Here is a 111,230-nt window from a genome sequence, read left to right as displayed (position 1 = left end):
ATTCTGTTCCATTGATCTATGTGTCTGTTTTTGTGCCAGTACCATACATACTGTTCTGATCTCTATGGCTTTGTAGTATAGTTTGAAATCTGAGAGCATGATACCTCCAGCTTTGTTTTTTTGTTGTTGTTGTTTTGTTTTGTTTTTGCTTTTCTTTCTGTTTTTTTTTTTTTTTTCCTCAAACTTGCTTTGGCTGTTCAGGATCTTTGTGGTTTCATACAAGTTTTAAGATTATTTGCTCCTTGCTCCGCAGGGAGCCTGCTTCTCCCTCTGACTCTGCTTTCCACTCTGTCTGCCTGTGCTCGCTCTCGCTCGCTCTCTCTCTGACAAATAAATAAATAAAATCTTAAAAAAAAAAGATTATTTGCTCTAGTCCTAGAAAGAATGGCATTGGTATTTTGATAAGGATTGCATTGAATCAATACATTGCTTTGAGCAGTATGTGCATTTTAATAGGATTCATTCTTCCAATCCATGAGCATGTTGTATCTTCCCATTTATTTTGTCGTCTTCAATTTCTTTCATCAACATGTCACAGTTTTCAAAAGACAGGTCTTTCACCTCGTTGGTTAAATTTATTCTGAGGTATTTTATTCTTTCTGACGCAATTGTAAACAGGACTGTTTTCTTAATTTCTCCTTCTCCTGCTTCATTACTAGCGTATAGGAATGCAAGGGATTTCTGTATATTGATTTTGTCCTTACTGAACTCATTCATCAGGTCTAATAGTTTTTTGGTGGAATCTTTAGTTTTGCTATATACAGTGTCATATTGCCTGTAAATAGTGAAAGTTTGACTTGTTCTTTACCAATGTGGACGCCTTTTATATCTTTTCCTTGCCTTCTTGCTGTGGCCAGGACTTCCAATACTATGGTGAATAAAAATGGCAAGGGTGGGCATCCTTGTCTTCTTCTTCCTAAATGTAGAAAAAAAGCTTTGAGCTTTTCATCATCGAGTATGATGTTAGCTGTGGGTTTCTCAGACAAGGTCTTTATTAGGTTGACATATGTTCCCTTGTATACCCACTTTCTTGAAGGTTGTTATCATGAGTGGATGTTGGCTTTTGTCAAATGCTTTTTTAAGGTTTATTTATTTATTTGAGAGAGGAAGAGAGTGGATGGAGGAGCGGCGGAGGGAGAGGGGAGAGAGAAGCTCAAGCAGACTCCCTGCTGAGCTCGGAGCCCGAAGCAGAACTTGATCCCAGGACCTGAGCCAAAACGAACAGTCAGACGTCCCTAGGCACTCTTCATTTCCTCTTTCATTTCTTCATTGACTCATTGGTTATTTAGAAGCATATTGTTTAGTCTCCTATTTTGCTTTTTCCAGGTTGGAAAAAAATAGTCTGTTATGCATCTGCCTTTGGCTCAGGTGATGATCCCAGGGTCCTGGAATCGAACCCCATATCAGCCTCCCTGCTCAGCGGGGAGTCTGCTTCTCTGTCTCCCTCTGCCACTCCCCCTGCTTGTGCCATCTCTCTCTCTCTCTGTCTGTCTTCTGTCTGTCAAATAAATAAACAAAATCTTAAAAAAAAAAAAGTGCCCTCCTTAATCCCCATCACCTGTTTCACCCATCCCTCCACCTACCTCCCCTCTGGTAACCATCAGTTTGTTCTCTAGAATTAAGAATCTGTTTCAACAATGGATTTTGGAATACTGAAAAAAAAAATAAAATAAAATTCAAAAAAAGGAAAAAGAAAAAAATCTGTTTCTTAGTTTGTCTCTTTTTTCCTTCATTCATAGCTTTTGTTTCTTAAATTCCACATATGCATGAAATCACATGTCCTCTGCTGTTTTTAGATGAAATATTCTGCATATATCTATTAAGTCCATCTGGTCTAATATATTGTTTAAGGGAATGTTTCCTTATTCATTTTCTGTCTCAATGATCTATCTATTGATGTAAGTGGGGGTATTAAAAGCCCCTACTTTTCTTGTATTACAGTCCATTTCTCCTTTTGTGTCTATTAATATTGGTTTTACATATTTAGGTGCTCTTACGTTGGGTATATAAATATCTACAAGTGTTCTATCTTCTTGTGGGATTGATTTCTTTATCATTATGTAATGCCCTTCTTCGTCTCTTGTCACCACTGTGATTTAAAGTCATTTTGGTCAGTTACAAGTAACACTACCCCATCATTCCATGGCCATTTGCATGGAGTATCTTTTTCCATCCATTCACTTTCAGTTTGTGCATGTCTTAGATTTGAAGTGAATCTCTTGTAAGCAGCATATAAATGGGTCTTATGTGTTTGTTTGTGTTTTAATCCATTCAGTCACCCTATGTCTTTTGACTGGAGCAGTTAGTCCATTTACATTTTAAATAATTATTGCCATTTTGTTAATTGTTTTCTGGTGGATTTTGGAGTTATTTTCTTGCTCTCTTCCCTTGAAATTTGATGACTTTCTTTAGTGTTATGTTTGGATCCCCTTCCCTTTATTTCTTGTGTATCTATGTATAGGTTGTTGGTGTGTGGTTATCGTGAAGTTCATATATAGCAACATACATATGTAGATAGACATATCTATCTATCTATCTATCTATCTATCTATGTGTGTGTGTGTGTCTACTTAAAGTTGGTTGTCACTTAAGTTTGAACACTTATTTTTAAAGATTTTTTTTAATTTTTAAAAGATTTTATTTATTTATTTGACAGAGAAAGAGAGATCACAAGTAGGCAGAAAGGCAGGCAAAGGGAGAGGAGAAGCAGGCTCTCTGCAGAGAGCCTGATGCGGGGCTCAATCCCAGGACCCTGAGACCATGATCTGAGCCGAAAGCAGAGGCTTAACCCACTGAGCCACCCAGGTGCCCCAAGATTTATTTATTTTTATTTGAGAGAGGGAGTGAGTGAGAGAGAGAGAGCATGATCGGGGGTGGGGACAGAAGGAGAGGGAAAAGCCCACTCCTTGCTGAGTGGGGAGCCCAAAGAGGGACTCAGGACTTGGGGCTCCATTCCAGGACCTTGAGATTGTCACCTAAACCAAAGGCAGACATTTAAGCAGCTGAGCCACCCAGGTGCCCCTAAGTGTGAGCACATTCTAAAAGCACTACACTTTTACTCCCCTTCCGCACATTTGATGCTTTTGATGTCATATTTTACATCTTTTTGTGTAGGTGTGTGTATCCTTTAACAAGTTATTGTAGACATGGTTGATTTAAAAAACTTTTGTCTTTTAGTCTTCAGATTAACTTTTAAGTGGTTGGTCTACTACTTTTACTATATATTCACCTTTATCCATGGGATTTTTTCCTTTGATATATTTTCCTATTTCTGGTTTTGGCCTTTTCTTTTCTAGTTAAAGAAGTCTCTTTAATATTTTTTATAAAGCTGGTTTAGTGGTATGAATTCCTTTAGCTTTTTCCAGTCTGGGAAACTCTTTATCTTTTCTTTAATTGTGAATGATTACCTTGCCAGGTAGAATAATCTTGGTTGTAAGTTTCTTCTTTTCAGCACTTTGATTATATCATGCTACTTTCTTCCAGCCTGCAAAATTTCTGCTGACAAATCTGCTGAATGTTTTATGTGCCTCCCTCATGTGTAAATAATTACTTTTCTCTCTCGGCTTTTAAGATTCTCTATCTTTAATTTTTGACATTTTAATTATAATATGCCATTGTGTAACTCTCTTTGGGTTTGTCTTATTTGGGACTCTCTGTGATTCCTGGACCTGGATGTGTGTTTTCTCCGCCAGGTTAGGGAAGTTTTCAGAAGTTACTTCTTCAAATCAGTTTTCTGCACCCTTTCACTGTCTCTTCTCCTGGGACCCCTACAATGCAAGTGCTAATATGCTAATAAGTTTGATGTTGTCCCAGAGGTCCCTTAAACTAGCCTCATATAAGCATTCTTTTTTCTGTTTGCTCTTCAGTTCAGGTGATCTCCACCACCCTGTGTTCCAGATTGCTGATCTATTCATCCATATCATCTAATCTGCTATTTATTCCTTCTAGTGTATTTTTTTTTTCATTTTGGTCATTGTATTCTTTAGCTCTGTTCACTACTCTCTTGATTGAAGTTCTCTCCGTGTTCACGCATTCTTCTCCTGAGTTCTGCAATCATCGTTATGACCATTACTTTGAACTCTCAATCAGGTAGATTGATTACTTATCTCTGTTTTGTTTAGTTCATTCCCTGAAGTTTTGTCTTGTTATTTCATTTGGAACATGTTCAGCTGTCTTCTCATTCTACCTAACTCTCTGTATTTGTTTCTATGTATTAGGTAGTTCAGCTAGGTCTCCTAGTCTTGAAGGGAGTAGCCTTAGACATAGGAGATGTCCTTTTGAGGCCCAGAAGCATAATACTCCCCTGGCCACCAGAGGCAGCTGTTGCAAGGGTATCCCCTCTGTGCACTGAATTCACTGTCCTTTGGTGGTGAGGCTGTGATTGTTTTAAGTACACTGGTGGGCAGCACCAGCCCTTGGCCTGGTGGGCTGCAAGCCCCTATCACAACAGCTGCTGGCCTGGTGTGCTATTGGGAGAGGGTGGCCCCCGGCCCAGCTGGCTGTGAGGCCCACCGGCAACTTAGCAAAATTGTTCTTGTCCAGGTCCCTGGTTCCCTCTGAGTTACCAACGCCAATGGTCAATTATCTGTCCTCAACCTGCTAGGCCTCTCAACACCGATTGTCACCTTGATCACTCACTCCTTGAAGTGATCTTTCTTACATTTTTGGGGGGACTCCTGCACAATTTCTTGTTTTTTCCTACCTCACAGGTTGTTACTTCTCGGTCTGCTTTGCATGGTCCTTCTCATCTTTGTGATCTCAAAATATTGGGAATGCTCAGGGCTTATATATGTGATAAATATATGTGGTATATCAAATACAGATATATATACGATAAATCAAATAGATCAGCTCTTCTACTCCAAACCTTTTGATATCTGCCCATTCTATCCACAGCAGTAGTTTTCAAAGTTCTGTGTAGATGGTATTTTTTTAAAAAACAGTGGCACTTTGGGGCACCCGGGTGGCTCAGTCCATTAAGCATCTGACTCTTCATTTTGGCTCAAGTCATGATCTCAGGGTCATGATGTCAAGCCGTGCATTGGGCTCCACATTGGGTGTGGAGCCTGCTTAAGATGCCTGGGTGGCTCAGCGGGTTAAAGCCTCTGTCTTCAGCTCAGGTCATGATTCCAGGGTCCTGGAATCAAGCCCCGCATTGGGCTCTCTGCTCAGCAGGGAGCCTGCTTCCCCGCCCCCCTCATCTGCCTCTCTGCCTACTTGTGATCTCTGTCTGTCAAATAAATAAATTAAATCTTTAAAAATCTTTAAAAAGATGTTGTCTCTCCCTCTGCCCTTCCTCTCCCTCACTCTTTTAAAAAATTAAAAATAAATAAATAAGTGGTACATTAAAAATCATTTTTGAAACCAACGGACCAAACTTTTTAATTTTTTAAAAATCTTATTTATTTGTCAGAGAGAGAGAGAGAGAGAGTGAAAGCAGGGGGAGCAGTGGGCAGAGGGAGAAGCCGGCTCCCATGAGTAAGGAGCCTGACACACCACCCGATCTCAGGACTCTGGGATCATGACCTGAGCCAAAGTCAACCACTTCACTGACTGAGCCACCCAAGCGCCCCCAAACCAAACTTTATAACCCAAGTCAATGTGGAGTGACTCGAGCTGGAGAGAGCAGAGCTCCTACAGCCCTGGCCAACTGGCATCCCTCTCCCACCTTCCTCCCTTCTCCCCACCAGCAGCCACTAGCTTAGCCCCACAGAGGCCACTCGGTGGCAATTTAGTACTCCAGGAAACACAGCTGGAAAACCTGCAGGATCAAGTACACACTCTTACAACACAGAGAAAACACCAGCAATAAGACAGTACCTCTCTGTGCTCTGGGCCCTGCTCCCTGTCTGTCTCAGGTCTGAAGGCCCTACCTTGGTCTCTATGCTTGGCCACAGCCCACCGGCAGCCTGTCCTTGGCCCCCGCAGCAGTTTTGGCCCTCGGAGCACAGATGTCATGTCTCCTGGGGAAACGTGTTAGCCTCCCGGCCCTGCCTCTCAGTTGGACAAACTTACTTTCCAAGAGTCAACGCAAAAGTCAGCAGTGCCTTTGTGAAGTCTGGCCCGACTCCTCCAGGAGGCCTTAGCAGGGGTCCTTCTTCAAACTGTCTCAGAGCAGTCTGGGAGTTGCAGGCTCTTGGCCTGGGGGCCTCAAGGGCAGGGATCTCAACTCTGCTTATCTCTGGATGCCACAGTGCCTGGCTTGTAACAGGTGCCCAATCAATGTTTGGAGAATGGCCGGGTAGACTCAAGTGATGGTTTGGACTCTATTAATAGACCCTATTAATATGTTGCTTTAAGCAACAGGACTCACTAGATAGGGCTATCTTTACTGATAAGCACGAAATAAACTGAGCCTGGTGGCTTCATTTCTTCTCTCCTAGCCTGGAAGCCATAAACAATGTGTCCCCTCTGTCACAGGTTCCAGAGGGGGAAAAGTGGTTTCTGAAAGCCAGCTGCAGTTGGCTGCTTCCTGAGCCGTATCTGGCCTGAGTGGGGGCCTCACAGGACCTCCAGGTTATCGAGCGCACAATGGCTACAATGTGCTGGGCTGCTGAAGCGAAGGGAACAATTTCTATAGTCTCTGTATTGTTTACACTAACTTCACAAAAGCATTTCGCACCAGTGGAGGGAAGCCAGCCGGAGCAGACTATCAACACAGGGAAAGGGGAGGGCGATGGTGGAGTGGGAAGTCTGTAAGTTCAACACCAGCCCTCCCTCTGGAAAACAGACTGAGATGTCTCCCACTAAGCTCTTTTGTTTTGTTTTGTTTATGAAAAGGTCGTGATGGGGAGCAAGGGGACTTAAAAGTAACAGCTCCTATTTATTTAGCATTTACTGTGTATCAGGGATTGTACTGGTGATTTTCTGTATAGGGTATCATTTATTTTTTTTTAAAAGGATTTAATTTATTTCAAAGAGAGAGAAAGAACACAGGCAGGGGGAGGAGTAGAGGGAGAGGGACAAGCGGACTGCTCTGAGCAGGGCTTGATCCCGTGACTCTGAGAGTGTAACTGAGCTGATCAGTTACAATCAAGAGTCGGATGGTTAACCAACTTGAGCCACCCAGGCGTCCCTGTATATGGCATCATTTAGTTCCTCATAATCTCTTGAGATGGATACCACTATCACCACTCCAGTTTTGCAGATGGAGAGACTGAGGCATGGCAAGGTCAAGTAGATTGCGTGAGGTTAACAGGAGCAAGCCAGGATTCAGTCTTGTTTCAGAGCCCATGCCTTTAACCACTGCACGGCACTGTCCCCCATTAGTTGTACAAAGGCAATTGCAGCTGTGGTCCCGTTCCTTGGGAAACTGACAAAGATGGTCGCCAGAGACTGACACAATGCCCTCAAGGAGGGAGAAGATGACCATAACTACACAGGGCAGAAATAGGAAATGAAGCCCGGAGAGGTTCATCAGAATTGGTGCTGAGGACTGTTGGCCACAGAGTTGGGGCAAGTGAGGAACTTTCCTTAGAGGTGCTGACCCACGCACTGAGACTGATTCTTGTACACACCCATGTTCACCGCATTATTCACAATGCCCGAAAAGGTGGAAATCCAAATGTCTCTCAAAGAATGAATGGATAAACAAAATGTGGTGGACACATAGAGTGGAGTTTCACCCAGCCTTAAAAAAGAATGGAATTCTGAGAATTCAGAGAGGGAGACAAACCATGAGAGACTGTTGACTCTGGGAAACAAACTGAGAGTTACGGAAAGGGAGGTGGGTAGGGAGATGGGGTAGCCGGGTCTTGGGCATTAAGGAGAGCACATGACGTGATGAGCACTGGGTGTTATACACAACTAATGAATCATTGAACATCACATCAAAAACTAATGATGTATTATATGCTGGCTAATTGTATTTAAATTTAAAAATGTAAATAAATTTTTTAAATAGAATGCCACAACATGGATGAACTCTGATGACATTACACTGAGTGGAAGAAGCCAGACAAAAAGGACAAATACTGGAAGATTCCATTTACATGAAGTACCAAGAAGAGTCAAATTCCTAGAGACAGAAAGTAACACAGTGCTTACCAGGGGCTGAGGGCAGGAAGGAATGGAGAGTCCCTGTTTACTGGGTACAGAGTCTCAGTTTGGGATGAAGGACAAGTTCTAGAGACGGACAGTGCCAATAGCTGCACAGGAATGCCTATGTACTTCCCACCACTGAACTGTACGCTTGAAAACAGATAAGACGGTAAAAAAATAGAATAATAAAATGAAAACAGACTCAGCAGTGGTCTGGTCCACAGAACTTGCGGCTCACAGGGAAGGGTGGTGGGTTTTGAGATCCCTGAACAGAGAGCCTCGGGGTGGCAGAAACTGGTCACCCCAAGAGGAGCGGCAGTGAGAGGACATTGCCTGAAGAGGGAGCCAGAGAGCTCTGGGATGGTGAGTTTCCTCCGTCACCTCCTTCTCCCCGCTCCCGTCCCGTACCGCCCCACCCCCCAACTCCCATCTGCGCGCGCACGCACACACACACACACACACACACACACACACACACACACTCCCTCCCCTACTCCAGAGCCTACTCCAACAGCAGAAGCAGCAGGTGGGTGTGGCCTGACTCCCTGGGAGTCCTGGGGAATCCCTAAGACTGAGCAAAGGTCACACCTGCCTTGCCCAGCTTCTCCAGGGAACACTCCCCCCTCTCTGGGGACTTAGAGCTAGTTGATTCTCCCGTGGAGAGACACGTAAGAGGTGCTACTTGTCCAGTCTTCAGAATTGTCCGTCGGAGGGGGAAGAGGCAGCTCAGGCTGGAGGAAGGATCAGGGGACTCCAGAGCCCCGCAGGCTTGCGCTCCAATCCCCATTCTACTTTTGGGCGCAGTATTGGACCTCTCTGGGCCTCGGTTCCCTTTTCTTTAAAATGTAATTAACAATAGCAAGAGGACTTAACATACGGATCTTTTAAAAAGACTTCGTTTATTTATTTATTTATTTGTCATAGAAGAGAGAGCACAAGCGGGTGGGGGGGGGGGGGCAGCGAGGGAGCGGCAAGCAGATCCAGAAGGAGAAGCAGACTCCTTACTGAGCAGGGAGCCCAATGGGGGACTGGATCTCAAGACCCTGAGATAATGATCTGAGCCAAAGGCAGAGGATCATCCGACTGAGCCCCCCAGGCATCACACCCTGGGGATTAAATGAGATGTGTGGAGTGCTTGCACAGTGAGTGCGAAAGACGTATTGGCTCCTATTCTCTCATACAAGGGCTGCGATGATAATTACTTGGAGGATTTTGAAAGCACCAGGACCACACAGGCCTGTGAGTGGTGCTAGCTGATAATTATAGTAATAGTAATCATGATGATGATGATACTACCAAAGACCCGGGGCCCTCAGCAGTCAGAGGAATGTGGAGACACGGAACTCTACCAGAGAAAAGAAAGCTATGGTTTGGGGTCCCGGGGGGAAGGCAGTGGCAGCCAGGCCCCAGAGAGCTCTGTCCTGCAACCCCCCTCACGCCCCAGACTGTTGTTCAGTATCTCAGGCAGCCATTCAGTGAGGCAGATGGGGAGGGAAGCAAGGAACCAGTGGTAGTTGGCCTTCTATGCATGGGACTCCTTCAGGGAAGGGGGCAGGGGGCAGGTCCTCCCGGGCATCTACGGGACCAGCTATACAGTGCCGGCCTCTGTTTCAATTCCTCCCCTCTTGTGGTCTAAACTTTGTTTTTGTAGCTGGAGAGGAAAGGCCTGGGCGGGCCCTGCTTTGCAGCACCAGGAACCACAAACCCGCCCCCGGACTGAGGGTACAGAATGTACCCAGACTGCAAACCACACCCTTGTGGCCCGGGGAGGCCCCTGGGGTGGCTGGGGAACTGTCACACTACATTGTTTGAGTGCACCCTGTGCCTAGCAACTGGCCTGGGGTTCCACTGCACTCAAGACAATGGGATGTCCCAAGGGGCCAGGACTGACTGTTGCCAGAGGGGTTCCCAGGACCGACATCTCTGATCTGAAGAGAGGTCCAGGGACCCCTGCCCCTCCCCCAGTCCTGGTGCCAGATTATGTCTGAGCTGACATAGGCTAGAGCTTCTGGCCTAAGGCCACCACGAGCAGGACTGTCTTCGCCACAGCCAAACCCTCCCCCCTTAACCAATGTTGGGGGTGGATTCTGCCTCCCCTGATTTGTATGCACCATTCCCCCCGGCCCCCGAAGGAGGCCTACCTAGGACTTCCAGAGCAGTGAAGGGAGCGAGGCCGATGGGACATTTGGAGTGACTTGAAAATGAAAAATTGGGAGGGGGCCAAACCCACACAGCAGGCCAGGGAAGGACTTCCGGTAGGACGGGTTGGGGGAAGAAGCTCCTGCGAAATCAGGATGAAATTCATGGGCGACAAGTGCAAGGGGGTTGTTAGTGACAAAACCTAACAGCATAATTTAGTGCAACACAAATAAACAAGACAAACACCAAGCGAAGGAGGGAGTTGACCACAAGTTGAATATGAATCAGCCTCAAAATAGAGCATGGCTCACTTATGTTGGCCACATTTTCCAAACCAAAGATCAGGGCACAAATCTGACAAGAATGAGTGTACTCATGGGGAAACAAGCCTGAGTATATTTGCAACTGAGACTCTCCCCAGCAGACCAAGGTCCTAGGCTCACTGGAACTGTGCTCTCTTTAATCTAGTTGTCCTCAGAGAGCTGTGTCCAGGATTTGGGGACTAATGAAGAATATTCAGAAGAGGAAGAAAGAGAGGAAAAATGGGGGCCAATGTTGGGAAAGCAGAGACAGCAGGAGGAGGTAGACATGGCTCAGGTACCAACGCCCAGCAGCTAGACATGACATGCATGACAGCTGCAGCATCAGGTAAGCTACATAACCTCTCTGAGCTCTAGTTTCCTGGTCTTTAAAACAAGGATAATAACATCTGCCATAAGGACTGTTGTGAAGGGGGCACCTGGGTGGCTTAGTCAGTTAGGCGGCTGACTCCTGATCGCCGCAGCTCAGGTCTTGATCTCAGGGTCGTGAGTTCGAGCCCCGTGTTGGGCTCTGCGCTGGGCATGGAGCCTACTTAAAAAATAAAAAAGACCATTGTGAAGATTTAAATGATTCCAGAAGTGTAAAGCACCAAACACATAGTAGGCCCCCAATAAATGCGTAGTTGTCCGTTTGCAGAAAGGTAAGACTTATGTGAGAAGATTTTATGAGGCCACTAAATGGTTGCTCCATGGAAAGTGGAACAAGGTGAAATGGACTGTGGCTGGAGTAGGAAGGATTTAAGTGGGGGTGGGTAAGAACCTGGTGACCATGAGGAGTGGCGAAAGTGGCAGCCGACAGGCTGAATCTAGCCCTCAGACAGAATTTGTTTGGCCCCAACAGTGTTTTCCAAAATTCTGCATTAGTTGCCAACCTTTTTTAAAAGTGCAAGATTTCACATAAAAACCCAGAGTTCTGGGCTTTTCTTGAAAAAGAAAAATCTATCAACTCTGGACCCACAGGTCTGGATGACAACAAGTGTGGGAGGGGAGTGACGGCTGCTTCTCTTAGAAGGTCTCTAACACTGGTGCTGCTCAAACTGTCAGGTGCTGAAGAAATCTGTTCCAAGGCAGATCCTAATATCCAGAATGGGCAAATCTGGGGAGATAGAAATAGTGGTTGCCCGTGGCTGGATGGAGGAGGGAATGCAGACTCAATACTGCTAATGGGCATGGGGTTTCTTTTGGGGGTGATGGAAATGCAACCAGGGAGATAGAAGTGGGAATTGCACAAAACTGTAAAAACCACGGAGTCCTACGCTTCAAGAGGGTGAATTCTGAGCTGTGCGAATTGCATCTTGAGAAAGCTGTTCCTTTAAAAATGGAGATACTGATTCCCTAGGGCTGAGGTGGGGCTGGAGAGTCTGCATTTCTAACAAGCACCCGGGTTCGAGCCACACTTGCTGGTCCTGGGACCAGCTCTGTGTCACCCGTGCAACCAATGGTTCGCAACCTCTGCTGCATACTGGAACCACCCGGGGCGTTTTTAAAACTACCCTTGTCTGGATCCCAGCCCCACCCCCACCCCCGATTCTGATAATATGAATGCGGGATGAGGTCCCGGGCATCAGAATTTTTGCAGTTCCCCGGGTGACTCTACTTGGCAGCCAAATCTGAGAACCAGCTGTCTTACACCTCGGCCACTTTCCCCTTTCCCGTTAGCTGCTTGGGTGCGCCGGTGGCGTCTGACCCGGGCTCAGCTCCAAACCGCCCCCTACCCCCGTCCCCAATCCCTTGACAGCTCTGGGTTTCGGAAGCCTCCCCCGCCCCCCACCCCAGGTCCCCGGCAGGTGGCTGTGGTTCTATTTCCCGGGGCGAGCTAGGGTGAGGGCATTTGTCGGAGGCTCTTGGAAAATCTAAAGAACTCTGATCCTCCCAGGGGCCTCTGGTAAGCAAGCCGGGACTCCCCGGCAACCCAGGTAGAACTGCCCAGCAGCCGCCACGCCCTTGTCTGGCGGCCGCATGGCAGCCCACATGTCCGTCCGTTCCCCGCTTCCCCCGGCAGCAGCGCGTGGGAAGACATGTGCTCGTAGGGGAGGGTGAGCAGAGGCTCGCGCTGCCGCACTGCCAGGGCTGGAGAGTAGACCGAGAGCCCGCGGCGGCCGCCCTTCCCCAGCAGTGGGCGGAGGATCGGGGAGGGGGCGGGACAGAAGGTGGGCGGGCGCGGGGCGGAGCCCTTCCCCCAGGGCACCCTGGGTAATCTGCGCTGGCGTGCGAGCCTCGCTGAGCGGCCGCCCGGAGCAAGGTCCAGACGTGTGCAAGTCGTTCCAAGTGAAAGGAGGTTATAACCGCAGAAAGACAGAACATTTCGTTCTAAGTGGGAGGAGGACAGCTGGGCAAGGCCACTGGAAAGGCTCCCCCAGCCAGCCTTGCTTTTACAGGACTGATACCACTTCCCAGATGTTTTAAGCATAACATCTCTATTCCCTCTCCCCTCCGCCCCCCGCCCTCGCCACTCACTTGCTTTCTGCAGTCGGCTTGAATGTGCCTATTCGTGTCCTTTTTTTTTTATTTTCCTCAAGGGCTTGCTTGCATCTTTTTTTTTTTTTTTTCCTAGACATTGGAGAGGGTTTAATGAGATTCTACCTAGAAGGTGCCGTAAAAGCTGGGGTAAAGCTGGTGTTAAAGGCTCTCTCAATTGATTGCTGCGGCTCTCCTAATTGATCTAGCACTGCGGACACTTTCTCACTTGATAATTCCTTGGAGGCTCCAGGGCGCCTAAGAGCCTTTGGGGGCCTCTTGTAGTTTGGAGAACAAACAAATGCCTCGCCTCTTGGCTCTCCGGGGCCCTTTCTCCTTTCAAGACTGGCTTGGTCCCCTTGCCTTTTCTGCATATGGTGTGAATTGAGGCACATGGGTGCCTGCAAGAGAGCATGGAGGATGACAGCCCTGAGCTGGGCTGAAGGGCCGCAGGCAGGCAAGACCGTGCAGGAGGTGATCTTTTGAGTTCTTTGAGGCTCCTGTGCCTTCCTTCTACCCAAGAGATCAGAGAACCTGCTGGGGGCAGCCTGTGGCTGTGGCCCCAGGGCAGGCCAACTTTGGACAGAGCAGAGCTGAACATTCTCAGCTCAGTCCCTTGGTGGTGCCTCCCTCCCCACATGGAAAAAACGCTGACAGGACAGATTCTCAGCATCTCCTCTGCCTCACCAGGCCTAGACAGCCTGCTCTCTGCCCCTGCCCTTTGCCCTCTGGCTCTGGCTCCTTCTCCAACAATGACATAGGAGATAAAAGGCTGAGGTATAGAGGGCAAGTGGCTCTGAATTAGGATGAGAGGCCCCGGGAGAACCACCATCTATGGAGCAAGGACTGAGTTCCTCAGAGAAGGATCCTTGGTTGATGGGGCGGGGGGTAGTTTTCACCAGGCAATGGTGGCCTGAAGGGGATGGTCCTGAGCTGTGACCTTGGGGAAAAGAATCTGATGAGGGGCCAGGGAGAACTGTGAGAGGGCATGTAATCAAAGGGGCATAATTATACAAGTTAACATGTATTGAATGGTTTCTAACTGCCAGACACAAGGCTAAATGCTTTACATGGATAATCTCATTTAGCTCTCTCAAGTGCCCTAATTACTACCATTTTACTCACTGGGAATGGAAATTCAGGCTCAGAGAACTTAAGTCACTTGTCCAAGTTCCACAGTGAGTAAGGGGGAGTGAGGCCGAGCACTCAGCTCCATCACAGTTTGGAGCCACTGCCCTTAGCTAGGCAGCCTCCCCGTGGAAAGCATGAAGGCCTCAGATGTTACCAAGGAAGGTTCTGGAAACTCCACCCAAAGGGACCACTGCATCCCGCAAAACCGGGGAAAGACAGAGGGATCTCGGGAAAATTCTCACCCCATCCTCTGTGCCCAACTCTGCAGCCTGTGGCGAAAAGCCTTTCCCTGCTGTCAGCCTCTGGTCCCCGCCTGAGCCATGTGCACATCCATGTGCAGCCATGAGGCTCATGGGATAGGGGTGGGACTTGCTGTTGGCACAAGTGCCTGGGTTAGAGGGGAACGAATCAGCACACAGAAGCAGGCTCTGCCTTTTCCACTCTTGAATCCCCAAGGAGCACTAGGCTTGAGCTAGGAGAGTGTTCTAGATGTTCCTGGCCAGGAGAGCTAAGGTGGGGCATCTCTTTCATCAGCTGTGCCAAAAGTCACCCCAGCAAAGACAGCACTGTTTAGACACCTGTTGTTAGCCCCCGGTGTGAACTTTTCTGTAAGGGTTTGCACAGGGGGCCCTTTGCAATGTTCTTAAGGGTTGCCTGGTCCCTCTCCCAGCAGTCAGGCCCCTCTAGCCAGGGACAGTGAATCACCCAGAGCAGAATGCATGCTTCTGTTTGGGAGAACACTGTGTGCTCTGGAGCGGTGCCGGAGCCCAAGGGGAAAGGGAAGTGTACAGGACTGACCAGCCAGGGAGAGACTGGGAGGGCTCTCTCCCATGGCAGCTGCTCAAGCTCTCCAACTAAGCTTCACCAGCCCATCCCTACTTTCTTGCCTTGGGTGGCAGGTGGCAGTGGGAGAGATCACAGGATGCTCTGCCCTGCCCCCCCACTTGGAGGCTGCTTCTCCACTGGCCCTGGGCGTTTTGGTTGCAATCCCCATGCCTTACCTCTCCATGTGTACTTAGAATTAATGTAGCATCATCTGATTGGACCTGGGTTGCTCCCGGACTCTACCCTCTTCTCTATGCTCACCACCTCTGCTCTGACTCAGGCCTTGATCCTCTGTCCCCTGAATTGCTGTCACAGTCTCTAGCTGCCCCCACCCCTGCCCCCCCACCACCATCCACTCTCCTTGCCACAACCTGAGCCATCTTTCTAAAAGGCATAAGTGATTATGTCAGTCCTCAAGTTAAACCCCTTCAGTGGCTCCTCATTAACTCTCAGGGCAGAGGGTAAACATTTTGGCACGGCATTCAAGGCCTTCGTGGTTGGGCTCGAACGTGCTCTCCACCAGGGTACAGATAGCAGAGAAAATGCAGGGATGCCCAGCTAAATGCAAACTTCAGATATCCAACAAGTAATAGTTTAGTTTATGTATGTCTCTTGCATTGTGCCCTGAATTTTTGTTTGCTAAATCTAAAAATGCTACTCAAGCTGTGTGGCCATTCTTCCTGATAATAGCTGTACTTCAGGTCCTTACCATCTCCTGCGTCCTTTGTTCCCCCATCCCTGGGCCTCCCTCTTCCAAACCATCCACCCCTCTGCCCCAAGATGTTGCCAGGCCATTCTCTCATTGCCATCCAATAATGCTATTCCCAGGGGCACCTGGGTGGCTCAGTCGGTTTAGCTTCTGACTCTTGATCTCAGTTCAGGTCTTGATCTCAGGGCCGTGAACTGAGCATGGAGAGCCTACTTAAAAAAACAAACAAAACAAAAAATCCAAAATAGGATTTACATTTTCCACCTCTGTTGCAATCCTTACCTGCCCTCAATTTCCTCCGTGATGCTTTCTCTCGGTGTCCCAACAGCAGTCACTTGCCTCTCTTTGGGCTCATGACATATCCCAGCATCCCATCACCTAACATTTGGGGGGGTCATGTTTCGTAGGACAACCTGCTGATCTGTGGAGAGTGTGTCTTCTCGACTGTCCCACAAGGCAGGATGCCTCCTCCTTTTCGTTCCCTTCCACCTCCTACCATTGGGTCATGGGCCCTCAGTCAATGTAGTTGGGTCAATGTAGTTGGCCCATAAATGGTTCATTTACTCTCTCACCAGACTGGGAGCTCCTGAAGGGCAGTTTTGGGCCTGTACCATGCATAGTTCTGTTTGGTTGAACACACATTTATTGAGTGGCCATTCTGAACCAGGATCTGCTTCTAAGGTAAGCATATCTGTTTCCAATGCCCTGATGGAACCCACAGTCTAGCTAGGGTGTGTATGGGTACTTACACTGCGGTGCAAGTTGTGCAATGAATAAAGCACATACGGGGTGTGACGTGCTTACAGAGTGGAATGGATGAACAGAATTTGGGAAATTGTGGGGCGGCACCTGGGTGGCTCAGTGGGTTAAGCATCTGCCTTCCGCTCAGGTCATGATCCAGGGATTGAGCCCCACATCAGTGTCCCTGCTCAGCGGGGAGCTGGCTTCTCCCTCTTCCTCTGCCTCTCCCCCTGGCTCTCCTTCTCTCTCAAATAAACGAATAAAACCTTTAGAAGAAGAATTTGGGAAATGGGATGTTAGATACATTATAACAGAGGTTATGCCTCCTTCCGGGGGAGGTAGAGGGCATTCCTGGCAGGGAAACCACAGGTACACAGGCGTGAAGGCAAGAAAGGCCATGGTGTGGCTTCAGGAACCACGGGACATTTCAAAGCAGGGTCCGTCAAGAAGGACCTTGAACAGTCACAGATGTTTGGATGGTGGATGACTGACTGGGACCCCTTCAAGAGGGTTCAACAGAGAACGCTGATGTACAATGTTGTGTGCATTGAAGGTACCCGGTGTGATAATCTGATACACATATATACTGTGAAATGAGGGCCAGAGAAAGGTGAGCTAACACATCCATCAGCCATTTACCATCACATGCAAGGGTCTTAACTGAGCAGACACCTGTGTTAAGAGAGGCGATCAAAGCCAAACGTAAGAGACCACACATTGCATGATTCCACTTCTGTGAAATGCCCAGAAAAGGCAAATCCATAGAGACAGAAAGTAGATTAGTGGTTGTCGGAGGCTGGGGGTGGGAACAGGAAGTGATTGCTAATGGGCACGAGGGACCTTTTCAGGGTGATGGAAAGGTTCTAAAATTGGATCGTGGTAACGGTTACACAACTCCATGAATATTAAAAAATCATTGAATTGTAGACTTAAAATAGGTGAGTTTTGTGTTACGCAAACTATACCATGATAAAGCTGTTTAAAAATAAGAGGCCATCATCAGTCTGGCCGCAGTGTGGGAAATGGATGGGAGTGAGGCAAGTCCAGGTGTGGACAGAGTGGTGAGCTCAGGCGCTGTGGCAGCCGGCAGAGTGGCCTGGGAGGAGGGCGGGAGTCAACAGACAGGTGGGAGGTGGAATCAGTGAGGTTCCGGGAATCAGATTGCCTGGTGGGCATAAGTAAGAGAGGGAAGAGTCTAGGATGACACTCTGGCTTCTGGTCTTGACAGCCTGGCAGATGGTGGCACCAGCAAACCTCGTAGCACTTAGTACGGTGCCTGACCCTCAGTGCATGTTTGGAGAATAAAGAAATGAAGTGCTTCATGCATTAGTGTCATCCGCTGTCCTTCTGGGTTTCCCTCTTACCCATAGGCTAGTCCTCTGGCCCCCAGGATGCTTATTTCCAGGACTGCCTGTTTGGAGGCAAGGAGCGACCTGGGGATTTTGCTATTCCCAGATGCACCTGTAGGAAAACCCCTTCTGGTTTCTTCTCTGTGGCCCAGAAACCATCTGGGCACACAAGAGACCTCTGGTCTGGTGTGGGGAGGGGAACACTTGGGAATGGATGGCCACCAGGGCCCTGAGGATTCCTGTCATGGGCTTAGGACTCCTCTCTCACACGGGAACGGAGAACGCCCACTCTTACCTGGACTCTGCCACTCACGTACAGAGCCGCTCCCTACCCCCAGTCAGTGATGCATCCCAAATCCTTGGGATGCCCTTGTGGGTCACTTCCACCTAAGTTCCCATTTGTACCAGCCACCTGTCAGTCCACTGGACTAACGTCCCTCCGAGTGTTCTTTTGGGAACGCCTGCCTCAGAACGACGTGGGTGAGGGGTGTTTCTTAAACATGCAGATGGCCAGACCCCATATCTGACCCACTCCACCCGAATCTACAGGGCTCGGTAGAAGGAAGGAGGTTCTGCCTGTTTCAGAAGGACCCCGGGTGGTTCGGGGTCACCTGAGAACATGACAGCTACTGTGGTGGAAAGTGGATTAGGGGTGTTCGTGAGCCTGCCACCCTGGCAAGAAGCAGCTCCCTGTCCTCCCCCTGCGGCCGCCTGATGGACAGAGAGCCCTCCCCCAAGAACTCCCCATGACATGGGTGGCCTTCCCTGATATTCATTCTTCCATCAGGAAGGGGACTCCAGCACCACTGCTAATCGGATTACCCTCTCGCACAATCTGCTCCTCCTCCCTTTCCCCCCCACTAAATTTCCACGGGATAATCAGTGCTCAGTTGCTCTTTCCTCTGTCTTCCCAGGCACGGAGCACAGGCTGGCCGGCTGACACGCGCATGAGAATTGGTTGTTTACAGGCAAGCTCTTAAGGAACCCAGACCAAGTCTGGGCAGATGACCGCCTTGACCAGCAGCATCTAGGATAGGGCCAGGTATACAGCTGGTGCCCAGTAGCTACTCAGAGCACTGAATCACTAATGAAGGGGACCAGAGTCATGAATAACAAAAATGAGAGTCTTGCGTTAGGCTTCATGAGTGACCACGTTCTGAGTCTTCCAGACACAGATTTGCCCTCCTGGCTTGCCTAACAGTGACGTCACTAGGTCAACACCACTACCTTAGAGCCCCACAGACGGTGGGAACACAGTGACAGGTTAAAGAGCTGCAGAGATGGCAGGGACCTTTATTCATTCATTCATTCAGTCAGTCAGTCAGTCACTCATTCACTATTCAACCAACCAATTTTTTAAGTAGGCTCCACGCCAGCATGGAGCCCAATGCGGGGCCTAAACTCAGGAACCTGAGATCAAGACCTGAGATGGGATCAAGAGTCTGATGCCCAAGCAACTGATGTGACTGATGCGGAGCTCCATCCCAGGACCCTGGGATCATGACCTGAGCCAAAGGCAGATGTTTAACCCCCTGAGCCACCCAGGCACCCTCACCCAACAATTTTCCATGAGCTCTTCCCATGTGTCAGGCACTACACAAGTTCCCCAAAAGAAAATGGTGAACAGGACAGACAAGGCTCCCACCCTCACAGAGCTTACATTTCAGTGGGGAAAGCAGACATTAAATAATTATAGTTCTGAGAAGTGCTATGAAAAAAAGAATGGTGTCTAGTGAAAAGTGTATATAGCAACAGATCTTGAATTAGCCTCACAGGGGATGGGGGAACCCTGTTCCAGGAGGGGCTTATACCCAAGGAAGTGACCCTGAGCCAGGACTGCAGGTAGAACCAGGACTTAAGCAGGCAAAAAGCTGGGGGAAAGCATCTCGGGCAGGAGGGTAGGACCTGAGGTAGGTACAAGCTTGGCATGTTTATGGAACATGCAAGGAAGCTGGTGTGGCTAGAACGGAGGGAGTAAGGGGTGGGAAATGCAGGAGCTGAGACCAGGCAGCTAGATGGGGGCCTCTGGCATTGCAGTAAGGGATCTGAATTTTATTTGAAGCGGGATGGGAGGGTTTCAGCCCCAGGAGATCTGGGGTCCCCTGGTTGCTGCATTGGTAATGGTTTGAAGGGGGCCACGAGTGGAAGCAGAGAGATACATCAAGAAGTTAGGATGGCGAGCTGGCCTTGGGAGGCAGCTGTGGAGATTTGAGTGTACATGTTCAGCCCACACATTTTCCAGATTAGGAAGCTGAGGCCCAGAGAAGGGGGATGACTTTCCCAAGGTCACCTTGCTTCCTGGTCCCATTTCCCCACAAGAAGGAGGCTAACAGAAAACCAAAGAGGGAAGGCTAAGTGGATTTGGGTTGGATGCATTCACTGATGCCTCGTGGCACATCTGGGGTTCTGGAAGCCGATGCAGAGGCTCGGAGTGGGAAGGAAATGAAGTGCCCACCCCAGGATCCCATTACTGCCAGGCTCTGTAGCTCCAGGGCCTGGGGGTGGGTGGAGCCTTAGCCTGCACATCCCAGCCCTGTTTAGTCTAGAAGCTGCTCAGCCAGGAGCTGAGTACTTACTGGCCAGTTCCTTCCTGCTTCCACAGTATAACGAAGTGCTGAGCTGGGCAGAACTCCCAGTGCTCCTCGGTCTCTGAACAGGCAAGTAGCAACCTCATGCGGGGCCACGTGAGGTCAGGGGGGGCGGGGCCTGCCGCCGGAGCTCACATGGAATTGGCTGTTCTTTGACACACCACTTTCGTGGACGGCCAATCACAAGAGCCACAGCACCCTTACTCCTCCCCCCACCCCCCCAACTTGTCCTGGTGAAAGCCACAGAACTTCCCGCCCAGCAAAGTGAGCTGGGGAGAGAAGTCCTTTCCTCCCTTGCTCCACACCCAGCCGAAAGGCCTTGGAGAGAGGCCCCTTGTTCACAGCCCAAGGAGGATGAATGCTCTGCTGGCCCAAGGGAAACGTTTGCCTTTGGGGGAGGACGTTGTTGAAGACCAGTTAGGGAGAAATGACACCATAGGGATGGTCAAGCAAGGCTTTGTTGGAATAGCCTTGAGTGTAGATAATCATGAAAATAATCCTAGGCTGGAAAAATCTCCCAGGTCCTCACTTGCTAGTCGGCATTGGTATCCACTGAACATGGCACCAGCCCAAACGACATTTGCCATTGACTTGGGCCCCAGCAGGTCTGTTCTCCCTTCGCCACCTCCCCATCTGCTTTGGGCATGCCCTTCTTAGGGCAAGAGAAGTGCCAAGTGGATTGAAGAGGGTCGGGAAAACTTTTCTAATCTTGGTTCTTTCCTTAATGAGTTAGATAAACTCCCTCTAGGTCCGTTCCCCCATCTAGAATATGAGGGGTCTGAGCAAATGCTTTTTTTAAAATTTTATTTATTTGACACAGAGAGAGAGAGAGAGAGAGAGAGAGAGATCACAAGGAGGCAGAGAGGCAGGCAGAGAGAGGTGGGGAAGCAGGCTCCCTGCAGAGAGCCCAATGTGAGGCTATATCCCAGAACCCTGAGATCATGACCTAAGCTGAAGGCAGAGGCCCAATCCACTGAGCCACCCAGGTGCCCCTGAGCAAATGCTCTTTAAAAGCACTTTCAGAGGTGTCTGGGTGGCTCAGTAGGTTAAGTGTCTGCCTTTGGCTCGGGTCATGTTCTCAGGGTCTTGGGATCCAGTCCCATGTTGAGCTCCCTGCTTGGAGGAGAGTCTGCTTCTCCTTCTGCCTGCTTTTGCCTCTGCTTGTGCACACATGCTCTCACTCTCTCTGTCAAATGTAAAAATAAAAGTTTTTTAAAAAAATATTTTATTTATTTATTTGAGAGAGAGACAGTGAGAGAGGGCATGAGAGGGGAGAAGGTCAGAGAGAGAAGCAGACTCCCTGTGGAGCAGAGAGCCCAATGCGGGACTCCATCCCCGGACTCCGGGATCATGACCTGAGGTGAAGGCAGTTGTTTAACCAACTAAGCCACCCAGGTCCCCCAAAATAAAAGCTTTAAAAAAAAAAACTTTTAAAAAGTAAAAAATGAAAGTACTTCTAGATGTGATATGTCAGGAGTCTAATAGCTGTTATGCACCAGATACCAGGCAAAGAGTTTCACATTCCTCATCTCATTGAATCCCCACAAGAACTCCTGTGAAGTAGATACACTTTACAGGTAAGGAGAATGAGGCTCAGAGAGGTTATGTGACTTACCTGAGAACACACAGCCGGGATCAAAATTCAAGTCTGTCTCACCCCCACACCCTGCACTCCTAACTGCTTCCTTAAGCAGCAACTTCCTTGGCTCAGCAGTCTGAATTACCCTTGAAGTCCTGACAAACTAGGAATGGGATCCCCGAGAAAGAAAACGATTTTGCCTCCCCATTTTACACGTGTTGGTAGAAGCAGAGCTGAGGCATTGAGAGAAGGTCTCTTTGGCTTCATTCCTCACTATGGTGCCACAGTGGGGGGTCCTGGGCATTCGGAAGAGCAACAGGGCACTGCCAGTTGGGAAAGTTGACAGGAGAAATACCTCATGAGGGAATATCATCTGCTTTATGGCGTCGGACCCATCCCTTGGGTTCTGGGATGTCTGACAAATACTGGGCAGGTTCTCAGGCCTATACACTAATGATATTAATGAGGGCAGGGGAGCCTAGTGAAAATTTAATAGACCAGTAATAAAAAGTTTCACAGACTCTGCCTGCAGAAGTTCTTTTGAAGGTCCACACAAAGCAGCCAGGGCTGCTTGGAACCCTCCGCCCAAGGAAATTATTAACCTTCCCCATTTCTGGAGGAATGATGCGATCTGTTTATTAAATGCCTAAATTAAAGGGAGAGGATTCAGGGCAGCTGGGGGTTTTCCACCATAATTCATTGGAGGCTCTCGGTCAGGGAAATTCAAGCCTGGGGCTGACTCGGCTTCCTGACCACTTCCTGCTCCCAGGCTTCCTCCAACCCTGTGTCTTTAATAGATTCAGGTTGTTCAGAGTTCAGCTCTCATTAACCCTTTAAAGTCTGGGTGGATAAATCACAGTTAAAGTCCATGAACCACTTAAAGTACATCAAAGATTGGTCAAGGAAGCAAGCAATTGTTCTAGCGTGGATGCTTCGATTGGAAGGATCAAATGAGATAATGTGTGTGTGTGTGTGTGTGTGTGTGAAAGCACTTTGTGATCCTTGAAGCACAGTAAATTACTTTTATTATTATTTTTCTCAATAGAATGGTTTATTTATTTGCAGGATGGATGCTGGTCCTCATTAAGGATCTTTGAATGAACCAAACTGGTACTTGTTGAGCCTGGAAAAGTACTAAACTTTCCTTGTACTTCCTCTTGTGTTCCTCCTGCTAATTAACACTTGATTAAGAACCTTCCAATGGGCCTGTCGCTTTGTGCACTTGAAGCCAGGACAAGATGTGGATTTTTTTCTCCTCAACAATGGCTGTGAGAGGCAGAAGACCAAGAAGGAACTTTTCCAGCAGTGGGGGGCTTGGGTTTGTCCCTTGCACCACCCAAGACAGGCACTTTCAAGGGGAAGGAAGTGTTATGTGCTCAGTGGCTGAGACGCCTTCATGCCCATCAGGGAGGGTCATTCACAAACATGGGTCAACTGGAAAATGGAGCTCACGTTCTGAGAAAACTCTCTTCTAAAATGCTCGGGATGACTCTCATATGCTACAGGTGGACAAGGAAATTAGCACAGCCCTTTGAAGGGGAGTTCAATCATATCTCACAAAATTATATAATGCCTTTATCCTTTGACTCACCAATCCCATTTTTAGGGACTTATCCTGACGACACACCTCCAACAACATGGCCCTGCATATGCACAAGGTTATTCATTACAACGTTGTTCATAATTGCGAAATGTTTAGAACGTACCCAAGTGTCCATCCATAACAGAATGCTTGGGTAAACTTTGGTATAGTCACGGAATGGAGTCCTAAGCCTCTGTAAAAAAGAATCAGGATGCTCTCTATGAACTGATAGGGAGTGATTTCTAGGAAATGTTGGAGGGGGAGAGTGGAAAAAAACAAAAGGAAAAAACAACGTATCTGTAGTATGCTTCCTTCTGTGTAAGAAAAGGGGAGGTAAGAAAATACAGATGCACTTGTTCACAAGTACAGAAAGAAACACAAGAGGAATAAACTGGAAACATAGAATTTGGGACCTACGAGAGTGGGTGGGAACAGCATAATGTAACAGGTGCTTCCTAGGCATTTGCTGACAATGGCTAACAGGTGCCATAGAGGACACAGTGAAAGAAATGGTAGATTCAGCCTGGAGTGGTAGGAAAGGTCTACTGCTGTCTTGAAAGGTGAGTATGTGGTCACCAGGTTGGCTGATGAGATTGGCTGGGAGGCTGTTCCAGGTAGAGGGGATGGGTCTGAGCAAAGGAGCAAAGATCCAGAAAGGGGAGACAGCCTGGTATTTAAAGTGAAAAGTGTGAGAAGCCTGGGTGGCTCAGTCAGTTAAGCATCTGCCTTCGGGTCAGGTAATGATCCCAGAGTCCTGGGATCGAGACCCACATCGGGCTCTTTGCTCCGTGGGGTGCCTGCTTCCCCCTCTGTCTGCCACTCCCTCTGCTTGGGCTCTCTCTCTCTCTCTCTCTGACAAATAAATAAACAAAACCTTTTAAAAAACAGTAAGGTGTAAAGTGTGTGTGTTGGGGGTCAGGGGGCAAGAATGACAACTGAGAGGGAAGGCCATGTAGGACAGGCAGGAACCAGAACGTGAATTTCCTTTTGTGCAGTGGTAGGCAGTTTGAATGTTATTCCAAGTGACAAGAAGCCACTGGAATATTTTGAGCCAAGGAATGATCTGGGCCAGTTGATGCTGCATCAGTCCCTCTGGCTACAGTGTGGGGGATGGACTGAAGGGGAAAGAGAGGAAGCAAGGAATCCAGTAGTACTAGAGGTGGAAAGGATGGGTCCTGCTCCGGATTATTTTGAACGTCCAGCTGGTGGACAAATTGGTGGATTGGGGATGAAACAGAAAGAGGAAGGAGTCTAGGATAGTTCCCAGATGTCTGGCCTAAGCCATTGGGTGTCTGATGGTGCCCTCCTGCAAGATGGAGGAGAGCACAGGAGAAGGAGCAGAATTTGTGGAGAAAGGTGGTATGTTATCTTGGATGTGTCAAGTGGAAGGTGTCCGTGGGGAACCCAGAAGTTGGGTGTGTGGGTGTGGGGCTCAGAGGAGAAGTCCAGGCCTAGAACATAGGTGCAGGACCATATACATGCAGGTGGAAAAGATGAGGCCGACACGGGACAGTGTATGCACTACAGTGAGACAAGAAGCGATCCAAGGACAGAGTGCTAGGGAATGCTGACATGAAATGGGTAGATAAGGAAGACCCAGCAAAGGTGGCTAAAAGGAGGGTTAACAGAAACAGAAGACAAACCATAAGAGACTCTTAATCATAGGAAACATACCAAGGGTCGCTGGAAGGCAGGTGGGTGGGGGAATGGGATACTCGGGTGATGGGCATGAGGAGGGAACGTGATGGAGTGAGCACCGGGTGTGATATGCAACTGATGGATCAGTAAACTCTACCTCGGAAACTAATGATACATTCTACGTTACTTAACTGATTTTAGATATAATTTAAAGAAGCAGAAGAATTAGGAGAGCTGAGGGCCACCAAGGCCCAGGAGAAGACAGTTGCCAAGGGAATGTGCTCAGCGGGGCCTGGGGCAGCAAAGTGGCCACTGGGTCTGGCCACTGACTTCCAATCTTTGGGCAGATGGTTTTCAGCAGGGTCGGAACCAAACTGCAAGGCCTAAGGTGAGCGTGGGGGACGTGAGGAAGTGCAGTCAGTGAAGGGGGGGCGGGCTCTTCTTCCAGGACCTTCGACTGTGAAGGGAAGGAGGGAAGTAGGAGGGCAGTTGAGGAAGGGCAGGGTGAGGGGTTGGAGAACGGGCAAGTGAGTCCACTGGAGCTATAGGGGGTTAGTAGACACCCAAGACTGAAAACCCAGAAGAGAAAGGAATTATCCAGTGGGGTCAGGTGGGGCAGGAGTTGGTGGGGGAAAGATGGCCTAGAGAGCCCCAGGAGAGGGGTTAGGGTAGAGGAGGAGGAGGGAGACCTCTCTGTATGAAGGTTTACTTTTCATGAAATCATATTTTTAAGCTTTATTTATATGTCAGAAAGAGAGAAAGCACGAACAGGGGGAGCAGCAGGCACAGGGAGAAGCTGGCTCTCCGCTGAGCAAGGAGCCTGACACGGGGCTCGATCCCAGGACCCTGGGATCATGACCTGAGCCAAAGGCAGATGCTTTAACTGACTGAGCCACCCAGGTGCCCCTCATGAAATCATTTTTAATGTGAAGGAAGCAGCAAAGATCAAATTATCCGTGCATGAACTGGGGCTCTTTGCAAACTTGCAGAGCACCAGCATAACTCTGTGTTAGCTCAATCAGGGTCCTGGGTTTCAGTCCTCGGCATCTGGAGGAGATGGAGCTGATAGGGGTGAGGGGGGTGGTGTGTGTGTGTGTGTGTGTGTGTGTGTGTGTGTGTGGTGGCTGGTGGCCCGCTATGAATTGCAAACAGTACACGCTTCAGACGCAAACACAGTTGCCTGTACGCACGAGGACCTACGATAATAATCAAGGTAAAAAGTCTCCCTTAAAACGGAATAAGACTTGGCCATGAATAAATAGGACCTAATTAATAGGTTTGCCAATTGTTCTTTCCTGCTCTGGACTTTGGCCAAAAGCCGGAGAGCTGAGAACAGGACCGGGAGAAAGGTCCCCCGGCTCCTTTCCTGATTCACAGCTCTGAGGTCACCCCGTGGCCCTGAAGGTTCAGCAGAACCTGGGGCCACAGGGAGGCCTGGGCGTGATGTCAGCGCTGATCTTTCACGAACCAGGGGCCCATTGGTCACTGAGTGTGCTCCAGGGGCAAAGGACTTTGGGCTAAGATGTTCTGTCCCTTCGCAGACAATAGAGGCTCTAAGCTGCTTCGGAAAAGCTCACGCAAGTCATTGTCTCACTGGAAAAACATCATGCTGACCCTTGCGTGAGATACACTGGACAGGGAAACAAAACATTTGATTTGGGCTCGAGCTCTGGCTCCAAGCTTGCTGTGTGACTTTAGGCAGGGACCTTCCGCTCCCAGGGCCTCAGCCAGTCCATCTGCCAAGTAAGTGGAACTAATAGAGGATCTTTAAGGGAACTACTCCACCCCCACCCACATTCTTTTTTTTTTTTTTTTTTGTATAAATCAACTTTCTTTTTCAGAACAGTTTTAGGTTCACACAAAATTGAGCAGAAAGTACAAAGAGTTCCCATACATCCCCTTTCCCTCTTCACGCCCAACCTCCTCCCCTAGGGACATCTTCTGCCAGTGGGACACTTGTTATGATCAATGAATCTACGTTGACAGATCATAATCACCCAAAGTCCATTGGGTTGCACGGTTTTTTTTTTTTAAAGATTTTATTTATTTATCTGACAGAGAGAGATCACAAGTAGGCAGAGAGGCAGGCAGAGACAGAAGAAGAAGCAGGCTCCCCGCTGAGCAGAGAGCCCGACGCAGGGCTCGATCCCAGGACCCTGGGATCATGACCCGAGCCGAAGGCAGAAGCTTAACCCGCTGAGCCACCCAGGTGCCCCTGGGTTGCACGTTTTAATGGGTTTTGACAAATAATATATAATTACTCGTGTCCGCCATCCCAGTATCACAGAGAATAGTTCCACTACCCTTGAAGTCCTCGGGACTCCACCGATTCGTCCCTCCCTCCCCTCAGCACAACCACTGACCTTGTTACTGTCTTCATAGTTTTGCCTTTTCCAGAATGTCATATAACTGGACTCATACAGTTATGTAACCTTTTCAGATTGGCTTCTTTCACTTAGTAATATGCATCTAAGATCCCTCTGTGTCTTTTTGTGGCTTGTTAGCACATTTCCTTTTAGAGCTGAACCATCTCCTATTGTCTAGATGGACCACTAGAGTATACCAATAGATGTGGTTTATTTACCCACTTATCTACTGAAGGACATCTTGGTTGCTTCCAAGTTTGGGCAATTATGAATAAAGCTGCTGTAAATATCCTTGTGTGGGGCACCTGGGTGGCTCAGTGGGTTAAGCCTCTGCCTTTGGCTCAGGTCATGATCTCAGGGTCCTGGGATAGAGCCCCGAATGGGGCTTTCTGCTCAGTGGGAAGCCTGCTTCCCCCTCACTCTCTGCCTGCCTCCCTGCTTACTTGTGATCTTTCTGTGAAATCAATAAAATCTTAAAAAAAAATCCATGTGCAAAATTTTTACGTGGACATAAGAATTCATCTCATTTGGGGAAGTACCATGAAGCATGATTGCTAGATTGTGTGGTAAGTATATGTTCAGTTTTTTTTTTAAGATTTTATTTATTTGACAGACAGAGATCACAAGCAGGCAGAGAGGCAGGCAGAGAGAGAGGAAGGGAAGCAGGCTCCCTACTGAGCAGAGAGCCCGACACAGGGATGGACCCTGAGATCACGACCTGAGCCGAAGGCAGAGGCTTTAACCCACTGAGCCACCCAGGTGCCTTACTGGTGAAACATTTATGGAAGTATATGTTCAGTTTTATACAAAACTGCTGAACTGTTTTCTGAGGCAGCCGTACCATTTTACATTCCCACCGGCAAGGAATAAGTATTCCTGTAGCTTCACATCCTCACCAACATTTGGTGTTGTCAGAGTTTTCAACTTTGGCCATTCTTATTTTATTTTGTTTTATTTATTTATTTGACAGAGAGAGAGAGTGACAGTGAGAGAGAGAACACAAGCCGGGGGAGTGAGAGAGGAAGAAGCAGGGAACCTGACATGCGGCTTGATCCCAGGACCCTGGGATCATGACCTGAGTCCAAGGCAGATGCTTAATGACTGAGCCACCCAGGCGCACCTCAATTTTGGCTATTCTAGAAACTGTGTAGTAGGATCCTATTGTTTCCACTTGGGTTTCCCTGATGACATATGATGTTGACCATTTTTTCCTATGCTTACCTGCCATCTGTATGTTGTCCGTTCAGGTCTTTTGCCCATTTTAAAATCAGCTTTTTCATTTTCGTATTAAGTTTTAAGAGTGCTTTGTGTATTTTAGGTAACTATCCTTTATCAGATGTGTCTTTTGCAAATATTTTCTCCCAATTTGTGGCTTAGCTTCTCATTATCTTGACAGTGTCTTTCATAGAATGGAAGTTTTAAATTTTTTTCAGTAGTTTTTAATTTTAATGAAGTTCAGCGTAACAGTTATTTCTTCCATAAATGTTTCACCAGTAAGTCCATCTGGGCCTGGTGCTTTCTGGTTTTGGAAGGCTATTAATTATTGATTCAATTTCTTTAATAGCTATAGGCCTATTCACATTGTTGATTTCAGCTTGTGTGAATTTTGGAAGATTGTCTTTTTTAGGAATTTGTGTATTTATCTAGGTCATCCCATTTTTGGTCAGAAAATTGCTCATAATATTGCGATAATATCTTTGTAATGTCCATGGGATCTATAGGGGTGGCTCCTCCTTAATTTCTGATATTAGTAATTTATGTCTTCTTTTTATCTTAGCCTGGCTAGAGACTTGGAGATTTTAATGATCTTTCCTCTTTTTTTTAAAGATTTTATTTATTTATTTGAGAAAAAGAGAACAAGTGGGGGAAGGAGCAGAGGGAGCAGAAGAAGGCTCCCAGCTGAGGAGGGAGCCCAAGGTGGGGCTGGATCCCAGGACCCTGAGATCATGACCTGAGCCAAGGGCAGATGCTTCACTGACTGAGCCACCCAGGTGTCCCTTTAATGATCTTTTCAAAGAACCATCTCTTGGTTTTGTTGATTATCTCTGTGATTTCCTGTTTTCAATTTCATTAATTTCTGCTCTTTTTTTGTTGCTCATTTTCTTCTGTATACTTTATATGTAATTTTATCTCCTTTTTCTAGTTTCCTAAACTGGAAGCTCAGATTTTTAAATTATTATTATTATTTTAAATCTAAGGCTTGTCTACGCTGAGCCACCAGCAATTGTTCAGTTAGAGTCTGGGTTTTCCTACCCCAGCATGGGTTCCCAAGGAGGTTTCTGCCTCTGGGCTTGCTTATGCCTTTAGGTTGTATCTCCCTGTCTCCTCAGCTGTAGAGAGAGAAGTTTGCCTGGTGATCTCACCTCTCTTATGGGTCTAAGCTTTTTACTTATTATTTGATGGAGTGGTGGCTTCTAAGCTCCTTATGTACTGGACTGGAAACCAGAACTGCCTGTGGTTTTTCTGTGTGTGTTCATTCTTGTTTTGTCTCCCTACATCTACTATAAGCTCTATCAGTTGAGGAACCCTGTCTGTCTTCTTCATCTTTTATCTTCAGTGCCTAGAACAGTGCCTGGCACAGGATAGGTGCTCGGCGCTCCATGCATGTTCGACGCAAAAATGAAGGACAGAGAGCCAGAAGACCCAGGTTGTGTGATCTTGGGCAAGTTCCTTCCTTTCTCTCAGTCTCAGCTTCCTCTCTATCTGATGCTGTTCTGAGTTTGTTTTCTTTTTTCTTTCTTTCTTTCTTTTTTTTTTGTTGTTGTTTGTCTTGTTTTTCTTTTAAGTCAGCTCCACACCCAGCGTGGGGCTTGAACTCACGCCCCTGAGATCAAGACCTGAGCTGAGATCAAGAGTCAGCTGCTTAACCGAGTGAGCCACCCAGGTGCCCCAGTTCTTGTTTGTTTCTTTATTGCTTCCTCACCCCCCACAGAATGTAGACTCCATGAGATCAACAACCTTTGTCAGAGAACCCAGCACGCAATAGATTCTTGATTGTTTGTTAAAGGAACAAATGGATAACTGAAGGGGGTTTGCTTTGGAACTTCGATGGTAGGGATTTCTGGGAACCTAATGGGGTGCCTGCCTGGGCTAGTTTTAGGTACTCTGGAGAGAGCTTAAGGGCTCTCTAGGAGAGAAACGAAAACAGGTCACATGGGTTAAGATGATCAGAAGTGTATAGAAAAACGACTTGCCAAACTTTGGAACACAGCAGCTTTCCTTTGTGTCACCCAGGAGGACACGGGCTGTGCTCCAACATGTGTGTCTGACCACAGTTTGAGGCTTGATGCTGAGCCCTCCAAAGCCAAACAGACTTAGGTAATGTGACCCAGTTCCTCGGTTTGGCAAAGAAGGGGGTGTGTAATGGGGAAGAGAAGGCAGTTATGTACCAGTTTCTTCCTAAGGGCAAAAAACAGAATGTTCAGCATTTGTGGGAGGGGCGGGAGTTGTGTTCTGCTTGAGGAATTCTTGCTTACTGGTCGGGCAGGGTCAGGTGACAGGCTTTCAGAGCTCGGCCTGTCACCAGAATGGGCCCTGCCCAGTGTCAGGAAAAATGTTTTATGAGTCTTAGTTTCCCTCAGCAATTTGCAACAATGCCCTGCTCTCCCATTTCACAGACTTGAGGGGGGAGATTGAAGACAATGAAGCCGTAGGACCTTCTAAGAAAACTCTTGTTGAAGAATTCAATTGGGGGCCCCTAGGACCCAAGTTCTAAAAGATCTTTGCCAAGAGAAACCCATTCCTTGATGCTCTGCTCTGCAAGGCCCAAGCTGCTGAGATGTTATGGATGCCTTTGGGGTGAGAAGAAGGGACTTGCAGCCAGCAATCTGTCCTTCAGGTGACACTTAGTTGTCCGTCTCATTCTTCCTAAGTCTAGCGACTGCTCTTCAGCAAGTCTGAAGACTGTTGGAACAGATCCTGTATTCCCAGGTTTGGGGAACTGGGTATAATTGGGTAATTCTTACCCACAAAGATCTTTTAGGTCTGTGAAAAGCTGCATTCCCATTGAAAAGAATCCCTTCAAATTAACATCTCAGTGCAGCCTGTCTTGATTGTGAGGTGGAAAGGCAGGGGACAGTGACAATTGGTGGGATGAGGCGGGACTGGGGGCTTTGCAAGGCCTCTTCTGGCCCGAGATTTGACAGTTCCATGTGGATGTCACTTTTGCAGCCACCAAAATCGGAGAGGGGAGTCTCTGAAATTTTGACTTTGGATGTCAGAGCCCCGGATTTTTACCTGTGGCTGTCATTTTAGGGCTCGCTATCCCTATTGGCTCCATAAAGACATTTAAGAGGTTAGTCTGGGCTCCCAGTATCTGGAATATCTCTGGCGAGAGGACTCTTGGGTCAGCTCCAGGCCCCTTGGATGAGCAATTCTGGGAAAGTGGTTCTGCAGCAGCAGAGATCCTCCCAACCACCCCCACCCAACCTAGGGAATACCTGCCAGCCAGCTCTTGCCCTTCGTGGAAGTCAGCAGTGACAGACTCTTCTATGATGTCTTTTCTTTTCTTTTCTTTTTTAATATTTTATTTATTTATTTGTCAGAGAGAGAGAGGGAGAGAGAGCGAGCACAGGCGGACAGAATGGCAGACAGAGGCAGAGGGAGAAGCAGGCTCCCTGCCAAGCAAGGAGCCCGATGTGGGACTCGATCCCAGAACGCTGGGATCATGACCTGAGCCGAAGGCAGCGGCTCAACCCACTGAGCCACCCAGGCGTCCCTATGATGTCTTTTCTATGCCCTCCTTCTCTTTTCTTCTCCATCCTTCTCATCTCTCAATACATCTGAACTCCTAAGGAAGGAACTGCTGGCAGCTTACTCCCACATCTGTTCTTCTTTTCCCTAAAAACAGAAACTTAGATTTGTTTGGGGATGGCAACGTAGCCAGTTAAAGAAGGCCTGCCTCAGGAGGAGTGACCAGACTAAGTTTTGGCCAAGGAGATGTTAAGCAGAAGTATTGTGTAGTATTTCTCAGAAGCTTCCTCAAAAGGAAGGAGTGATTTTTCTTCCCCTTCCTCCTTTCGGCTGTCTGGATTGTGGATACAATGGCTGGAGGTTGAGCAGCCCTCACAGGCAATGAGGCAACATGCCAAGGAGGGTGGACCAGTTTAGGTCTCTGGTGACTTTACAGAGTCAACTTGTCAACCCTGAACTGCCTGCCTTCAGACTTCTCTTATAGGAGACATAAACTTCTATCTTTTTAAAGCAACTGTTAGGTTTTTTTTTTTTCTGTTATGGGAATCAGAGCTAATCCTAACTAACACTGTACCCACTCCCTAAAATGATACTGTAATTTGACAAGTCATTCCAGATAGTGGGGTGGAGTTTTATGGGTTAAAATATGGATATGGGGAAAAGTGAGCATGTAGAATACCTTAAAGGAAAACAGTAGGAATTTTCTTTTATTTATTTATTTATTTATTTAGAGAGCTTGGAGTGGTGGGGAGGAGCAGAGGGAGAGAGAGAAAGAATCTCAAGCAGACTCCCAATGGGGAGCTCCATCTCACAACCCTGAGATCATGAACTGAGTCGAAATCAAGCGTCCGTCGCTTAACTGGCTTAGCCATCCAGGCGCCCCAACAGTGGGTATTTTCTTAGTCAAGAAGTATGGAAACACCACCGGGCTATATGCAGTTTCCCTGCACAATAAGTCCCATGAGAACCCACATCACATCTCTCAGATTTGCCCCAGTATTCTCAGTGCTTAGCCCAGTGCCTGACCCATAGGACAGGTTCAATTACAAAATTATTGAAAGAATAAACAGTTCATCATTTTCATAATTTTTGACATATTCAACAGGCCATTTACTTGGGTGATTTGAAGGACTTTGGGAAAGCTCCCCCACTCCTCATCGCCATTCACAAATTTCTTCCCCAACCCATCATCACCCGCCACAATATCGGGAACTCATATAGATTTATCTATTAATCAGTCTGCGTCAGGCACTGTGTTCCATCCTGGGGTTGTAGCGGTGAGCAAAATAGGTGTGGGTCCTGCCCTCTGGGAACTTCCAAGGGCAGGGAGGTAGAAGCAACACACAAAAGTAGTGTGGATTAGTCATTACAATCTGGGACAAACGCAGTGAAAAAAACAGTAACGAGGGAAATATCTTTAGACAGGGTTGTGGGTAAAAGAAGACAGGAACAAACTTGGCAGTGCCGGGAGTGGGGTGGCGGTGCTAGCGGGAGCGTTCTGGACTGAGGGAGCCACATGCACAAAAGTTCCAAGGGGTATTTAAGGAATAAAAGAAGCTCAGTGGGGCTGGAACTTTGCCAGAGCAAGGTTGTGACACAGAAAAAGGCGGGAGAGGTCAGCAGAGGCCAGATCACGTAGGCACTTGCCGGCCATGGGAGGGAGTTTGGACATTTGGACTTTATCCTAAGTGCCACGATAAGCCTTTGATAAGCTTCAAGCAAGAGAACACCAGGATCTGATTTTGCATTAAGAAAGTCACTCTGGCTGTTGGATGGAATTGGACAAGGTCCACTGGGCAAGCAGAGAGCCCAGTGTGTGAGACTTTCGCCCACATGAGACAGGGAGCCCATGTGAAAGATGAGGGTGGCTTAGACTGGGTAGTGGCAAAGATGCTGGAAATAAATAGAAGGATTTGGGGGTGCAACTGTTGACTGTCGAGCAGACCAAATGGGCAATGGACTGGACGGGGAGGTGAGGGAGAGGGAGGAATCTAGGGTTCTGATTTGCACAGCTGTGTGGTCGATGGTGCCTTACACTGAGGAAGGATGCACTAGGAGAGATGGGAGTTCAGGCTTTCATTTGGATCAGGTGGATCTTGATATACTCATGAAACATACAAACAGAGCTGTGTAGGAGACAGCTGGATATTGGAGGCTGGAGCCTGGGAAATGCTTAGGACTGGAAGTGTAAATTTGGGAGTCATTACGGTGGTGATGGTGCTTAAAATCTTGGGAGTGGGTGATCCCGACCAGAGAGGGAGTGCAGAGGGGGCAGAGCGGAGCCCAGAGGCACTCCAACAGCAAGATGGAGAGGCTTGGCAGAGGTAAATGAGAAGGGATGGTAGAATTATTTGTACACTGCCTGTCCTCCCTAACAGAATGTTTTAGTTTGAGGAGGCTGGTGAATAGCACCCCTTCTCTTCTGCCTGCAATCAGAATCAGTCAAGAGAGACACACATGTATAAGTCAGACAAGAGAGAAGAATATCGCCCTTATTAAGCATGAAGCAGCCTGCCTCACTGGCTGTCTCCATAGGGAAACATGAAATGAGCTCCATGTCTGATCTGGTCTGTGCCTAGCAGAGAACCTGGCACACAGTAGGTACCAATGCTTGTTGAATGAATGGATCCAGATGTCCAGACTGAAACGGTCTTCATAGATCATCCAAGAATCACCTGGGGAGCTTTAAACTTCCACTGCACAAATTCTAATCCCAGACTGATTTTCTCGACATTCTGGTGATGATGCTGAGACATCAGGTTGCATTAAACTCCTGCCAGGTAACTCCAGTGTACAGTCAAGGTTAAGAACTATTGCTCTGATGGGGCGCCTGGGTGGCTCGGTGGGTTATGAGTCCAACTCTTGGTTTTGGCTCAGGTCATAACCTCTCAGTTGTGGGATCTCGTGGGACGAACCCCAGATTGGGCTCTGAGCTCAGCAGGGAGTCTGCTTGATACTCTCTCTCCCTCTCCCTCTGCTACTCCTGCTCACGCTCTCTCCCTAAAATAAAATAAATACATCCTAAAAAAAAAAAAAAAAAAAAGAACAATTGTTCTGGTCCAATTTCTCATTTTACAAATGGGGACACTGAGGCCCAGAGTGAGAGGGTCCATCTGTAACACTAGGGGCCTCATTCTGGCCCTGTTGCCAACCGTGTGAATTGCTGGGACAAGGCTGTTTCTCTCTATGGGCTTCCAGGTCTCCTCTAGGGGTGAGGATGTTGGGACAGACCCCCCAGTTCTAATGGTGTATCACTCTACTCTCTTATCCCAGGTGTTACTGAATTCGCTGAGGACATGGCTTATTGCACCTGAAATGACTGGATCCTGGATGGCAGTAGGCAGCCAAGCTGAGATGTTTGGGACAGTTCAGGACCCACAGAGCCAGTCTTTAGAAGAGAATTTGTTCTGTTCTCTCTTAGTTGGTGGTGGCAGGAAGCTCAGTGGTACAAGAACAAAATAGCAGAGGAAGATCCAATGGGCTGGGGCCAGCCTTCTTGTTTATTCACAGTCCTCCTCTTCTAGTTCTTGTTTCCTTTTGCCCACCCCCTCCGACTTAGCTCTTTTTCCTTCCCTTCCTGCCCGCTCCACTTATCTGCAATAGGCACAAGCCTTACAGAGGAGACCCTGTTCCTCTGCTGCTCCAAAGATGTCCTCCGGTGCAACTCACCCACCCTCTCCCATTTGAGTTTGGTGACTCAGAGCTTGTGTGTTGTCACAATATGGCCAATCAGAAGGACTTCATGAAATGAGAAAGGCTGGGACAAGGCTGTAGGTTACTCCTGGCTCTACTAAATTACATGGGGTATTGGGGTGCTATGTCATGGGTTGATTCTTAAAGGTGGCTATTTCTTCAGCAGCCTGATCAGAATTCAATACGAGAATGAACAGAATCTGGGGGCTGGAAGGGAAACTGAGGCCTAGAGCAAAGAGGGAATGTGTAGAAGTCTCATGGTTAACACGCTGGCCCTTCCTGGCCTGGATACTTACTAAGCATCGGGCTTAGAAATGATCTGGAGTAATCATTTTGTTCTGCACGTGTGAAAACAGGTCTTGCAACACCAGTGAGTTGCCCAAGGTCACATAGCTTGTTGGCTGAAGACTAGGACTAGACCCCAGTACTCCTGACTCCTCTTCTTAGAATACCTCATCTATCCCAAGGAGACCTTTCTGGACTAGTTTATTTTGATAGTTGGTGGGGCCTTGATAAGGACTGAAGAGGAAATGTCAAAAAAAAAATGTACTAAAGGATAAAAACGGAGCTCTCACAGACCTCAGTGTTCCCTGTGTGCGTGTGTCGGGTGGGGGGGCGGTTCCTGTCTCTTTCTCTGATATCATCCACACTAGTCCTTCCTCCTCCTTCAAGGGGGGGGGTGCTTTCTGGGGGTGGCCTCCAAGGAGTGGCTCAGGGCCTCTGCTTGGCCTCTTCTGTGCCCACTTCCAGGGGCTCAGGTCCACTCACATCGCCACTGCAGCTCCTGTGACCCGCAGTTGCACCCGTGGCTGGCCGTCCAGCCTTGGACTTGGCGTTCTGTTCCACAGCTGGTTCTAGGCTATTTCCGTAAGTAAATATGTTGAGCTCGGCTGCAAATCAAATCTGGCATTCATCTTCCCTCTGAAAACCTGCAGCCCTGTTCTGACACCCAGTTTCCTTCGGTGAGTCCCAGAGTCTCTCGGTCCTCTGGACTCAGATCTGTCAGATCATCAGAGGCTGGGGTGGGAGGGTGGGGGAATGGGGACTCAGTGTTTAATAGGTCCAGAGTTCCAGTCTGGGAAGCTGAAAATGTTCTGGAGATGGATGGTGGTGCCAGGATTAAAAACTACAGAACCAAACCAAACCGACTCCTGAGTGATCCCTTGACTTGTGGCTCCTTCCCTCTCTCCTCCTGGACTCGCTCTGTGACAACATCGCGCCGATTTTTCGGTTCGTGCTTCAGATATTCGTATCCTCCAGCATCACCGGGAGAGTGATCAGTGCTGGAACCCCTCTCCCCTCTATAGTCTGGGAGTGGGGCCTAGAATCTGCATTTAAAGGAACTTCCCCTCCTACCTCAAGCGTATGGATTGCAGACCCCTTAGAGAAACGACCCCTTTCAGTGTCTCTTGGTTTTGTCCCTTTGTCTCCTTTCCAGGACCCCTGTCCCTGCCCCCGGCTGGCCCTCATCACCTCACACCTGGATTACAGCAACAGCTGGCCTGCCTTCGGCTAGCCTTTCTCCGCTCCAGCATCTCCAGCTGCCAGCACCCATCTTCTGCAAATATCTTTGGCATCACATCACTGCTCTGTTTAGAAGCCTACCATGGCTCCCTCAGACCTAGTAGATCCTAGCTCAATTCCTTGGGCTGGGAGCCAGCCAAGCCGGCCTGCCATCTTCCCTCTTACCCTTCCCGTCTGCTCGCATCCCTCCACGGAGGCCTGATGGTCACGTTTAACCTCACGTCAGCCCCTGCGCTAGTTTGAGGTGGTCTCCTTTCTACCCATCCCCGAAACACTTCTGCTTACACAGAAGGAATTCTGAAAATTGTGGGGATTCTCTGGCCCCTTTCTCAAGGTATCTCTCTCCCCTCCTCACCGATCCTGGCTCTGCCACCACTGGCTCCATGAGGTCGTCAGGCAAGTCGCTTCCCCTTTTCCTGCCTTAGTGTTTTCATTTTCCCATCTGCAAGGTGGGGGGATTTTATTGGTACGTTCTCACAGGTCTGTGGAAAGGACTCAAAGGGGAAAAACACGTAAAAAGGCTTAGAATGGTGTCTGGCCCAAAGCGCAGGCCATGGAAGTGTTTGCTATTATTACTAATTATTGGGATTATGGCCCCTTCCAGCCAGCTTCTCCCTGGAAACCACTTCTGCTCAGAATAGCTACCTGAAGGAGTTCTCTGTCAAGCCTTGCCTGATCTAGCAGAGGTGGTTAACTATTAAGCATTTGGGTTCCAGTGTGCTTCTCTGCATGAGACAACCTGAGGAACGGGGCTGTCTACAAAGCTCTAATTATGTTCATTAATTTCTAACTGCCTAGGAGGAGAGGGGGTGAGATTTGAAAGCAAGAGATTTTTCCAGAATATGGACGATGATGTTAGGGCCATTTCAAAATAGCCTAAAGGGACAGTGGGCTGTGGGCATTCTTTCCTATGATCTTTCTAGAATACTCCTCCCTCTACTGCAGTTCCAACCGCCCAGCTTCCTGATCTGCTTGCTCCCCTGGGTTCCTTCTTGGAGCCCAACCAGGAAAGCCTCTCTCTGTGGTAGTTCCCAGCCCGAGAACTTTGCACCTTATTCCCCAGTAGTCCTTGTCTGTAAATAATCTACCGCCCACATTTCTGTTCTACTTTTCAGATCCACCTCTCTGCTTTTGTGGGCAAATTCAATGAATTCCTTTAAAAGCGCCACTGAATTCAGTCACTGTTAGTATGTGTTCCCCTCCCCGCTCCCACTGAACACTCAAAGTTCAACTACTGTTGGGTTGGGGGAAGTCTGAGCACATGTTTGACGTTTTCCTAGGGTCCCTTGCTGTCATGGAGGCTGGGAACCACTGCCCCATGGTGGGAGGAGCACTAAGCTCTGGCTCTCAGTTTCCCCGTCTGTCAAATGAACGTAAATTTTAACTGCCTCTTTTTCCAAGGTCAAGAAACAGAATGTTCCGCATTCACGAGGAGGGGCACTGACTGGCGTGGGGAGGGCCGCGGGCGTGGGGATCAGATGAGATAAGAGATAGGAAGGTTCTGGAAGAGGAGGCATGCCCAGGCAGGGGAGCGTTAGCACTGCTGTTCCTCTGGTTCTTTTCCTTGTTCTGGGTCCAGCTGGACCAGCTGAGCCCAGAACCCCAAAGCCCGTGAAGGTCCTTCCAGGAGCAGCGTGTTCTTTTTGCCGTTCCCCACCCCTCCTTGGTCTTCTGTGGAACAACAACACGGCGCTGCTCCTGGAGGTGACTTAACAGCCACAAAGTTCCTCTTATCTAGTCGAGCAACTGCTGTGGCCTCAGAAGCTGTAGTGTTTGTCTCTGTTTAGTCTCGGTTGCCTAGGAAACAAAGCCGTTCTCTCTTTCCCACTGTGAGACTGCAGGCCAGTTTTTTCCCCTTTCTCTTAGGGAAGGGCGGGATGACCAGAGAGGGCCATGGGTTTGCTGAGCCATCTTCTGGGTTTGTTTTTTGTTTTTTTCTTTTCTTCTTTCCTTTTTTTTTTTTTTTTTCTTCTCTTTTTTTTTTTTTTTTTTTTGCAACTGTGGGTTCTTGTTTGGCTGCAAAGTGGGTGTGGGAAGTTTCCAGATGAACTGGAGAGTCAAAAAGTCCCTTGGCACTTCGTGAAAGGGGGAGGGGCTCGGGAACTGGGGAGAACCCTGAGTGGGTCAGGGCGGCTGCCCGGTCCAAAGCTGGTGTGTGCAGCTGTGAAATGCTCATTCCTTGGTCAAATCAGCTGCCCTGGACAACCACCTTGGCATCAGGAATAGAGAGATTAGGAGCAGGTGGGGCCACTGGGTTTGAGAGGTCAGCAAGCTGGGGTTTGTCACGTTCTGGAGAGTTCTGGTGCCTGGCAAAGAATAGGCCACCACGTCTGACTTCTCCAGAGGAGGATGCATGGTATTTTGAACGTATCTGGGCACCCATTGGCACAGGGGAGGGGGCTGAGACCTCTTGGTCCTTGAGGTTTGAAAATCCAGGAGTTCTGCTCCATTTCAAGCGGCAAAGGGACAGGCACAGATGCTACAGGAGGCTGAGACGGAAGAGGGTCATTCCCCAGGGAGCGTGGCAGGGCTCAGTACACAGCGCAGGGTCTGGGGTGGCTCTAGGTGAGGGTATGGTGAGAAACGGCAAGACTCCGGGGCCAGAGACTTGAGGCCAGGGAAAGGGTGATGGGTGAGAACGGACCCCACAGGGAGCCAGAGGAAGGAAGTGGGAGTCAGGATCGTCCTCGTCCTTAGACCCGGCCATGCGCACACAGCTAACTGGTGGGGTTTGTAAGCCAACTCCCAGCTGGGACAAGTACACCAGCAGGGGTCCAGGGCATCTTTCCTGGGGGGAAGGGGATTCGGTTTGGGCACTGCATACATTCTGTGTCCTTTTCTCACGTGGGTCCTCTTAGCTCCTTGGCAAAAGTCAAGGGTGTCATGTAGAGGTATTAAGGAGGATACACAAAGTGACCATGACGTCTTCAGAAGAGGGAAGAGGCCCACGCGTATCTATTTGGTCCCCTCACATGGACACCGTGCCCTTTTCTTCTGGGCCTCCTTGGGATCTCCTTCCTCCCAAATCGGCCCCCCAAGCTGATGTTATGTGTCATGGGGCCACCTCGCCACTCACTCCAAAGTGGTCTTACGAAAGCAGGAGCAGGACACAGGGACAGATGTGGGGTAGAGTCCCAATTTGCCTGACAGCCATGTGACTCTGGGCAAGTCACTTACACAGGCCGAGCCTCAGTCTCCTCACCCATACAGTGTGGGTATTTTGACAGGCCGGATGAGGCAACAGGGCTGGTCTGCCACTTAGGGGGTGCTCACTCATGTTCAGGGAGTCAGACAAACAGCGCCCCCGGCCACTCACTCTATTTATACTCGGATGCCAGGTTTATTTTTAGAAAAAAAAAAAAAAAGAGCAAAGTTTATTGAAATTTCAAGCTACATTTGAAAAATCAAAATCCAAATCCTGGAGACGTAACATCAGGATAAGGTGTCGGAAAGTGGAAAGTGTTCACTGCCGCAGAACCCCCCTCCCTCGACACAAGCTCCCTGAGCACATCACCCAGGCACCAGTTGGGTCAAAACCATCCCCTGGTCCATGCCTTGTCCCCAAGGGGACGCTAGCAAGCCAATCCTTCAGTTCACTCTAGAGTTTTCCACAAACGTTAAAGAATAAAAGTTTTCTCATGACAATGCGAAGGCCCTGGCTGGTCTTCTCTCAACCCCATTCTGTGTAGTCAGCACCAGTGGATGGTGGGTTTGGCTTTCGAGAGGGGACCTCCCGCGTCTTCAGGGGACAGATAGGGCAAAGGCTGTCCCCTCCTGTGTCTTCTGGGGACAGATGGGGCGAGGGCTGAAGCAGCGAGGCATCTGTGGCCGCATTCAGAGGCCGGCCCCCTCCCCACCTCTACTCTGTAGTCTTACGTAACATAAAGGACAAACCGGACCAACTTGGTAAATAAATGAACACAGTCAAAGGATTAGCCTGAAGGGATAAGGGACCAATTGATACCCCAAAGCCGGTTAGGCCCTTCAGCACACAAGTGTGTGTGTGTGTACGTATACATCGCTACACTAAGATAGAGATCTAGCCCTATGGGTTTATATACGCATGTATGGCTATATAGAAAAACTATGCCAACACTAACCAAACAGAACTTTGTAAGCGGTCATCCCAAAGCCGTAATCCCACACTGGGCTGTGCACAAAGCCATGCATTAGACCATATTAACCAACAGAAGGCTGACTTGGCTCAATCTCTCCTATCTGTGGCCCTGCCCTGGCCAGGCAGGGGAGAAGAGAGAGGTTGCCTCTGCTCAAAACACAAGTGGCTTCTTCATAGGAACAGTCGTTGTCAGGTGAAGCTGCTGAAGATGTCCATGGAAATGAAAAACAAAAAGCAACAACAACAAAAACAGACCCCTTATGCTTTCTGGAGTAAACTGGCGTCACATCTCACACTACATTTCTCCTTTGCCAGTTGCAGCTAAGTTGCCCAGGCCCTGGGAGCCCCCAGGGCACGGTGGCAGGAGAGGCTCACTGGCGGGGGGTGACGAGGCCCCATGCAACTCAGCCTCCAGAGACCTGCTCTTTGTCAGGGGTCTGTCACTGGAGTGGACCCAGGTGGCCATGTCCTCAGGACATCTCTTGGCACCAGCTATGCTAGGTGTAAAGTTCTCCACGTGAGATGACGCTTGGGGAACCAAAAACAAACTGGAAAGAACTAGGTAGAACAAGTTTAGTGGCTCTGCCCACCCTAAGGACAGAGCCACTTACACCGCAGAACCACCGGGGGCCTCAGGCGCCTGCGGGGTGTCGGGAACTGGCTCCTCGGGGCTCAGACGAGACTGGAACTTCTCCAGCTGCTCTGGGCTCGCCAGGGTCTTCAAGAGGGTGTTCTCACGCTCCAGCTGGGAGTTCTTCTCCACCAGCTCTCGGATCTGCTCCTTCAGGATCTCCACCTCCTCTCTGACTGCGTACATCAGATGATTCTTCACGAGATCCTGCCATGGGGAGGGAATCACAACAAAACCGTCCACTAGCCGTCACAGGCCCTCTGTGGCACCATCACCTGGCCATCTGGGTGTCCCCTGGGCCACTGCACCCCAGCCTCCCCTCAGCATGCTGGTCCCCTGAAGCGCTTCGGCCGCCCCCAGGAGAACTGCACAACTGAGCCATGCCTGAGCTGGAAGCCCAGCTTTGAGCTGCACAGGATCCCCTTCTGCAAGTTTCTAGGGACTTCCAAAGCTGGCCTCTTAGAGGAGGCCTCTGTAGGCTGGCTGCTGGTGGTCGGCTCTAGCCCCACTGCCACCTAAGGTCCTGTCGCCAGTACATTACGCAGGGCGGACCTGCGGGCCACCGCATCGTCTGTCCGCTGTGCACCTCTTCCCAGGAGAGCCGAACTGCCTCTTCGGGGTGACCCAGCACACAGAGCTGGGGTGGCACCTGCAGTGCAGTCGGGTGCAACAGGATGCTGGCCCCGGGGGAAGGTGCCAGGACGGGCACATCTGCTCTGGATTTGAGGACCGTGCCAGGGGCAGGGAGCTGTGTCCCTGGAGAAGCAGTTACTAAGGGCTGGATGCCCCAAGCCCCTGCAGCCCTGTAGGCTGCTCGGTGGAGTCTGACCTCTACCTGGTGAGGAGAGGGAGAAGGGGTGGGGTGCTTTGCTTCCTGTTTCCTCCTGACTCCTGACCCCAGCCCCGCTCTGCAGAGGCACTGCAGTGCGCTTGCATCCAATGAGCTCTGGCCCACGCCAAATGCGGGCTGCAGACAAAATGCAAGTGTCTCAGCTCCCTGCCCTGCGCCCGCCTGGGGCGAGCGGGAGCCTGCAGCAAACACCAGGAGGAAGAGAGGAAACAGTCCACCAAGGGCAGACTGCAAATGCCCTAAAAAGGTGGCCCTCTGACGGGGGCTACCTAGGGCCTCCAAGGAGAGGGGAAGCAGGCTGTTGCCTTCCTCAGGCTCTTGGCAAACGGCTTTTGCACCCCCCCCCCAGTCCTGCCCCAAGTTACATAAGCAGCAGCTAGGTCCGGGGATGGGGATGACGCAGGGATGCCACTCACCATGGCCTGCTCGATCTTGTTGTCTATGGCCACCACGCTGGCTCCAGAGGCACTGCCGAGACAAAAAGCAAAGCGACCGCGTTACCCACTTGGTTCCACTCTGAGCACCTGGCAGCTGTGACCAAAGTCCTCCAACTGCCCCGGTTCTTCCTCTCTCCCGCCTCCCTGGCCCGGAGTCCCGTGTACTTTGTCCCCCAGGACCCCGGGGGAAGCGGCACCTCTCCAACCGGGCTGGCTCCCCGCCGCAGCCGCCCAGAGCTCCGCATGGAGCCGCGCGCGGGTCCCGGAGCGCACGGGCCAACGGGGCCTGCTGGGCCGGCCGGAGCGACAGGCAAACAATGGGGGCGCGCGGCGCAGGGAGGCCCCCCCAATCCCCGCTGGCGGCCCATCCCGGCGCCGGCCCAGAATGGTCCCAGGCGGACCTACCGCACCCCGAAGCTAGCTAGGAATTCCTTCTCGGCTCGGAAGCTTCCGGCCTGCTCCCTGGCAGCGCAAGGCGCGCGGCCAGCCCCCTGCCCAGCCCCGCCCCGCCGCCCCTTTGCCTGCTGCTGCCTCTGCCCTGGGCTGCGGCAGCTTCTTCTCAAGGCGCAGCGGCCGCAGGGACGCTCCGACGGCGGCTCCCAGCGCGGCAGTGACCCCCCCCCCCCCCGCCTCCCCTCCCCCCGCCCCTTCCCAGGATGCTGCACCGCAGGGAACGGGGATCGGCGGCGCACGGCTCGCTAGGAGATCCCGCTCGCAGCCCAGCCCCCGCCGGCGCCTCGGCTCCGGGGGAGCCGTGGCCAGTGGTTTACCTGTTATCCAGCTTAACGGAAACCACATCCCCTCCAAGCAGGGAAGAGAAGAAGGAGATGTTGAAATTGTGCAGCTGATAGACCGCCACCTCCATGGGGGTCTGATACATTTCGGCATTCATGGCTCGGGCGGCTGCGGAGCTCTGGCGGGGCTGGGCGGGTTGGGCGGCTGCCGGCTGCGGGCGCGCTGCACGGGGCTGGGCTCTGCAAGGCGAGCCTGGGGGCTACGTGGGGGGCGAAGGCTGCCGATCGGACCCGAAGGCAGGCAGACTCTTCAGAGTTGAAAGGAAGTGACTCCAGGAGTGTCACCTAGTGTGTCACAAACTCCACAGCCGCCAGTCCAACCCAGACTCGGAGATATTTCGGAGCCTGCTTCTTTATATAGGAGGAGCCGGCTGCGTCACATGGCGTCAGGGGCCATGCAAATGAGTCCTGTACCGGGCTTTGCGGTCCAGTTAAACCACATCCCCTCCCTGAACCGTAGGCTAGGACTGTAAACAGTTCAGCACTTTCCTGTGCCAACTGGCATCTCCAAAGAGGGCTCTGGAGATTGGTAAAAACCAAACTGGAACGGATTCTTCCAGAAGTAAGTACGGGTGCCCTAACCAGAGCAAAGAGCGTTCAGTAAAGAGTAAAACTCTTCTTCAGGTGTCAGCCGGCATATCCCTCATGGCTTTGCAATGCCAACTGCACACCACACGCCCTGGATACCCACCCGCACCGTCGGGAGGCTCACCTACTTCCCGCCGCCTGCCTTCTCAGCCTTCTCTTCTGCAAACATACTTTGTCTCCTGCATGTCCCATCACCCAGCCAGCTGGCCCGCTGGTGTGCCCCCAAACCCAGAAACTATGCACTGACCCCCTCCTTTGGATGTACCCTTCTGTATGCTGACACATGCATAGATCTGTGACATGGCCGGGACAAGAGAGTGTCCCAAGAACTCAGATGAGTGGGAAACATGTACAAGGGGGAAGCTGGGGGCCAGGTGGGAGACAGAAGAGGTGGGGGGGCAGCAGGGAATGAGGGCTGGAATGACCACAAGACACCAACCCCCTTTCCTTTAGTCTCCACACCCTACTCTGCAGAGAAAATACATTGAAGATTATCCTGAATTTCATGTCCGTATTGTTAAAAACAAGATCTTGTCACTTTCCTATACAGAGCAAATGAAAACAAAACTACAAAACAAGGCCACTTACAAATCATCCCAGGAAAACATTTCCTTGGTGAAGGGTCCAGCCATTGGTAGGGTTAAGAGGCTACTTCTGGAGCACACCGATTCCGGGTTACAAGGAAAATGAGGTGATTGTGGCCTACTCAGAGCTACGTATGTTTCCATCAAAATACATTTTACTTCTTTTCAGCCTGGAGCTTAAAAAATAAAAGGGGGCAGAGGCTTGAGGTGCTTTGCTCCTACTCGGTCCTAAGTGAGGCCACCTGGTGGACAGAGGCGGCATTACAGCCAGAGGGAGCAGCGCAGCCTGAAGAAGGAACAGGTGATGATGCAACCGCAAGTATTATTTACACCAACTCAGGGCCATAAGGAGAACATTGGGTTCCACCACACATACAATAGTCTGGATGAAGCTAGGGCCAGTGCCCATGAATCAGTCTATGATTCAGGCTGTGGTCCAAAGAAATACCCTCATGCAATCATGCTACTGGAAAAGTACTAGGACCTCTTATCAGCAAAGAAGGTAATTATTATTTGCCTCAGGATATTTCTCCTAACCAGGTGCCTGGCACCGACACCCTGGCCGAGGCCCCAGTTAGGCCCAGTCTTAAGGCCTTGCTTTTCTCCAGGCCGCCGGTGCACTTATGCCAAGGATCAGCCCATATGGGCCACCATGATGCAGGGCTCCCACTGGGTCGCACAGGTGGTAACAAATGCACAGGGCCAGTCTCTGGGCAAAGCCAAGAAAACTTATCTCAGCAGCCCAGGCTGGTGTTTTTCTTCACCCTCGGTGAGGTAGGAGACCCTCCCAATCTCAGGATATTATGTTGCCTTTGGGTCACAAGCTTTCCCAACAAGGTGTTTATTTGCACACAGCTGTGTGTAGTAGGCAGAACAAAGGGCAGACTCTATTTATAGGTCATCGAGAACATTAGCTGAGGAAAAAAAAAAAAGGTTTCTTAAATCAGCAGCTTAATTGATACTGGAATTCCCTGATAAAGTAATCTGCCCTCTGTGCCACACAGAGCTTTCTTGGCCCCGGGAAGAGTCTCTCAGACTTGCCACTGGCTAGTAAATCTGTCTTAAACTAACTCTTGCTCCCCACCCCCAAGATTCCAAGGGAGATGATGAAAAGAAAAAGAGGGAGATGAATAAGCTGGGTTGGTGGAAGAAAAACCACCCCCCAAGGAGACAAGGCATAGGACAAGTCGTAGCTCCTTCCAGGGGGACTCCCTTATATGGAGGCAGAGGCAGAGAAATCAAGGTAGTTTGGGAAGGAAAAGGAAAAGAAGTAAAGTTTGCAAGCAAGGCTGTGTTTGAATTGTAACTTAATGATACTTCAATTCCAAATAAGTGTAGCACCTGGGTGGCTTGGTCGGTTAAACTTGTGACTCTTGGTTTCAGCTCAGGTCATGATCCCAGGGTCGTGAGACTGAGCTCCATGTTGAGCCCCACAGGCTCCACCGCACTAAGTGCAGAGTCTGCTGGAGCTTCTCTCCCTCCCCCTCTGTCCCTACCACCCATTCATGCATGCACACATTCTCTCTAAAAATAAATAAATAATTTTTTCTAAAACAAAGCTGAGTTTAAGAGCCACTGACAGTCATGGCTACCAGTAAGTGAGCGTCAGCTATAGGCCAGACATTTGTGCCAGCCACAACACAAAGCCTGTGGTGTAGGCACTGTCACCATCATTTTACAGATGAAGAAACCAAGGGTCTGAGAGGCTACCTTGCCCAAGAAAGCACAGCTAATACATTATAGAGCTGGGACTCCAATCCAGAGACCAAGTTTGTTCCTACCACACTCAGTAGTGGGGTTAGGGGTTAGGCATGTTGAGTAAGTAAATTAATGCGGGGGGGGGGGGGGCGGGGTTGAAGGTGCCAGAAAGGTGGTGAGGAGGAAGCAAGGATGAAGGGCAGGACAAGTGGTCCAGAGGGCGGCTCTAAGTTGGGTCAGCACAGCCAGCTTTTCTGACACTCATGGCAGGGGACAGCAGCATCAGGGACCAGAAGCATATCCAAAGTGTCCGAGTGAACCTTATAGGAGGGCTGGGCTCGCCCACATCATTTCAAAAGGCAGCCCCACAGTCCTCAAAGAAAGCTCGCTCTGTCTAGGAAATAGGAGCTATTAATCCAACCGGGTGGCTCCCACAATGGAAATATATAGCCCTGGGGTAGACGAGATCCCAAATAAGGGAAGTAGTCTGAGAATAATAATCATAGTCCAGTCAAACCTCTTGTTCCTAGGGCCCCACTAACTGGTATCCTTAACCCCCGCCCCCCGCCCCTGGCACCTCGCGTATTCCTGCTGTGCTCAGCATTTAGGAGAATGAAGCAACCGCAAGAAAACAAGCTCCTTTCGGGGATGTAGTTTTAAAAAACAGCTTCGGCAAGGGATGTCCCAGGTTCAGCCCACACTCAGTCGATCTCTCATTCCCTCTACACGTCAAGTTTGCCAGCTGCCAGCAAAGTGAGACATGATCACCTTGAGGCCTTAGGATCCACCATTAGCAAAGGAAATGATGGCTGGATCCCAGAGCTCGCTAAGGCAAGACAATGCACCTAGAAGTCCCTGAAGAGGGATTTTTCAGACAAGGGCTGGGAGGAGGGGGAGAGAGGAAGGAGGAGGAGGAATCTGAAAGGTTTTCTGCTTAACCCCTGGCACACTAGAAAATTCCTCTGCCCAGAAAATCTGCGCCAAACCTTGCAGCAAGCAAGTGCAAGTTAGTGCTGTACAAGATATCTATGTTCTGATCTAACTTTTCTGAGTGAAGTGCGGATCCACGGGGCTCTCTGTGTCCCTATGTCTTGTGGAGGTGAGCCCCATGCAGGAAACAGTGGGCTAGGGATTCGACAGCCTAGCAACCCTGTGTGAATGCATCCTGATTCCCTCTCTTCCACCCTACACCCAACATCCTGGGCTGGACCCAGAGCCAGCCTAGTGACAGCACCCGAGGCTGACAAGCCAGGTCCTTCGCTGGCCCTCAGGTCTGGCCCTCCGGCCATGGGATGCTGCAATGAAACAGACATGGCCACCCCACCCTCTCTCAGGGGCGACCTTCTAGATGCAGGGTGGCCATCATGAGGACAGGGCCACCTTCCTCCGTTTTAAGAGGACCTGGACACGGACTTGTTTGAGCTGGAAGAAGTGTCTCAGCATTCTTACAGGTCTGGTCTGTTCCCGCTCAAAAAGCCAGACTCTCTAAGACAAGAGTGCTTCCTACTCGGGGTTCCCACGGGACGGCGGGACAGAGACTGGGCAGTCTGGGTGGGCCCGATCTCAGCACCCCGCTGAGAGGTGGGGAGCAGACTAGGGGTGGGTGCGTGCGGTAGGGCGGGGGGGGGGGGGGGGCGGTGAGGGGGAACATCTCACTTCCCTTTTTGTCACACTTGAAGCATTGTGTACCACGCAGCCCAAAGGAAACTCTTTATAGGCAAGTCTTCCTTATTTTCTATGGGGCATGTTCCGCCCAAAGATTTTGCCGACGTTGCCAGCGAAACACAGGGTCTTGTGTCAGGAGAAGCGGAAAAAGACACGGTGTGAGAGGTGCAGGACAAGCCACAAAGCAAACACAGGGGTAGGAGCTGGAAAAGGACATCAGAAAGGATATTAAGCACTGGAGCGTTAGCACAGTTAATGGGACGGCTGAAAACAGCCTCCCCACTGACTCCTCCACCCCGGCCCCCTTCCGGCTGAAGCTCTGTCTACCTCTAATTACTTACTTGTCCCTTTTTCTGAAGAGGCTGGGGGAATAAGGAGGCTGAAATGCCATCGCTTAATTTGTCCTTGCTTCTGTCTTATCTTCTCTCTTCCCCTCTGGTTCCCCTCCAGTGTGGAAGACCAGAGACAGGAAGGCCGCTGCCTCTTACATCGTTACTCTGGCTTCATGGAAAATCCCCAAAGTCCAGAAGGAGGGAAGCAAGAAGGAAAGACGGTGACAGAGAAAGTGCCTTGTCCTCTGTGGGTCATGTGAACTGCCCCGCATGGCCAAGGCCCAGAACCCCCGACTCTGGGGGGCAGGAAAACGGGGAGGAGGATGTGGACACAGATGCGGAAGGCGATGGTGGGAGGGACCCCAAGGAGAACCCCCGTGGAGAAGGCCGCTGTCTTGGAGAAGCAGCTCCAACAACCGATTTGGGCCAAACCCTGACACCAAATGACGACAGGAGCAATGAATCGTGCCTTTCAGCTCTCTCGCCGACAGGGTCCCATGTGAGCTTCACAAACAATCTCCGAGTGACGCGAGGGATGACAGGCAGAACCAAACCCCATTCTGACAGGGCAGTCCGTCCCCTCCCCCTCATTCGGAGAGGTTCAAAAGTGCTCTTGTCCCAACCATCTTTGTCACCCCAGCTTTGGTGGCGAACCGTGAAGGGGAGGGCGTTTGTCCTGGTGTCTCAGCGAGACTGAAAGTCTTGGCAACATGACCCATGAATGCTGTTTAGTTCAGTGACTCTTAAATCTCATGAACCTTGTGTCAGTATTTATACTCGTCTCCCTTCACTTTATGCCTTGCAACTGGGCAAGTTCACCTCTAGACTTTTTCCAAGCTCTTTTCTCATTTTCCACCCTCCACACTTACCCAGCTCCTGGCCAGAAATAGATATTCCTGAGGAAGAGACTGCAAAATTCAGCTCGGTGAATGGGATCGCCTCCTCCTCCTCCTGCCTCTCTACATTGTCCTGATCATTCAAGTTGGTTCAACTCGATTCAGTTCAAGATTGACTGAATGCCTATTCAAAGTGCAAGGCCTGTATCAGGGAAACTGAACCAAGCAAACAAACCAACTGGTAGTACAAGTCAAAAATTGTGCTTCCTTCCAGAATATTCTGGAAGGAATAGTCAGGGTTTGGTCTCAGCGAAGTATTTGCTTCAGGGGGAAAAAGCCCAGGGCTCGGGGAGGGAGGAGGGGAATGGTAGCTCGGGGTTCGGGATGGTGGCACCCCTGCCACCCCTGGGCATCCCTTCATTTCTCAGAACTGGCTCTGCTTTTTATCTCCCCACCCTGGCCTTTGGCCCATGCTCATCTCGATGGGGATAACAGAGAAGCCACAAAGCTTGAAGTTTCTATGGAGTTCTGTGGGACTGGAGACTCCTCTGGCATTGTGGCCCACAGGCAGTCTCCCTCTGATCCTCTTCCTGAAAGCTCAGGGTTTGTGAACTGAGGGGTTTGTAAACCTTGTTTGTAAACAAAGCATAGATCTTCACTCTCTGAGAGGGATGTCCATGTTTCGGGTTGGGGTCACCTCTACCTGCCAACCTCTCGGCCTTCCTTCCTTGGCTGGCTCCTCCTGGTCTTAACCTTCGTTCCACTTCACCCTCCCAGACCTGCACCATCTTCAGGCAGGCCAACGGCCTCCCCTGGCCCAAGAACGGTCTTGTTCCCACCCTCTGGGAATCCCAGCCCACGGCAGCAGCCTGCCCAGGGGCAGGGAAAGCACGCCGCAAGAACATGGCCACTCTTCCTGTTTGCACCAGCCCTCCACCAGCCCAGCTGAGCCAGGGAGAACTGGCAGGGCCTCCCCCCATCCCTTCTGCTCTGTGCAGCAGCCCCAAGAGCTAAAATTCCAAGCCATTTTTTCCCCTGGCAGTTGCCAGGGTTACTTCGAGTGGTATGTGAAGGACTTGGGGCTATTGGCAATGCTTAGAAGACAAGAACCAGGAGGATCTTGTTGGGGCCGGGGGGCCAGCAGACAAGAGGCCCATGAAGAGGCCAAGGTGGAGCACCCGGCTCCACTGTGGGCCCTGCTAGAGAATGGGTGACCTTTGTAGTGATACAGGTTTCCTGGGGAACAACAGGGCAATAATAATGCCAGCCTCTTTAGGCGCTTGGGCTCATTATAAGCCTCCCTGGCCTCTCGAATTGTATGCCCCAGGCCCTCGCTTACCTCACAGCAGAGCTATTCACCAAGGGCTCACTTGAGGTAGCTCCTTGATCCTCTGTGGTGGGCCCCTCTGACTGGTGAAGAGGGGCTCTGCTGATTGCAAAGGGCCTCCCGCTCTCCAGCCACCTCCCACCCCCATCCCGGAGCTTCCTGGGTGGAAAGAAGGCAGCCTAGCCGGGGTGAGGGCAGGGGCGGGAGGACACGGGGGACACACTACCGGGCCGAAGAGAAAAGAAGAGACACAAGGCAAGCTCCTCCCTGGGCAGCCTCCCCCGCCACCACCCCCAGCCACGGGAACAGTGTCAGGGAACTCAGAGGATTCTTGGGAGCATCCAGGAAAGTCTCCTGGCCTGGTCTGAGAGTCGCTGACAAGGAATACACATACCTCCTCGGGAGGAAAGAGAAGCACAGGCGCACACACACATGTATGCAAACTCTCTCAGCTTCTCACCATGTCCCATTCACAGAGACAGGCGGGAGCAGAGCATCTCGCCTATCCTGCTCTCTCACTGTTGCCAGCTTCTTCCTGACCAGAAAGAAGTAGAAAGGCAACAGGACAGGCCAAGATGGCAAGGCAGGACGCGCTAGACCAAGCCAGAGGATAAAAGACATAGCCCTGGTTCTCTCCGCCATCCAGAGCAGGCCATACAAGAGGCAGGTATCACAGGTCGGGGGTGGGGGACGAGCTCCAGCCTCACACTGCACACCAGGAACAACAAGCCCTAGTGCCGCTGGGCCCACGGGTTTCATAGATGTCAATCACACATGAAAATAAAAGAGAAATAAAAAAATCAAGCACTACGTGTACACAAGCATATGAACGCCTAAGAAATGGCTCTCCTGGGCTCCCCAGGAGGGCAGTTTTAACTAGAGCCAGCCCCATCCTAGATGCCTTGTAGGACTGGCTACCCGAGAAGTGGGGATTTGAAGGGCACTGAGAAAAAGTCCTCTCAGTACAAGCTATTTGCCTGGCCGGACTACTGTAGTGCCTACAAACGTCACCGTCCTAGTTAGACTCCCGAGTTTTCTAACGATCATCCCGGGACCTCTTTATAATTTGAAGAATTAGGAACGCTTTTTCCCCCTCCATGCCAAAGTCCTAGGAAAAGGCCACTGTCTGCCACTATCACTAACACTCAAGGAGGAACTCAATTTTCATATTACTTTCAACAGAGTGGTCAGTGGTCAGACCAGCACCAGAAGGCCAGTGGGCACACAGCAGGGAGACCTTGCTAGTGGGTTTCAGAGGGAAAGAAATGGGTCCCCATGAGGTTCTCAATATCAGGATCACCTGGGGCAGCTTGTGAAGAATCCGGATGTCCCGGGCTCCAGCCCTGGAATACCCAGTGGGAAGCTGTATGGCGTGGGGAGGGTGTTTTCAGATGGGTTGAAAGCAGCTCTTCTGTCCCTGGTCCCTGGAACTGCTTTTGGGAACCACTGGCCTAAAGGTAACAGCTAAGACAGGGTCTACCCAAAGAGTCCCCATAGTGTCAGGGTCACCAAGACCTACTTTGGGTGATACACCGCGATGGGGTTCGGCATATTCCAGGCCGCGTGTCTGTTGGCCTTTCACTCCTGAAAACTTTATCAGAACACAGATGAGGGCTGTTAGGCTAACCCGAACGTGCTCTGATTTGTAAATCAGTCTCTGGCAAATTCTGTCTGTGAGGGGGACCAGATTGCTTCTGAGTCCCTTCACGGCTATTGGTGGGAACTGTGAGCCTCAGAGGCTGGGGGTGTGGAGGGTGGGCATCCCAGGGCCGGGAGAAGAACCTCGGGGAGAGGGAGAAAAGAAGGAAGGGCTGATGTTTGTCCAACAGCACAGTTCGGTCAATTAGCCCAGCCCTGCCTCCCTTCTACAAAAGCCAGCTCTCTGCCTGCCTTGTGGTTGTCACCACTAGGTCAAATGTGGGTCCATTCGTTCCCAGGTTGGCTGGAGGAGTGTGACTCATCGCCCCCGTCAGGAGCCTGCTGGGGCTGACTGCAGAGTCACCGGGATCTCTGCAAACATGCTCATCCCCACCCTGATCCCAACCTCAGCTCCCCTGCCCCTGCTGTCCTCACCCCTCCTATGGCTTTCGGGCTCCTCCCTGGCAAGAAGGCTGCCCCCACTGCCCGCTGACTCCCCTCTCCCAAGGGAGGGCAGAAGGGGAATTCGATGCTCTCTGCAGCACGCATCCGGCCTGTGTTTTGGTATTTTATTTTATTTTTATGTTTCATTTACACTGCCTGCTAGGTTTGGGGCTTAAATAAACAAAGGCCTGGACTTCCTGGTCCCGGTCAGCAACGGAATGACCCTTTTAACCTCTTCTCTTGCTCCTTGAGATGGGCAGGGCAGGGGGGTGGGGTTGGAAGAGAAAGATATTTTGGGTCCAAAGCCTGGAAATGCTTAGTGCCAGTTTAAAACACCACCCCCACCCCGGCCCTTCTCGACAACATGAATGTTTAGTGCCGAAGCCACCTTACCAAGTACAGACTTGTTTTTAAAGGCCACGGCAGCAATGTTAAGGGTAGAGCACAAAAATGGAAAATTCAGATTTGATTTTCCATTTTCCAAAATTCAAAATTGATTTTTTGGGGAAAAAATAATCTACCTTTGGACATCTCTGTCCCACCAAGCCAAGACAGAAGGGCCCAGGTCTTTGAGGGCGGAGCCCGTGGACTGGGCAGAGCGCGGCGGGCCTGCCTGAGGAAAGGTTCCCTGCCAAAGCTCATACACCTTAAAAAATAAGAGGAACACTGGCCCCTATGTCCTGGGATAGAGCTCTCACAGCAAAGTAACGAATCCTGGTCAACAGTTCTGACATCCTGTTATTTGCTAAAACTAATAATACTGTGAAGTTTGTTGACAGACTTGCAGAAGAGCTAAAGTAAATATGGAAACTGAGGAATGGCCAAGTATAGACGGTTACTAATTCAGCAGCTAAGAAGGGAGTTTTGCAGATGGTCCTTGGGCATCTTGGGGCACTGGGGCCCAAAGACGGTTGGGAGATAATCTGGAGGCATCGGTGACGTCACCGGGTGATTTCTTTCCAATAGTAGGCTGCTGCGATAATGGGCTTGGCCCATGGAGCTGGCTCCTGCGCGCTTAGATGGAGAATAATGGTAAGAATTGAGAGGGACTGCCCTAGTGCACATGCCAGGGTAGGTGCTCCTTGAGAAACATAGCTTTAGCACCCATTTGAAATGAACTTGGTCAAGCAGGAAGAAACATCAGGAGGCCAGAGCTTTTTCCACCTGGGCCACTAGCCAGCTGGCAGAGTTCTCAGGAGGCTCTAACCCCGTCCCCTGAGCCCTGCTGCCAGCTCCTTATTCATGAAATGGGAATGATGCTTCCCTTCCTAACATATATGCCACACAAGGTGGCTATGTGGACAGACATCCCAAAGTCTGGAAACAGAGAAAATATCATCGTATTACTTTTTGCAGACTGATGATGTTTTGACTACAATATGTACATATACTTGCTGTGGTTCCAGACTTGGTGGACATCCTGTAGGTGGCACAGCTGTGTTCTTTGGGAAGTAAGGAGGGCCATGTGAATGTGACATGCTCCATGATGAGTAAGGGTCCCGGTCCCCAAACACTGCTGGCACAATGGCTCACTGGGTGAGCAGCCCTATCAATGCTATTTCCAAGTCTGGCATTTCGAACTTTTTGTTTGGTTTCAAGTTTTGTTTCCACAGTGTCACAAGTCACTGGTACTACTTATGGGGATGGGGATAGCGTGAGGGACTGATGTGAAAGCAGAATCAACACTTAAATTCAGCCTCTTGGGGCACCTGAGGGGCTCAGTCTGTTAAACATCTGCCTTTGGCTGGGGCCATGATTCCAGTGTCCTGGGATCGAGTTCCACATCAGGCTCCCTGTTCAGTAGGGAGCCTGCTTCTCCCTCTGCCTCTCCCCTATCCCCCGCTCATGCACTCTCTCTCTCTCTCTCTCTCACTCTCTTTCTATCTCAAACAAATAAATAAAATATTAAAAAAAATTCATTCTCTTGAAGGTCTTCTGCCATCTGCCCTCGTACTCAGGATGTGTAACTTGCAGAACGTTCTGGCCTCGAGGGCCTCTTTGATGGCACAAGCACAGTTAGTAATCAGCAGGGCCTCTAGTCTTTCAAGCAGGACTGAAAGCACAGCCAGATAAGATCATGACCGGAAGTGGGCAATGCACAAGTTCCCCAGTGAGCATGGATTGGCTTCCTAGACTAGAATATGAGCTCTGCGGGTATAGGGGCTTATCTTATTCACCACTGTACCCCCATAGTCTGGACCCGTGCCTGCCACACAGTCTCAATATGGCAAATATGTGCTTAATAAATAAGTAAAAGGTTTGGGCAAGGGTTAGAACTTTGCTAACAGGGAGGAAGGGGAACCCTCTTGCATTGTTGGTGGGAATGCAAATGGGAGCAGCCACTCTGGAAAACAGTATGGAGGTTCCTCCAAAAGTTAAAAATAGAACTACCCTACGAGTCACCAATTGCACTACTAGGATACAAATGTAGTGATCCGAAGGGGCACTTGCATCCGAATGTTTATAAGCAGCAATGTCCACAAGAGCCAAACCGTGGAAAGAAATGAGATGTCCATCAACAGATGAATGGATAAAGAAGATGTGGTATATATACAAGGGAATACTATGCAGCCATCAAAAAATGAAATCTTGCATTTGCAACGACATGGATGGAACTACAGGATATTATGCTAAGTGAAATAAGTCAATTAGAGGATGACAATTATCATATGATCTCACTGATGCATAGAATTTAAGAAACAAAACAGGATCATAGGGGAAGAGAGGAAAAAATACAACAAGATAAAGTCAGAGAGGGGGACAAACCATAAGAGACTCTTAACCTCAGGAAAAAAACGAGGGTTGATGGAGGGAAGGGGAGTGGAGGGATTGGGTAACAGGGTGATGGACATTAAGGAGGGAGTGTGATGTAATGAGCGCACGGTATTTTATAAGACTGATGAATCACTGACCTCTACCTCTGAAACCAGTAATACACTATCTGTTAATTAACTGAATTTAAATTTAAAAATTAAAAAAAAAGAACTTTGATAATGGCCCCTGTGGGGAAGAACTGTAAGGACAAATTCACGAATTTGCCTTCTGTTAACACTTGAATTTGGGGACAATCACTGAGAATCATTCTGCAGTTAAAAACATGAAAAGACTAGTGAAAATCAAACATACTTGGGAGACCCAACGCAAACACAATTTAATTGAGTAAGTGGCCACTAATGACCTGGAACCAAGGCTCGACCTCTTCAATAAGAGGGATAATTCACCCGTGTGTGTGCTCCTGGTTCTCCAATAACGCTGGGCCTTTGGTCTGTTTCATCTTTAGCTGGAGGGGCTGGGTCGGCTAGGAAGAGGGCACCCACAGGGAGCAGTGGAGGGTGATGAAGCCTGGGAGCAGGGCAGCCAGGTCTCAGTTGGCAGCAACATCAAAGAGGGATTTGGGGCTAGCAGGCCTGATTCTGAGCAAGTGACAGGCATAAAACTGGAACACTGTGTGTGTGTGTGTGTGTGGGGGAGACCAAAAAACCCCCAAAACCCATCCTGACCAAAAACATCCCGATACCCATCAAGATAAAGCAAATTCTCACTGTTCGTGTCACCACGGAGTGTGAAGGGTTGAGGATCCCTGTTAAAATGAAAAGTCTCCCTCAGAAGAAGAACTGTTCAGTTTTTCTCAGGGCAGGAACACGATGGCCTGCCTAGCATGGTCCAGATAGTGGGGGGCTCCTGGGAGACCTACCCCAGGATGGCTCAGTAGAGACAGGTGGGGTGATGCCTAGGCAGGGCCTTGGGTTCTCAGTGGGGAACAGGCAAATGTGCCCACGTATTCCTGGGCTTGCTGTTAAGTGACCAAAGTGCCTGAGCGGGCAGCTCTAAGAGCAGCAGAGTTTAGGAGATGGTTTTCTCCTGCTCTTCTCGGGAACCAGTTCTCACGAAGCTGTGAGGAGCAGGGCTCGCGGGGGACATTTATCTTCAGTGCTCCCATCCTGGGGATCTCATTGGCTTGCTCAGCAAAGCAGCCTCCCTGGGCCTACCCTCCTCACGTTCGACTTACTCATTTATAAGTTGGCAGAGGTGACAAATGGACTCCCAGGAAGGCCCTGTGGCCACTAAGGGGTTGCTGGGTTCCCCCTCCCCTGGACTCATTTCTTTTTACCGAGGGCCTCCCATTAACCCAGAGGAATGAGTCCAGCAGGGGATGAGCCAGGCAGAAAGGCAAGTTGCTGGGGGAGCTCTCCTGGGTCATTTTCCACCACTGTCTGCTAGCTCTGGTGGCAGGCACAGCCCTCACACCAGGGCTCTCCAGGGCAGCCCTCGCCCCTCAGGACACCTCCTTCTTGCTCTTGTAAAAGCCTGGCAAAACCTTAGCCCTGCAACCCCGCTCTAGCGTGACCAGGTGATGGCCAACTGCCTCACACCAGGCAAAGCCGGGCCCACGGGAGGGAGGCCGGGGAGTGGGGCCAGGCAGCCCCCTACCACCCCCCGTGGCCTTGTTGTGAGGCGCTGACAGCTGGGAGAGGACCTGAAACCAGTTAGCCCAGGGCTCCCAGCCAGCAATGTATTTTCATCTTGTTTTGACTGGGACTGTCCTCCCCTGTGTAAACACGTCCATGTCAGGGGGAAGAAAATGTAGAACGGCTTAAAATAGGTGGGTGGAATGCATCCCACCCATGAATCACCAGCGCGGGGAATGCCCTGCAGGTGGGCCTCGCTTTAAGCAAACCTGACATGGGAAAGCCTTGACTCAACAAGGGGGGGCAGCGATGGACAGCTGTTAGGTCTTGACCTATCACCGGGAGATCTCAAAGCCACATCTGGTACAAATAAAAACTACAGTAGCTCCCGTGTACTGATAGCTTCGCAAGGCTCTGTGCGAAGAGCATTATACATACATTAGCCTTTGGAACCTTGTCAACAGTTGGGATCCTTGATAGGAGGGGACAGGTATCATATTATCATTAGGCCCATTCTGTGGATGAAGAAACAGAGGCCCAGGGATGTTCCATAACTTGCCCAGGGTCACCCAGCTAGTAAGCGGCAGAGGCCAATGTGAACCCCTGGTGTGTGATTCTAAAATTTCAGGCCCTCTCGAGCTAGGCATTTTGCTTTGTTTTGAGATTTTCAGGCTGAGCTGCCTTCTAGGCATGAAATATTCCTTCCCAGTGAACCCTCTGCATCACAGCTGCAGGGGAACTGGAAACCTTATCGGGGTCAGGATGGGGAGCCCTAGGGTGGGCGCTGGTCCTTTCCACGGGTTAAAGGATCCCCACTGCAGTCCCCTGGGGAGGGTATTACCCTCCTCCCCCAGGATGTCAGGATGGGAGAGATGTGCCTTTCAACTCAGGGACTGGCAGACTGTTTAAGGGCAACCGCTTGACTGGTCTCAGGGAAGGCCCCTCAGAAACTGCGACAAAGTCCAAATTGTTCAGACACCCGGCTGGGGAAGGGACAAAAGACTCAGTATAATCTAGTACAAGGAAAGAGCAAATGTAAACATGTATTTTGAAACAAAATGTCATGGATCATGCTGTCCATGCAAGGCTGGCCCCCAGGGCCCAACTGTGAAGTAGGAGTCTGCCTCCAGAAACTTCCCACTTCCTTTTTCAGGTACCTTCTTCCTCCTGCCTGTCCCCTCAGGCGACCTATGCCCTCCCACTGCTGGGATTTTTGTGGGGCCCATTACTACCATCTGGGGTGCCCTGCCCTCCCTAGCAGTGCCCACTTTAAGGGAGACTCTCAGTCTCCCTCCCCCAAATCCAATGTACCTGGTTTGGGGACCAATCCTAGAGGACAAATCAGAGAAATGTATTTGTGTCAATGGCAAGTAATGGCCTAACAGGTTTCCCTCAGCCAGATCACAGGGGCTTTAACCCACAGATTTTGGTAAGTAGTATTTTAGGCATGGGTGTGGTGTGAGGGCGGGGGGAGAGCAAGCTCTGGGGGGAGATGACCGTGGGAAGGGGGAGATTGTTTTTCAGGGCTCTTCAAATCTTGCCACATGCTACTCTGACTATAGGTAAGGTTGGCTCTACAGAGAAGGATAAATACCATGTCTTTAAACTCATGCTGTATTCCTTCCAGAACATGGTGGAGAGAGCACTGGAATAGTAATCAGGAGACCTGGGTTCTGGCCCGGTTTTGCCCCTGGCTACCAGAACAACCTTGGAAAAGTCCTGTAACCATTCAGGGCCCCAGTTTCCCCACACATAAAATGAGAGGATCGGGGCTGCAAATTGATACTTACTCCGGTGCTTATTTGGTGAATGATACCCCTATTTAGACTGGGAGCTCCATGAAACCATATGCCAATGGTCTGTAACAGTGTCTGGCCCGTAGTAATGCTCAACAAGTGCAGTGATGGAAGGAAGGAAGGAAGGAAGAAACGAACGAACGAACAAACTGAATGAATGAATGGCAAAAGTGCCTTCTGAGGTTGCTGCCAGTTCAAATAGTCCCTCAGCCTCGACCTCAACAGATGCAGCTATGCCTCTGGGTGGAGAGGCCCAGGCCAAAGGCTGGGTGAAGCCTTCAGGCCCTCGTGCTCCCGACCATGGGGTGCAGGGGCAGCCTCTGGGACCATAGGTAGCAGGCAAGAGCTTCCCTGAGGCTGAGGAAGCCGAGGAGGCCTCCAGGATGCTGGATGGGAGGGCCGTAAGGGCTATAGGAAGGGCAGGGTCGGTCAGGAGGAGTTAGGAGAGTAACTTTTACACAGTTTTCTGTAAAACGGGAAGCTGTGATAACAGAGACCTGTTGGGTGTCTGGGCTGAGGTAGGAAAAGTGCCGAGTTGCATGGTGACTCAAGGTCAGGAGCTGGAATGGGGCCCGGAGCTCTCAGGCCTCCGCTCACCCCCATGGGACTGCCCCTGGCTCCAGGCCAGGTCCCTGAATAGCTCCCCCCACAACCCGCCCCTCCACAATTCCAGCTTCTGAAGCCAACCTGCTTCCTTGTCCAGCTGCCTGCTGCCCTTCCCCTCCCTCAGGGCCACATGGAATCCTCCCCCAGCCTCCCTCCAAGGACTCCAAGTCACCCATCAGAGCTTTCAGAGGCCCACTTCTGGGCAGACCTGCCTCCCCTTCTCAAGGTTGCAAGCATTCAGGCTCTGACGCAACTCCTCCCCTTACGCAAAAAGGGGAGCTTTGCCAGCATAGCCTTCCCTCCCCTCCCTTCCGAACATACCCCCTGCTTCCACCCCTCCACTCCATGACCAGGGCCCTCTCCCAGCAACACTCAGGCATAATTCAGAGGCATTGAGATTTTCTCCTATGGCCCCACCCTGTCCTCCAGCACCCTTCACATTTTAACAGGGGCCATAGTTTCAATTCAACAGAATGAATCGTTAAGAGTGACATTTCAGGTACTAGCGAGCAGAGTTGAGAGGTATTTATGGGGCAGGGGGCCCTTCCCAGAATTCCTGAGATAATGCTAAGGAGGTGGTTACCTCCATACTCAGCTCTGAATGCTCATCAGGCCAATTTTGGCCTTGCTTTCCTAAGGAGTTGGGAGACGGAAGTTCTGGTTCCATCACTGCTGTTAAAACTGTCTGTGTGACCTTGGGCAAGTCGGGTAATCTCTCTTGATTCTTGGTTTCTTCATCTGTCAAATGGGAGTCATGACCCCATGCCCTACCCTCCTTGCCAAAGCTGTTATGAAAATGAAAGGGGGGGGGAGAGAGAAAGAGTATGAGGAGGGAAAGAGAAAGAGAGTGAGCTTTTTAAATGGCAAGGTCCTGGATAAATATCAGGAATTATTATGTCTCCCTTCGGCTGTGCTGGAAGGACCCATACAGGTTGCACGGTAGTGCCCTCCTTACAAAAAAACGCCTCCTTACAAAAAAACTCCGGCACCTTTCCTCTCTCCTGTCCTATGTCTCCTCCAGGCTTTGGCCCTTAGCCAGGGCTGGTCTCCTGTGCACCTCCACTCTGCTTTGAGAACATCTCCTGCCCTGCCCCTGTCCCCTTCACCACCCATCATGTTATCCACGGGCCTTTGTTTACCATCCAAGAGTCTCTAGCCATTCTCCCTCCCTCTCCGGTCATGGTCATGGCCATTGGTGTGCCGAATGACCGCTCTTTCAGCCCTGACCTCAGGCCATCCCCATCAAAAGCTTTGAGGAGGATGAACTCAGGGTTGGGGGGTTGGGGGTGATAGTGATTGAACTTGACAGTTTGCTACAGGGGGCGAACACAGTGCAGAACATCCAGCATCTGCTCAAGAAACAAACCATTGTTCGGTTCCATGTGTGTTGGGCAGGGGGCGGGGGGAGATTTGGGGGTGGAGCCTGCTCTGGGACCCCTGAAATCTTGCAGTTAGGCAACTGTCTCTGCTCCACCTGTAGTTTGCCAGGCTCTGCCCACCTGCTCTTCCCGCCCACCTTCCCCTTCAATTCTCAACCCTGACCATGGCCTGGGCTCTTTTATCACCAGGGCCTGCACACTTGAATGTGTTCTTGGGCCTCCCTGGCCTCATGCCACAGAGCTTCTCTGGTGACCCCACCTTTCTCCCAGGGACAAGAGGCTGGGAGCGGTTTGGGGCACCCTCTGAATTCCCCAGCATAAGCAATCCGCTCCCTCTGAAGGACCTCACCCATGAGTCTCTTTACTTGAGAAAATCTGGGTTTCTCTTCCCAGGATGAGGGGCCCCAGAGCCTTTCCTAGAGCCTAGAGAGTGACGCCCACCACAGATGTAGTAGCTCTGCTCCTGTACTTGGCCATAGCAGTCCCCTGGGCTAGAATGTCCCTCGGTCTGGCAAATACCAGAAAGGAGGTTTCTCCCCAGGTTGTGGGGGCAAAGCCCTCGCTTTCCCCCTAAATTCTCCCTCAGGGCTTCATTTCAACCCACCCTTCCCCAAAAGAGGAAATCAGCAGCAAAAGGTGACCTTGCCAGGCCTTGCCAGGGACTGAATGCAGGCCCGCAAGGCATGGCTTCATTCTGTTGGCCCTCGACACCCGCCTCCCTCCCTCGGTCTGCTGCTGGGCCCCTGGCATTGGAAGGCAAGTCCGGGGGAGGTGGGACTCTCTGGAGGCCACTGAGAAGGCTGGTCCTATAGCAAGGATGGTGGGGGGGGGGGCGTCTCAAAGGCCCAAAGGTGAAGCAGCTGAAGCAGGGCAGGCCTCTGAGGTAAGCGAAGGAAGAGGGGAGTCCCCCAGAGCAGAGTCCCCAGAGCAGAGTCGAGGTCTTTGGTGGCAGTGGGAGACCAGTAAGAAAGATCACGAATCCTCACATTTGTTAAACCAATGATGGAAAGAATAATGATGTTAATAGGTACTGCTTATTGAGAGTTTATTATGTACCAGGCACTGTGCCAAGCACATTTCATGCATTATTTCATTTATTTCTTGCTATGTGTTTTTTTGTTTTTGTTTTTGTTTTTGTTTTTTTTTAAGCAGATGACACAGAGGGAATAGCAGCTCAGAGAGGTTTTGACCAGCTCGGTGTCACACACCTAGAGCTGGGATCTAAGGATCTCGTTGACTTTGGAACCCACACTCTCTACCCCTGAGCCAGCACTCACTGCTCCTGCCCCAAGCCTGGGCCTGCTGGGCAAAGGGCCCACCAGGTACTCTCCAGTGTGGTTGGGCTTCCCAACGCCCTGAGATTCTCGGTTTCCTGGAACTGGCTTTTCTTCACCCCACTTTTTCCTCTCCAAGAAACTAATAATTTCAAGCAGGGATTCATTTGAGAGCATCCAATGGATGGGACAGGGGCCACACAAGAGGACAGTGTTCTGAATCCGGAAAGAGACCATCTTGTGCTCTGGGCTCTGCCAAGAAACAAACTGTCACATGGCCCCAGGCAGGTTGAATCCTCTTTTAGGCTCCTAGTTTCCATACCTGCTCAGACTTTATCTCTGTTGCCAGGCAGAGATCAGTCATGCGTAAAATCTAAAGGGTATCAAATTCTTCGGGATGGGCCCCTAACCGCCCTGTCCTCCATGGAAGAAGTCCTGCTGGTTTGAAAGTGTTCCAATTCCCCCACTGTCCACCTGGGGCTTACCCTGTGGTACCCTGAACATGGGTTCCGGAGCCACTCATACCTCCATGCCAGGAGATGGCTCCTTCCCCACCAAGCCCTCTTTACCTGAACATACATCAGCATCCCTTCCTATCACTACCTTGAGATGACCTTGACTTGCCTTTTCCTCCTCTTCTTCCTCTCCTTCCCACCCACCCCCACTACTGCTCTGGAAACTCCATCCTTCTTTCCTCCTGGCAAATACATCTGATACACACCAGCTGGCTTCCTCCTTGAATGCACAATCCTCCCCTTTGGCCTACTTGGCATCTTCTGGACTCTTTTTGTTGTGTTTTGTTTTCTTACATATTCAGAGAGATGGAAGGAGCCTTGAGGACCAGTTAGTTCCATTCCCACTTTTATGGGGGAGGACTGTGAAATTTGGATAGAGCAAATGACTTGCCCAGGGTGATACAGCTAGGTAAGAGGCAGAGCCAATAATTCATCTGTCTGATTTGGGGGCCACTACTCCCACTCTCCTTGTCCTTTAGGTAAGGCCTTGGCCCACTAGCCCACCAACCACCACTTCCCTGTCCATCTCTAAATGTCACACCACTCCTGATTGCTTTCCATGTGTATATCTAGGTTTCCCAACAGAAAAGTAGTCTAGAGGGGCAGGAAGCCAACTAATTCCTCGTACTTGAATGAGGGACAAAGCAGGGAAATGACCTGCCTAAGGCATACAGCTCATTAGTGGTAGACCTAGGACCAGGATCTGGGCCTCCTAGTCTCCACTCAGGGCCATTTCTAGACATCATAATGCACCTCCGTTGCTCTCCCACTTCCCCCCTTCTGGCTGCTACTGAAATGTTTCATTCTTTTTTTTTTTTTTAAAGATTTATTTATTTATTTATTTATTTGACAGAGAGAGATCACAAGTAGGCAGAGAGGCAGGCAGAGAGAGAGAGAGAGGAGGAAGCAAGCTCCCTGCTGAGCAGAGAGCCCGATGCGGGACTCGATCCCAGGACCCTGAGATCATGACCTGAGCTGAAGGCAGCGGCTTAACCCACTGAGCCACCCAGGCGCCCGAAATGTTTCATTCTTGCCTCTTCCTCTCTTATCTCCTCCTCTTTCCCAACCTCAGCCTTTTTCACAAACCTGCAGGATTTCAGAGCCAGAAGGGACCTCGGGGATCATTTGGTTCCACCCATCACTTAACAGAGGAGAGGACTAACAACAGAAGATGGGAAGTCATTGGCTTGAAATTAGACAGCCAATTAGTGACCCAGCTGGGGGCAGGCCCAGGTCCCCAACTCCAAGTGCAGTGCTCTGACAGCCATCCTCTTCCCTCCTGAGCTTGATTGTCTAGAGTCCTTCTTCCTTGAAGATTCACCCCCGGCCCCTGCCCTCCAGGTCCAGCAAGATCTGAGAGTGTTTGGGCCCAGGGTCTGAGAGTGCTTGGGCCCAGGGTCCTTCAGCGTCCCTGGTGAAAGGCGGAAGGAACAGAGGCCAGGAACCACTCCCATTCTCCCACATCCCACCCCAGGAGGCCCCCGCCTGGCCTTGCCGAGAGTGGTGACTATCAAGTATGTGTTGACATAAAGCCATAGCCTCTCGGATTCTCGGTTCATGGCCTAGACGGTGGCGTCAAAGCCCGAGCCGGCTGCAAAACGAGGTCAGTTCACTGTCCTTCCAATGGAAAAATCTTGTAAAATCAATAGCACTTATAACGTCAACAGACCCGGAGACCTTTCCTCTGTTTTTTCCTCCTGAGCTGCTCTTTCTCACCCACCCTGCTGTGAAGGCATAGACGACGAAGGAATCTGCCAAGTGAAGCCAGGAATCTCTGAAGGCCAGCTCCCACATCCCAGAGCCCCTGAACCTCAGGGAGAGAGGGGGCATGTTGAGGTCTGAATGGCTTGTGAAGACACCCCTCCTCCCCATTCAAAGCCCTCCTGGCTCCCTTAGGAGATGCTCATCGGATCCAAGGCCCTCCCTGGCAACTGGATCCTGGTTGGGAATAACCAGAAGCTACTCAGAGCTCCAGTAGAGATTCGGGAAGCTCAGCCCTACCTTAGCTTTACCACACTGGGCCTTCGCTAAAGAAGAGAACAACTACAAAGCCAATTAGACAACACCATTGGGCCTTCCTACACTGGGAAGTGTCTGCGGCCCTCAGACTGGAGTGGATGTTGGCTCTTTTCCCAGACATCCTTCCCCCGCCTCCAGTGGGTGTACCCTACCGTCCCTCCATGCACACAGAGGGTGGCAGAACCCTGTATTGTTATTTGCATGGTCACAAACAGACCCCTTCCTCCCGTCCCTAAACTGGTCCTACCACAGAGCCTCAAGTTCCTACTGTCAAATGCAGTCTTTTATATGGAAGTACTGTGAGTTTATTCCAATCTGGATTCGTCTGACAAATAGTTACCAAGCACCTGGTCTGTGTCAGACCCTGGTAGCTTCTAGCAACTGTGTTTTGTACTACTGAAGAAGGTTTTGCCTCACGAGTTCCCTTTGAGCATGGAGGACCAGAAGAGATAGCACATTTTTTGCTTCCAGATGAAGGAAGCTTGGGGATGAGATATGCAGGCGGGTCTTGAGAGTGTGTGCCAGGGCATGGGTTTCTGGACACTGGGGACATCGATGCATGGGCACCTAGGGTGGCGAAGTGAGAGATGCCTCTTCCATACAAACTTGGGAGAACAGAGGACAGACATACCCCAGAGAAGTTGTTCCTGGGTGGCCGCAAGAGGCAGATGAAAGGATGATCACACGGCACAACCATGCCTTCTGCCTTCAGTCCCCAAACCTGGGCTCCTCCTTGCCTGTTGGCTTCCCAAGCAAGGCAAAGAACAAGACATTTTGGAAGAAGTGGTTCTTTCTTTTCTGATATGTCCTCGGGGCACTATGTTGGGCTCCTCTGTTGGTCAAGATGTACCCAAGGCATTTAAAGACTACTAGGGGGGCGCCTGGGTGGCTCAGTCATTAAGCATCTGCCTTAGGCTCAGGTCATGATCCCAGCGTCCAGGGATGGAGCCCCGCATCGGGGCTCCTTGCTCCACGGGGAGCCTGCTTCTCCCTCTGCCTCCAGCTCTGCCTATTTGTGCTCTATCAAATGGATAAATAAAATCTTTTAAAAAAATAGAAAATTAAAGACAACTAGGTACCTCTTTCAAAGGAAAGTTTTCTTGATTAAACACCCCACCTCCAACCACCCAATGCATGAACCAGGTTTCACAGCTCACCTTCTCCTAGGCAAGGCCTTGGCCCTGTGCCTGCTTCCCCAACCCTGCCCTCTGGGTGATCTTGCTCAAGGATGCCAAGAGAGTCAGTGGCAGAGGTTGGGAGCAGAGCCCAGCTTTCCTGGATCCTGGCCTGGCACTTTTCTGCTACCAGACCCCGCAACCTCTCCCTCTCATCTCTTGCCCTTCGGGCTCTGTCCGCGCCCTCTGGAGGCATGCACCCTGCACCCCCACTAGCGTTCAATGGGTGAGATGTTTCTGCCCAACACCACTCAGCAGTCCAGTCATATGGGGCAGAGGGAATCTGGCGGTCCACTGCCACTGGGGCCAGGCCTGGTAGGGAGGGAAGGACAGGCCACTTTGCTGGTCTGAGATCTGCAGAGCTGGGTCCCTAAGCCACTCATTATTTTTTTTTTTTTAATCAGGGACCCTAATTGCAGCCCTACCCTAACTTTGGCTTCCCGGAGCTAGGACCAGGTCACCGTGGGGCCCCCACTCCCAGGCTTGTTGCTATGACACATGGTTCTACAAGTGCTGAGCGGCATTGTAGGGGCCGGATGCAAACGGCACGCAGCAGGGTTGAGCTGTGAGCCAGTTGGCCAGCTGACATTTCAGGGTCCAAAGAGCTTGTGTGTACTGGACAAGCTGTTTATTGTGGTCTTGGCACTGCCCGGCCCTTCAGACAGCAACAAATGCTCCCAAACTGGGAAAGGAGAGGAAATAAGGAATCAGCCGTAGCCAAAGAAGACCTGGAATCTCTTCCCTCATACCATTTGCTCCCTGCAGCTGACGTGCGGCTGGTGCCAACCATCGGAAGTGCCCCTGTGAAGGAACTGGAGGGGCCAGGCCCCACAAACCCCCATTCGTGAAGACCTAGATCACAGATCGTGTGCATGCCCACGTCAGTACCCTTCTGTCTGCCCAGCTGCCAGAGGCTGCTGCTGGAAGGTCAGGCAGTCCATACTTGGACTAGGAAGGAGAGATCCTGATGCCACAAGGTCTAAACATGCAAGGAACCCGTACCCCAAGTCTGCAGACTCTAAACACACACACACACACACACACACTACACTACACTCATACCCTCAGGGAGATGGCCATCAACAGGCCATGATAAACATGGTTCTTTTGAGTCCTGGCTTGGTCCTTTCAGATATCCTCAGGGTTGATACCAGGCTGGGGAAAATGTAGCAAACGCATGTGTGTTAAGAGCGCAGGGAGGGGTGGGCAGGTGAGACAAAGAAGATCCCAAATGAAGGAAGCCGGGAAGCCAGAGTCCAGAGAAGTTGTGGGGAAGGTGGAACTTTCCAGAACAATTTGGCCCCATCCATGGCGATCAGCCAATCTAGTGTGGCCTATGGCCCGAGGGGAAGCCCTGCTTGTGAGGGACAGGATCAAAGATAAGGGGTTGAACTCTGCCTCAGGCTCTTGACTTCCACTCAGGCTTGTGGTTGGCAGAGCTGGACAAACCAACTGACCTTCTGAGCATCAGGGCCTCTGGTTTGTCAATGGTTTAGCAAGTAGATAGCCCTAGCAGCCCAGCTATGCGTGACAGACATTTTACACACACACACACACACACACACACACACACACACACACACAGCAACAGTAATGAATACCAGCTGTGAACATTCATTGAGTGCCTACTTTGCACCAGTCATAGTTCAAAGCACTTCCTATACAGTATGACCACTGCCTCAATGAACCCTCCCCAAATCCTATAGGGTCGATAGTATTTGACTCATTCTCCATATACAGAGGGGGAGTCTGAGGCTCAGGCAGGGCGAAACGACTTACTCCAAGTCCCACCAGGTAGAGTGAGTGGCTCCATGAGGACTCAAATCAAAGCCTGTGATCATTACGCTCCAGGGCCCTTGTGACTAAGCCTACTTGTCTGTTTGTACAAAAAGCCTCGGGGAAGAAGAGAAGGGTCAGAGGGAAGATCCAAGAACTTCGCCTTGTGAAGAGAACCATAATGATGGGGGAGATGGTAGGAAAGAAGGAGGCTGGGCTATAGAATGCCCACCAGACTTCAGAGCTAAGATCATCTGAGTCTGCAGCCTCTTGGTGCCCCCCACAGCCCCCTGCACAGTGTTGGCCATGACACTGGTACTCAGTAAAACCGCCAAAGGGCAAATAAGCCCAAACTTGGCAACCTTGGGGAATGTGTACTGACTGGGTTGCTGCCTTCCATTTGGTAAGACCCAAGCTCTTTTTTTTTTCAAGACATTATTTATTTATTTGAGAGGGAGAGAGAGGAGAGAAAGAGCATGAGAAGGGGGGGAGGGGCAGAGGGAGGAGAAGCAGACTTCCAACTGAGCAGGGAGCCTGACGTGGGGCTCGATCCCAGGACCCTGAGATCATGACCTGAGCTGAAGGCAGAAGCTTCATTGACTGAGCCACCCAGGCATCCCCCAAGACCCATGCTTTAAAATGGCTTCCCCAGAGGCTAGGCCACCAGACATTACTTAAGTCCCCAGCATGTGGCAGGCTTTGGAAATAAAGAGACAAACGCAGTGGGGACCCTAGTCTTGATACGTGGCCAGGCTGGCTGGGGGGGAGATGTTCAATTTGCCTTGAGCCACCGTGAGGGGTCAACTGAGGTGATGGGGGGCAGGCTGTGCACAGTCAGGAGACAGAGCTAAGCCTCTGGGCCTCTCCAGGGATGGGGCTGTTGCCTTCAGCTCCACTGTCAGAGTGAAGCAGCCCCCACTGGAACCATTCTTCATTGGGGAGCTTCTGCGAAGGCAGCTTAGAGCAGTCTTTTTAGGACAGTGTGGCCTGCTTTAATTGGCAAAGCAGAGAGCCTGAAATGGGTGAGGGCTGGGAGAAGGAGTGAAACCACAGGAGGTTACCCTCACCCTCACTCGCCCTCCCTAGAGTCTGCCAGCGGACCCCTCACCACCAGGAAGGGGCGAGCACCCTTCTTCGGAGCTCTCCCAAACCTGTGCATGGTCTCCTCCGGCCCTGGGAAGCCCAAGGCTTAGAGACATGAATCCAAGTAATTAACTAATTAATGAATATGGATGGCAAAGTTGCTGAGGTTGCTGGAAAACACCCTGTTGCCGCCAACACAGCCCAGCCAGGCCCCTGCCTCCCACCGTGGGCAGAGAGGAGGCTACAGAGGGACTACTTGACTCAGTCTCACCAAGGCTCCAGCTGCAGCAGCCGTGCCTGCCACCCAGCAGGCCCATGCCCAATGCCGGGATACCCGCTTCAGGGCAACCCATTCCCGTGCAAGGACAGCCTCCCTCCTCCAGCTGGAGTGGCAGTCTGCTCAGTTACTCAGCATCAAGGGGACCCTGTGGTCCATCTGTGGGCTCTCCCAACGCAAAGGGCAAGGCTGCGGGAGATGGATGGATGGAGACAGGAGAAAGGGAGAGAAAAGGAGAAGGAGAGACGATGGAGAGACACACACAGCTGGCAGGAGCCCATCTCCAGCTGTTGGGCGGGCTGTTTCCTTTGATAAAGCACTTGGCAGTACTCCCAGTTCTGTAGTTTCTGGCCTGCAAAAGCACACCCGGAGCACGAGCCTGCCTGTGGGAGGACTTCAGCCTTGCTTTGTTTTCTTTCTTTCTTTCTTTCTTTTTTTTAAGCTCTACAAAATGCCCCTCCCCTTCCAAGGAACCTCACCCCTCCTCACACCCAGGCAGAGTGAAGTTGTACCAACAGGTGATGTGGGCTGGGTCACTGGTGTGTCTTCACAGAAAGCCAGTATCATGGAGCCACACTTGAGGGCCTTAGATGGGTGTGCAGTGAGGCCCTGGTGTGCATGTGCCTGTGTGCCTGTGTGACAGAGAGAGAGAGAGAGAGAGAGGGAGATAGAAAGAGATAGAGGAACGGAGGGAAAGACCATGTATGTTTGTGTTTGTCTGAGAGGCTGTGCGTGTTTGTTGTGGCCGACACTGCCTTCTCTGTGGCACATCATCACTGTTCTCCCCGCCTAGGCTTGTTCCAGCTCCCTGAGGTCTCCCCAGAAAGGACTGGGAAATAGGGGAAGTCCCAGGGTCACGTGATCATGCAGCACAAGCCCTCCCTCCAGTCCCTTGTCCTGTGGTTTCGCGGAAGCCTGTCTCCTTCCTCCCTTGTGGAGTGAGGAGCCAGGCTTGAAGGCCTCCAGGGTTCCTTGGAGGAACCAGAGCGTGGAGGGTCACAGAGGCCCCTGCCAGGGTATAAAGGAGCCTGATGACAAAAGGTCCCCACTGTGACCAGCCCCCACAGGGCCTCCACCAGTCCCCGGGTTCCCAGATTCCTGAGGGGAACTTGATCTGGCCCAGGGGCCTGCACGGGCTCTTCATGTCGTCCCCAGAAGGCCCCGCTCCTTGGGAGGCCCAAGCACGAGCTCACTCCCACACCACCCAGCCTCACGGAGGTACAGGAGGCCGGGTCTCTGAGGGAACCTCTCGGGGCTCAGTCGCAAGGCTGCCATCCGTGGGAGGGGGCCCTGCCTAGCCCAGCGGGAGCGACAGAACCTCTTCTGCAGCCCAAGGGGGAGGCCCCACTCGAAGCAGCTCGGGGTAACCATAGACCACTGCCCGCTGCCCGCTGCCCCACTGTGCCTGTGGCCCAAACCAAGTGGCCCTTGGCTCTTTGCAATGGGAGAAAAGAAAACAAACGCAACCTGGGAACTTCGGACCAGCTGCCAAACTGAAAGGTCCTCAAGTGTCCTTTGTCCCTCACCTCTCTCCACACAAACCATTTACCTCATGAAAAAAGGGAGGACGTTTAGACTCACAGGACATCAGAGCCAGAAGGCACTTTAGGAATCATATAGTCCAACCACTTCACCTTACATAGGGGGAAACTGAGGCCCAGAATGAGGCAGAGACTTCTGCTGGTTAGCAGAACAACTGGCACTGGAAGTCAGGGCACTATCCCAAAGACTCCTGGGTCCTGGCCACAGTTGAAAGAAGATCTACCAACCTGAGGCCCAAGCAGTGATTTTGTGACCCAGACACTATAGGCCATCTCGAAGTGGACAGTGTAGCCTGATGAGCTGAGGGTGGCCATGAACATGGTGTGGCACCGTGAGCACTCTAGGTCCCTTTCACCTGTCAAGAGTCATGCCTGCTAACACTGCTGGGGTTCAATGTCAAGCCTGAGTTGGGTGGGGAACCCCTGCTCTTCCTTGCCTTTACTCTTTCTAGAATATATTTTTTAAATATTTTGTCAGAGAGAGAGCACAAACAGGGGGAGTGGCAGTCAGAAGGAGAAGCAGGCTTCCCACTGAGCAGGGAACCTGACACAGGACTTGATCCCAGGACCCTGGGATCACGACATGAGTCAAAGACAGCCACTTAACTGACTGAGCCACCCAGACATCCCTACCCTTTCTAGAATATTTTTTATACTGAGGTTTCAAGGTCTGGGTGGAAGCCCAGCCCTAAATTTTCCACTGGTGGTGGGGGGGACCCAGATATATGGCCTTCACCAATCCTGGGGGGATGCAAAGCCCACCTGCTCCTTCCTAGCCCAGAAGCGGGTGGGTGGGAGTACCTACAGATTTTAGAGAGAAACCATGGACAGCCTCCTCAACTTTGAGCAAGCTCTGGGACCAGACTACAGGCAAAGGTCAAAGTCCACAAGGCTCGCTGCTGTGTGCTCAGGCCAAAATGAAATCGATTGGGTCTGTGCTCTCAGGCCATGGGCTGGGGTGGAAGTGGAGCCGGCCCTGCCCTCTCTGACACAGCCGGCTCTGCAGTACTAGAAGCTGCTAACCCTCTACTATGGCCAGTGTGGAAATAACACATGCTGTTTTCTGAGACAGGGTGACCTGGATATCTGGGAGCAATTCCATTAAAACAAAGAGCTCAGCACGGAAGACAATCATGCCTGCTACTTTCAATACTTGAACACACACTTTGGAAGCTACTCTAACCACTTCCACTGCCCTTGTTTTTTCTGAGGGCCGTGGTGTACAAGCAACACAACAAGGTCCTTCTTGACTTCCCGCTCATAAGGTTCTGCTCCTAGATTCCAGAAAGTTGTAGCCGCCACTTCATTCCACCTACCGTTGGATAGAGCCCATCGTTTTATAAGACGTTTTGGTATGTGCTCTTTTGGATCTGTGAACATGTATCTTTAGGATGGCTCTTGAGCTATTTATCTGCACATATTCTACCCTCCCCAACTTGACCCAAAGCTACTGAAGGGTGAGAAGCAGGTCTTGGGGGATTTTTTCCTGCCTTCCTCCCTTCCCCTGTGGCAATTGGGACAGTGGTGTGGCCAAGAGGATTGTCTCAATAGTGCTTGTTCAACTCAGTGGCAACAATGGAGGAGGCCAGTATAATTTCTGAATTCATCTGTATTCAGTGATGATGGAAATCTGCAGCTGGATGTATCCATTGCAGCAAAGAAAGAGCTATTCTTGAAGGGAGGGCCACCCAAAGCCAACACGTCAGTTGACTTAACCACCCCCTCCCCGTGCCATCTTCATGAAATAATACATAAGCAGTTGGGAGAAGGGTGGGGTACCTTGCCCCGAGTGGCCATTAAGCCCAGAAGCTGGACATTCTACTTCCCAGCATCCTCTACTCTGTTTCATCCATCTCTTTGGCAACAGGGTGTTAGGCTACTTTCTAGGTTCATCTTCAGAAGCGGCGGTCTCTCTGAATCTAGCTGCATGACTACATTGGATCCAGAGTGAGTTACTGATAGGAAATTATTGAAAATAGAGAACATGTTTGCTCATTTATGGGTATTCACGTATACTTTATGTGCTTACCTAGGGCAAGATAGAGGGAACTGGTTTTTGTTGGTGGGGACACATCTATGGATGGGAACCCTGCATATTTACAGATAGTTTTTCTAAAATACTCATCCCAATCAGAACTGTCTCTGGGTTTTCCTTCTCTCCTATTTTGCAAGTGGCCTCCTAGACTAAGTAGCTAGGAATCTCTCTTTTCTAACAGGAAGAATAGAAAGGTTGTCCAGAGACCTCTGTTACAGCTAAGACTGAGAATTTAGCTAATATCTCTAAAGAGTGAACTACTTACTATTAACCAAGTCATTAATTAGGGTCATGTTTGCACTTCAATCGTCAGCTCCAAACATCTGTTTGTTTAAACCGAGGTCACTTTAGTTTATTACAGTTATAGCCACTGGTGAGATAATCTGCTTAGATTTCACAAGTATGTGTGAATTGCCTACCTCAGCCCTTATTTTCACAGAATAAGAGTTCTCTTGAAGGCACAGGGTCAGACTAAAGATAATAAATGATTTTCCTTCTCAACAGAACTAAAAACAAGGCTTTAATTAATTCACCAAATTCTAGGATTGGATATCTATATTACATTTCTTAATGATGTTAATCTGTCCAAGGGTGACCCACAGGATTCCCATTGATCCAAGAACAATCTTCAGACAGACATTTCATTGGCTCAGAGATTGTTTCCCAGTCATTAAACCCTGCCCTTCTCAACTGCAGAGTCACCCCTACTTTGTTGGTAGAAACTGCAGGCGGCCAGGGAGAGGGGACAGAGAGAGGGGCAGTGCTAGAGACCAAGGATGTGGAGGGATTCGTGGTGGAAACTATCTCCCTAAGGAGGAGGACACAGAGGCAGAGAATTCAAGAAGGACTGGGGTGAAGAATAGGGAGTAGAGGCTGAGATGGTTCTCCCAAGCAAGCCTAAGAGTTGAGGACAGTCTAGACATACACACCCTCACAAACCGTCGCCAGATACACATACCTCTTTCCCATACACTTCCTCACCATGACTCTCAAGTTCCATACACAGGAATAGACTCAGATGAAGTTACATACATACGTCACACATACAAGAACACCGACACTCCCAGATACTATCCTTCCAGCTATCCCTTCACAAACACAGGTGTCCCTCTCCCCCCACACACATATATTTACCACCTATTTTTTCCTACCTTTTTTGCAAACATTTGAAACCTGTTTTTATGCATATTCACATTACTACCCAAATCCCCTCCACACACTTAAGTCCTGACATACACACATAGTTACACAGACACACACACACATCCTCCTTCCCAACAAAGGCAAAGGAGTCTGTGTTCAGTAAAACCTCGTGCTTTCCTCCTTGGTAGAGGGGATCTGAAGGAGGGCCTGGACAGCTAGGTGAATTTGAGAAGTATTTATTCTAATGGCTCTTAGTATGGTGGAAAAGTCCATCAAGGACATTTGAAATCACAGAGTTCACTGCCTTGGCCTATAGACAAGACACCAGCGGTAACCTTTAGAGACTGCCAAAAGCTTCTAAGACTCTCTTAGTCCTGCTATGCTAGCTGACCTTTGCAAAGAATCTTGGGTATTTTGAACTAGGGACATTCAGTAGAAGATATAAAACAAAACAAAACAAAAACAAAATCTTTCCCTGACATTTAAGAACAATACCAAAGTGTCTGTCCAAATTCACCTGGCAGGCCTAGCCTGCGGCAAGATGGCAAAAAAGGAAAAGTTCATTCTGAAGCCAACCTGCCCTGGGTCTTCATCTTGTCCCCTGCCAGGCTCACTCTGTTCTAACATGCCACAGAAGACTAGAACTTGGAAAAGGCTTTTGGATTTGACTAGAAGGAGGTCATGGGCAAAGACTTAGAGGGAGTCTATTAGACCTAAGATACAAGTGCTAGGCTCCGTGACCTACGTAGGGCCTTCTGCATCAGAAATCTAGGGTCCAGTGAATTTTTATTTAAGTCTTTCCAGCCTGCCCATTAAAAAGTTCAAATGTGGCTCAGCTAAAAAAGCAATCAGATCTGTTATTGACACTGTTTCATTCTGAATAGCATGGAGGACTAAAGGCTTTCTTTACTTAGTTCATTAGTTAGCTAACAAGCATTTTCTAAACACCTACTGTGCATGGAGCACTGTCCCAGACACTCAGCTCTTGCTGTCTCTGCTCCTGCTATTGAATTTCTGAATACAGGCTGTTGCCAGACATCCAATTTTCTGAGTGCTTGCTCTGACAAGGAACAATGACTAATGAACCAAACATCAGGGAGGGCCCTCTGATCTCCAGCACAGAACATGCCCATAAAGGCAGAGTCTAATTTGTTCAGCAAGCAGCTGCCAATTCTTTTGGGATCTTAATTACCTGGAGCAGTTTATATGGGTGAATCCCCTTGGGAGAGAAACCCTAAACCCTGTCTTTCTCACACCCTATCATACCCCAGGCCCCATAAATGGCTTTCACCCCCAGTCATTGCACATGGGTACAAAGTCTGGGCCACAGAAGTTCACCAGACAGGCATTCAGGCACCGCACACAGCCTTCCTTCACATCTGTATACACATATCCCTACACACACACACACACACACACACACACACACACACACACACTGGCAGCAGTGGGGTATAGTAGAAAGCACTCTGAACCACAAGTCAGGACATCTTGGTGTCCATTAGCTCTGCCTCCTCTTCTCTGTGTGACCTTGGGCAACGCTTCTCCTGTTGCTGGGCTTCTGCTTCCTTGCTTATAAAATGAGAGTGGGACTAGATCTCTATGATGTTTCTAGCTCTTGGACTTAACGTTCTGTTTCCAGAGCTTCAGAGCAGCTGTGTGATCAGGTCAGGTTTGTAGCGATAGTGGCTGGCTCAGGAGCCCATCACAGAGAAGGGGACCTCCTCAGGTCAGCCTTGCGCAAAAGACCACAATACTTCCCACAAGTTCAGAAAAAACGCTGCTGGATTAGAGACAGGTGTGGGCTCTGCCTTTCGCTTCTGTCTCATCTCTTTCCCAGGTCAAGCCTTTATGGAGCCACTGTTCCAATTCTCCTTCATTTTAACCCGCCCTTCGCTCACGGCGACTAGTTCCCTTTAGCAACCCCTTCAGAGAAGCCAACGATTAAATGGTCTCCAGAGTCTCCCAAGTCTGCAAAATGTAACAGCCCCTGCCCTGGAGGCTTCTGTGGGCTTTCCAAAGGATCAAATAAGATGAAGTCTGTGAAAGCGGTTTGGAAATTGTCAAGTGCTATGCAAATGCGAGGGATTATTATTAACGACGGGTGGGGAGACAACCGAGGGATGTAAGGAGCAGCCTGCCGACTTACCGGCTCTCTTCACCATGGTCGCTGGAGGAAGGCTGGCACTGCCAGCCAGCCGGTGACCAGCCAACACACCAGCAAAGGATGGCGTTATGACTGGTGTTACCCCCCCATTTTCCCCTAGCAGAGCTGAGGACCGGAGGAAAAAGGACAAGGAAGGAGTAGGCTAATTTGGCGCATGGAGAAGAGAAAGGCCAAGAGTGCCTCAGAATCTAAAAAGAATTTAAAGTAGACCCTTTCCTTCAAACAGAGCCTCAAGGGAAAGCCCAGTTTATGAAAAGAAAGCCCAGTTTATGAAACCAAAGAAAGCAGAGCTGCTGACGTAGTTGAGAGGTTGACGTTGGGGTGAGGGGCATGGAGCCCCACTGGCTAGACACTCCACTGGCACTTAAGATCACCCTGATGGTGGGGTGCGTGGGTGGCTCAGTGGGTTAAGCCTCTGCCTTCAGCTCAGGTCATGATCTCAGGGTCCTGGGATCCAGCCCCGAATCGGTCTCTCTGCTCAGCAGGGAGCCTGCTCCCCCACCCTCTCTCTGCCTGCCTCTCTGCCTACTTGTGATCTCTCTCTCTTTCTCTGTGTGTGTGTGTGTGTGTGTCAAATAAATAAATAAATAAAATCTTTAAAAAAAAAAAAAAAAGATCACCCTGATGGGTCCCTAGGGCTCCTAAGGAACCCACTGGAAAACTGAAAGTGTAGAGCAGGAGCTTATGCCTGGTCCCCAGTGCTCTGAGCATCCAGAAGATGGTTACTGCCCAGGCATTGGAGGGATAGGGGTATAGAGCAGAGAGAAGGGGGGTTAGAGAATGCTAGAGAAAGGCAGACAGAGTTGGGTGCAATGCTTTTTGTCTACTCAGCAGCCTTGCCTAAGGTCCCAGGCCTGTGTTCTCCGTGTACCCTAGAATGGGGCTGGAGCTTTGGCAATCAGCATGGACAGGGCCTATGAAAAACGTGGATCTAGAAACGGGTAAAACAAAGGCCCAGGCGAAATGGAGGTGAACAGTGTTCCTGCTCTCCCATTTAGCTGTGAGGGGAAAGGAGCTGCTCCCCAGGGTGAGTCCACTGAAGTGGCTCCTTCTAACCTGTGGCCTCACCATGAACAAGCGAGAGTCCCTGGGTATGGGCTGGAGGAAAAGGCCGGAAGGAACAGGTCAGGCATCTCGAGGTGGGGTCAGGAGCCAGCCAGGCAGAGAGAAACCTGCCACCAACCCAGGACAGGAGCAGAGGAGGAGTGTGGGAAGTGCTGGCGAGGACAACTCAGGACCGACTCAGCAATCCAGGTGGGGGGTCTTGGCCCTCATCAGGACTGGAGCTCAGAAGCGGGGTCACAGAACAAGGAGAGGGAGCTGGGGAGTCGGGGGGGGGGCGGGAAAATAGAGAACAGTTCCCTTCTGGAGCACTTGCTCCATTTTCCCACCCTCCCCACCCAAACAGGATCCGCAACAGGGCACAGCTGACTGACAAGGCAGAAACCAGTCAGATACTGCAGGTACAAGCTGAAGGATCCAGGCCGGATAGGGGTAGGTGTAAGTGTGCCCAGGATTTCCACACAGGCAGGCCATGGGTGGTTGCTGACCCGGAGGCAGATGAACAGTGTCAGGGATTTCATTAAAGTCCCTGCAATGGGGGAGGATATAATAATAATAATAATAATAATATCACCTGAGAGTAAATGACACGGGCATCCTAGAAACATCTGGTGCTGCTATTTCTATATTATTCAGGCCCTTTGCAAAAGCCCAGCATCTTTCCTCTAAGAGATTCTTATTCCACATGTGTCTTCCCCTGATTCCTTTTCCACATGTGGTGGCCTAGAGCTCCTTCTCAAATTACCCTGAGGTAGCTGCGGCAGAGACACGTTCGCTGTGCCAGGGCTGAGCAGGAAATGGGTAACCCAGAGCAGAGGATCAGCAGCAAAAGCCATTTGTGCTTGAAGGAAACGAGAACACTTGGAATTCCGGTGTGCTTGGGCGGAAGGGAAGAGGTCGTTACATCGGTCCAGACAGTCTTTGTCCCTGCTTTTCTGGAAGGGAGCAGTGGGACCATCTCAGAAAATGTGTTGAATGAGAGAATCACTTGGCGAGGGGTTACTTCCCCTGCATAAGCCTGTGTGAGCACAGACACGGGGAAGGAGGTGGAGAGGGGGGCTCCTGAGGGGCTTGGAGAGGAACAGAACTCCAGGAGGAAAGAAGAGCAAGTGAGCCAAAAATAGCTTTGCAACAGACCCCTCTGAAGGACTGTAACCCTTGCTCCGTAAGTGTGGTTCGAGCTCCTCCCTTCAAGCGAGAATGGTTTTGCTATAACAAGGAATTGCCTCACTCCTGCTCCCTCAGATGTTTAAAAAGTCAACTGAGTCAGGTACACATGCAGGCGGGCTTTCCAGTTTCTTCCCTGCACCTTTCAAAAGCCTGTGCCTGGCTGGGTGTGGGGAGGGCACAGAGGCCTAGTAGGCCCAATTAAGCAACCTCCCCCCATCTTCAGGCTAAGCCGGAGCCTTCACCCTGATACCCAGCCCCTTGTGTGTGGGCTTCCCTTGGGGGGGTGGGGGTGGGGACACAGCCAGAACTCTCCCAGTTACTTCTATGAAAGGCAGCCTTGTCCCCAGAGACGGCCTGACACATGGGTGGAGAGGGTGGCTGCCTGCTTAGTATGATTTGAGGGGTTAAAGGTCAGAACAATCTGGCCCAGAAAGGTCAGCTCCACCAGCCCACAGCTGAGCCTGCAGTTCTCACTTTGCTTACTCCTTTGGAAGGCCCAGGTTTACACAGAATTGTGACTTGGGAGGGGAAAGCTACTGCCAGCTGTTTATACCTTAGCAGGATTCATTGATTCCCATTAGTGGTAGCAGAAAACAGGTCTCCCCCAGGGGGATGGATGGCTCAGAGGTCAGGAGGTCAGGAAAGTTCTGGAAGATGTGGTTGAGCGCTCTGAGCAGCTGAGGGTAGTTCGAGGGAGCTTGTGCTAGAAGGGAGACTGGGGAAGAAAAGAGTGTCAAAGACAAATCCTACCCAGTTCCCCATTTTCCCAAAAGATGGGCCTGCTTCCTCTCCCCCGGCTGAAAATGTTTCAGGTTTTGGCAGCTAGGCTTACAACAAAGGAGACACCATCTCCTCTCCAGACTGAGGCATTTCCCCAGAATTCATACTTATCTCTGCCCCCTAAATGCAGGGACCAGGTGCTGGTGAGGTCTGGAGCCGGGGTGCCATTCATTGTCCCTACTGGGCTTCAAAGTCTGGCATGAGGCACCCCTTGCTTCCTGAGGAGCATGAAAACATCACTGGTTCTTTGCCATGGCTGGGTGGTGGTGGTGGGGGGCGCGGCATACGTGCTCTCTCGGCCAAGCCCCTGGCCTCAGAGACAAAGAATAAGGAAGGAATGCACAAACCACCAGGCCCGGGGTCTATCTCCACTAGTGTCAGACACAGACCTGAGCGGAGTGGGTGCTCCCAAACACAGCTGGGCTGGAATTTGCTGGCGTCCCCTTGCATTGGAGAGATTAGAAGCCATCTGGACAACTAGAGCCCTCAAGATGGAGCACCCGTGCCCAGCTTAGGTTCCCCAGAGACACCATAGGAGCCTAATGAGGTTGCCAAGGGAGTGGGTCTGGCAGCCTCGCATCAGGGGACAGGACGAGAAGCAAGGACACAGTCCCGGGCTTAACAGGGGCCCAGAGCCAAGATATGCAGGGCAGGCAAAAATGCAAAAATGCAAAAATCAATTCGCAAAGACAGCAAGAATTAAATCTCACTCTAGCCCGATGGAGTGAGTCCCCCTCATCCCTGTACCCCCACCACTGGGCCTCTGTGGGCTACAGGGACTGGAGGAACCCCATCCACCCACATTGTCACAGGACCGGCCACGGCCACATGGCAGCCGCTGCATGCTGTTGTGGCTGGTTCAGGGTCTTGGCCTGTCACTGCCACGCCAAAAGCAGCACCAGCCTCTGCTCTCTGTTCTTCACCTCCAGCTCCGCCCCTGGCAGGGCGCACCTGGCTAGCTCTGCTCTGTTTTCTTAAGAATGTGCTGAGCCAGAGAGCAACAAGGAAGGGAAGCCTGGACTGGCTCGAGGGTGGAAGGGCCCGGATACCGGCCTCCTGAGGTGGCAGAGATTCCGAATGAATGCTCTACAGACTGGGAAAGGTAGCAGCACTGCCTCTTCCAATTCTAGCACTTCTGGGAGTCATTTCTCAGCTCACACTTCCCTCCTGTGACAGATACATAAATCCTTTGTGAAGAGGCTGCCGTGCCCCTTCCTGTCTCAGACGTGATTTTCCTCAGATGAATTGCACCACCTCCTTCAGACTTGCAGGGGTCAGACAACCAGACCAGGCACAGTGATACAGCCATCGGGCTATGATGGAGAGGGGACAAGGGGGCTGTGATTTCCCATCAGCAACCTGGTCCCGTATCTCCCTAGCTCAAACCAGGTACCAGTGGACAGGCCCCTTGGAACTTCCTGGACAAACTGATGGCATAAACAACCATACGACACATTCCAAAGACACACAGAAGACTGCTGTCTGACTGGAAGCCAACTCCCAAGTATTTCTGGGGACTTCTTCCACTTTGCAAAATGTCCATGGCAATACCTGGTCTCGGCTTAGCTTCCCCCTACACCCACTTTCTCCTCTTGGTTTCTGTAGACTCCAGAGATGCAAGTTTATTTTCATAACAGCCCAAATAATGAGGAAGGCAGAACTACAGGGAAAAAAAAATGAGACCCACAGTGTGATTTCAAAGCGAGATATACGTGATTTTTTTTTTTTTTTACCAGATTACCTTTTATTTTGGATTATCCATTGCCACGTTCCAGTCACGTGAAATTCACGTGGAATCCATATATGCGTGGATAACTTATTTTCGTGAGGGCCTTCTTTATTTATGCTCAACTTAGACTGGTGTCAAAGTGACCCGGCATGCCTCAGTATGCAGAGACTGGCTAGAAGTCGGGGGAGGGGGCCTGGGGGCAGTGTGAGATTCAGTGACTACCATGGATATTCCACAAAGTGGATAATGAATATAGGAATAATCAAAATGTGACTCTACCCAGCTAAAAGAATGGGGCTATATGAGTAGGGCAGCTAAAGGTGGAGGCTGCAATGAATCGTTAGCACACAATTTAGTAGCATTAAGGAACAAGCACGATCCTGGACTCTCTAAATAGGAAAGAAACATGTAGGAACTATGAGGTCATCTTCCTTCTCTATTCCATGGCCATCGGCCACTAATGAAACTCTACACTGCTCCCTGTCTCCTGTTGGACAGCTAGCTCACAGGGTTAGGGCAGGCGATTGGGCCCTTCGAGATCCAGTTAATTTTGTTCCTTTCCTACCTTGTCATCTTCCAAATGTGTGTCAGTGGTCAGAGGAGAGATAGGGGGTGGGTAGTTGGCTAAAGGCAAAGGTGTGCCTCCTACATTCTCAGCTGTTACAGAGGACAGAATGAAATTTCAGGTGGAGAATTTGGACAGTGTCTAGAGGATGGAGAAGTACAAGCTGGTTCAAAGTGTGTGTGTGTGTGTGTGTGTGTGTGTGTGTGTGTGTTTAAACAGATACAGCTAATCTGGCAAAGGGGGCTGACAAGGGACGTAACACCTACCACTTAAGCATATTAAGTGGTGTGTAAGAAAGCTGAAGGACAGAATCTAAGAGGAAAGGTCTCAGAGAGCAAAGGTTGTGAAACACTGGAATGTACCACTAAAGGATATTGTGATATTCCCTTTTTACGAGGGGTTTGCTGCTCAACTGTCTCTGCCTGCGCCTTTTGCTAAAGACGGTTCCGGGGATCAGACAACATAGGAAAGAGAAGCAAGGCAAGGATGCAACCCAGCTGGAAGGAAGGAGACCAGACCCTTAACTTTATCACCTTTCTGCTTCCTTCCCAGGGTTCATCCCCATAATCTGCAAGGTGAGCCCTGGGAGGAGGCAGGGCTAATAATCACATTCCCCACCTCAGGGCAACCCAAGGAGGAAGTGGATCAAACTTATTTACATGGACAGAGCTCATCACAGACTCCCAGCAGAAATGGGAACCCTCTTCTCCAGTTTGCTTTTCTACAAACTTCCCACCGAATCTTGTCCAAATCTGTCTGGAAATCGGCTCCAGTCCATGTAAATTGCCACGGTCACATACTTCCTGTCTTACTGTGGCTTTGTGAATTCAGAGAAAGATCATAACCTCTTTGACCCGCTTCCTGGAAATACCTCCTTACATCTGAGTTGAGTCTGCCCATGAACAATGCTGAGAAGAAATCAGTGGAAGCTGGTGAGGACAGCCCCACCAACTTTTCCAAAGCTTTCTGCCACCCCACCCTACGCCGACCATCCCCCTCTTTGTGTTCTGGAGTGTGGTAGAGACAGTATCCCAGAGCAAGGGAAAGGCCTGCCGGTAATCTGGAGTGTTGAGTGTCATGGGGGCAGAGCAGGACACCAGGGATATAAAAATAGCAGGGTGTTCTTACATTTGGGACTAGGGCTGTCAGAGGAGGCCTTCGAGCTAGGTGTACATGGACGAGATGATCTCAAACCACACTGGATGGCCCCTACTACCTTCTGGCACCTCTCGCCCGCCTCTGCTAACGTAGTATGGTAGTGGGGCCCCAAATGCAGTGATTCGCTTACCACTGTCAAGACATTAGCCACATCTGAGTACCACCAGTATTATCCTTAGGGGCGCCTGGGTGGTGCATTCAGCTAAGCGAAGGACTCCTGGTTTTGGCTCAGGTCATGACCTCGGTTCAGGCTTGTGAGATGGAGCCCCACCTTGGGTCAGGCCCTCAGCACGGAGTCCACTTGGGATGCTCTCTCTCTCCCTCTTCCTCTGTCTCTCCCTACCGTGCTCTCTTTTTCTCTCAAATACATAAATCTTTAAACAAAACAAAACAAAAATAACTTAAAAGCAGATTCACTTCTTAAAAATGCCCCCACCTTAGGAATATTTTTGAAATCACAGGGTGTACGCATTAGACACACTCTCCCTCCTACTACCTGTCAAATAAATAAATAGCCATAAAAAAAGAGAAAAACAAAGTTAGTCCACGTAGCCCCTAAAATCATCTTGCACGCTCCAGCATATGTTTACCACGCCTGGGGGAACAGTACTCTCTCTATAGTGTGCGCAGATGGTCCCCACCGCCTACAAGCGAGTCTTTATATCCTCCTCCAACGTAAAGCCAGCGGCGCAGGAGAATGCCCGCCTGGCCCGGGATATGGTTCCTGCGCCCGCCTCCCTCGTGCCTTCCTCTCAGGGCGAGGGCCCGGGCCCTTCCTATTTTTCTCCTTTCAGGTGCCAGCCGCAGCCCAGGCTGGAGTTTGCACCAAAACACAGGGCCCTTATTCTAAGTCAAGTGTTCCTTCCCTCCAGCTACTTCCCCTGCTGAGAATTCCCTGCTAGACCTCACTTAGCTCGGACAGTGTCCTCTCTGGACTGGACTTCTTCAGCCTTGGCCCCAGGGGCTGCATCAGCGGGAGTGTCCCAAGCCCACATCAGTAGCCCGCCTGTCGGGCCGGGCGATCGCACAGGTCCGGGCGACCTGCGGCTGGGGCTGGCCACGCGGGGAGCAGGTGGTGCCTGGAGCTGGGAACACGGTCTTCCCTGGGAAGCCAGCGGCCCGCCTTCTCCAGAGCCTGCTCCTAGGGTGGTCGGTGGGAGACAAAGCTGGCCCACAGCAGGAACAGGAGAGGAGGGGCCCAAGCGTTCTGCGGGCCAGAAAGATGTGCGGAGGCTATTAGCTCAACCTGAGCACTTTCTAACAATCAGGGCTGAGACGCCTCCCAGCCTGGGCGGTGACCACCCTGCACTGGGGATGCTTCACAAGACATTCCTGTTTCAGCCGGGAGCGCTCAGGTCCTTCAGCGACTTACAACTTTTGTTGTTGTTGTTAAACAGATAAAACAGATAATCATGCCCCAACCCCTGCCACTCCCACCCTCAATCAAACCTGGCCCGCAGGGTCTCTGGACACAAAGTCCTTAGAATAGCACCACAGCCCCTAGGCTGGAAGCTCCGCCCCCAGGGTGGCCTGGGGGGGGGGGGGGGGGGGGGGGGTTAGGAGGCACCCAGGGCGTCCTAACTTCCACCACCCGAGAGGCGCCTTCTAGGTCAGGGGAGCCCAGCTTGAAAACCCTGTGGTGAGGAAAAGCAAGCCAGATCAGGACCCAAACCCTACAGCTTTGAAGGACACCGTAAGATTTTTATTTGTGACCTTGTTTAGACGTGTTAACTTCTATTTGGTCAGGCGGTGGCACAATCTACCTCCCCTCTTTCTTTTGGTCCTCTGAACTCTCTCCTCCTCCCCTTCCCTCCTTCAAATTCACCATCTACCTGGCCTCTCCTCCCTTCCCCTCAACTCTCTCTTCCCTTTCTCCCTTCTCCCCCTGGGGCAGCCCCTAAGGCGCCAAGGAAGACCACAGGGCTCTAAATAGTGCAGCATTATTTCCTGCAGGAGTTCCAAGATCCCTTCCAACCTTAGGAATCTATGATTGATTAACTGAGTGGCAAGACATGATTGTTGAAAGTACTGAGCTAAGAAGGACGAGGGCCAGTTGCGTGGGAGCAGAGCGTGTGGTGGCGTGGATACGGGTGCTAGGGCAGTGAGCAGGTGTCTGGACAGGTGCTGGTGCTGGGGGGTGTTCCTCCTCTACTCACTGTCCCTATTGCAGCCCTCCTGGCGGGCAATGGACGTGCTGATGGGGCACAGCTGCTAGAGGATGTTGGTGATGACCTGCCATCTAGGGAGCCCTGTGCTCTCATGCCGGGCCCCACAGGGAGCTCTCTGGTTAGTGTCGCCCACCCTTGCTTACAGACTCTCCAGACAGAGTCTCCATATGGGAGGGGTGAGCGACTCTAAAGGAATCTGTATACAAAGCAATGTTCCAAACACCAACACTCACCTAGCAGATGGGTTGCTGGTAGCTCATCTGTGCATCAGTGGGGAGAGAGTAGCTGTATACAGTGACTATCAAATTCTCAAAGGGCCCTGCAGCAGGGGGTCTAGTGAAAGTGGGGGGATTTACCAAGAAAGCAGGTTTCTAAGGCAAGGGGTCAGTTCAGTCTCGTCTCTCTTCTTAGGCTCTCTTTGAGATCTGGATGTGAACACCCAAGACCTAAAAATACTCCTAATTCAACTGAGAATTTCCACAAAGACACATATAGAGAACACAAGAAATGCATTGTGGGTTGAGTACCTGAGTTTGGGGGCTCAAGGGGACCCCAGAGACATTTAGCGGAGAGGCTCATTAGCAACCACGCTTTGACCACACCCTCCAAATCCTAGTTCTCCTTAGGAGCTCATCCCGAGCCCATCATCCTTTGAGTTTTGAAAATCAACCCCAATCTTGTATTCAGTCTGGACCCCCTCTTGAGCTCATGATTCTTTACACATTTACCACTCTCTCCTTCCCTTTTCTCATTCATGTGAACTCCTTCTCCCTGACCCCAGCATTCTAACCTTTAGGAGTCCAGGGACTTATCCGAAGTGTCTGTGCATCCCATCCACACACATCAGGATTTTCTAGGTGTTATTCCTGAATATCTCAGTTGGGAGACGCTCTAGAGACCAGCTTGGCTCTCCCCCTCCCCCACTTTCGTTCCCAGGGAAAGCAGCCCACAGAAGGGCAGGGAGATACTTACTCAAGCTCAAGCATCAGATTAGTGGCAAAGTCGGGACTGGAACCCAGATCTTCTGGATCGAAGTCTGACCCACTTTCCACCACCTCGAGCTGTAGCTCCTCCAGGAACTGTGCCTCGTCCACGAGTTCAGGGTCCTCCCCAAGCTGGGGCTCCTCCAGGAGCTGGGGCTCCTCTAGCCTTTCTCCCTTCATCTCAGCGGAAAGCCTCAATTGCCTGGCTGGGGTTGGTTCCTCTTCTCTCTCCCCCTCCCTCCCTTTCCTTCCCTATCTCTCTCTATTGCTGTCTCTGTAGCTGCAGGGCTAGGGGCAGGAGCAACTGGAAACTCTCCCTCAGGCTCAAGAGAAAAGTGCTCTCTGAGCCTCAGGGCCAGCCGGGCTGGCTGGACTGTGGAGGCAGGGGGAAGTTCCTGGCCCTGAGTGCCTTGGGGGCTCCAAGGCTCTGAGGGAAGGCTGGAGCTCCTGCGGCGAGCGCTGCCCTCCGGATCTTCTGCAGGGGCCGGGCCAGCTTCCTAAACTAACTCCCAGACTGAAGGGGAGGGCCGGAACCTCCGAGAGGGGGGGAGCCCAGACGGCGGCTCTGCCAGCCAGCCCCTGTGGTTGGAACTTTCTAAAAGACCAATGTTTCAGCAACTGATTTCTTTTCCAAGCCGAACAGCAGGCCTTTCTGTCCCCCTTGTATGACTGTGGCTGTGGCATGCAGCCCCAGCCTGAGCAGAAGCAGGATTCCAGGGCTGGGCCTCCATAACACCCAAACCACTGGTCAATTCTGTTAAATAAAATCAAATAAAAAACCACCGGTTTTGGCATCAGGTGGACCCAAAGCTGGTCTCCTGGCATGAAGATATTGTGTACCTACTGGGATGGGATGTGCACAGGCGTCTAGAGACGAGAAGTCGGAAGACCATTGGGTCAGAGAATCAGGAGACATGGTTTCTCTGTTCAGCTGGTCACTAATTGGCTGTTTATTTGGGGGCAAGTACACAGCCTCTCCTGGGCCTCAGTTTCCTCACCTGTAATGGGAGGGGATCGGACCTATGGGCTGTGAAATCCCTGCTCCTTCTGAGCCTCTGGGTCTCTGTCTAAGATGTGTGGTAAAGCAGAAGGTGCTGGCCCCCAACCCTGGGAAGAGGGAGGCTCGGGGTGTCGAAGAGGCAGGTCCCTAGCTTCACTGCCTTCTGAAATCCTTCTTCATTTGCTCGCAATGACTGTAGAGTGCCTTCATGCTTCTGTAGGCTTTGATCTCTGGTACAAATTTCAAACCTCCCGGCAGCTTGCCCTACCCACCCGCACCCTCCCCTCCCTCCCAAGGACAAAAGCCAAAAGCCTTTTCAGTCATTTATACCTGAGTGTGAATGAAGAAGGTTCAGAGAACAAGCCTTGACTGGGAGACAGCCAGTCAGACTGGGTTGCTGGTGTTAGCCAGCTCTGGGCAAGAGGGGGTGTGGGACTGATGGAGCAAGGGGAGGGGTCCATGAGGGGACTGGTGAGAGGGGAAGGCAAGGCAAGGCAGACAAGGTGTTCTGGTTCTATATAAGACTTGCCTAAAGTAATGAAGGCTGGCTTCCCTTTACTGAAAGCTTCCTGGGAGCATCCTCTCATTTAACCTTTCCAGTCACACTCGCCCCATTCTTTAGATGAGAAAACTGAGGTCCAGGGAAGTCACTTGTAAAAGTCAGAGTCTGTCAATGGTAGCTTATCAGATGGGAAGCCCCTGTGCTTCATGAGCACACAGGGGCTAATGTCTTTCTCTGCTTCTTGCTCCCGGAAACTCTACGCCCCCCCCCCCCCCCACCCATCCCAAACACCTCGCAGCAGAATACTAGAATAGACTAGCGAAGTCTCCCACATTTGAATAGGAGAGTAAGGACACAACATTTTGACCTGGTATTTCCGGGGGCCAATTTCAAGTACCATTTTCAGTGCATCAGTTCTTTATTCTCTTCACTGACCTTCATCCTGTTCATCTGGCAAGTGAGCTCTTCAAAGCCTTCCCGATCCTGATTTTCAGCTGATAGACTATTATGGCTCTTAGTGAATCACTCTACCCAAATCAAGGCTGCTTGATCTCGGCAGTGAGAAAGTGTCTTTGGGGGTTTGCTTCTACACGAGGGCCTCAGGGAGCTGGAGGAACTCCACAATCCGTATATCTTAGGGCATCTTAGTCAGTGGGGCTATTCTGCCTTTCATTGCTACTGACTTGGGGTAAGAATGGCTCACGGAGGGGTACATGCAGTGCCCACGTTTTTAACAAGGTGACTTCTTTTTGCAGATCTCCTAATCCTAGGGGGGATCCCCCTTAGCTTGTGTTCTCATGGCTTGCTGCACCTTTCCTTTGTTACAATCAATTGTAATGGTACAGTAATTTATGTAATTATTATTTAATATCTGACTCTGCCACTAGAATGTAAGTTTCCTGCTGCAGGGATCCTGCTGGTTTGTTGGTTGCTGCTGTATCCCTTGTGTCTAATCTTCCCTGGGTGTGTGGAAGGAGGAATCCTCTTCTACCACAAGTCGCTGGGGTGGGCAGTCTTCCTCCGATGCCCCTAACACAGGAGTGCTTCCCCAAACTGTTAGCCTGTGGAAGATGGGTGTCCCACTGAGGCTAATTTGAGAAGCCTGCAGGACGTGGGAAGGTACCCTAACAGCTCTTGAGGTCACCCCCCCTTCCAGGCCCCGAAGAGTACATGCTAGCTCTAATGACTGACCTTCAGTGGAAATTTCACAGACATTTTTGTTATGAAAGTATTTTCATGAAAACACTTCCATACTCCGCACACTCACTTCATTCTGACTCAGGAGCGCACCTGTTTCTGGCTCCTTTGTCTGTCCCCTCCTGTCCCTGGTCCTTATAACCAGCCCTCTTACACCTTCACCCAGTTCTTTATTTCTACGGTCACCACCTTCCCCATGTTTGCACCATATTAGAACATGCCATGGTACGTTCCTTTAGCTTCTCTGAAAGCTTGTTGTCAGGAAGTTCTTCCTATTATCTAATCTCAGTTCTTCATGCTACAGTAGAGGCCTGTTTCCTCTTGTTCTGTTCCTGATGTGGTTTGGAAGCAGCTAGTCACCATCTCTGAGTTGTGACTTTTGTTACGTTTGAAGATCAACCTCTCTTCTCTCTCTTCATCACCCTCCACTCCACCCTTAAACTCCTCTTAGATCAATCATCTTCGTTCCTTTAGCCTGGCCCCACAACCCCCTGAAGCCCCAGGTTTATCTCCTGCTGGCTAAGTTAGTCTCACGGGCCTTATCTGGACCCTTCACAGTTAGAATCCCTTGGATCAGGCCGAGCTCTCAGCTGTCACCTGCCTTGCCATTATGGTGGGGACCCACTGCTCTCAAATGAAAGCTCTGTGGAGCCCCTCGATTAACTTCTTTGCCCCTTTCCGAGGTGTAACCTCCTTTTGCTTCTACATTCAGGTTGTTTTTCAGCCTGGATGAATATCTGACATTTGCAGCCCAGAAAATTTACACCTCCGGCTCCAGAAAGGAGTTCAGCCTGAAGCTCTATGTCCCTGCCTCTGTACAATGAGAAGCATTCATAACTCAGAAGGAGGCCCACAAAGAGAAAGGAAAACCCAGACGACCCTCCCCTTTCTTTTTTCTTTACAGTAAATAATTGACAAAACCAAATTTTCCTCCCCACAGGCTATACCCACTTTATCACCGGTCCCCAGGACCAGCCCTTACACATTTCCATACTGTCATGGACTATTTTTAGCAAAGGATGACATTAAGTACTAGTCGCCCCGTGGGCTTCAAACTCATCTCTTCCTCTTGTCAGAATGCTGTTAGTCCTCCTCTTTTGGACCTGACAGCCACTCACAGCCTAGAGACATTTCCAAGGGTGTGACGAGCTACCTAATGGTACAACTCCAGAGGCTCCTTAGCAAGTGCTCCACCTCAAAATGTCTCCTTTGGCCTGGGTCTGCTGATTAGAATGAGACCAGGGCTGATGATTTCAGTATTAGAGATGCATTTCTTTAGCTCAAGTATCACTTCCTCAAGTCACCTTGTCTGATTCTTCGTTAAACTCTTTGGTGGCATCTTATTCCTTCTCCCTCCTGGCACTTAGTCAGTTTGTAATTATACATTCATTAGTCTGACTGACTGGTTAATGCCTGTCTATCTATCCCACTCTGCTGATTGTTCCATGATGGCTGGGACCATGGCTCTTGTGATTTTTCCCATTCTATTCCCAGTGCCTAACACTGAGCCTGGCATAGGGAAGGTGTGCAAGAAATAGTTTTTTTTTTTTTTACTGAATCTGTTCATGAGTGTAAATGTGAATTCTCCAGAGCACTGGTGGGAAAGGGTATGAGTGTGAGTGCCCAGCACACTGGCTGGGGAGAGGGTCCCAGAAAGCAAGGGTGGAGTACGGCTATGGTCAGGTGACTTCCTTCCCCAGGTGACTTGAGGCTGGCTCTTTTTGCTACCCCAGCTCCTTCTCCTATCAGCTGGAGGCTTCCCTCCTTTCTGCCTCTTACTCCAGGGCCTCCACTAGTAGGGCACATGGGAAAGAAGGATTTGCGCAAGGTGCAGACAAAACTAAAATGGCCTCCTGCAGGCTGCCAGCAACTTTTATCCAAAAACAATTGGGCGAATTGTGTATATATTCTTTGGCAGCACCTTGACTTGTCCCTGGTCCTGTGACCCTCCACAAGGGGCCTGGTGGAGATCAAGGCCAGGGGTGCTGAGATACAAAGCCACCCACCCCCCAAGGCTCCTCTGGTTCCCACCCTCAACTGCCTGCCCAAGCTCAAACCCCCTGGTTCCCATGAGCTTTCTTCAGGCAGAAAAGAGAGGTGCCTTCCTGCTCTCAGGCCCCAAAGGCCTTCATCTATCTTGGCTAGCCCAGGTCTCCAAGGAGAGGGTACTAGGGGCCAGCTTGCCCAGAGTCTAAGAGGAGCAATGAGAGGAGGGCCAGAAGCTCTTCTCTAGTTCCTGAAGCTTGGTGACTCCAGGTTTCAGTCCAGGAAGAATAGAAAGTGTTCTTGGCTGCTGTCCCCACTCTAGGCCAGCCCCTTCCTACCCATGATCCCTTCTCAACTGGCAAGGATCCCCTCCCCTGTCCCAACCAGAGAGCCCTGCAGCTGCTTCCCACCATGCCAAAGCCAACCCATTCTTACAGCCCTGCTGGAAGCCACAGCCATGGAGAGACTCTCCCTTCCTAGTTTGCTTTGGCACCGCCCAAGCTCCAGACCTGAGGACCCAGAGAGCAGCAAGCCCCAGGCCTCTCCCGCAAGTAGCAGGAGTCCCTACTGGGCCTACAGTTGCCTTACTGGAACTGCTTTGTTCTCTGATGGCCTTCGTGACAGCTTCTCCACCCCTCCAGCTACACTCTTAGTTCCCCAGACCCCATCCTGGCCTCTGCCACCTTGCCTGTCTTCTTCAGTGCTAATCAGGGTAGACACTCAATAAATCCACAGTGGGGGCTCGATCAGCAGTGGGCCCTTAGTCAGTAAATGATGGTTTGGATGACTGAAGTGCTTGGTCACTCCGTCCAAGGCCGAGTGAGGGGCTGCCATCATTCATTTCTCTGTGCACCTGGTCAGGCAGAGTATGTTGCCTTCAGACAGAGCAGGGCTTTCTCTTAGTCTTCCTTCCTTTCTCCTCCTCCTCTTCCTTCTTCTTCTTCTTCTTTTTATAGCAATGGACTCTGAACTGGAGGGAAGGGAGTTAGGGAGAAGCGAGGGGCTCAAAGCCCACGAGGGGGGTCTCAAGAAAGGGAAATTCTGCACCTCCACCTCAGACTCCCCGATATTGACTGGATTCTGGCTGAGATCTGGGGGACTTCCAGGGCCCAGCTCTCCTGAGCCCTGAAATGATGGTCTTGAGCCTGTCTGAGGATTCCTGAGTCTGAGCTTTAGATATGACCATGTCTGCTGGTAATTTCCATACCACTTTTCTTTTTACTTTATTTCCCCGTTTCTTCCTCTTTTTCTCTAACCAGAAAGCAGTGTCCCCAACTACCCTCAGCCTGTGAGCCATTTACCCACTGGCAGCCCACTGGGATGGGCTCAGGCAAAGACAAGGGAAGAGAAGAGGAACTCTTGGTTTAGTCACAAACTCGGAGGCAAGGGAATAGTAGATTGGTTGGCCTGTTCTGTGTTGTAGGTAGTCAGATGAACTTTAATTAGAGAACTATGTCAGAGAGTCCAGTGAGCCTGACTTTGCTGGGGCTCAGCTGCACCAAGCCAGATAGTGTAATTTTCTGAATAAGCCAGGAGGAAAGCTAAGAGTTATTGTTCTGGCCAGCCTGGGGACTTCACGGAGAATGGACTGGGAATTGGCCTTCCTTTAAAAGGCTCCTCTAGCCTGTAGTAAACCTTTCTGCCTGGGGTCCCACGCAGTCTCTGAACCAACATGCAGATACAAAAGGAAGAGGGGCTTCCAAGACCTGTCCTGGGGTCCCTCCAGAAGCGCCAGGTTGTCTTTTTAGCAGTGTAGGATCGGGTGATAGAAGAAGTTGCCCTCCCTGTCCCCCCCCCCCCAACAGCCCTCACCAAATGCCCCAAATCACATTAAGCAGAAGCTTGAGGCCTCAGTAACCTGGCTTGGTTACATAAGGCACCATGCTCGATAATGAGTCAGGGCCCTCAGGCTGGCCTAGGCCCAGCCTAGTCTGGAAGTGAGGCTAAGCAAGGTAAGGGAGGGCAGGAGGGGGGGCTGGTGGGTAAGCCAGGAAGGAGCCCCTGGAACCACTTCCCTTCTTCTCACTCCCTTCTTCCTCAGGGATAGCAGGCGTAGCCAACCGATGGCCTAGACAGCTCTGACGGGAATCCCGGCCAGACCCCTAGGCTGTGAGCAGCTGCCCTCCGTCTTGCCTGAAGAGAAGACAAGAGGAAGTGGGTCGAATACCCAAGGCTATTTTGTGAGTAAATTCTTCCTTCGAGGAAGGATGGGAAGGTCCCTGTGGGGCTCTGTCCATAGGCAGGGCCCTGATTTCAGGCTGGGCCTATTTGAGGAAAATGGCTCCCAGGAGAGGAAGGCTGACAGTGTGCCTGGGGCATCACTGACCAAACCTCCTTCCAGCTCTTGTTTCTCCTCAGGCTAGTGTCTGTGCCACAGGAAGCTTCCCATTTGGTCTGCTGGCTGGGATCTCACCCCACTTATACTGTCTCCAAATGGGCAACAGCCACTTTGGGTCAGGGATCACCTGCTAGAAGGTACAAGTGAATTTGCCTTGCTCACTGCTAAGATTCCCTCCTGCCTTGATTAGCATTTGGGAAAGCTTGCTTTCTACTCTCCCAGACCCCTGTCTTATTCCCAGTCCAATTCCTTCACCCAGCTGAATGTCAGCATGGTAGACAGTGGCCGCCCTGAGCCCCTGCCACGACTCCTCATGAAACCTGCTTTGAGGCTGGGATCTAGTCTTCTGGACCTCATGTGGCTTCCATTAGCCCACAGGGCTCTATGGAAGGCCTGCCCTGCCAAAGCTGCGGTCTTACAGCAAAGCCCTCACCCTTGTCCCATTATTGCAGGCATTGGAGCAGCACAGTATGTCCTGGGTCATTATTGCTGTCTTCATCTAAAAGGGAAATTTCATCTTTTTGACCCCTGTGGTCTTGGAATGCCTTCCCTTGAGTGCACAGAGCACACAGAGTGCTCCACAAAATGGGCCCAAGCTTAAGTCCCGCTCAGCACATTGGCTTCTCCGGGGCTCGAGAGGCGATTGCATGACACCAACCAATTTATTATGTAAACCCAGCCAGCCATGGCAGATTATGGCTTTGTAGTTATCTTGAGGGATGCCTTACATAAGAGGAGAAAGTTCAGGTAGGAGCAGCATCGCAATGAGCAAACACAGCGCAACGGCCACCACCAGGTGCAGACAGACAGGGTTGGCCTCGCTCCCCTCCAGCGGCCCACAGGGTGGGGGCAAGTGCTGTGCTGGGCTCCATCACTCAGAGGACAGGAGACCCTGGCAGCCTTGGCCAGACGCATCTGTCTCCGTTTACCCAGACTCCCTGGCCTTCAGGACCTGTCCTGGAAAGGAGCCAACCCTCTACCTGGAATTGACAGCTTGTTAGTTTATCTGGAAGTGCAAACACGAGCAGGAGTATTAACCTTCTCTTAAGGCAGGGAGGGAAAATAAGGTCACCCTGGAAAGAATTCTTTGCTGAGGTGTGGGCTCCCATGGGTCCATTCCTGGCAAATTGGAGCAGTGGGTGAAATTCATGCTCTGTTCTTACCATTTTTTAAAAAAATATATCTTATTTATTTATCAGAGAGAGAGAGAGAGCGCACACAAGCAAAAGGGACTGGGCAGAGAGAGAGGGAGAAGCAGACTCCCTACCAAGCAGGGAGCCCGTGGCGGGGCTCGAGCCCAGGACCCTGAGATCATGACCTGAGCTGAAGGCAGATGCTTAATGACTGAGCCCCTCAGGCGCACCCCCCCCCACCATTTTTCATTAAGAACACAAACCCTCCAGCTATATCTCTCCAGTCCCCATGATGCAGTGGGCTTCCATGGCCACCAGCCTTGCCTCTCTACCTCTCCTCCAAACTTGGGTTTCCCATGTGTCACTCCCACAGAATCCTATTCCGAGTGAGTGGCCTGTTTGGCAGGAGGTCAGATAAATAAACCCACACAAAGTAGTCAATGACAAATAATGATGTCACATGTGGCTGAAAGGTATGGTAGCTCCTGGGCACTCATGAAAGGAGCACCCTAAAACCTTTGCCAGCCTCTGCTTCATGAGCCCATGAGCTTCAAAAGCCCATCATCTCCCCTATAAAACTTCCATTTCCATCACTTCATTAAACTTTTTAGCTTTCTTTTCATTGGAATCACCAGCCCTAGCAGCTGACCCAGGGAGAGGATATTCTGCCCAAAGATCCAGGGGCTCAAAAAGATGCCTGTACGCTAGCGTGCACGGCAGCATCTTCCATCATGGCCAGCTGGTGGAGGGTGACCCTTGTGTCAGTGGACTGATGAGTGGCTCGACAAAACGTGTTGATCCACACAACAGCATACTATCCAGTCATTAAGAAAGAACGAAGTACTGTCGCATGCCACAGCATGAGTGAACCTTGAAAACCTAATGCTCAGTCAAAGAGGCCAGACCCAAAGGACACGTAATGTAGGGTTCCACTTACATAAAATCCCTAGAGCTGGCAAATTCAGAGAGACAGGAAGTAGAAGAGAGGCGACCAGGGGCTGAGGGGGAGGGGAGGACGAGGAGTGTTTAACAGGTGCAGAGTTTCTGTTGGGGCAATGACAGACGGTGGTGATGGTTGTACAGGCTGGCAAAGATCCCCGATACCGCTGAATTGGCTACTTCAAAGTGGTTAGAATGGCAAACTTTATGTTATATATATTTTACAGCTAATGTGTACATATTACTTATATACTTCATATATATACATAAAACATATTTATCATATATATATGATGTATGTATATCATATACATACACCGGCAAAAGCCTCTTTGCACATGGAATTCACATCCAAGCCTCAAGAGAAAGACAACTTCTTACATGTTGAGATTCTCATGAAGCATCCACCTCATGACTGTTAAGTTTGTAGATGCATTTGTGTTGTTAGGAGGGAATGTGCCTTAATCCAAGAGTGTCTATTCTTTGTCAGACCACTAGGTACTCCAAATAGTTATTTTAAATTACCTTGGGTGAGGGAAGGACTTTCGAAGTTTGATACCAAAAGCGAAAAAAATCACAAAGGCAAAGAATGACAGGCTTGGGCACACAGAAACCCAAAACCTCACTACAGAAAAAAAAAAAAAAAAACCCTCCATCCTCAAATTCAACTAGCAAATTAGTTGACAAAGCGTTGCAATCTCGAATTCGGGGTTTCTCACGGTGTGGTCTGCATACCACTGGTGCCATGGAAGAGGGATTTTAGATGGTGCACAGATGTCAAGGTGGATCTTAGAGTGTGAATTCAGACACCACAGCAGGCAGGTAAGAGAGTTGTTTTGTGCTTCAAATCATGCCATGTAAGTGGCTATGCCCTCAGAGGTCAAATTCAGGAATATACACATATAAAACCATTAGTTCAGGGGTGCCTGGGTGGCTCAGTGAGTTAAAGCCTCTGCCTTCGGCTCAGGTCATGATCCCAGGGTCCTGGGATCGAGCCCCGCATCGGGCTCTCTACTCTGCAGGGAGCCTGATTCCTCTCCTCTCTCTCTCTGCTTGCTTCTCTGCCTACTTGTGATTTCTCTCTCTCTGTGTCAAATAAATAAAATCTTTAAAAAACAAAAACAAAAACATTAGTTCGAAGATTCACTTAACAGAAGCCCAAATAATTTGTATGTGAATTTTTCTTGGAAACCTGATCTCTGAACCTCTATCTTTCCCCTTGCTGCTATGTACCAACTCAATAGGGAAAGTTAAAGGAATTAGCACAGGCAAAGCAATTTGACTTTATGTTATTATTTTTTTAAAAAAGATTTTATTTATTTACTTGACAGAGAGAGAGACAGCGAGAGAGGGAACACAAGCAGGGGGAGTGGGAGAAGGAGAAGCAGGGTTGGCACTGAGCAGGGAGCTCAGTGCGGGGCTGGATCCTCGGACCCTGGGATCATGACCTGAACTGAAGGCAGACACTTACGACTAAGCCACCCAGGTGCCCTATTTTCTTTCTTTCTTTCTTTCTTTTTTTCAAGATTTTATTTATTAATTTAAGAGAGAGATACAGAGAACACAAGCAGGGGGAGAGACTGCGAGAAGCAGATTCTCCACTGAGCTGGGAGCCCAATGTGGGGCTCCATGCCAGAACCTGGAGATCATGACCTGAGCCAAAGACAGACACTTAACCATCTGAGCCAACCAGGTGACGACCCTGCTACTGTTATTTTCTGAGCATCTAAGTATGGGAACCCGTTGTTGCCAGCCAAAAACTTAAAGATGGACAACAAGGGCTTTTAGAGCTGGAAGCAAATTCCGATTCCGAGTGTCTCAGGCCACACTGGGCAGGTGGGCTTGGGGGACACAGGCAGAACAGAGCTGACTGAGATGCTTTGGATAAAATCTAAGAAATAAATTTGAGGTTACAACATCAGTGACAATAATAGACTATGGCAAAGGCTCTTGTTCCAGCTCACTACACCTTACTGATCAGAGAATTAAGGTCCCTCAAATGTCAACTTTGCAAGTTTTTTTCATAGGCTACTTTTATTTTATTTTAATTTTTTTAAAGATGTATTTATTTATGGGAGGGGAGAGCACGGGCACAGGGAGGGGTGGAGGGAGACAGAGAAAGAATCTCAATCTCTCTGAGATTGAGAGAATCTGATTCTGAGAGAATCTCAGGCTCTATATGCCCAGCTCAGACCCCAACATGGAGCTCCATCTCAGGACCCTGAGATCAGTTGGACTCTTAACCGACTGAGCTGCTTGGGTGCCCCATATTTTATTTTATTTTTTAATAATTTTTTAAAGTAGGCTCCGGGCCCAAAGTGGGGCTTAAACTCACGACCCTGAGATCAAGAGTCGCATGTTCTACCAGCTGAGCCAGCCAGGTGCTACATTTAAATTGGAAATGTTAGCTGTTCGCCCGGTATATTCTATCTGCCTCCTAAGTTTTCCAGTTTTAGAAGCATATTCAAATGATAAGGCAGAGTCCCTGAATAGAAGGGTGACCAATCATCCCAGTTTCCCTGGGACTGTCCTGGTTTGAACATTGGAAGTCTTGTTTCCCCAGACTGGAGGGTTGGTCACCCTACCTAGTAAGGACATTTTAACCACTTGATTAGTTTTCTGGGCTAATATTTACCTCAGCTTAACAACTCTTTCTTCACAGACAATTCTTTAGTGTCTGATTGATCTTAGGCGGAGTTTTGGCTTTGCTCTTTGTTGGGAGGTATCAGGCAAGTTTCTAAATTTTCCCAAGCCTCAGTTTCCTTCATTATAAAATAAAGAAGGGTGACAACAGTACCCCTTCCTTTGGGTTGGTATCAGTGAGATTATGCAGACAGGAGGCTTAGTACATATTTTAAACACTCAGTAAATGTTAACTATTAATCTATAATTGTTGTTAGTTACCTAATACAAGATCAAAGGGATGGTATTTATTTATTTATTTTAAAGATTTTATTTATTATTTGAGAGAGAGAGAGAGAAAGAGCGAGAGCGAGCATGTGCTTATGTGCTTGCACACGAGTGGGGGAGGAGGAGCAGAAGGAAAGGGAGAAGCAGGCTCCCCGCTGAGCAGGGAACCCTGAGGACATGGGGCTATATCCCAGGACCCTGAGATCATGACCTGAGCCCTAAGGGATGGTATTTAAAACACATCTTCCCCTGGGGCACCTGGGTGGCTCAGTCAGTTACACTTCTGCCATCAGTTCAGGTCATGATCTCAGGGTCCTGGGATCCAGCCCCGTTTGGGCTCCCTGCTCAGTGGGGAGTCGGCTTCTCTCTCTGCCCCTCCTCCCTGTTTGTGCTCTCTCTCTCTCTCAATCTCAAATAAATACAATCTTTTAAAAAACAAAACACATCTTCCTCTCACCCGATATTTTAGAGGCATCCTTATATATGAACAAGTTGCATGTCCATAGGGACTTCTACTAGGCTAGGAATAAATGTATGTGGTTCAAACAACAGAGATCACACTTAAATATTAATAAGGATTTTCCAAGACTAGTTTAAAGTTGTAAAATCTTTACAGAGGACCACACCAATAATTAATCAGTCATCTGGTTACAAAAAAAAAAAAAAAAAAAAAAAAAACAAAACAGTTACTGAGTACCGGCTGTCTAACAAGTAGCTGAGGGAGAACCAAGTGAGTGTAAAACACAGTCCTGCCCTCAGATTGCTTACACTCTTGTGTTCCAAGGATTCCAAGAACTAAGCTAGGAGCCAGGGGCAGGTCAAAGTAGACAAACCAGATAGAAATGAAGAATGTGCCCCGCCCTGCCCTTCCTCCCTGGAATACAGGAGCCCTGGCAGCAGGTGAGTGGGCTGCAGGAGGAGAGGCGGATGAGTCGCTTTTCTAGAAGAGACAGCCTTCAAAGTCAACAAATTAAAGGAAAAGTATACCCAGACAGGAATTTGAAATATCAAATCATTAAATGGAACCGAAGTAAAAGGGATGGCTGAGTTTTGAAGACAGATGCCCAGGGAATAAATGAAGTAAGAAAGAGGAGATTTTCACTTTGGAGAAGGCTGCCCAGCTCAGAGACCAGAGAAGTCCCATGACCAGCAATAATGGTCTCCTACTTTGCTAAGGAGGATGTCATTCTGGGCAAAGCCTAAACCACATTCAGAATGTCTAATCTCTAAGGTCCCAGAAAGGTCAAGGAAACTGAGACAATGCTTCATCCTTCTAGAACTCTACGGCTGTTACCACAGGACTCGGTCATTCCCCTGCCTCACGGAAGCCTGAGGGCTTACTGGTTTGCTGCTCAACTGTTTGGGACACCGAATTGCTCTGATTGCTAGAGGCACAGGACTCAGGTACACCTTTTTAACCATTCGCCCTCCTCCCTTGACCAATGCCCTCAGCGCCCCCACCCCCAACCCATAGTATTTCCAGGCTTTGCCAAGAAACAAGTGTCAACAGGCAGGTGTCCATGGGAGTAGGTGTCGAAGGAGGTTTTTCCATTCAAGAAACCCAGACAACCAGAAAGCATCTCTAGGTGTGGCACAAACCAACACTGATCTTAGGCTCTTAGCCTCAGACCTCACTCACCTAGGTCCTACCCTCCTAGGTCCTGAACCTAGAAACCAGAGCCGAGGAAGTGTCCCCTCTTACACTTTAGCAAGGCCATTTAGGGCAGTTTCTCTCCCCCCAAAAAGAGTACAAATGCTGTAGACGCTCTTTCCTGGTGTTTCTGCCACTCCTCACCACCACTCTCCTGTGGTGTGGAGCAGGATTATTAGGAGCCTGTTAGGGCTTTAGCTGGGCAGGGGCTGCGGGTTGTCTGTGGTGTGAATACACTTGTAGTAATCTTTCACAAGAAACGAAGATTCCCTAGAAACCTGTTCCGTATGCGGCCTGGTTTCTTTGAGACAATTGCTGCTTCGTGTGAAACAATAAACGAGAAAGGGCTTTGATGGCCTGTAAAATGCCTGAGAAATACAACTTGTTATGATAGTGCCAAAGAAATCGGCAGCCCTGCTTGTGGGGCTGCAGAGGCAAACCTGGTCTTAGTACCAAGTGAGGGCAGTTCCTGCCAATGGGATCACTTTGAAAATGTCCCATGTGGGCTTCACAAAGCCACCCAATGATTCAATAGTCTGTGGGTGCTGAAAATTTCCTATTACCTTGGCTCAACACACCACCTCCCCCCTCCAGACCTGGAATCTCAGAACTAGGAGTCTGTTTGTTTGTTTGTTTTTAAAGATTTTATCTATTCATTTGACAGACAGAGATCACAAGTAGGCAGAGAGGCAGGCAGAGAGAGAGAGGGAGAGAGAGAGAAAGAAAGGGAAGCAGGCTCCCTGCTGAGCAGAGAGCCGGTAGGGCTGGATCCCAGGACCCTGAGATCATGACCTGAGCCCAAGGCAGAGGCTTTAACCCACTGAGCCACCCAAGCGCCCCTCAGAACATGAGTCTTAAGAGACCAGAAAGATCAGGGAACTTGCTCAGGTTCACACGTGGAGGTAGAACCACAACTTGTACCACAACCCTGGTCTCCCACAGCGGGGTTCTCCTCTTACATAACCTTTGTTGTTGAGAGAGAATAAGATCCACCCCTATACATGCGTGCGTACACACACACACACACACACACACACACACAAGCACAGATGCGCACACGCGCACCCAGTGTCCTGTCTGGATGGTTCTAAGACCCCAAACCCAGGGCTGGGTTTCCTGCCTCCCCTGTCTCAAAACTGCCTCAGTTGCCTCTCTGCTACCAAGACTGGCTCTTACCAGAATGTCTTGGACTGGAGGACAGCGGCAACCTTGAGTCTTCCCATTGTGTTTTTCCCCTCTCCCTCCCTTCCTTGTCCTTCAGCAGGATATCTAGAAAGTCTGACCTGCACTCCAACACAGGCCTGCGGAGACGGGGGGTTCATCCACCCACCCACCCATCACAGGATGCTCTCTCAGGGGCTGCTTTTAGCCGCCACTGGAAATTGAAGGCCGTGATCCACGGAGTCTCAAAAAATACCATCCAGAGTCTCAAAAAATTCTCACACATGTCTAATTTTTCTTATTCTTCACCCTCCCCCCATGCCAGCAGCAGCTTAATTTGTCCTGACATTTTGCTTGCCCTCGATGTCAGTCAGGGCCACTCTGTAATTTAAAAGCTCTTGCAATTGCAACCCGAGTTTGCATATTTAGAAATGGGCTTCTGAGAAAGGTGGAACTCGGATCCCAGGAGCATCCCGTGGCAGAATCCCCAAAACGGAAGCAGAAACGTGCGCATTTCAGGAGGGGGTGCCGCTGGCTACCCCCAAACCGAGCTAGGGCTCTGCCCACCTCCTGGACTCCAGCATTTCCCTAGGCAAGTCTCAAATTCCCTTCAAAATAAGGCTCCCACCTGCCGGGCCTCCCCTCTGCCCTGCTGGCCTCAGAGGAGCATAAGGGTCCGAGTCAGGTCTCGGACACCGGGAGCCCCGCCTCCCCAGTGCTCCCTCAACCCCACCGCGTGAACAACTCGGTCACCCTTTCCGTCAGAGGTGAGGGTCCGGTAAAGGCCGGCGCCAGCCTGGACCGCGTGCCCACCCGTCTGCCCAGGCACCCACCTGTGGAAGAAGAGCAGGATGGAGAGCATGGTCTGGTCGATGTTGCGGTTGCAGATGCCCTCGTTGATCAGGTAGCAGGGGTCCCGCAGCACGGGCTCTAGCGAATCCTGCCGCATTATGCTGTTGAGCTTGTCGGTGTTGAGGTTCTCGAAGATTAGCTTCTCCTGCAGCTGCCGAAAGTTGCTCACGGTAGGGCTGCCCGGATTGTTGTTTTCTCCGCTGCTGTCGCGCTGGAGCCCGCTACGGTGGGCCAGGTCCAGGCAGCAGTTGCAGCAGTCGAGACCGACAGGTGAACGGCAGTCGGTCTTGGGCTGGGCCATCTTCTCAGGCTCGGGGGCCGTTTGGCCCTCGAGGTCAGGGTCGGCTGGCAGGTGCGCGCCCGCCGGGCTAGCTTGAGGGGACTCCAGGGTGTCTGGAAAACACAAGCTGCGAGAGGAGTTGGAAATTAGCGCCTAAAGCCAGCCACCCTCGGCTCGGCCCCCTCCTGGCTGTGCTGCCCTGGGTGCGAATAGAAACAGCTGGACAAACAGCTCTGAGCGGATCCTTCGGACTCACTTCCTCCTCTTCCTCCTCCCCCTCCTCTAGAGGCTGGGGCTGCCCGCCCCCCAGGTGCCACACGCGGCTCTAGCGCAGTCCTAAGTTTCCCAAGTGTGAGCGGGGCTCGGCGGACCTGTGGCAGCAGGAAGGGCGGGCAGCAGGGCAGAGGGAGAGCCAGGGCGCGCCCTCGTTCCCTCCCTCCTTTGCTCCCTCCCTCCCCGGCTCGCTGGCTCTCCCGCTCTCGGGCTCCCCTGGGTTGTGCCGGCTGTGCGGTGGCAGGAGCGGAGAGCGAGTGAGCGAGGGAGCCAGTGAGCGAGTGAGCGAGCTGCACGCCCAGGAGTCAGCACGGGGCTGTGACAGCATGTAAATTACCCCAGGGGGGCCGGCGGTGAGCGCTCCTCGCCGCTTCCTTGGCGGCCGCCTGGGTCCTGCCCCCCAAGCTCCCGCCCCCCTCCCCCCCCCCCCCCCCCCCCCCCCCCCGCCCCCGCGCCCACACGGCCGCTCGCACCCTGGCCCGCGCTCTCGGGAACCCGGCTCGGCTCTCCCCGCGTCCGCGCGCCTGGCGCTGCCGCCGCTCGGGCTCTCTGGCCGCTCAAGGCGCATCCACCGTCAGAAATCTACTCGCGGTCAGCCGCGCACGCCGCGCCAACCCGGTCTCGAGCTCCGCGGGAGGGCAGATGTTCGGCGTCCCGCCGAGGACGGGTCCCCCTGCAGGAGAGACGCCGCCCGCGCGAGCCCGTCTCGTCGCTGCCTTAACCCTCCGCCCCGCCACCAGCCTATTTGGGGGGTCTGCAGAGAGAGAACGGCTGCCCCCGCGGGGAGTCTGAGAGCGCCCGGCACGCTCTCGCGGTGCCCAGGGGAATGCCTTAAACGAAACTCACGGAAGCACGCTCAAACTCGCCTCGGTTTCTGGCCCCTTCTCCTGATCTTCCCCTCTTTCCCCCACGAGCACTCTCTTCTCTTCCCTGAACCCCTTCTGAGGCCATCAGTGCCCGGGCTTCAGGGAATGCCAGCTCCCCGGGTGGCTTCCCGCTGCCTTGCCCCTTCTCCCTTCCTGGGCTCGCGTCTCCGTTTGCCCTTCCGTCTCTCGGCACTTCTTCCCCACTCTTTCCCCTTTCTTTCATTTTCTTTCTTCCCCGTATTTCTTTCTTTACCCGTTTCCGCTCCTCTTCCTTTTCTTTCTTGCCCCCCTTCCTTATTTCTTTTTTTTTTTTCCCCTCCTCGGCATTTCCTCATTCTCCCCTCTTCTCCCCCATTCCCCATCTTCCCCTATTCCCCGTCTTCCCCATTACCATCTTCTTCCCTACTCCCCGGCTTCTCCCCCATTCCCCGTCTTCTTCCCCACCCCCCTTCCCCATTCTCCGTCTTTTTCTTTCTGTCCCCTTCATTTCCCCCATTCGATTTCCCCCCGCGTGTCCCTCGCGTCAGCAACCCACGCTTTCTCCTCGGGTCTGCCCCTTTCTCCTCACTTAACTTATTTTCCCCTACTTTTCCAAGCTTGCTGCCCCGCCTTTTCTGATCCCCGTCTGCCACCTTAGTTGATCTCTGTCCTCACCCTTTCGAGAGCTGTGGTGAGGAAATGCTCATAGGCACGGGGGTGGCGTGAAACTGCGAGCCGAGGAGTTCTTGGCTCCGAGCAGAGGGTGCTTCTGGGGCTGAGGAAAGGTGAAAGGTCAAATCCGTGGAGAGCGAGGCAGGCTGATTCCTTGGGTCACATACCCCTTGGGCTTTTTAAGATGTGGGGAAGGGCTGGGTGGGCAGGACAGGCTTTCAGGGTGGCTCAGGGCTTGGGGAATTGGACTACCCCGAAATGTGGAGGATTCAATAATTATTGGCTCCTGAAAAAAAAATTCCAGATATTCATGATGTTCAGTCTGCACATAAAACTCAGATGGATTTCAGTTTCAGTCAGCGCTCCCCACCCCCCGCCGACTCGCCCCCCCCCCCCATAAGCTCGTGGCCCTAGCAATAGGGTAGCGTATACTGCCATCTTGTGTTTCAGACCTGGAACATTCCCTGCCTCGGTCACAGAGTTCAAACTCCCGGGAGACCACAGAGGTGCCGCCTAGTGGAATCCTCACTGCATTGGTTCCCAGAGCGGGAGGAAAACGGAGGCAGATTTTATGTAAAAAGGGGCCCCCATAACAGACCTGAACACCCGGACACCAGTCAGGGCTAGGGGCCCCTTCTTTCTGGTGGAGCTTCATTTGCCCGACTCCCTGCAGATTGGGCTTTCCCTACATTTGAAATTCCCTCTGGGTGCCACAAGGAGCAGCCCTGTGACTAGGAGCAAAGGGCAGCCAAAGAACTCCCCGTTCCCAGGGCCCAGTGGGTCTTGTATGGGGGCCCCACAACTTGCGGAAATGGTGGGAGGGAGGGGTGGAGGGAGGGCAGTGCTCTCTCTGCCTTAGGGGCCAGAAAACCAGAAACAAGCTGTATCCCTAGCTCCCAACAAGATCCCAGGATCAGAGATGAAAGTGGCTTTTGGAGGTCACTGACCAGACCCGCAGAACTGAGAGCATGGTCCCTATGCTCTCACAGCCTGCTGAGGATTCAGTTTGGTCTCCCAAAAGCCAGTCCTTTATGAAAATGATTATGAAACCAAAGCAATCCTTTAGATGCGTTAATTTCCCCCCCTTTTATTCTTCTTCCCTTTTTTTTTTTTTAATGTTCTTGGGTAAAAGCCAGAGGAGGTAGTAGAATATGAAATTTCACAGGCATTGTGCAGACTTATAGCCTACTGAATTGTTTTTTAATTACAGTGTTTATGATTTTCCCTCTTGTTTATAATTATTTTATGTTAAACATTATAACAAAATATATTAGCTCCATAAATGTTTGCTTAAGTTGTGTTTTGAGAACTGCTGGGGCCTTTTGCTTCTCTGCTTGCCTGAGTCCTCTTATCTTTGTTCATAACCTTGGGACGAGGTCCTGGTAGAAGTATTTCCTTCTTGGCATTTGGCACCATTAAACTGAAGATTTTTTCCCCTTGACATTTCCCTTGTTGTAGTCCTTGCTCTCTAGCAGTGTTGTTAATAATTCAGTGCAGCTTTGCATACTATATCCAGGCTGATCAAGAGCAAATATAACTTAGATATAGAAAAATCTGGATAGTTCAGAGAGAGGGTCAGAAAGCTACCATGTGTTTGCATGCAAGTCCAGCTTATAGTGACACATAGCATACCTCCAGAGGAAGGCTGACTGGGCAGCCCCCCCCCCATTGGCTCCTGTCTGTGACACCTCCCTTTGCTCACAGACACCGTGTTCGGTGGAGATATTCAGAGCAGCAAAATGCTCTTGCATGAACCCAGCAACCAGAGGTGGGGGGGGGGGGCACTTCTACAGGGACCTGGTGGTAGATTTCTGGGTGGAGCAGAAAGGGAAGACAAGGGACATCACTTTCTCAGATGGGGTCATCTAAGGGTCACTTGCTCTGCACTTGACCCATGCCAGGTACAGTGTTAGTGGAGATTCCAAGGTAAATAAGACATAGCCCAGGCCCTCAAAGAACTCATGGCCTTGCTGGCAAAACAGATACATCAACAGACGAAACAGTACAATAATGATGGACGCCATAATGATGGACGCCTGGTGTGTGGTGGAAACAAGTGCCATGGGAGCCTGGAGAAGGTGTCAGTTCTGGAAGGAGGGAGGGACAATCCAGGTAGAGAGAGCAGAGAACAGAGGCAGGGGTAAGGGGGCGGGGGCATCAGGTATGCTGGGAGGCGGTTCAGAGTCATTACAAAGCAAGTTGGTGTCCTAGGAGAACAAGATGAGAGATGGAATAGTGAGCAGCAAGGCTGGAAGAAGAGGAGGGACCAGGTCTTCGAGGGGCTTGTGGGAACGTGTGGGGGATCCTCTCACTTCACCAGTTTGTCTATGCATTTCACAACTCTTAAAAAAAAGGATAGGGGGCACGTGGGTAGCTCAGTCCGTTAAGGGTTAAGCATCTGATCCTTGGTTTCAGTTCAGGTCATAATCTTAGGGTCATGAGAAGGAGCCCCTCCTGCTCTCCTGGGGTGGGTTCCATGCTCTGCAGAGTCCGCTGGAGATTCTTTCCCTCTCCTTACCCGCTCTGCTCCTCCTCTCCCTCGGCTGCTTCTCCTCCTCTGCTCCTCCCCTGCTTGCCTTCTCTCTCTCTCTCAGATAAATAAAATCTTTTTTAAAAAGGATACATATCATTTATTGAGCCCCTGCTATGTGCCAGACACTTTATTTTTTAAAGCTTTTGCTATTTTTTTTTAAAGATTGTTTATCAGAGAAAGAGCGTGCACATGTAGGGGGAGGGAGAAGCAGGCTCACTGCTGAGCAAGGAGTCTGCCCCACGTGGGGCTCCTTCTCATGATCCCAAGATCATAATTTGAGCCGAAGGCAGAAGCTCAATGCACTGAATCACCCAGGCGTCCCAGGCTAGACATTTTACATATAATATCTCATTTAAGCCTCAAGACAGCCCTGTGAAGCAGGTACTAAATTCCGGTGATGAAATGGGCTTGGGGAAGTTAAAAAAACTTTCAGGTCACATACGTCATAAGCTAGGCATTTGAATTTGAACCCTCTACAGCTTTCTGACTTGGAAGCTTGTGCCTTTAATAATTAGGTGACTTTGTGGGGCGCCTGGGTGGCTCAGTGGGTTAAGCCTCTGCCTTTGACTCAGGTCACAGGTCACGATCCCAGCATCCTGGGATTGAGCCCCACATCGGGCTCCCTATTCGGCGGGGAGCCTGCTTCCCCACCTCTCTCTGCCTGCTGCTCTGCTTACTTGTGATCTCTCTCTGTGTGTCAAATAAATAAATAAAATCTTTATTAAAAAAAATTTAAAAAGTAATTAGGTGACTTTGTAATGATGGGTTTATCAAACATTTAGAAAATATAACAGTTGTTTTTAAGAAGATTGGACCAAAAAACACCGAATTAGATACTACCATCATTCTCATGTAAGAGACAGGGAAATTGAGCACAGAGAGATTATCCAGCATATCTAGGCATTTGCAGTCTAGCTAGGTTCAAGTGAAGGCACATAAACAGTGATTTTCAGGCAATCCTGTTTCCCTACCCTCAAAATTATTTTGTTCACCTTTCTTTGCTGGAGAAAGCAGATTATCCTTCCTGAAACTGTTGACAATTGTTCATTATAGATTTGTAGATTGTCGTAGGCAGCATGGGTTTAAAAACCTGAATCAGGGGTTCTTAAATGTATTTGTGCCAAGAAACCTTTTGATAGTACAGTGAAGCCTGTGGACCTCTTCTTAGAACAGTGTCTTTAGATATGTAAAATAGAATGTGTAGGATTACAAAGGAAATCAATTCCATCGTTATGCTATTATCCAGGGCACCTGGGTGGCTCAGTCGGTGAAGCATCTGCCAAAGGCTCAGGTCATGATCCCAGAGTTCTGGGATGGAGCCCCGTATCGCATCGGGCTCCCTACTCACGGGGGAGTCTGCTTCTCCCTTTACCCCTTACCCTGCTAGTGCTCCCTCGCTCTCAAATAAATAAATAAATAAATAAATAAATAAAATCTTACATTGTTATGCCGTTATCCGAAGATCAAAAATAGGAAGCTGTGATATAGTTACATAACATAAATGCTTGTTATTCATGTAGTAAACGCCAAGATCTAGACGCAGCTATGATAACCATGGTAACTTCAAAGTAATGAGTGTAAAAAGTATTTAAGAATACTTGTAATAACAGTAACGTGACCTAAAACTGTGATTGCCACCAGCAACAAAGTCACAGGTGCTGGTAATACTACTGTGGTCTGTTCTCTGCATTTGTAACTGAAGGAAATCTGAATTTCAGTTAGAGGTTGCAGAAAATGGAGATGTAACGTTTTCCACTGAATTTTATTTATCCTCTGGATTTTTAAGAATCCTTGCTCTAGACCAACCACCTTATAATATTAAAACAATAGCTAACACGAATGAGCCTTGCCTACATGTGAGCTATTGTGCTGGGTCTTAACAGCCATTTGCCATTCATCCCTCATAGCAAGCCTATGAGGTAGCCTTGTTTTATAGCTCTGAGAGAAATGAAATTAATTTTCCAAGGTTACACAGCTGGCAAGTGGAAGAGAATGACAGAAATGTATTTTCTCACAGTTCCGGAAGCTAGAAGTGTGAGATCAAGGCATTGTGAGGCCTCTCTCCTTGCCTTGTACATGGCTGTCTTCTCCCTGTGTCTTTGCATGGTCTTTCCTCTGTGTATGTCTGTATCCAAATTTCCTTGTCTTATAAGGAAGCCGTCATCCTGGACTAGGGCTTACCTTAATGAACTAATTTTAGCTTAATTACCTCTTCAAAGACCCCCATCACCAAATATGGTCACATTCTGAATCACTGGGGGTTTAGGACTTCAACATGCGGGATTGGGAGAGGACACAGTATAGCCCATCACAGACCCCAACCACAAGAATCCAGATTCAGTAGGTCTGGAGTGGGGACCAGGGATGTATGATTTTAAATGTCCCCAGATGTTTTATTTTGTTTTTTGAAGAGGTGGGGGTGCAGAGGGAGAAAGAATCTTAAGCAGGCTCCCTGCCCAGAACAGAGCCCGTGGCAGGGCTCGATCACACAACCCGGAGATCATGACCTGACCCAAAATCAAGAGTTTGATGGCTAACTGAGCCTCCGAGGTGCACCCACCCAGCCCAGGGTGATTTTTACAGGCAGCCAGGTTTAGGAGCTATTATGTTCCTAACCACAAACTTTCTTAGCACAATGCTTGGGCCTGGTTGTTGTTCAATAAATATTTGTTGATTGACCAAGAGGAAATAAAATATGGAGATGAGCAAGTGGGGGCAATTTTAAAGTGTCCTTAAGGATCGTTAAGTAGAAGCTAGATAGATGTTTCAAATAGATACCTCTGTTTGCAGATAGGGAGCTGAACCCTATGAACTCAATGTCCATCCCTTCTTCTAGTTTTTTTTTTTTTACACGAAAAGGATGAGGTGCAAATTTATATGCAAGTGTTAAGAGAACATGAACTGAGAACTGATGTGAATTGGATAGAGTTAACAAGAAAACAAAAGTAGGATCCTACATATGTCGGCCATTTGAGTCTTTGTGATTGCGTATTTCTATCTGGGGCTTTGCCTATTGTGGATACATGCGTGTGCATGCATGTGGGGGATGTTAGAATACAGCTGTATATGAGTGAGAAGGATTTGGATAGAAGGATGTGTGAATGGGTACTTGGATTAGGTTTCCTTTTTAAAAAATTTTTTAAAGATTTTATTTATTTATTTGAGAAAGAGAGAGAGAGAACAGAGAGAGTGAGAGGGAACAGACTCTCCCGCTGAGCAGAAAGCCTGATGCAGGGTTGGATCCCAGGACCCTGGGATTATAACCTGAGCTGAAGGCAGATGCTTCACCAACTGAGCCACCCAGGCACCCCATTATATCAAGTTTCTTTTTTTTTTTAATTTAATTGAATTTATTTTTTATCAACATATAACATATTATTTGTTTCAGGGTATATCAGGTTTCTTAATCTCCCTTGAGGGTCACTTTACTCATCCACCATAGAGCTCAGCAAATGGTTACCATTTTAAGAACTTCAAAAAGTAGTGGTAGTAGTAGTAGCAGCAGCAGCAGCAGCAGCAGTAGTAATATATAGCCCTGGTACCCAAGAATCTCTAGTTATTCTAAATATTCTTTAAATTCTGATTTATTTGACTATAGCTTGGTTTTCCATCCCTCTATTACAACTGGGATTTGCTCTATTCAGAATAGACACATTTTTGTCTTGCTGAAAATAAAGTATATCCCCCCTATGGAAGAATTCTAGCTAAACTGTTGATGGTGGTGACCTTGAAGGAGGGGGTGGGATTAGGTGTTGGGGGGGGGAGTAAAGGAGAGGGACTTTCTAGTGTTATCATTTGCCAAAAAATTAGTACGTTGTAGTTATATAGTTAATGTAGTTAATAATTGAGTTATTAAAGTAATATAAGAGTATTTAGAAAACAGTATGGTATGGAGAAGCATCAAAATTCAGCCACGATTCTGCCAGCCGAGAACAACTTTTTTCTTAGCCTCCCTCTTGATAGAACCATTTCATGGAGGTCATATATTATTGCATCCTAATATCTGCAGTGTTTTCTTCTGGAGCTCAGAGAGAGGGGTTGGGGAGAGCAAGTGAGGGAGGCAGGGAGAGAGAGTAAGTAAGTTATGAGATAAAATGTGTGATAGATGAGGGTGCCTGGGTGGCTCAGTGGGTTAGGCCTCTGCCTTCGGCTCAGTTCATGATCTCAGGGTCCTGGGATAGAGCCCTGCATCGGGCTCTCTGCTCAACAGAGAGCTTGCTTCCTCATCTCTCTCTGCCTACCTGTGTTGTCTCTCTCTCTTTCTCTCCCTCTCTTTCTCTCTGTGTCAAATAAATAAATAAATAAATCTTAAAAAAAAAGTGTAATAGATGGCAGCATAGGGTGGTGATGGAAGTAACACAGTGTGGGCACATGTAAGCCAGATTGGGAAGATCAAGGAAGGCTTCCTGGAAGAGGTGATGCCTGAATTGAGCCTTAAAAATGAATTGGGAAAGGGGAACCCTCTTACATTGTTGGTGGGAATACAAGTTGGTGCAGCCACTTTGGAGAACAGTGTGGAGATTCCTCAAGAAATTAAAAATAGAGCTTCCCTATGACTCTGCCATTGCACTACTGGGTATTTACCCCAAAGATACAGATGTAGTGAAAAGAAGGGCCATCTGTACCCCAATGTTTATAGCAGCAATGGCCACGGTCGCCAAACTGTGGAAAGAACCAAGATGCCCTTCAACAGATGAATGGATAGGGAAGATGTGGTCCATATACACTATGGAGTATTATGTCTCCATCAGAAAGGATGAATATCCAACTTTTGTAGCAACATGGATGGGACTGGAAGAGATTATGCTGAGTGAAATAAGTCAAGCAGAGAGAG

General features: G+C 50.2%; 1 protein-coding gene across 6 annotated transcripts; it reads right to left on the bottom strand.

The window, feature by feature from the left end:
- Window positions 1-40,716: 40,716 nt before the first annotated feature.
- TSC22D3 (TSC22 domain family member 3) lies at window positions 40,717-103,229 on the bottom strand. Of its 6 annotated transcripts, none has more exons than XM_059386069.1 (4): window positions 103,213-103,229; window positions 101,775-102,200; window positions 43,388-43,439; window positions 40,717-42,328 (listed from the first exon to the last, which is right to left on the bottom strand). In XM_059386069.1, exons 2-4 carry the CDS (start codon window positions 102,092-102,094, stop codon window positions 42,098-42,100), a joined length of 603 nt encoding a protein of 200 aa, XP_059242052.1. In that variant the 5' UTR covers window positions 102,095-102,200; window positions 103,213-103,229; the 3' UTR covers window positions 40,717-42,097. The 6 variants fall into 6 exon arrangements, with proteins under 6 accessions (XP_059242052.1, XP_059242047.1, XP_059242046.1 ...); XM_059386064.1 differs by lacking the exon at window positions 103,213-103,229 and adding an exon at window positions 102,820-103,054; XM_059386063.1 differs by lacking the exon at window positions 103,213-103,229 and adding an exon at window positions 102,445-102,565.
- Between the last annotated feature and the right edge of the window lie 8,001 nt (window positions 103,230-111,230).

The sequence above is a fragment of the Mustela nigripes genome, chromosome X, assembly GCF_022355385.1.
Source record: "Mustela nigripes isolate SB6536 chromosome X, MUSNIG.SB6536, whole genome shotgun sequence".
Lineage (NCBI taxonomy): Eukaryota > Metazoa > Chordata > Mammalia > Carnivora > Mustelidae > Mustela > Mustela nigripes.
Note: the sequence above shows the minus strand (reverse complement) of the source record. Positions and strands in the feature narration are given on the sequence as shown.

What these genes read in the sequence shown, in the direction of transcription:
- TSC22D3 (XM_059386064.1), bottom strand. Translation starts at nt 102,914, where the DNA reads ATGCGCCTTGAGCGGCCAGAGAGCCCGAGCGGCGGCAGCGCCAGGCGC. An exon ending in TCCCGAGAGCGCGGGCCAGG is followed by an intron (nt 102,201 to 102,819) that starts GTGCGAGCGGCC and finishes CTCCTCTCGCAG; the next exon opens with CTTGTGTTTTCCAGACACCC. An exon ending in ATCCTGCTCTTCTTCCACAG is followed by an intron (nt 43,440 to 101,774) that starts GTGGGTGCCTGG and finishes TTGTCTCGGCAG; the next exon opens with TGCCTCTGGAGCCAGCGTGG.